We start from the raw sequence: 144,179 nt of genomic DNA, 5'->3' as shown, positions 1-144,179 counted from the left end.
TTTGTATGCTTGCCTCAGCGACTGCTTTTGCAAGGTACTGCAATCATCCCATCTCTTCTGCTCCGCCCCAACTTCCAAGAGCGGAGCCAGCTTTCTCAGGGCACTTCCGACAAGGACACCCGGTTCCCTGTTAGGCAGCGGTTTAGGGTAATTGGCAGGTTGAAACCAACAGGGAAGTTTTGCCTGTACTTCTTTTTCTGGTTTGACTTGTTGACCAATTTCCTGGCCCTCCAGCCTTGCTCGCCCATGCACCTGGAGGGATACTGCTTCATTCTGTGCCTTGCTCCTTCAATGCTACGGAGTGTGGTAGGGATACTCTGCCGGACTCAGTCTTACAGCTTCCTTCCAAGTCTCCCCCAGCGCAACTGTCTTCCTTCTCTCTGCAGCCAGCCTCCTTTTATACATCTGGGAGTTCTTAAGTGGCTGCAAGTGTTTGGTCTGGGTTGGGTCTGCATGACTTGGTCTGGCCTCATTAATGGGACAGTCTGTTGTTAATGGATGGTAATCTATCCTCTGTGTCTCAGTAGGCTTTTCTGTGGTAATCTTAATTCCTCTAGGAAACCTCCTCCTCTTCTTTGTCATTTTTCAAATTGGGGGAGAGGGGTTGAGAGAAAACGAATAACCTTTAAAATTATATGAAGGAGTTTCAGAGAGAAAATGTAGATATGGAGAAATGTATTTTGGGTAACTTAATGGAAAAAGGGGATTATGGGAGTTGCAGTTTTTCCTAAGGGTATGGTCAAAAGGTGTTCGGATATGTCAGAAAAGGAGGGATGTCTTGAAAAATAAGAACTCTAGATTTTGTAGCTTTTTCGAGTGGATAGAGGTGGGGGTGTTAAATGTTCTTCAGTTTGTGAAGTAGAGGGCCTGGGCTGCTGTTAAGGGTTACGGAATGGTGTAATTTCCTGGGCTGTTTTACCCTTCCCTTTTTTAAGGTAATGAGCTGGGGCCTGATGGGACTTGTATGACAACATCCAATGAACACAGAGGGAAGGTAGAATGGATTGGGGCAAGGTAGGGGGGAATACTGTATTTCACCTTCAGGGGCTTTCTCCCCAGGCCTCTGCTAAGGTGATCCTCCCTCACTCGTTTGCCACCAGGGTTGGGATCCAAGAGTTATGGCCCTCCCATGGCCACCTGAACAAAGGATCCCAAGGGACTATCTGTGAGAACGCCCTCAGGTTTCTCACACAGCCTTGCTCGGGCAGCCATCAGATAAGGGCCAGAGGCAAAGGCCAGCTCCTGAAAAAGCAGCTCCACTCCGTCTTTGCCTGTATTCACTTGTGAAGGCTGAAGCCATCAACCAGCAGCAACCGACATGTTAAGAGCGGACTGGGTTGGAAATACAGCAATCAGTATTCTGGATAGCCCTAATGCCCCTCTCTGCCTCTTAATATATCTTACCAGGATCTGCTAGATAGTAAGTCATAGTCCTATCACTTCTGCGCTCCAACCATTAAGTACCATTTCATTAACTTCTGGGTCCCCATCTTAGAGGCTCTTCGCAAATCTAGATGTTACAACATTTACTGTTTTGCCCCCATTGTAGGCATTTCTCCCTCTATTCAGGTGTCCCAAATCTAGGTGTTACAGCATTTACTGGTGTTCTCCCATTTCAGGCATTTCTGACTCTATCCAGGTGTCTCAAATCTAGGTGTTACTGCATTTAATGTAATGCCCCACTGTAGGCATTTCTCCCTCTAACAAGCTATCTCAAATCTAGGTGTTACTGCATTGACTGCTTTGAACCTATTTCAGCCATTTCTCACATCTAGGCAATGTGTACTGCTTAGCAAATTTCTCACATCTAGACAAACTGTTTCACATCTAGGTGATTTGTACTGCTTGGCAAACTGTGTTGCTTAACCATTTCTCACATCTGGGTGAACTAAGACTAAAACTCAACCCTCATCATACATCTTTCACATACGACATTAAAGAAAACCAAAACCCCTCTGCACATACTTCATAACACCGCAACCACAAGACATAGCACACACGACCTTGCACAACACCACATGATGGCTGCCTCCGAATCTCACAGCCAGGCTCAGTGAAGGTGCATCGTAACTGAAGCTGCAAACAGCACATCACAACACCCTTGTTCTTTTACCGCTCCTCCCACTAACTTTACCCTCCCCCTCTTTAATTCTTTTTTCAAAGAACCGTCAGAGCGCCGAGAGATCACGTAAGTGGCACCTATGCGCGTTATATACATTTTTAACATTAACATCATCAGGGCCTGGATTCCCTCCAACGCCCCTTGACCAGTCTGCTCCCTTGATTGGTAGAATGTTTGGTTTCAGAGACGACACTCACCTGGAGTAAAAGCCTTGCTGCAATATAGAGCTCTACAAGACTCTTCCCAAAGCTGATGCCTCATCCTTTCCTTGTGTAATACTACCCTTGGAAAGTACCAGAGTGAGGCCAAGGTATCTGCTTACTCCTTTTGTCTCAGTAGGACCGGCCTTGATGCAAGCCATGAACCTTGTGCAAACCAAGTCTTGAAGTTGTGCCCGGCAGGAGTCTTGCTTGATGTGGTACAGTGCTCACCCCAATGATGAAGAAGAGAGAGTAGATGCACCAAAATGCCCTGTAAAGCGTAGAATCTGTGTCCTACCAAGTACAAATCTTGGCATAGTGCACCAGTCAGCAAAGGGACCACCTGGCGAAGTCTACCCAAAGAGGTTAAGGGAAAGTCTGTCGTGCATAGAGCAGTACTAGGTGGCCACTTATCCACAGATCTTCATGTCCACGGTCTGACCAAACCCAATATATCTGCTTGTTGTTCCTTGTAATCTTGCTATGTCTCCCAGACATGACCATGGCTGGGATTATGGCAACAAGCTGGTGGGCAGGCATGCACATACTCAAAGAGCCACCCTCTAAGGATCCCGTGCCCACTCAGGGGCTCCACATCCCATGGAATACGTTCATGGTGGCATTATTCTGTATCAGTGACTTTAATCCCAGCAGGAACTTTCCACAACTGGCACCCCCAAATGGTGGTACTGGCGTGCCTGGTCTGCTCATGCCAGCAAGCGAGGAATGTGCTTGCCTGCTTTCCACTTTACCTCAAAGCAAAGACTAGGTGATAGTGTTCTTTCCTTACAGATGTTCTTTCTCTGTAACCTTCTGATTGGGTAAACAGGAGAAGGAGGTATTTTTTTTTGTCCCTATCAAAGCTCAGTCAGATCAGATTTCAGTGTTCCGCAATTGAGCTGCAACATGTGCTGTCCTCCTGCCCTGGCTGTCATAGCTGTTTCCCTGAAAAGAAATTACCACCTTCCAAGTATTCATTAACAGTTGGGTTTCCTGCTACTCCGGCCGTTTGATTTTGTTCCGCTTCAGTCTCCACAGAAAACTTGGAAATAGTGAGCTACTTCCATTGCCTGACTGACCTCGCCTGCCTGTGCTCACCAGTACATTCTTTATTCAGAGCTCATGGGGATTCTAGAGTGGCAACCTGACCCACAGCTACTACTGCTCATCTGGTCCCACCCCATGGGGCAGAACCTGCATCTGCCGTATCACCGAGCTGACACCTTTGAAACTGACTACTTGTCTATGTCAGCAGTGGAATGCTGGTGTGGCTCCCTTTTCCATGCATCTAGGAAAGATTTCTCTGCAAATGTAAACTGTACTATCTGATCTAGAACAAAGATGTGCAATGCATAACAGAGAGTACTGCTGAGTGCCAATGGATGCATGGCCGGAAGGTCACCTCTCAAGAGGCAAAAGACTCTTATGCCGTCCACTCCTTCTTTGCAGAATAAATGGAACAACAAGCATGATGGGCATAACCTAGTTTCTCTTCCGGCTCCTAAAGTCTATGCTGCTGATCCGTTGACCTTCCAAGTGTTCTTCATGAAATGTCATTTTCAATTCCTTTATCATCCTGCAGAGCTCTGAGAAGATCAGAAGAATTTCTAGAGCAGCCAAGCTGTGGGATGCCTCACTAATCACCAACCACAGTTTCCATCTTTCCAATTAGAAAGCCTTTGAGGAAGAGTTTGCAAAGCCTTCAAAAACAAACAACCTTGTGAACTGCAGAAAATGGTACGCTCATCCTTAAACAAGGATCCAGAGATGCTAGTCCTACACTGCATGCTTTAAGCATGATTGTTTCCATGTTAGAAGAGGATGATACTCAAGCAGCTATTTTTGCAATGGTCTTTGGGATGAATGAAAGCATGAACTGGTCCATATTCATATATTGTGCCTACTGTGAGAAACCAAAGGTTGTCTGACTTGCTAGTCCCCGGGGTTCTCTCTATCTTGGGTGGCCCGGGCACGGTTATCGCCTTTGGATCCAGACCCTGGCGGTGAACCAGTGCGGGAGGATCACCTGGGTGAAGGATCATCGGGGAGTGAGGGTGAGACAACCAATGGTGTGACGCAGTATTCCCCCCTTTCCCGTGCCCAGACCCCATCCTATTTTATAGGATAATCCAACGTCCCAACTCCCACCCACCCCTTTCTATACAAACACTGGGCTGAGGAAGAGGATAACTGAGAGTAAAGAGGTGAACCCTTACATGTCTCATTGGACATTTCCCGTTAATCAGGTCAGGCAAAGTTAGACACTTGACCTTAATCACATACATCTGATACCCATTAGCTCCCGCCACATAGATAAAGGGCGGAACCTTGAGACACACTCTGAGCGACGTGAGACACCAAAAGGAGCTGATCTTCCGGGGTGAAGGCGAACCCATTGGAGCAGGACGACTAATCGAGGGACTAGAGCAAGGGAAGGAGAGACCCCGAAGATCCCCGAAAATCTCTGCAGGGAAACAGCGAAGGATACATGGAGAAAGCCAAGTCCCAGGCGAGAAGAAGCCTGCTTTGTGTTTCAAGGACGCCAGCGACCCACTGGGAGAACGGCAGAGTTGGGGAGGCAAGGCCAAGCCTGTGATATCAACATTGACTCATGAATCAAAGCTGCAGATATAAGAAAGGAATGCACACAACTGGTGAGTTAGTGAAAGACATGAAAGGCCGGTTTGTGTCAAGGAAAGATTGAAGCCGCAATAGTGTATCCTACAATTGAAGGTTTGCACACGTGCTGATGAGACGCGAAAGAAAGCAAATCAGTAAAGAACTTTAAAGATTCCGATAACTGTGAAGCCAGTGATACAGAAGGCCTAATTCAGAGAAGCATTTCATAATGGCAAAACCCCATTCGAAAACGCTCTGTGAATCAGGGCCTGAGTTGTGGTGTGGTCTGGTGAAAGGAAGTAGCCCACTCGCAAGTCACCGCGAAATGTGTGATGTGTTGTTGAAAAGCGACAAAGTGAACAAAGTTTGAAGTGCGCAATGGTCCAGATTAATCCTGTCAAAAGGGGAAGTTAAAAGGATGGTTTCTTTAAGAGAAAAGATCTCTTTGAAATTTGCTGATTGTGTTATGGAACTACCGAGACCAAGAAACAATGGGGCATATAACACAAGAGAAAGATAATGTGGAAGTCGAAGTGCACATTCGAAAGTCTTCGACATTAGTGAAAGGTCCGAGTCTGACCAAGGGAGACCTGGAATGTGAAATAAGTTAGGGGAAGGGAACCTCTAACAAATGTGAATAAAGCTTGGGGAAAGGAACCCCTGTAAGTGCTGTGTTTGCGAGGTCCGAGCTCAACAGAGGGAGACCTATGTGATGTTGAATCAGGTACTTTTTGTGTTCAAATTTATGAGCCTGACAGAGGGAGACCTACAAACAGTTTTGTTGAATTTTGTAAGAACTTTTGGAAAACTAGAATAAGAGACTTTAACGTGGTAGGCCTAGTGGGCCTCGACCCACGTTTTTAACTTTTTTTGAGAACCTGAGCCAGAGTGTGTCATTCTATTTACGGGGGCCACCTTACTCCGTGCTGTCCAACATGAGGAGGAGAGCTGACTCAGCCACCTTGATCCTTTATGTTATAACACTGACATTCCTTTGCATGCACATTGCCCTTTACACACTTGTTGTATAAGAGATAGGGCGGGAATTAGGTTTTGTTGGTATAGGCCATTTTGATTTGACATAGAATGACTAGGATTGTGTTTTCTTTATTATTTGATGGTTGAGACTACTGCCATCAAAGCTATAGGCTAGAGTAGGAGTTTTTTCCAAACCCCAAGAATTGAATAAAGGTCTTGAAACGTGTAGCTCTGTTTCAGTGTCATACTTGTGATACCATGACTCCCTTAAACTACCTAATAGACTTTGTGATCCGATGCCAAATGGAAGGCCTTGATAGAGAAGGAGTCTAGGAACACTGGCCAAGCCTCCTTGCCAGAAATACTCCCACTCACCTGCAGGAGCACCAATCTCTTTAGCAAGAAGGGGAACCAGACCTCCAACCCTGTACTGGTTATTTTGCTTTCAAAGTGAGTGTTATAAAGACTAACAACCATGAGAAATTACTTTCTTCATGGATCAATCAGAACTAATAGAATCTACACATAACTAGACAACCTCAGGGCTTAGAACACTATCCATGCGCTCTCTGGAGGTAAGTGGAAGACAGCACTACAGACTTGTTTTGGACACTTCATGGGCATTAGCCCAACTCCTGGTGAACAATGTTCCATGGATATCTTGGTTATCTGTGAATTTGCATATCTTGATAAGATGGTGACCCTTTCAGCATCTTCTGAATAACACATCTAAATAGCAACCACTGACCTGCGACTTGCAGGCTCCCACACATTTGAGGCCGCAAGGTTGTTTCAAAACCCGCAAGCAGGGCAGGATGTGGATTACTTTTATCGTGTTACCTGAATGATGAAGGCAATTTTAGATCCAACAGGAGCATTTCATCCCCTGGCTATGGAGTTCTGCTTGTTTGTTTCCAAAAGGCAGTATATCACCTCTAAAGTTTTAAATCAATGACCCCGGCAGCCTTGCCAGAAGTCTGTCTTGCAGCAGCCCACTCAAAGATAAAGCCCAGTTTTACCCTTTAACCCTTTTGTGTAAGATCTTGAAGCTATATTCTCGAAGTCACAGTCACCAGCACTTCAGGCCAATGCTACAGCCGAGCTCTCCTCTTCAGCTTGTGAGCTTGCAGTATCTGTGTCTGTAAGGCATTCAGTTGTAAGTGAAATGATTCTCCTTAATGAGTCTCTCTTTGTTTATATTAGACCACTATGGCAGGGCTGGCATCTACTCTAATCCCTGTACTGCAATGTAAAAGAAGACCCTATGCTCTGCCTTCGTCACGTCATGATTTATTTTCTGGAGGGCTCTCTGCAGAGCATTTTAATGGTATGTCGACTTGCAAGAGCTCTCTGAAAGGAGAGGCTGGTCATTGTGAAGTCTTCTATGCATCGTATGCCCTGGATTGGCATTTTATTCTGTCAGACAGTGTTTCTGATATGGCACTTACCCTGCATTGGGTTAAATTCTCTTGTCGATATATAGTATATGTACAAACACTGAAATTCTATCCTGTTGAGCATGCCTTTTTCTGAGTTTAGCATCAGGCATGTCTCTATTAGTGCTTTCCACATGTCATTCGGGATGAGATCATGTTCCTTTGGTGACTTTCCAAAGGTCAGGGTGTTGTTGCTGTAGTTAAACATGTTCTGCACACCTCTTCGAGCATGCACAAGCAAACCCACACAAACATACACACTCACCTCTGCAAACATCTGGAAATGCACACATCTTCACGTGCATACACACATATGTGCACGCACGCATGTCTTTGTTCATATGCGCACACATGCATTTGTGCACAAACACATACACTGTGAATGTGAAAATCTTGCACAGGTGTCCTTGTATGCACACATATCCACAAACATTCACACACGCACGTATACCCACAAACCTGCTTGTGTTACTACACCTCTGCACATTCATATCTCTGTGCACACACAACTATGATGTTTATTCATCAATATGTGCACTGCCACACACCTCAGCATGCACACTCATACCCTAGCCCCCCAACAATGTCGTGAACACACAGCTTGCTGCATATGTGAAACACTGCATGCAAAAACACCATCAAACATGCACACTTGTCACACCCACATACACACATGTATGTTGCTGCCACATCCCGACCTACACTTCAGATGCCTGTGTGAACACAAACACACAAACACGCCCAAGCATGCACACATGCACCACTGCACATGCACATGCCCATCAGTACATTTATACACCCGTCTGCATTTACACACAAAAATACACACCTGAACATGAGAACATGCCCTGAAAGCACACAATTGTATGCTCAACAAACAGCTCTGTGTTTGCACAATTCCGCCTGCACACACACACACTTGTGCACATGCTCACACTTCTTAGAACACACACACCTCTGAGCACAGGAGCAGAGTAACCCTCCATCTGCAGAAATAAGTGTCTGTGCAAGCACAGAGGTCTGTGTGCACACATCTAAGCACACATACCTGTGTGCTGACACTACTGCATGTGAGCAAACCTCTGAAAATAGATGCATACACTGCACAAACATCTGAGCTCACACACACACACACACCTGTGTTCAGGTTCACACTTCTGTGTGCACAAATCTCCATGCATGGGCACAAACACCTGTTGTGAGGAATTCAACCATCTTCATGGTGGGCATGCATTTGCCTGGGATCTTTTAAAGTTTAATTAAATGGAATGATGGTAGACCAACCTCAAGAGAGTGTGTGGGGCTAATGCACACACATGTTTCTATGCTCAAACCATGACAAATACATAGACTGTGTACACTCGTTGGACAAAGCCCGCAGGCACAGCCTGCCCCATCATATTTAGTTGGATTGTGACAGCTAGGAGTTCACTATGTCATCTCCAGGAAGGGAGAGGACCAAGCTTCCCCCTGCCATGGCCAGTCTGATTAACTAACAAATGCTCCATGGATCCCCCCTGGTCTGTTGTTAGGCCTTGCAGCTGGTGGTAGCAATTAACATACCAATTAGATGGTCCTTCGAACAGGCCCAAATGGGGCCTGGCTACAGATGTTAACAATGGAAACAGGAAACCCAACAGCCTTCCATATGTAACTGTGTCAACCTGAACCAGCTCCTGCCCTCAGTATCAATGACAGTGAGGTGTCATGTCTGAGGCTGTGTGTTTACAGTAGGCCAACCAGGTACGGGTCCCCGTTCATAAGGTATGAGAATGTGGTTTGCAGGAGCCAGAGAGTTCGGTCTCACTGCAACTTTAAGGGAGACCTGCCACTTTAATCAGAAACTACAGAGAGATCCATTACCCAGAGAGAAGAACAGACAGGAAGATGGGTGGTACTTAGTATTACACATTTCTACCCCCTTTACCTTTCCTGGTGCAAAGCACTCTGTTTATGACCTCACAAATACAGAAGATGGTTGGTAGGGATCCAGGGTTGGTTCATTAAGGTAGGATTTGTCTACACCAATCACTGTGGCACACTTGGCTTTAAAAGAGGGCTGAGCCCCACTTTTGGCAGATCATCTGATGACTACACCAGAAGAAACAAAGAATAACTCAACCTTGAACCCTGGCTCAGGGTACAGTCTGCTTTACATCTTCTGCAAGTGAAGGAGGGCGAGGACCTCCAAAGAGGAAAACAGGATACCTGCCTTACACATCTCACACGGAAGAGAGAGAGATCCAGAACTCAGAGGACACTCCAACGGCTCCAGAATCGGTACCCAGCTAGCACACAGCATGCCCTGCTAGGCTATGCAGCAAGCTTCCTAGGTAGTAAGTACCAGAAGGTCTCTGAACCTACAACCAAGGGCAAGGCAACTGCCTGCAACACACTCCACATCTGTGGGCAATCCACCTTAAAGGACGGCACAAGCCCATTGAAAAAGCTGGGAGAAGTGCCTCGACGAGCATCTACCGACGTCTGCCTTAAAGAACATTTTCATGCAAGTCAAGCTCCTTGAGCTGCAACCAACTGCAACACTGACCGTTATCAAGCCGTAGTTGCTTAAAAACATCTGAGAAGTCTCGAACAGTACTTCATAATCTCCGATCAGCACTGAGACAATGATTACTGACAGCAAGCCTGCAGCCGTTTGTCCAGCTTCGCTCTACGTACCGTCTTGCCGCCTGATACCCGCAGCTAATTCCGATTTTGAACTGTGTCACAGAAGCCTGCAAAGCACCCTGCAGCTGACTCAACCCTGTCGAGCAGCAAGAACACCTACAGCACAAGGTACATTGTGGTTGTGTCTCCCTGGCCCTTCCTGGAATACCACCTACACACATATTAAGACCCATTGCTCCCTTTGTGCTGAAGCCAAGTAATCTTAAAGTGTTGTGATTACTAACCATACCAACTACATTCCTGTTGGTATCCAGAGTGCACCCCTTTCCTTCTTTGAATCTGTCTGTCCTTTGCATTCCTTTACAGGGTGGGTTGTATTTCAGTGGGTTGCTAGAACTTTCTGTTGTTATATTAATAAAGTAGATCATTTTCATACAACCTTGACTGGACAGCCCCCATAATCATTGGGTAATGATTGTATTTTCATTGAGTTGCAACAAACCAATGATCAACAACCTTTCAGAGGTAGGCCTGCTGTTCCGTCCACATTACTACCAAAATTGAACAAGGAGGTTAATAATTTGCTTGTTATTCCAGTCTGTTTGGATCCCTTCTGGTGTACTAGAGGTGTGGGCTTATTGATGGGTTAGAAACCAATATTCACCCCTGGACCACTGGTACCCCGGAAGTTTATTTGTCACATTGGTCCAATCTAGTTGGAGCCTTGTGCACAGCTTATTCACCCAACGATAAAAGGTCTTTTGCAGGCAATGTTTAGACAATGCTAGGTATTTGATAGTAATCATGGATATTGACATAGAGCCTGTGAAATGCATGAGCAAGGATGCCCTGCCCATCGTACGTCAAGAGAGGGGACTTCCCCACAGCATTAGGGTTCATAAACCTGAGATGCAGACCAGTCTCCAAGGTTGGGTACAAGCAAGGGCGGCTGGGGAGGAGACCCCAGTGGACGGCTATGCGCTGTGTACTCGAATAAAGGAGACCTTCCAGGAGGAGTAGTGGAAGGTGACAAGGAAGACAGTATGAGTAGTGTTTCGCACCAACCATAATTCCGGGGGTAGGGGAGCAAGTGTGGTTTCTTAACACTCCACAGTGTCAGGGAGTTCAGGGGCTAATCCTACAGCTTCTAAGTGGCCCAGTAATTGATCTGGATGTTACCAATGTAGCGGCTAGAAAGCTCCTGTTGGATGGGAGGAGACTAGCACTGAAGGAACAAAAGCAGCAGGACACGGTCACCCTAGAGCGGGACAGGGCCACCATAGAGCTGTGCAAGCTGGCACTCGATGAGAAGAAGGAGTCAAATATATCCAACTCTAGCAAAAGCAGCGGTAGTGGCTCAAACCAGGGGTGTTGCTAGGTCTGGAAAAGACCCGGGGCTACGCTAATGTCGGGACTGTCTGGACTGGGGGCTAGCTAGCTTTTTGGTTGTAGCTCTTGAGATTCTGTACAGGGCTATAACAAAGGACCAGGGGCTATAACCCTCTTATTCCCCCCCCCCCTAGCAATGCCTCTGGTGCCCGGGATAAGCCCCAGCGTCACATCCTCTAGGAATTACAGTCTTATGAAGGGTGAAGGACATTTTTGACTGGTTTGGCATGCTCAAGCTTGCTTTTCAGCTACAGGAGGTGGAGGAGGTAGTGTGGGTGCATCCCTGATTAGTCGCATACCAACCCAAGGGACTTATGCAATTTTTCAGTTAACTCCCGAGGAAAGGCCCATTTATGAGAGCATGAGGGCGGCCCTTCTCAGGAAGATTTGTAAGACCCAGGAACAGTATCTCAAGAGCTTCAACGAGTTCAGATAGAAAAGTGGGCAGACATTTGAAGAATTCACACACTTGTCTAAATATCTGAGCGGGTGGATGCCTGGTAACGAAGTTGACATATGTAATGGGATGTACGATTTGATTGAGTGTGAGCATGTATTGAAGACTTGTTAGGTTGACCTACATCAGAATCTTGTGGACAAGACTATTACAGACCCAAATGAGTTTGTAAAGGCTGCTGACAGGTTTGGTGTGGTGGACTGTGTACTTGGCCTTTGTTCTAGAATGACAATGGAATAGTTGAGTCGACAAAGAATCTAAAGGCCATTTAGGAGCTGATGAAGCACCTACATGATGAGAAGACCACAGTGACAATTTATTCTCCTGTCAAAATAAGTGCCCTTCAGTACAAGTGGACTTGTCCTTACTGTGTCCTGCAAACATTCAGTGAGGTACATTATCTCATTGACGTGTAAGGACCTAAACAGATGTGCTGGGTCTTTCACGTCAATCGGCTAAAACCCCATTATAGCCGACATGACTTGGACATGGCATTAGTGACTGATGGAGGGTCTGAGGAGGAGACCAATCCAATCCCCTCCCATACCTCCTGCACACTAAAGCCACACATGGGTAAGTTGAAGGTATCAACCTTGCAACTGACTTGTTTGTTCAGCAACTGACAAACTGTTGCCATTTACTAGGACAGTTTTCTGGGATGTTTTTGCTGACCCAAGGTCACAGAGATTGGTGCATCCATAATGTGGACACTGGAGACAGTAAGCTGGTGAATATCAGGATTCACTTCATGATCGATATGGTCAGGGAGACCACCAAGGAGGAAGTCTCTAAGATATTGTCCCTATAAGTGATAGAGCCATCTCAGATCCCATGGGCTAGCCCAGTGGTACTGGTCCCTAAATAGCCCAGTGGTGGGAAGACTAAAGTGTGCTTTTGGGTGACTACAGAGGGCTCGATTCTGTCACGAAGACATATGCTCATCCCATTCCCTCGGCCGATGAGCTCATTGACAAGCCCAGTGCTGCCAGGTTCATGAGTACCTTTGACCTAACAGCAGGGTACTGGTAGGTTGGCTTGACAGACAGAGCGAGAGAGAGATCAGCACTTTCAACCCCAGAAGGACATTATCAGTTCACTGTGATGCCCTTCAGCATGAAGAATGCCCCTGCCACTTTTCAGAGGATGGTTATCCTGGTTTTGTCAAGTCTTGAAAACCTCAGTGTCGCCCTTTTAGATGACATTGCCATGTTCAGCCACTCCTGGGGGGATCACTTATTCCAGCTGAAACAAGTGCTTCAGGCTCAGCAGAACACAGGTCTGACTATCAAGACCACGAAGTGCCAGATAGCGCAGGCGCAGTTACTTACCTTGGCCAACTGATTGGTGGAGGTTAGTAAACTGGAAGCTATAGTAAATACTGTAAAGAATTGGGGCATCCCCGCCGCACACACACACATTTACAAGCCTTTCTAGGTTACACCGGGTACTACTGGTCATTCATCAAGGGCTATGGGACCATTGCCATGCCCCTGAATGATGTAACTTCCAAGAAAATGCCAAAGGAGGTAACCTGGACCCTTGCCTGGTATACCTCATTTTAGCAATTGAAGGATGGATTGTGCAGGGCCCCAGTTCTGAAAGTGCCAGACTATGGTCAGTAGTTCATTATCCAGACAGACGCCTGTGATCTTGGGATTGGAGCAGTGTTAGGACAGCTGAACTCTCAAGGTGTAAAGCAACATGTTGCCTACATTAGCAGGTGTGAAACATCTGAGGGATTTTCCCTTCACACTTCCGGGGGATCCTCTAATTAGGTGGCCAGGGGAGGACCATCGCTTTTGGATCCCGACCCTGGAGGCAGACTAGCGAAGGAGGATCACCTGGGTAGAGTGTCCTCTGGGATTAGGGAGGGATTATCCAAAGGTGAGACATGGTATCCCCCTTTTCAAATACCCCTTACCTGGCATTCTCTCAGCCTATATGGTCTATTGTTCCCCAGACGCCCATTTGTCCCTGTACTCTTCATGGCCAAAACACCACAGTGCCATTAGAATGGAGAGACTACATTCAGAGGCACTCTTCTATTTTCATGAATGTCCCACTAACAAAGTCAGGTGAAGCCAGGCACTGAGCAAAGATTGTATGCTTCTGAAGCCTGTTAATACTCCACAGGTGTATAAAAGGAGTAGCTACAAGAAACAGAATGAACATGTTAGAGCCCGAGAAGGAACTTGAGTCAGAGAACGGGCTATCAGGCGACTGGGAAAGCCTGAGCACCCCAAGATCTGCTGTCAGAGAATGGAGCACGAGACGCACAGAGCCTGTGGTTTGAGAAGGCTAGAGAAAGCGTGGTGAGTGAGCCGTGTCTCATTGCATGGTATTCTGATCTCAGAAGAGAAATCCTTGGAGAGGTGCTTGTTCCTTTGGACCAGTGAGGCAGCCCAGGAGTGTTTGAGGGGCAGGCAAGGAGCCCCTGACCTTGACACGACATAACCGCAAAAGCTACTCTGAAGTAATCACAACTGTAAGTTCAAAGTGAGACGGGAGCCCGGTTGGTGAAAGACGCAAAGTGCTAGAGATAATTTGTTGCAAGAGAAGGACAAGCATACGATGAAGGATGCGTTGACGAGAAAGCTTCAATTGTCCGTTGTGAACTGTAAAGGAAACCGATAATTGTGAAAGCAAAGGAAACAAAGTAATGGAGTGATCGCGTGTTGAAACTGGAACAGTCTCAGAAGGTTCAGGGGAGCTGTACAAATCTCGAAGTAGGAGCAAAATAGAGAGCATGGGAGGGGAGCTACATGAGACAGGAAGTGCGAGCTGACACCACAAGAAAAGCTAAAGAGTGCCTGGGGCATGACCCTGTTTGTAAGCTAACTGTGAAGAAGCAAAAAAGTGTCTGGGGAACAACCCTGTTTGTGATCTGTGATTCCAAGTTAAAGAGTGGCAGGGGCACGATCCAATGAAAGCCAAAGTATCAGAGTGGTGCCGCACAGGGCTGAGTAAAACTGTGCACTCTCGAAAGTCTCTGATATGAAGAGTTGAGTTGTTGATTATTGTTGAACTGTTCGGGAAGGGAACCCCCTTTTTGAACAAGAGAATTGAACTGCCAAGTTGTTGGAATTGTAGGGGAAGGAAACCCCTGATGAAACCAGAGCAAGAGAGTGTTGTGAAAGCAAGATATTGTGAACTGTGAAATTCCTGAGAGAAGGTGACAGGGAGAGCTTCTGTGGAAAAAGAAAGCCCTTGAAAACCTAAAGGAATTTTAGTGAACTATTTGAACCCAAGAATCTTTGTTGAATCCCAAGTAACTCAAGCTTGAGGAAGGGAGCTTTGGGACAGCTCCAGTGCAATCTTGATATTATTTTGACTCACTATTTTATTTGGATCCAATGCCATACACATTATTGTTCTAGAAGGAAGTGAGGGCAAGCATAGGTTCGAAACAGACATCTATATTATTTTGACTGACAGACACTGGACTACCTTTTGACTTAGTTTAATGGTTGAGACTACTCCCAGTTAGAAATAGGGCCAATTAGGATGTCTCCAACCCCTTTTCAAGTTAATAAAGGTTTTCATAAACTAGATTCTTTGTGCCTGTGTCCACCTCTTGATACCATGCCTGCCTCAAACAGGCAATTGACAAAAAGGCAAATGAACTAGGATTTTGTTGAAAAAGAAGCTTACGCGGTTGTGTGAGCAGTAAAGAATCTGAAACCCAAAATCTTTGGGTCACACTTTACTATCCAAACAGACCACCAGCTTCTCCGATGGTTAATGTCTATGCAAGGCGTGAACCCTAAGCTTTTGCTTTAGGCCATATCCCTATAGGGATTAGATATGGACATCCTGCACAAGCCAGGCCCCCAGCATGGAACTGAAGATAGCTTAAACCTGTACCTTTGCCTAGATGATGAACAGACCCTCAGTAGGGTGGTGGTTCACATGTTGAGGCTAGGGGGCATGTGAGGAATTTGACCACCTACATAGTGGGTGTGAGCTTGCCTGGGCTTTTGGAAATGTTTTATTAAATGGAATGATGGTAGACCAACCTCAGGAACATGTGTGGGGCTAATCCACACACATTTTCCTTTGTTCACACCATGGCAAATGCATAGACGTCTGTACTCCGGGCTGAGCACTGCCTACATACATCATCTGCCCCTGACATATTTAGTTGGAATGTGACAGCCAGGAGTACACGCTGTCATTTCCAGGAATGGTGAGGGCCAACCTTCCACCTGCCATGGTCAGTCTGATCATCTGACAAAGGCTCCATGACACCCCCTTGTTCTTTTTTAGGCCCTGCAGATGGATGGAACGATTAGCATGCCAAAATATGGTCATTCAAACAGGCCCACATGGAGCCTGCATGCAGAGGTTAACAAAGAAGACAGGAAACCCAACAACCTTTCATATGTAAATGCATCAACCTGAAGCCAGCTCCCTCCCTCAGTATAAATGATAAATGAACTATCATGTCTGGGGCTGTTGTTTACAGTAGGCCACCCCGCTAGCGGTACCCCATTCATAAGGTACGAGAATGTGGTTTGCAGGAGCCAGAGAGCCTGGTCCCTCCGCAGCTTCAAGGCAGACCTGCCGATTTAACGGGAACAACACAGGGAGGACAATTAACTAGAGAGAATGTTTGATCACAATAGACAGGAAGATGGGTGGGACTTAGTTGAAAAAAGGAATGAGCTCAGAGCTCTTTCTGCTGAAAGAAGGATTCTGTTATTTTAGTTCTGGTCCACACCTTGTTCCTGTTTTACCACTTTACCTTTTCTGTTGCAAAGCACCCGGGTTATGACCTCATACATACAATAGATTGTTGGTAGGGACCACAGGATTGGTTCATTAAGGTAGGCTCAGTTTACACCAATCACTGTGGTCCACTTCACTGTCAAAGAGGGCCTTCACATGAAGTAACCCGAAGAACTCAACCTCAGACCATTGCTGAAGTTACACTCTGCCTTACATCTTCCGCTAGTGAAGGAAAGCTAGGATTTCCATAGAGGGAAGCAAGATCCCTCCTCTAAACATCTCACAGGGAACAGAGGGAGAATCAGAACTCAGAGGACCTTCCAGCCTCTCCAAAACCGGTACCCAGCAGCACACAGCATGGCATGCTGGACTCTGCAGCAAGCATCTTGGATCGGAAGTGCCAGAAGGTCTCTGAACCTACAACCAAGGACAAGCCAGCTGCCTGCAACACACTCTTCAGCTTTGGGCCATCTGCCTTAAAGGATGACATGAGCCCATTGAAGAAGGTAGAAGTGCATCGATGAGCATATACTGACGTCTGCCTTAAAGGACATTTTTTGATCCAGTTGAGTTCCTTGAGCTGCAACTGACTGCAAATCTGACCATTGTCAAGCCACAGTCACTTAAAGACATCTGAGATGTCTGGACCAGTGCTTCAGAACCTCCGATCAGCAGTGATACAACAAATCCTGACCCCGACCCGCCATGTAGTGAAGCCTGCAGCCGATCCTCCAGCTTTGCTTGACGAATCGTCTTGCCTTTCGATACACACAGCTGACTCCCGCCTTGAACTCTGTCACAGAAGCCTGCAAAGTGTCCTGAAGTTGACTCGACCCTGTTGCACATTGAACAGTGTGGTTCTGTCCCCTTGGTACTTCCAATAGAGACATATTAAGACCCATTGCTCCCTTTCTGCTGAAGTCAAGAAACCTTAACTGCTGTGGTTATTAACCATACCGACTACCCTCCTGTCAGTATCCAGAGTGCATCCCTTTTCCTTCTTTGAAACGGTCTGTTCTCTGCATTCCTTTACATGGTAGGTTGTGTTTCATAGTGTTGCTAGGACTGTCTGTGGTGATATAAATAAAGGAGGTCTTTTTGATACAACCTTGACCAGACAGTCCCTTTTATCATTGGGTAATAATTGTATTGTCTCTGTGTTGCAACTAACCCACGATACACGATCTTTAGGAGATAAGCCTGCCATTACATCCACGTTACCAACATTAGACAAGGAGTTTTATAATTTGCTTTTTATTCCAATTTGTTTGGATCCCTTCTGGTGTATTGGAGGTGTGGGGCTGATATATGGTTTAGAAACCGATATTCACCCCTGGACCACTGGTACTCTGGAAGTGGATTCATCACACCCTTCAAATGTGAAAGGATTAGGGCTGGTAAAGGTTGTGGGACATGTCAAATTACCATTTAAGCATCTTTACAATGTGTATATACTACTTGGATTCTGTTCTCCCATATGCAAATGTATTCAAATATGCCTTCTACACAAAAAGCAGGAGTTTTCATGTAAGTGAAAGGAATTTCTACTGGCCAACCACTTCATTCTGCCAAAGCCGTAGCACAACTAGTGTTAACAGTTCTAAGAGCTTCCTATGTAAACCATCTAGTTACTGCAAGCCAAAATTTAGCAGGTATTAGGCCATCAAGGTGTTCGTATTCTAGTTCCTCTATACTAGTTTTCTTTTTTAAAATAAAACATATTTTAATTGTCATACAAACAAACCCAATACGAAGACAGGTTTCCCTCATGTCATTACGTTTTAACCATCACATGTCAATTCAAATTCCCCATGAGTCATTACCATTTTCTTCAAACCTGACCACCCTGCCCAACTTGACCGATCACTGTGACATCAACAATAGTCACTTCTGACCACAAAGTCCTTTATAAGTCTCTCTGTTGGCACCCTGCCAGGTCTGTTACCCATTGTGCATGTTCATTCTGAGTCCTCTGCGTCGGAGCCAAACAAGTCCTGTGTCTATGCATTCCAGGCCTCTATTCCCTAAATCCTTTCATGCATCCCACTCTTCATACTACAATGTAGATTCTGCCAAGGAACATCTTTTCAGGTCTGCCCACCAAGCCTCCAGTGCAGGACCTCCAGGTTGTTTTCATGCCATTGCAATTCTGCACTTTGCCAGTATTCAAATTAAGTCCTTCATTTTAGAGGGATGAACAACCCTTCTCCCGCCTTTTGGGAATAGCCCCAGCAGGCACAACTCTGGGGACCATGTCTGCATCTGGATACCTCCTCTTGCCACTCTTCTAACTACCTCCCCCCAGAATTTCTTAATCACTGGACATGCCAGAAACATGTGCATCATGTCTGCTCCTTCCTCTGTGCATCGTGGGCAAGCAGCACTCTTGCTCCCCAATACACGGGATAGCCTATGTGGCGTCATATAAGCTCTATGCACAACGTACAATTGGGTTAGTTTGAATCTGGCGTTTCTCGATACCTGTTTGGTGCACTGCAGTACCTTTCCCCATTTTGTACCTGTGAAGGCTCTGCCTATGTCATTCTCCGAGTCCACTCTCACTTATAGATCTGTGGCTGCGAAGCCAACAGAGAACACGTCATAAAGTCTGGAGACCCTATGTACCACCTCTCACATATCGTACATGGTATCTAATGTCGCATTTGTCTCCATTTTTCTCTTGTGGGCCCAGCCACCTCCTCTTTATTCGCATAGCCATTCCTAGATATAACAAGAATTCACCTTCATCTATTCCATATTCGCTTACTAATGCCTGGAAGACGATTATTCCACCTTCTCGTACTATGACTTGGACCGTGGCTTTTCTTTACTTTCCCATTGCCTCCTGTACTGACTCATGACATTCCGCTGTTCTCTGTGCACTCCCATCAGGGGGACATGCATAGAGCAAGGGTACGAAACTCCCAGGAACTTCCAGGCTATGTGCCATACCTCCCTGCCAAGAAATAGTAATCTAGAGAGCCTGCTTAAAGCAAGTTCTTCCACCCACAATACTTCCTTTAAAAAGAACTGCATCCCTAGCATTGGCTGCAACAACGGAGTGTCCTGCGAGGCCTCATCTCCCAGCCAGTTTACAACAAACTGCATTTGCCCTCCAAGGTAATAGCACTCAAAGTTGGGTATTTTCATCTCTCCCTCAGCATAGTCCCTTTGCAGCGTACACAAGGCGACCCTCTTCGTCACTCCCTCCTTCCCTCCATCCCACAGGAATTCTCTAACCATCCCGTCCAATTCTTAAAAAGAAGCTGTGGGTATATTATAGGGTATATTAGTGAAATGATACAGGAGGCGTGGGAGTACTATCATCTTCAGGAGGGCTGCTCTACCTGGTACACCAAGGGTCAGTTTCTTCCAGAACCCCTTCGAGGCCGCTACACCAGTCAGGGCCTTTAACGTGTTGCCCCTGTGCGCAGCCACCAGGTTATGCCATATATTTATCCTTAGGTATCGAAAAGTGTCTGTCGCCCACTGGCCCAATTACAGCAGTTCATCCTCACTACGTCCTCTGAGTCCTGCAAGTGGGAACAGGCAGGATTTCTCCTCATTCCCCTTGATTCATGAGAGTGCACCAAATTGATCAACAACAGCCAGCAAGTACGGCAGATTCTCTGCTGGCCGACTGATGTTTAGCAACATGTTGTGTATGTACAGAGAGACCAGACGTGCCACCCCGTCTATCTCAATTCCAGCTGCTGTGTACTTTCCCCTAAGAAACACTGCTAATGGCTATAGAGGTAAAATGTACAGCATTAGCGACAGTGGGCAGCTGTGCTTGGTTCCCTTATGTATCTCCCATGCTTTTGATATCTGCCTTCCCGTGTTCGCTCTTGCCATGGGTGGGAGGTAGATAAATTTCACCCAGCGCAGGAAGGTTTTGCCTATCACAAATCACGCCAAGTTCACCAGCAGCCAGTCCCAATACACCAAGTCAAAGGCCTTCACTGCATCTAATGATGCCACCAGGCAATCTTCCGACATGTGGTTATTGCTATCTAGGACTTGGTGTAACCTCCGCAGATTCCATGTGCTATTGCACCCCAGAACTTATCCAGTTTGGTCTGAGTGAACCAGGCCTTTTAAGTCTGTTCGCCAGGACTGCCGTCACGATTTTGCAGTCCTGATTTACCATTGAGAGGGGTCTGTATGACCCACAGCTCTCTGAGGGCTTGCCTGGCTTAAGGAAAGGCTCTATGATAGCTTCCCTCAGGCTATCGGGCAATGCTCCCCGTTCATACGCTTCTGCAAAGACTTCCAACAATATGGGTGCCAGCATATCTGCCTATGTTTTATAAGATTCCACAGGGAGTCCGTCCGGGCGGGGTCCTTGGCACACAGGAGTTCTCTTATTACTTCTTTTATTTCCTCCAACCCCAATGGTGCATCAAGCAAGTCTGCCTGCTCCACTGCCAACCCTGGCAAATCAACTTTGTCTAGTGCTTAATTTATGTCCCTCCCCATCCCAGTTGTCTCCTCAGAGTACAGGGATTTGTAAAGTTTTGAGAATACCTCATTGATCCCACATTGTGTGCTAATAAAATCTCCATTATCGTCACTAATCATGTCTCCAGGTTCTTTGTGCTTGCACAACCAAGCCAATAATCTCCCGGGCTTATCCCCTTCTGCTTGCAGCCTTTGGGTATATCTGGTGAAGCCAAATCTTCCCAGCATGTGCCATTCTCCTATGCATCTTTGCCTCAATCTCAGCAGTTTCCCTGACTCGCTTGGTGACCCTTCCTCTTTACCTTCCACTTCTGCTCTCTCGTTTTCAGTGTCTTCTAGAACTTGCAGTATTTCTTTCTTGAGGCCTCCCATTTTTTGCTACGCTGTCTGTGTTGATGTTGAAGTATTCCTCTATCTGCTTTTGCGCACACTTATTAAAGACCTCATCTTGTAGGGTTTCTGACCTTAGCTGCCAGGTAGGCATCCGGGCCTGGAGGCGCTACCCTGACATTCTATTATCAAGGGTGCAGGGTCTGAAAGGACCCTGGCCCTGTACTCTGTGTGCAAACTCTCACAGAGTTTCCCTCCCCATGAAGATGTAATCTATCTTCGCTTGTACATTGTGAGGGGGTGAGAAATGAGAATAACCTCTCGTGTCACCATGTGTTTCCCGCCAGATGTCTACCAGCCTTAGGCCCCGCAGCAGGGAGCCCAGCACTATGGCCGTCAGTGCAGGCTTTTTATATTTCCTGTCTGATCTATCCAGGCTCAGATTGAGGGTGCAGTTAAAGTCTCTGCCACAAATCCATGCAGACTCCCTACATGTTGACAGTTTGGGGTATGATGACTGAAATAATACAGTGGCATCATGATTCGCAGCGTATGTTTATGAAACAGTCTTCTCTGTTTTCCCATAGTCCATTCACCACGACCATTGTGCTCATCCTCTTTCTTGAACTCCTGAATTTGGAAGGTGGCGGTCGGGGGGATCCAAATTAGAACACCTCTGGTGTACGCAGAATAAGGCAAGCCATACAGCTTACCTCCCCATTTCCTAGCTTTTTTAGCTGGTCTATCTGCCATGAGGTGCGTTTCCTGCAACATTGTCACCTGTATGCCCTTCCTAACCATGTATGTGCGTACTCTGAGTCTTTTCACATAGTTATTGAGACATCTTACGTTCCAGGTGAGTATCCCCATGCCTCTGTTCTTAGACATAGGTGTGTGTCCCTGGGCCCTCTGTTTCCCATTGCCCCATTCAACTCCCTGGGATTCGTCCATGTGCCGCCTTGACGCAGCTGCGTCTCATTCCCTGCTGTTCATGGTTCAACCCGTCAAATGACACCACAGCCCCCTCCACCCCAACTCGCTGCTCACCTGTCCCACCTACCACCAACTCCCTGCAACTGTGTTTGTCGCACAGCAACATGGCACACAACAAGTCTCCAACCCAGCAGTCGGCCATCTACTAAGGCCTTGCCTCTTTTCCCGTTTCAGTCGGGGGATGATAAACGTCTCCAGGAGTTCCCTGAGGAAGGGTGTAGTAGAGATATAGCAGTAGTTGGCCAGACACATGAGGTCGGCAGAAGGCTTTTATAGGAGGGGGTGCAGAAGGGAGTGCTTGAGAGATGAAGAGAAAGAGTCAGATGCTAAGGAGTGGCTGCAGAAGTTAGCAAGGGCCGGAGCGAGGGAGGAGATGATGTCCTTAATGGTTCTGAAAGAGCAAGGGGACACCTGTTTGGATGAGACCTTCATAGAGTAGACTACTCTAGAGATATCATCCACTGTGATAGGTGAAAAGGAGGAGAGAGTAGGTGGGGTGGAAGAGGGGCCGAAGGAGGCAGGGGGACAGGGGTAGGGAAGGAGGGAGGGGAGGAAGAGAGAGAGGTCAGAATGTCCTCAGTTTAGGAGGAGAAATGGCCAGTGCAGTACAGAGGGCCTCAGAAGGAAGAGGAGAGGTGGAAACTGGAGATGGATTGGCTAGTTACTTGCAGATTTTGAAGAGTTCAGCTGTGTTGTTAGAGGCTCCAGAGATATGGGCCTGGGTGTGAGCCATCTTCTTGGGGAGGTTAGAGAGACATATTGTCTTTGGAGTAGTCGACAGGCCACTTTGTCAGGGGATGAGCCAAAGGTCTGCCACTTCCATTCAGCAACTCTGCACTTGTGTTTCAGAGCGGCTAGATCAGAGTCGTACCAGCTATTAGGCTTGGAGGTAGGTTCAGGTGGATCCTCATGGCAGGGGCAAGAATGTCAAGAGTGTTAATGATAGCAAGATGGAGATTGGCAAGGACATAGTCAGTGGAAGAGTCAAGAGGAGGGGGCATGAAGTTGGAGGCAAATGCAGTGGCTGATGCCTGTTTCATCGGACGGATGGCCGTGAAGGAGGCTGGCAGTCCTGGTGGAGGCTCAGTCAGGGGCAGGGAGGTCCCAACTGAGAAGAGTGGATAGAGTGGTCTCACCAGGAGAGAGGGGTAGTGAAAGGATCCAGCAGAGTGGGTAGGGCCAGAGGGGAGGTTGGTGAGGGAGATAGAGGTACATAGATCACAGAAGAGTGAAGAGGCAGGAACAGTGGAATCAAGGTGGATGTTGAAATCTCCAAGGAGGAGGAGTTTAGAGGTAGAGGTCAGAAGAGAAGAGGTGAAGTCAGTCCATTTCAAGAGGGAGGGAGACCCTGGGCAGAGGGTCTGTAGATAGTGGCAAGGGTGAGAGAGAGTCTGAGAGATGCCAAGCTTGCAGACAAGATTTTCAAAGGAGTAGTAGGACTGGCTGGGTATGAGAGAGATAGGGACCCACTCAGAGAAGATCAGGGCTACTCAACCACCAAGTCAGTTGGGCCTGGCTTGGAGAGTATCTTGTAGCCATCAGAGAGAAAGGAGTCAAAATTCAGTGACTGAGCAGACATTGAACCACGTCTCAGTGAGAGCGAGGACATCGAGATCAAAGTCTTCAAGAAGGAGGCAGATGTTGGAGGAATGTTTGACAGCAGATCAAGCATTTAGAGTGGCTAAGTGTAGCTGGTCACCACCTTTCAAGGTTTTCCGTGGAGAGAGGATAGCTCAGGGAGAACATGCTCCCCTTGGAACCAAGACTGCGCAGAGCAACACATGTTCTATCCCCTGGTCCACATTTAGAAACCTCTGGGTATTGTGTGTTATAACTAACCAATTATATTATTAGATTTATATGGGGTACAGAGGAGTAGTACATCCATCAGAGGTGGTGAAGGAGGTGCAAAGAGAGAGGAAGGAGAAGTAGTGAGATAAGGTAGGAAGTTGATGAGGGGCTGCAGGTGCCAGTCAAAGAGAAAACGATTGAGGACCCTAGGACATGACAGTGTCTTTGTGATAGACAATAATGATGCACTTTGAGTATGAGAAGTGCGCCAAGAGTACTTCCCATCTAGTGCCACCATTATTCTATGAGGAGGAAAAACAGGAGAGGGTAGAGATCAGATGAGGGGTCCACAGGTCTGGAGAAGGGACAGAGAAGAGGATATCAGCAATTGTCTGTCTGGAAGTATCACTAACGTAGGTTTCAGTGATAGCTAGGCCAGGGTTAGAGGACAGGAGATTATTTTTGTACTTTTCTCTTCCAGACTTCGAGAGAGGAGGGATAATTGATAGAGTAACAGAATAGTTGAGGGATGCGGTGAGTGCCATAAGGGTGGAGGAGGGGGAGAGAAGGAGAGGCTGCACAATGCACAAGCAATTCATCCGGAGGCCTAGCGTCCGAGGGCAGGCAGGAGGATGTGCAGATGTAAAGCACACCAAACTTTGAATTATTCCAAAAGCACAGCAATGCAGTACAGAAATGGAGGATGCACAGATGTAAAGCACACCGAGATTCAAATGATTCCAAAAGCACAATAATGCAGTACAAAAATGGAGGGTGCGCAGATGTAAAGCACACCTAAAGGAGGATTTTAGCAAGGCATTAAGAGCAGAAAAGCATCCAATGAGAGGTGCAGCAAGAGACATATAATTTACAGTTAGGCTAGTGGGGAAAAGGAGGCACGAAACAACCAGCTATGGGAATGCACTAATAGCTTTACTGACCTGCAATGAGGGCCCTGCAAGGTGTTGTTGTGGTGCTGCAAACCTTGATAAAGACCAACACTGTTTACAGACTTTTAACTCACTTTTGTAGGACCAAAATGACACTTACAACCCTCCCTGCGGGTCTACAAAGCTATACTGTAGTATAGTTTACTATACTATAATGTAGAATAGTGTAGTTTAGAATATGATACTTTAGAGTTTAATTAGACTCATTTAGAGTTTTTTGATGTTTGTTGATGTTAGTTTACAATTAGGAAGGGTTAGAGTTTAGCGTTAAAGCTTAGTTTTGAAAAGGAGGTTAAAAGTAACTTCCAAGTTAAATGAGACACAGATTTCACATTTTGTTTTATCTCTCTTTACGGGTCCATTCTACTGCTTTTTCAGGCTTGGTTTTCACAGCCTGGCTCGCAAGGTGGTCGGGCCCACAACACATGCCAATCTCCCATGATGATGAGCCTGTTTGGGGCTGCTGTCACGTGACTTCTCAGCTACATCTTAGTGACAACTTTCTCACACATGGCATGTTTTCATTGGTGAGGGTATGGCCTCTCGTACCCTCCAGAATTCGTGGTATGCAACATACCCTGTAGCATACTGGCAAGCCATCTCCACCTCACCAAATGTTGTGCCCCTCGAAGGGAACGTTTTCCAAACAAGAAATATAAACTGTCAGGGGCGGTCACCGAGACACAACAAGGCTTGCCAAGCTGCTGTCAGACTCATGTGCAGGCATGGACCTCCCGTGTACATCTACGTCATGGGCAGTAGTGGTGAATAAACATCTGGAAATGCGGCCATGCATACTTTGCTTGCTGCGAAAGTACTTTAGCCACTAATACAAGTTGCAAAGTGGCAACGCGTGTTTTATTTTCCTGAGAATGGGGGTCATTCCGAGCATGGAGGTAAGGTCCAAACCATGCCGGTAATGATTTACCGGCATGGTTTTCCGCTCCATGCCATTCCAACCCCACAGACCGTAAATTACGGCACCGTAAATTACAATGCCGTAATTTACGTTCCTGGGTCACGAACGCGCGCCCCACCATGGTGAAATTAACGGCATGGCATAAACCGGAGCTGATTCCAAGTAAGGAGCACATGTAAATTACGGCAACTCAAGGCCGTAAAGTACCTTACCGGCATGGAGTACATACAGGCATCTCAGAGAAGGAGTAAAGAACCCTGAGCAGTGGGACCCAGAGCCACAGGTGAACACATGCAACACAGACAGAAGCCAGGAGTCTACCACAGCAGAAAAGGAACACACCCACACACCACCCCCCTCCCACACCAAGACGACACCAATCGAACACAAACCCCTACAACAACACCATGCCCCCCCCCCCACTGAAGAGACACAGGGAATAGAAGGAGGGGGGAGACAGGCCTGCATGCAGCACCAGTGCAGCCTCTGTTACCACCCCAGCAGCCCCCATGCACACGCAGCATGTCCGGCCGCTCTAGGAGAAGTCCTACCAGATAGACACCCCTGACCACCTAGACTGTGACACCGTCACCACCATATTGCGCCACAGACACAAGAAAAGCGAGCACTATACAAATGTACAGTGCCAACCCGGCACAAGTGATGGTGTTGCCTGTGCCCCACACCCATGCCAAAGGCACCCACCAGCACACAGTGGCATGTCACAACCGTCCTTCATGCGGCCACATATACAAGTGAAGTTACACCTCCCCAAGCACACAAGGGTCCATCAATCCCCAACATGGACCACCCATGAGATACACAACAGTAAAGCTGGACCTAATGCAAATGGAGGCATGCCAAATGACAATGGTGCCCCTGACAGCACCCATAGGTCGTATGTGGACCAGCTTGGCATGCACGTTGCGGACAGCAACTGCAAACAATACCGCTCCCCCTACGTGCAGATGGAATGCAAAGCTACCAAGAACCGCACACATGGGTGGGCCCGACACCAAACAACTACACATGACTCAAAGGGCCAGCTGATCACCACGCCACCGCGCAACATGGCCCAACATGCAGGACGACCTGTCTGGCTGGCTGTTGAATCGTCTGACTGTGTCATGCAAGTGCACTGGTGCACTGGTGCCACGGGGTGGGTGCCCGCATGAACCAACTGCGTTCAAATGATGAAGCCATTGTACGGTGTTCACCCCGACAACAAACCTGCCACAGAACCAGTGCAACGGCACATGTGAACAGATTCCCACTTTGCCAGAACAAGGCACCCACATCACACTACATCTCCACCAACTGACAAGGGCTAAGCACACTACACCAGCACCACTCATTGGCGGACACCACAACCGTAAGCGCATATCGGAGGACACACTGCACATGCACAATGTGGCATCCCCCAGCCTTGCACCACATTGGAGACCCATCCCTGGGAGTGGAATTCACAGAGGGCAGCAGGGGTACGATAACACGTCACCGGCATGGCAGCCCCATAGGAGTGTTGGGAATCACCATAGAATGGATCAGAGCAGGATGAATACCATGCTCCACAGACTACAGCCATCACACCAAAATAAGAATGAACACAGTACACAGCACCACAATGATCCGACGCCAGGACAGCAGCATACTGTCATGCCCGCGCCGCTGGCGCACGCATTTGCAACCATCATGGACTACTTGGTACTCATTTATCCTCCTAATACTCCTTGAACAACTCCTTTTCATGCCTTGGTCTTTTATTTCCATTTGCTCAACTTTGGTTCCTTCTTATATTATTCAATTAACTACATTTACTATAATGCACCTGGCTGCAGTCCTCAATTCCTGGCTATTCTCATTCATCGTTATTGGGACCACAATTCCCAGAAGCCCTAGCGGCCAGTGCTGCTTCCACCTGCTCAGGACCAGAGAGGGAGGAGGCAGATTGTCTTCAGGTGTGCTGCTACAGGTGCTGTCAATTAGCCTGCCTCAGAACAGGGCAGGGCTGTATATAAGCAGCTGCCTGCAGGAGCACAGTGTCTTGCTTCTTGAGTTCTCCCCGCTCCTGTTTGCCTTGACCCTTTACTTTGTATGCTGTTCCTGTTGCTGCTTTATCCTGATTTGTTCCAGTGCCCTTTCCGGGCTCCCTGCCTTGCAGCCGATCACGCTCCGCTGCCTTCTACCTACAGCCCTTGTCCTCTGGGCTTCCTGCCTTGCAGCCTGCACCTCTTCGCTGCCTACAGCCCTGCTCCTCTGGGCTCCCTACCTAGTGGCCCTATTCTTTTGGGCTCTCTGTCTGTCGCCTACTACTAATCTCTCTCTGTCCTGTTCTTCTGGACTCCCTGCCTTTCAGCCTACTACAGTCCTCCGCAGTCCAATACAGTTTGCCTGCACCTAGTGCCACTCTTGACTGCAGACCTGCTTCCTACTTTGCAGCCTTCTGTTTTCCTGACTGCTGCTCCTTGTTCTCTTCCTTGAGTCCGCTGAACTCCACCTTAGGTTATCTATTTCAGTCTAACTGCCTTTCCTTCATTTCCTTCTGCTAGATTGCTCATTGACTTCCTTTTCGCTGGATATATCGGTTCTTGTCTTCTCATGTGTCTTATGTAATGCCTTTGTACAGAGCTTGCCTGTTGGTTTCCGGCAGGCAACCTCTGCCCCTTCCCTTGTCCCGTTTTCAGTGTTACAGACACCCACTGCTGTTGTTCCCAGCCATGAGCATACAGCGTGGGCCTCTGTTATAGCAATCTATGCAGAAGGCTGGAGTTTCCTATGATTCGTGGAACACTCTTTCCCATTTCGGCATACACCCCAAGAGGGAATCCAGTTTGTTTGTACCTTTGTTTCTTTTGCCCCTTTTGGCTCACAGCTACTGTTTCCTACTCTTCTTTCTTGTTGAACTTCCCGCTGTGTGTGTTTATCTGCTAACTCACCTCAGCACAGCCACCCAAACCCTACCTGGGTACCCTGTGCCACTCTTGACAGAGTGCCATTCCTGACACATGCAACAAAGGAACATGTACCTCAAGATGTCCACACCATCGTTCACGGACCATCATGTAGAGACAGCACCCCACTGCATTACATTTCATCGTACACATATTTGTGTCCCTGACCATGCTCAATACATCCATGGACATGTCCAGATGGCCATCATAGAAACCCTGCCATTACATCCGAGTACTGTCCACCACCATGACAGTCCACACAACAACCTCATTTGGCAACACATGCAGCTGTTGTTGGCTGTCCCTTGACAGCAAGCCACATGGCCCCTGTCATGAACCCCCTGAACAGGGCCATGGGGCAACCAGACTATGGCCATACACATGCATGCCTGTAGATGAAGCAGTCACCAGGCTTGCGTGATGCACATATGTGCCGGCGAACCAGGACTGGTGGCTGACCCTTCCAATGATATTTGGTGTCAAATGGGCCCATGCCATATGTGCAGATGGACAAAAAGTGCATCCCTACGTGAGCGGCTATCACCCCTGACATGGTACTGCGGTGAAGGCGGAGGGTGAAGACGATGCGGTGAAGGCGGAGGGTGAAGTGCCAACAAAGGTCCATTGAGGCTGTGCACTTGAGGGCCATGTAATGCTCTGTACGTACAGTGGACAAGGTCTCCAGGACACAAGTCAGTAGAGGGTGTCATGACATGGGCACACAGGGCAACGGATTTGTGCATACTTGTACACCATGCACTGGCAGTAGTCAATGAACAAATGTGCAATGATGAATGTCCACAACAGTTGAACTTTGCAACACCAATTGTGTATTGTGATAAAAAAAGGAAAACAAAATAGTGCTTCCATCAGCAACTGTCCATGCCCGCTCCCCCCTCCCCCCAACTCCAGAACAAACCATCACCCACCTCCCTCCTCCCCCCCAACTCCAGAACAAACCATCACCCACCTCCCCCTTCCCCCCCAACTCCACAACAAACCATCACCTACCTCCCCCCTCCCCCCCAACTCCAGAACAAACCATCACCCACCTCCCTCCTCCCCCCCAACTCCAGAACAAACCATCACCCACCTCCCCCCTCCCCCCCAACTCCAGTGCAGTCGTCCCATGTAGGGTGTGGGGCCCACATGTGGCAGGATTGGCAAATGGCTAATGTCTCTTGCCCCCCTTGTCTGGGGGAGGCAAATCCCGGTGACGCAAGGAACGCCGAGTGCGTCTCTCCGGGCTGCATTGCGTGGCCTCATTTGTCGCGGATGTGCCCTCCTCGGTATTGTTTTGGCCTGCCTCAAGGGCATTTGCAATGCGATTCAGGACATGGCATAGCCGGGTCGTGTTGTCCGTAAGGGAGTCGCACAATCTGGTGGTGCAGTCAGTGAGGGACTGCTGCATTTGATTTAGTTCCTCATGTAGTTCAGCCCAGGCCTGGCGATTGTCCTCAATATAGTTATCAATGAGATCGCTCAACTGGCGCACTTGGTTCTGGTCATGGGAAGGGGGACCATCTGAGGATCCACTGGCACCAGCATGCCCTGCAGGGGGTGGTATGGGTGGACTTGGGGGAACGACGTCATACCCCTGCGGGTCAAGTTCAACACTGTGCACAGGTGATTGTGCATCCCCAGAGTCACTGCATGACGCAAGGGTCACGGGGCATGGCTCCGGCATGTGCCTGATGTCCTGGTCGTCCTCCAACATGGGCCCCTGGATGGGTGGCGCGCTGGGCTCCCACTCATCCGGTGCGGTAGCAGCAGCCTCCCCTGAGACGCTCAACTGTGCTGAGCTAGGGGTTTGCACAGTTTCTGAGGGCAACACGAGAGGGTGCCTTCGATGGCCCCTGGGTCAGTTTATATCATGCAATGGACATTGGCAGTGTACACTGTCGACACTCACCTCCTTCTCCAGAAGTCGTTCCCCCGCACTCCATGGTCCCCACGCCCTCAATGGATTCCGTGCCAATGAGCTCCGCAGAGGTCTCCTCCCAGGGCTCGAGTTGTACTGCGGTGCTTGGCCCACCTCCCGTCTGCAGGGCCTGGCTGCGCTTGCTGGATAGGAGGCCCTGCACCCGCACCCGCAGGTCGTCCCACCGCTTGCGGCAGTCCCGGGCGGTGCGGGGGTGTTGCCAACAGCGCTCACCCTCTGTGCCAGTTCCGCCCAGATGTTCTTCTTGCGGAGGGTCGATTCCCTCCGCATGTCGCCACTGAAGACTACATCAGCATGCTCTGCCAGGTGGTCTACCATGGCCAGGAGTTCATCGGGGCGGAATCTCTGCTTGCGGATGCGATCCGCCGCCCTTTTTGGTGCTTTCGGCATGTCCTGCGGTGCCTGATCCAGTTCCCAACTTTGTTTCCCTCACAGGGCTGCTGGCGGCTGCGGATGGCAATTGATTGTGTTTTTAAAGATGGCCGCCGCTCTCCTTCCCGTTCCTGTGCGATGTCGTAATTTCGGGTTCCTTTTTTTTTCAGTTACCGTAATTTACGGTCAACGTAAATTACGGTCAACGTAATTTACGGTCACCGTTATACTTGCTTACAGGGCGGTGTTGTACTTTACGTGTCGCTGCATGCCGGTAGGGGTTTTTCGGGGGGTTTTGCGGCAGGTCTCGCGGTCTATTTCCAGCATGACGGAAAGCGCGTGTCCGAGAGCTTGGAATTGGTCGTAATTTTCGACCTACAACCAGCACGGTGTCAGACTTTACGCCATGCCGGAAAATTCCGATACTTACCGACATGACTCGGAATGAGGCCCAATATCCTTTAGCAAAGCATTTTAAACAATGCAAATGGGGTTATGCTTTTCAATTCTGCATTGTGTGGACTACTTCACGCGTATGCATGTGTGTGATGCTTGTTTAACCACAAAAGGAATTGTTGGGACATTTCATCTGCTAAATGAAACTTTCGAGCAAAACTCTTCACCGTCAGTTGAAGGGGGAAAAAACAGTACAAACTGTGCAACTTGACATGACGTGAGCACCTTTCAAAATCATACCAGTGATACAAAATAAAAAAATAAAAAGAAGAAGAAACTTGCACATCCTTAGTTCACACACGAAAGGGGAAGGTGTGTTAGGTTTGCCAAGCAAGCAACAATACAAAACAGAAGCGCTGTACTGTTTTCTTTTATTGAAAGGTGTTTTCAATTACATGTTAAATTAAATGCATAGTAAGGGGAAAAAATAGAAGTCAAACAAGGTTAGGTAGGACAAACACACAGGCTTATTGGTAAAACAACAAGGAAAAAAATACTTTTTAAAAAACCTGTTCGGGCACAACAGAGGAAAGGGGGAATTAAGGAAGGACAGGGACATCTTTTTGTGCTGCATTTCTTCAGTGAAAGTAAGCGTAAAAAGAAAATATGGCAAAGAGGGGGACAATAAACCCACAGACTACACGGGGCAAATAGAGACCTTAAGCCACTCAAATGTAATGCCTACGCAAGAAAGATTGCCAAACTCCTTCAATATACCAAAGAACCTCTGAAACACCATGTGTGGGATTGCCCTGTATAAACTCCTGCTCACACAGTCTAGCAAAACCGACAACGAGAAAATGAAGTGATCTGGTCTTTTCATAGGTCTTTCAAGCTTCCCAGAGCACACTGCGTCTTCTCTGGAAGTCTGGTGATTCTGATTGGCTCATCCAACAAAACCCCTTCTGTTTGAACCTGCGGGACAGGTTTTGGAAGCATTATGGACTGTTGGCAAGTCCAGCAGGATCCTGCGGGAATACCACATGCTGAAGGGCATACTTGGTTTAAGTCATCAGCAAGGCTTGCCAGAGGTTCTCCCTGCCGAAGGTGGACTAAAGCCTTGTGCTTGGTCTGCGCTACATTAGGTGAGCCTTGGGCCCTTAACAGATACGTTTGGACTGCCTCCCTTTAGGATTAGGTGGACAGAGTCAAGAGGCTGGTATCCTACCAATTAATGGCCCAGGTTAGTTTCTAACGTAAGGTCATTACAGATACTATTAATTGTGTTAAAACAGATTAGTAAATTGCACAAGCCACTGGAAAGATGTGTGTAAACTCTTGGTCGCAAATTCAAATGCTGCCTGAGCCAAACGTAGCACTGACTTTATTATAAGTAACTAAGGCCTGGGTTTTGGAAAACCTGCGGTTGGTGATTATATAATAGAAGATGATATTATGCATGCAAATGAGCTACAGTATATTCCGTGCATTAAAGCCGCAGCCATGTTGCATGAGCGTGGAGCGTATTTTCATAAAATGGAGTTCAGCGCTTTACATGGTGCTGCGCCTTTGCAAGACAGAAGTATTTTTGGACAAGCAAGCGCCGCGGGAAAGCGCCAAATAAAGCAAGGGAAGGAAACACCTTCTGCTATTATTTTGGGAAGTTTTTCTTGCGGATGCTGCGTTTGAAGCACCCTGCCTGGCTTGCTTGTCCTCATCCTCAGTGTGAGCTGGTGTCTGTGAGGCAATCCTACATTTGCCTTATGTGTCTGCGAGGCAGCAAGACAGCACCATGGGCCTTCCTGCGCTCCATATGTCTGGAAATTGACTAGAACTGTCTGCTGAAGTGTAGGAGTATTAATACCATCAAATCTTTTCCATTGAAAAATGTTACATCGAATTCCCATACATAAAGTGCAAAGTGTTTATGCATCGAAACCCTTTCAACGAATAGGGTTTCGTTATATAAACACTTTACATTTTTTGCATGGGAATTCGATGAAACACGCATAACGTTACAGGGAGCTGTCCAGTGCTGCTATCTGTAAAGTATTTCAGCTTTGGCCAACTTCCCCTAACTTGTGATGTTTATTGTTTATAGGGAGAGTCCACCTCCCCAAACCCTCACCCAACCCCCGGGGGTCCTTCCTAACCCCCCCACCAACCAACCCCCAATTTCAAAATGTAACCCTTGTCTAGTGCTGAAATCATTAATATATTTAGCACTGGACAGCTCCCTCTAACTCCAGTGTTTATTGTTTATGGGGAGGGGGGTCTTCCCCCAAACCTCCCTCAACCCCCAGTGGTCCTCCCCTCCAACTCCCATTATCAAAAATTAACCCTTTCCTCAACCCATTGAATTTCCAACCCAAACATACATCTATTTCACAGGTATTTTTGAGTTGGAAATCCATTGAAATTCCTTCAATGAATATGCTTTTTGATGGAGAAACATTTAAAAGAATGACATTTTGATGGATAATGATTTGATGGAAATTATTTCGATGGAAAGACTGCATACCGGGGGAGATGTGATCTAGTTATAAGAGAGCAACTTGCTTGAAGGGGCTGTGGTCTACTATTCAAGAGGTGGCCTGATGGATTATCGAGATGAGGTATGTTATAAGGGAGGAGCTATGATTTAGTGTAGAAGTGTTTCAGTGCTAACCTAGAGGAAAGGGGTCAAGTGGAGGAGATGTTGTCCAGTTGAGGAGATGTGGTCCAGTGGCTAAGTTTGATAAGATGAGGTCCATTGAAGGAGATGCACTTAAGTGGTTGCACTGGAAGAGAGGGGATCTACAGGGGATACTGTGATCTAGAAGGGAGGGATGTGGTCTATTGAAGACATGATTTAGTGGTGTAGATGTGGCCTAGAGGATGGAATGTGATCTATTTCTTAAGTCAGGGAAGTATCTAGGTGAGGAGATGAAGTCAAGCAGAGAAGACATTGTCTGGAGGGGGAGATGCAGTGAAGTTCTTAAGTTAGAGGGGATTCAGTGAAGTGCAGAAGATGCATTTGAGTTGTTCAACTATATGGCAGAGGGTTGGAGGAGGTGATGTGGTGTAGTGGTGATGTGGTATAGGAGACATGTGCTAGTGGAGGTGATGTGGATTAGTGGCTAAGCTGGAGGAGAGGGGGGTCTAAGTGAGGAGATGAGGTCTGGTTCAGACATGCTTCTGTGACTAAGGGCCTGATTGACAGAAGCGTTTTATAATAGCGCAGTCCCATAGGAAAACACTCTGTGAATCAGGCCCTAACGGTTTGATTGGGTATTTAGATGAAGTTGGTTCTAATCCCTGGTTTGCCCACATGACCATGTTGGGTGATAACAGGTTGGTGGCTTTGTCGCCCTGTTCATTACCGCCACTAGTCGTTAAAATGTTGAGTGCTTAAACACTTGTGAGAATGAAATTATGAAGTTGGTCATTTTACTTCAGAAAAAGGTCAGATTTCTCTTCAAACAGTATGAATATTACCCGCAAGCATGGCATTTAAGCACTGGCAAAGTGGGGCATAGGTGATGGGGCTTTCCTCTAGGCCTCTCCGGCCTCTGTCGCCTTCATGTAATTCCAGGCTCCTTTGGCTGATGGCCAATTGTATTAAGGTGGTTTTATGTTAATATCTCACGCATTTGACGACGCTCCTTATGAAAGGCCGCCGTTTCTTTAGCACCTCGGAGCAGTCTCACATCGGTGGATTATGCATCCATCTTGAGGGGTCCGCCCCTGAAGTCCCCAGGTCAACTGCCACTAACCTGCCTGCCTCCCCCGAACATGTCTTGCTCTCCGTGCTACTCAACCCCAGCCCAGACCATCCATTTTATGCCCACCTACTTTATCCAGATACCCCCACTCCATGCCTCACTTACCTCACCGGCCCTCCTCTTCCATTACTAACTTTTGTGGACATTTTCTAGGGTGGCCTCTTTTCAAGTAAACACGGTCCCAAGACTCAACACCATTAAGCTTTGACTAGCAGCCGTGGTAAACATCACAGATTGCCTGCATATCGCCTGACATTGAATTATCATCTGTGTAGAACTATGTGCACATAGAGCTTATTTGAGCAAGGTTTGCCAAGTTCTCAGAAAAGTGTCCAATGCTAAATTAGCACAGCTATGCTTCCTTCTTTACATTTGGCCCACCATCCCACAAAACAACAAAGCTGCACTGCATCCTATGTAGATTCCTAATTGCCTGGTTGTCTAATTGCAGATATCCTTTCTCCGGTGTGCTATTGTTCCTTTTGAAAGTGAATCTTACTAGTTTTGCCAAATGTTTTTGTAATAATTTCTTATATATTGGCAAGCTTATTTATCATGAGATTTCAGCTCTTTGAATGTTAACCTTATTGAGAGCATACTACTTATTTAGCTAATCAAAGACATTGGGACTCATTATGAGTAGGGCCTTGCCGACAAAACAGAGGTAGTGCTGGGGTAATTCCTTTGACACTGCATTACCGTGAATAATTGAACCACTGTACTACCAGTATGTTGGTACGGTGGAGAACAAACCACCAGCAAAATTTGGGAGGCAAATTCTTCTCCTTACTGCCCAAAATCTACAACAGAGGAATTAGCTCTGGCAGAATTACCGCCAACAGTATTTCTGCCAAAATCGCTGGAGAGTTCTTCTATGGACTCCAGGGTGGGGCTTTATACCACGCTGCCACCATTTGTAATCCCACTGTAAATCCACGGGACCATTGGCGGTAACGGTAATTCCATGTGACAGTATTTCAGCGGATTTACTGCCGAAATCCCACCAAATTCGTAATCAGGCCCAATGTGCTCTATGAAATGACAATATTGATCGTTTTTTCTGAGCATGGCCTGTAGTAGTGTCTAAAATGTCAGCAAACAATAAAGAGGGGAAACTTTAAAGAAACACATTGTATGGGGCAACACTAAAGATGGTATAGAACACGAGGAGTTGTTTACTCGTTTGATTGCTGATTGATGGAAGTGACTCCAGAGCTCAATTACACGCTTCTCCACTGGAACAGCTAATATGGTCACGGGAAAACCGGTGGCGTAGGCCCATTTCCGAAATGATGATCGCATAGAAGTGGTTAATTTCAGATGGAACTCTAGAAAAGCCTCACTCAGAAATGGTCCAATGATATATATCAATGATGCATGTATGAGAACACACTAGGCCAATTCTACAGCCCAAATTATAGGCTGAATTCTTCTAACTTTTGCCCTGGCAATTTCAGTTCTAAGGCATGGTCCTCTAATCAAAGAAAATGGTTATAAATTATAGATTGCAACGTTCCTCGTGCGCGTGATTGAGCGGTCAGTACCCGCTCAATCCTTGAATCTCCCCAATGCTCCCACATTTCCACAAATTCCCATGGGGCAATAGAGTCGTCAGTGTCTGGTAAAACGCCATATGGCACGCCAAATCACCACATATTCAGGAAATTGTCAATGCCCTTGTTTCAAGAGAGGTTGAAGGCATTCTCATGTATGCAATCATGTGTGCCAGAGACGCAGTGGTAATCACCACTGCGTCTCTGACACTGTCAGGCCAGCATTATAAGTGTGGGGAACTTTGGAAAACCCCCACGCAGATCCATTCCCATTCTTGCACCCACCTACCCTCCTCTCCCTCTACCATCTTACCCTTGCCCATTATCCTGCTCTATAGGGGATACATGGGAATTCTGTAGCAGTTGCCGATAGCATTCAAATGGGTGCATAAAGACCCAGAATGTCCATGACATATGATAGCATATATAGCACATGTATGCTACATGCATGAAACCTTGCTACCCACTGCTCTCTTTGGCATCGGGGCCCCCTCGGTTTTGTTTGGGTCTCCTTGCAGTGAATTTCAGCAGCATCCACGAGTATTGATCACATCAGAATTGCTTTGCCTTCTCATGATCTTCTCAGTAAATTCTCTCCAGTTCTATTTACAAGGCCGTGGGCCTGATTTACAAAAGCATTTTACAATTGCGCAATCCCATTGAAAACCATTTGTTAAATCAAGCCCTGTGACATTGTGTTTCATTTTTAATCTGCAACCTCCCACTCTGCAGTGCACACTACAGATCCACAAGTGTTATGTGCACACATTGAAAGACAGTAACTCTAATGATAAAAAACTACCATTGGGCATCACATGACTCGTGCCTCCTGGACCCTCAACACATGCGACACAGACACAGACCCCCAACACAGCAGCAAAACTATCTTGCGTGTTCCCTCCCATCCCACTAACCTAACCTACTCACCCCCTTTTTCACAGTGCCTGTGGGTCCATGCAAATGGCAGAGGTGTGCGATATGAATCCTTGTAACATCACATAATAGTCTTAGGACTGATAGTGGACACTTCTGAAAAGGGCGGCCATTTTGTATCCTCCCACAGAAATGTCATAGACTTTAAATGAACATATAAAAGAGAGAAACCATATGTTTACACGACAAACCCAGTCAATCATATATAGTTTACTCATCCGTCTATGCCATTAAAAGTCAACAGACTGCAGTTAATTACACGTTTGCTACTTTTGTGCTGGCGGGCACACTTATTTCCACAGGAAATGAACCAAGCACATCGAAACCTAGCTTGCCTTCATTTGATAGCAGGAGCTGCCAGTCATGCTTGACACGATTTCCCGCCAGGCTTGGGAGGAGCCAGAATGGTACTGTGCCAACGTGCCAGACTTGCACACACCCAATTTATTTATTTATTGTGCATTTGTAAGGCGCTTTTACATCAAGTAAATTTTGTTTCAAAGCACCCACAAGGCAGCAGGGAGGGAACATGGGAGAGAACACATATAACAATCAAATAAAGAGGTGGATTTACGAGACCTTGTGAGCATTCAGAACGTGCAAGTGCAGAGAGAGAGAGAGGGGATGAGGGAGTGGGAGGGGGTAAGTGCTGGGTGTAAGAGGGAAGTGCTAGGTGGTGATCAGTTGTAAGTGCCTGGGGGTGGCCAGCTGCCAATAAATAGTAAGTGCATGCCTGTGGTAGCATAGGCCAAGGGTGCCAAGGCAAGTGCTGGGTGGGGGCGGAGGCTGAAGGCGATTGGGTGTGGGAGGCCAGGGCCCAGGAGAACACATAAGGGCCCTGGCCACCAATCTCAGCAACTGTGGGGTTTAGCAGAGGAGGGGCAAAGTAACGGAAGAGGTGAAAAGGAAGGTCTTGAGGAGCCTCCGGATTTTGAGGCGTTCCGGCTGAAGACGAAGAGGAAGGGGGAGGCTGTTCCAGAGGAGGAAGCCTGCTGAGGACAGAGATTGGCCACCTGCTCGGTGTTTAGCAAGCAAAGCCCTAGATACCCTGAGAATTGGAGCTGGAGGAATCTAAAGACCTGGAGGGAGAGTGTTTAGCGAGAGCAAGTTGCAGATAGCATGGTGCCTGGCCTCAGACAGCTTTGTGGATGATGCAGAGGGATTTGATTGTGATCCTTGCAGCAACCGAGAGCCAGTGGAGAGTTTCTAGTGCTGGAGAGATGCGGTCCCTGGCATTGAGGCCAAGGATAAGTCTTGCAGCCCTATTCTGGATTAGCTGGAGGGGTTGAAGAGAAGAAGAGGGTAGATTAAGGAAAAGGCTTTTGCAGCAGTGCAGCCTAGAGAGAACCCGAGCTCTAGGGACATTGAGCTTCTAGCGGAAAGTGAGGAAAGAAAGTATTCCTTTCAGGAGGTGGAGTTAAAAGTGGGCCTTCTTGGCAAGGTCCTGAATGTCAGGGGGGAAGGAAAGAGAGGAGTCGAAGAGGACTGCAAGGTATCTGGCTTCAAATGAAGGAGAAGGGGGAGAGCCCATAGCAGATGGCCAGAGTGAGGGGAAGGCCCCCATAGAAAGGATGTCAGTCTTGTTGGCATAGAGGCAGGGATCATTGGAGGCACACCATGACTGGATGGCAGAAAGGCAGTCAGGAATGTTGGAGGACGTAAGGAGAGGGTCAGAGAGAAGATCGAAGAAGAGTTGTGTGTCATCTGCATAACACTGGAAGTTAGGGGAGAAGGTGGACATGAGGTGTGCACGCGGAGCAAGATAGGTTTTAAAGAGCCAGGGAGAGAGTTTGGGGCCCTGGGCGACGCCGCAGGGGGAGATAGAAGTGGGGAAGGAGAAAGAGAGCAGATTAATAATTACAAAAACAAACAAAAAAGGAAAACTTAAAAAGACTCTATTTCAAAACAACCAAGGTGCACCATTCTGGCACTGAATACCACTGCAAGCCTCAACCACTATTACCTCCACCCATTGCTCTTCTCGCCCTCCACACTCCTCCAAGCCCCCAGTGCCCTTTGGTCATGCATGCCTATGAAGCACATTTTCCTTATCTCTGCCCCTACCCAACAATGCCAGCATGTGTGCCTCCTTCGGCTTTTGTGGTAGTGTGGGCCGAGCACAGGCTCTACTCTTCAGGAGGGGTATGAGGTGATGCAGTGGCAACCCCTGCAACTTAAATGCAGTGGTCCAAAGCTAATGAGTGTCCAATCTAGAATCTATAGCAAAATAGACCTTTGATCATCAAACAATAAAGCTGCAATCAACTAATCAGACAACAACAAGAACACCCAACACAAGAGCACAGAGAATGCAGCCTTTTAAGAGGGTTGCTCTGGGTAGCTGAGCAGGGGTGACAGGCGCTCCATTTTCCAAAACGCTGTTTCCAGTGCACGGGCCATCTGAGGCCCCGAGAATGAAGCACATACAACACTAACCTTGGATATGAAGCTGGACCTTGCTTTTGGCAATTTGTCAGCAAGCCAGACCTGTTACCAAGAGAACGGCTGAGTAACCTGTTCATGGAATAACCTTGTGAAGCACCTTAAGTCTTCTCCATGACACAAGGATATTATCTATTCACTGGGACTGAGTGGACATCTTTCGGATCAAGCCAAATTACTAATGAACATTAATCTGTATTCATAGTTGCATGGAACCAGTTCTGCCTTGAAGACAGTGGTTATAGAGGAATACGCTGTAGCTGAAAGCAGCACTGGTTATCTGGCAAAAAGATACAAGGAAATGTCTATTTAAATCTTTGCATTTTTAAATGTGAAAGAAATCGTGCTTTTAATTGCTATACCCTTTTTCTTTTGGATGTCTAATATTTAGTGTTACATATGTTATTATGTTCGACTGTTTTCTTCTGTCAATACAATGTACATATGTGCAGTCTTTTCATATCACATAATTACATTACATTAAATCCATGCATATGAGTTATTACGTTAAATGGTTTTCGAACAGGTTATTCTTTTTCCCTTAATTGATTAAGTGGTTGACAAAAACTATAAAATGAGTTGGGGCTTATTATTGAGTAATCAAATGTGCCTAATAAATAACTCAACAATTAGTTCCAGGGAGAGCACTTCGGTTTTGTGAGTCTACACAATTGGCACACTGATACACTTCAGGGGATATGCCTTTAGGAACAAGGTGGGGGGATGGGGCATCTTCACAGTACCTTGTGTTCTTGTCTTTGGGGCTCAGCAGTGTTGGAGTCTGGGTGCTTTTGGTGCTGGGCCGTAGTTAAGTTAAGGAGCAGCAGCTCTGGGTCCAGCAATGCAGTGCTCTATAGCACGGTGATAGCTTGCAAGTTAAAGATGCTGAAGATGGGAGGCAATGTCGCTATGGAGGCCTTGGAGAAGCGGAGACTGACCTTCGAGGGCGAGCTGGCTCAACACAAAGCTGGGGTAGTGCAGCAGCGTCGGCTTGAAGATCGAAGAAGCTGGAGACCAGACGATGGTGTCGAGTTCTGGATGTTAGAAGACTCCGCGGGTCTCAGATGTGGAGAAGGTGGAGCTTCTGTGTCAGAGTCGAGCGAACTTGAAGAAGTAGAGGTTTTCGGGCATTGAGATTGAAGAGGTCTCTTGCTGTGCTAGTGCTGCAGTTTGTACAGCATCAAAGGCGGTCAAACCGGTGTTGATGCAGTTCAGAGATGCAGGGAGGGTCAGTGTTCACTTCCTTGATGCTGTGGTTGCTGCAAGTCCCAATCCACAGACACCAAGACATGCTGGGTCCTTGTGCATCCCCTCTCTAGGTAGCTTGGTTTGCACCTGCAGGGGACCCTTCTCCTCCAGTGGACAATAGCCTGGTTGCAGTGCAGCCAGTACAGATGCCTTGGTCCAACAACTGTCAGCCCACTGCTCCCTGTGGATGGTTGGGGACAGAGCTCCCCTATGCCTTTGGGGACGTCTGGGGTCTGGACTTTGGGGTCGACTGTGTCCCCAACTGAGGTGCAGATTAATCATTCTTGTTCTTGTCGAAGTCCAGGGATGAATTAAAGAATGTGGAGATGTCTCTCTCCTTTTGGGGGCAAAATCGTCACAAGGGATTTTTCCAAGAGGCCTGCTGTAATGGCTCCAATCCAGGTGGTTGTGAAAAGTGACGTTTGCCTTGTGGAGTCATACGAGGGATGCTTGACCACAGGGAAAGGATGGAAAAAGGAAAATGAAGATATCCCTGACATATACCATATATCCTTCTTTCCGCTCACTTCGCCTGTGTGGCGGCTATGACTCTGCCTCTGCCTCCTTTGCCTTACCTGCTGACATCTGGGGACTCTGGCGATAAGCACGTTGGTGTTAGGGGGGCAATGTTTTGTTGGTGCTGCACTGAATCACTCGTTCCTGGGCACCTCCTTGGGGACATTTCTGTGCCCTCTGGGTAGGTGTTACCCCTCCTGCAAGAGAATTAAAGGGATTACTTTTCCACGTGGCTGCGGTGGAGGCAGTCAGACCAGACACTAAAAACATCAGTCCTGTTATAGTGTCAGTCCTGCTCACAGAGAGGACACTGTTTTGCTATCAACTTGCTGTGGCTCTATAATTGTGTGTTCTTAGCAATCACCAAGCCATAGCCTGGCATGGCTTGTATTTGTGGATTTATGCACCACTAGACTGACCTAGGTAAACACATATTATAATTTACATCAGAGGTGTAGAAGATTAAAATAGTAACATATGCCAGCAGGAACGGTGTTACCCTGTTGCTGCCAGGGATGCACATGTGCCCTTTTAAATCTGCTCTGTGCCACTTCAGGGTTGGCCACTGGATATCAGGCAGCTGATAACAGCAGAGGTACATGTGTGTACTATAATTATGCCATGGAGCCTTTATGAAAGGGTGGTCTGATTAGATGAACTCCCTTTCAGAAACAATGTCTCCTAAGTCATTTTATAAGGGTAACGTTTAAAAAAATAAAAGGCTATGGGCCTCATTCCGAGGTTCGCGTTAAATTTCTGACTTTACCGGCATGGCGGAAATACCGTATCCACGTTGGTAGCAGGGCGTAATTAGCACCATATTCCGACCTCGCGGGCACGAGCTTTCCGCCATGCCGGTAAACCCCCTAGCGCCATACCGGTAAAGGGCGCGTCAAACCCCTTACCGACAACAACCGAGACGTAACTAACACCATCGCCCTCCACGTAGTGCGTAAATAGCGGTGCCCGTAATTAACGATGACCGTAAATTACGGGCACCGGTAAAAACCGTAGACGGAAATTACGTCATCGAACAGGAATGGGAAGCATCATGGCGGCCATCTTTAAAATCACAATCCATTGCAATCCTCTCCATACAGGACTCGTGGGCATATTGTGATAGGCAAAATAGACTCCAGAGACCAGCATCATGCCAAAAGCATTAAAAAAGGGTGCTGCGCGCATCAGGAAGGAGAAATTCTCCCAGGATGAGCTCCAGGTACTCGTTGATACTCTGCATGAACATGCTGAGATTGTTTTCAGCAGCGACATGCGCAGGCCCACCATCCTCAGGAAGAAGGAGATATGGGAGCTGGTCTCGCAGAGGGTGAGCGCTGTCGGAAACACCCCCCGCAGCACGAAGCATTGCCGCAAACGCAGGGATGACCTCCGTCTGAGGGTGCGGACCATCCTCTCAGCAAACCGCAATCTGGCCCTAGAGACAGGAGGAGGCCCAGCCTCACCCATGAAAATGATGCCCTGGGAGGAAACATGTGCGGAGATGATGGGCACAGAAGCCATCGAAGGTGTCGGCGATATGGATTGCGGTGATCCTTCATCAGCTGACGCAGGTGAGTGCCATGAGTGTAAACGGTACATGCATCCCTAATGCAAGTCATCGCCAAGGGCTGGTCAAGCAGTCACATCATGTTTGGGTAAACCCCCCCCCTCCAATGATGCCGTAACAACTGGGACCCAGGATGATGTCAAGTGCAAGGCTGACACCCATATTGGGCATGCCACACAAAAAGCTGGTCAATGTCAGTCACCACAGTACTCCGCCAACATGAGTGACCCTGCCGACAGTATGCTTTTCCCATCCAAGCAAAGATCACAGTCCCACTCAGCACCCAAATGTCACCAAAACGCTGCTATCCCATCGTAATACCATTGTCTGGAAGTAATTCTGACCCCCAGATCATTGCTCATGCCGTCTCTCTCTTGCCCCCCACAGGCACCGGTCATGAAAGTGAGGACCAGGAAGGCCCCCGGGGCACAGGCAGGGGACAGCGCACACCTGCAAGCGGAAGAAGGCACATGCCACACCACCTGCCCCAGCAACCCCCATGGAGGGTACACAACCCCCATCCGCGGCCCTGGACATGCCTGTAGTTCTGCGGGACACATGCCCCACGCTGCACCATGAGGAATCGAGTGCGTCAGGGGAGAATGCTGCCATGTGCATCCTCGATGTGCCAGGCAGCACATCACCAAACACCATTGACAAAGTGGAGGAGCCCAATGACTATGTACAGAGCCCAGACACTCCCTCGTACAGCCAGGTTGCCCATAGCGACTCTGGGTCGAGTGACGGCCCAGGGCTCACAGGCGAAGGGGATACACCTGTCTGTCATGAGCCCACTCCCCCTGCAGGAAGTCCTGAAAGTCCTGCAGGCACAACAACACGAAGCCTGCCGACCACATCGCCCACATCGGCTGCAGAAGCAGTGCGCTGCCAGCATGTCACGGGCATGATAGAGGAGTTTCTCCGGGACAACCGGGAATCAGGGTTGGTGCTTCATAATGACCTTCAGGCTCTGGGCGAGATCATCAGTACCAGCACAAACCGCATCTGTGAGAAGCTTGGCAGGATTGCTGATGCCCTGGAGGCAGCACCCCCCAGACCACAGCCCCAGCAGGAGGTGCCACCCTCCCAGAGCTCCTCCACGCAGACCAGCCCGGTCCGTAGGTCACTGCGCACGATGCGCCGGAATGGAAGGGATGCCCCAGGCTCTGGCAGTGCCCATTGACCGTGCAGCCCCACACATGTGGCCAATGCTGCACTGATGGGAACATTGTGGGGTTGTTGTGGGGGGAGGATGAGGGGGTTGAGGGTGTGTGTGGGAGTTGGGGGGGAGGGTGAGGGGGGTGAGTGTGTGTGGGAGTTGGGGGGGAGGGTGAGGGGGTTGAGGGTTTGTGTGGGAGTTGGGGGGGAGGGTGAGGGGGTTGGGGGTGTGTGTGGGAGTTGGGGGGAGGGGGAGGGGGTTGAGGGTGTGTGTGGGAGTTGGGGGGGAGGGGGAGGGGGTTGAGGGTGTGTGTGGGAGTTGGGGGGGAGGGGGAGGGGGGTGAGGGTGAAGGATCTGTTGTACACGTTTGGACATCATCATACAATACACAGTTTGGTCTATCCTACAATACAGAGTGGACATTCATTATTGTGCATGTGTCTTTTAATGTCTCACAGTGCATGTAGTACATGTATCCCCACACCCAGTGCCCAATGCCCTGTCATCCTCACCCCCTCAGCTGACTTGTGATTCAGAAATATTGCTTGATCAATGCTTGTCGCACAGAACGTCCCTCCCGTGCATCGGCACCGTGTTGCTGTTCTGCCATTCCTTCCTCCACCTCCTCCTCCTCCTCATCTGGTGGTAGCAGTGCCACGTCAGGGGGCAGTGGCACGTTCCGGCGGATGCACATGTTGTGCAGCATTACACATGCCATGGTGATCTTGGACACCTTCTCGTGGCTGTAGATGAGGGCCCCACCTGACCGGCTGAGGCAACGGAATTGTGCCTTCAGAAGGCCGAAGGCCTGCTCTATGACCACCCGTGTACGGGTATGAGATCTATTATAGTCCTCCTCATGCCTGTTTTGGGGGTTGCGGACCGGGGTCATGAGCCACGGTTTCAAAGGGTAGCCAGCATCACCTGCATGAGAGTGGAATGAAGGTAAGTGTTAGTACATTCATGGTGGAGAACTGTGCTAGTCTTACATTGCAGCGGGTGATGACTGGCCATGCACACATGTCCCTGGATACAGTCAACCCATTACTGGTCCGGCCATGTGTTCTGGCCAATGGAATGATGAAGGGGGTAGCTTCTCCCTGATGGGTCATGGTGCGCACTCATGTCTTGTTGCATGTGCATCGTTTATGCATGCAGCAGTGTTGGGACTGCATTAATTGATGACTTGCGTAAGACCTGCTGTAAGGGTGTGTTGGTAGTAGTTGGTAGCATACCCTTCATTCAGCACTGATCCCTATCATGGTGATTGGCAGCTATCCTATGGAGGTGCCGAACCAGTCACACGCAGTAGGATCCCTGTTAGACTAACCTCTATGCACTCCCATGGATGACTGTCCTTTGTGTTGAGATGCAGGAGTCAGCGACATGGTGCTATTGCACTGCATGGTGCACGCTGACCTTACGGTGTGTGAGGTCCACCGATGTGTGTTGCATTGTCGTGGTCTTTGGCCAGGGTAACTGTTTGTCAGGTACCATTAGGTGTTGGCTCGTATTCACAACTGTGTGGTTAGGTGGTAATGTGGCGTGCCACTTGTCATGGGGCACAGTGTTCTGTGAGGTGCACAACGTACAGTGGCGTTGACATTCCCTCCCGGGTGGAGTATGCATCTCCCCCACCTCCTTTCACAGTGGGGTATGCTGACAACCTACTCAGAGCCCCAATGCACTGCCATGGCCCATTACGGTTACTCACCAAGCAGCCAGGTACGTTGTCCGGCATGTCGGTCCATGTAGCCTGGTAGTGTTGAGTTCCGCAGGACCAAGGAGTCATGAGTTGATCCGGGGTACCGAGCATTGCATTGTGTGATGGCTTTACTGGCATTACACACCATCTGGACGTTGATGGAGTGGTATTGCTTGCGGTTGCGATACGGCACCTCCATGGCATGAGGAACAACCAATTCTACGTGGGTGCAGTCGAGGGCACCTATGCAATTTGGCATGCCTGCAAGTGCATGGAAGGCAGCTTTGGTATCATATATCTCCTGTGGAGTCCGGGGGAGGCATATATAGCCCCTTCTGTGCTTGAGGAGGGCATCCAGCACTTGGTTGAGTATCCGGGAAAATATTGGCTGTGAAATGCCATGCATGTGCCCCACTGTATGCTGGTAGGTGCCTGTGGCAAGGAAGTGGAGCACGGACACTACCTTTAGTAGAGGGGGGATGGCAGTGCTGATTTCTATGAGGCTTACTATGTCGGTATGTATCAGGGCCACTATGGTGGTTATGGTGTCCCAGTCAAGCTGTTACAGGGTGTCGATCTGCTCTGGTGTGAGGTTGAAGGGGGTGGCTCTGATGCGGGGAATAGGGGGCTGCCGGCGTGGTAATGGTGGCTGCACCGGTAGGGCATGCTGGCCCTGTCTCACCCTCCTTCTCCTCCTGTGTATCCTCTGTGGTGGGGGCTGTGGTTGCTGTGGTTGCTGTTGTTGCTTTTGTCGTAGTTGCTGCCTTGCAAGCAGGGCCTCCAGCTCCAGGAATGCTGCTACAATTGGTATCATCTTGGTGTGGGAGGGGGTGTGGTGTGTGGGTGTGCTCCTTTTGTGCTGTGCCAGACTCTATTGCCTCCACCTGTGCTGATTGGGTGCACCTGTTCCTCTTCCAAACACTGATCAGGGTTGTTAACACCTTCCCCGCGATGCCGGTATTAACGCCATGGCGGTAAGGTACTTTGCGCCCTTGTGGAGGTCGTTATTTCCGTGTTCGCTTTGCTTGGAATCGGAGATGGTTTACGCCTTCCCGTTATTTCCGTGATGGTGTGTCGGGCGCGCGACACTGGTCCGCTATTTACGCCATCGTAGTTTACGGTGGCGTAAATAACGGTGTGGCGGGTCAGAATGGCCCGTAACGGTAAAGGAAGTCGTTATTCCTTTACCGGCCTCGTTTTTCCCTTAACGCCGGACTCGGAATGACCCCCATGTCTTTCACAACCTTGCAGATGGACATAGGTCACATAGAGTAATTGTATTATTCCTGTACATGTGGAGGTTGGGAGTTGCTGAGTTTTAAGGCTTGCACCCCATGTCAACTTCCGGTGCAGTGTTAATGTTATTATGGGATCTCGAGGAGGAGAGGACACATGAATTCTTAGGGCCTGATTCATGGAAGCATTTTATAATGGCACAACCCCATAGGAAAACGTTCTGTGAGTAAGGCCCTTATTTTTTTTATTTTTTTTTTAATGCAGATTTATAGCAGGCAGAACCAAAGTGATGCAAATTGCTTTGTGATGTAGACATTTTCTAATGTGTTGCTTATTGCATGCGGATGCAGAGTAGGTCCTATTAGATGTTTGATTGTGGCACATCAGGCTGATGCTTCACTCGCTGCCTTGTGTGTGTGACTTCAAGTTTGTGGTTTATTGAGGAAGTCAACATTAAGGGAGGGTAGGCATATAGTCTATTTTAACATATCTGACAAATGTGCATGACATTTACATGAAATTGCATGTTATTCATTGTGCACTTTTTCTGCTTGCCCCAGGTATTACCCACTTTTGCCAATTTTTTGTTGCATTTTTTACCACTTTTTTACCGCAAAAATATTGTTGGTACGTTTTGGTAAGGTATATAGAAGGTGGGTGAGGAAAAGTGTGGAAAGGGGGATTTCCCCCACTTTTTGTAGTAAAAAATTGATGAAATCAGAAAAAATAAATTCAGCGATAAGTCATCCAGCAAAATAGCATGGGGAAACCTTCATAGATCCCTGCCACATGTTGAAAGGCTGATGTACACTGCCGTTGTTCCACTTTAAGTGCTGCGCCCCATAGAAAACCACAACAAATGTGGTCCCACTGTCAGTCAGTGTCATAGCAATCCACGCCGTGTATGAACGCTCTTCAAACTATGGCGATTAGAATGTCACTGCACTGGTCATCGCTGCTAATAATTTGACAGCTGCTTGAAATTATGAATACTATTTGCATGCAATGGGATGCTGTTTTGATTTCACATCTGTTCGGACGTCTGCCAACGGGCCATTCACCCTACAGCGCTTGGAAGCCATAACAAATGGCTGTAGGCACTACACGAATTTCAAGTATTATAACATACCATCCCCTCTTAGAAAAGACACAGACGATGGACATGTCAACAAAGATACTGCTTTGCAGGTTGTGCAATGGAGGGGGGGGGGCTATATTCAGGATAACAAGAGTTCATTGGAGGAAGGAGGACTGGTTTAGTGGGGAATCAGCCCAACACCAAGAGGTCAGCAACTCCGAAAGGCTGGTAGGGTTGGGGCAGAGTTAGTCATGTGCCAGGATTAACAGGTCATTCATTGTTTTCTCTGCTAGGCAAGTTATTATTATTATTGTTTTATAATACAGCCTACATATCCAGATGAGTAAACACAAGCGTTGCGATCAGCCCTGTCATCAGGCATGCTTTAGCTAGACTTAAGACTTTAGCTACGTGGTTCTAGAGCTAAATGAATATTCTCCATGGACTCCCCATCAGCGCAGGCAGGAAGGACTCATGTATTCTTCCCCAATGCAGCGTCATATGACACACACAAGGAATGCCATTCACCTCCAATTGTCTCTTCCATAATAATTCCTCAATGGGGAGTGGATTATCTCCCTGCTGCCGCCAACAGTGCCCTATGCCCACTTTCCCCTGCTGCCAGACCCGGAAGCAGTAGATGATTGGCTGTTTCCAGTGTGTTGGCCCTGCAGAGCCTGCTTGTCCGTTTACATTTGGGCAGGGCTATTCTGGGACCAAGTTCATCTAGGCTTCCCACCGAGTTAAAAGTCACTCTTAAATATTGCAGGCACAACTTTGTGCAACAACAAGAGGTTCGCCACTCCGAACGGCTTGTAGGGTTGGGGAAGAGTCTGTCATGTGTCAGGATTAACATGTCATGAATGGTTTTCTGTGCTAGGCATGTCGCATGAGACACCGTATGCGTCCAGTCTGGTGCTTTCCTTTTACAAACCATAGTAGTCTAGAACTTCACTCAAATCTATTCACATTAAGTGAACCAATACCACAACTCGGAAAAGTGCCCCAGTTCTTTCAATAAAAACACAATCTGTCATTTCCCTGAGGCTTTCTGGCAAGTCCAGTTTCCGGTGCTCTCGGGCATAAGCACTGATGCTAAAAGCGGCTGCCAATCTTGCCATAAACTGGGCAACTGAAACAATAATAACAAAATGAAAGTCAATGAGATGCATCTTATGTTCTTTTGGGGGAGGGAGGTGAGCGGATGGGTTGCAGGTGTTGATGAAAATAAATAAATAAATAAATAAAATACATAATATTGATAATAATAATAATACTAATAAAAGACATATACAAACGTGTCAACCCAGAAACACTGATAAGTGCAGACAGAACACTCGAGACTCTGACGAGAAAAAAGAAGGCTTGGACGAAGGCCTGACAGTGGCCCACAGACTTCACGCCTGGGATGTATGTGTTTACGAGATGCTTTCTTTGCACAGCCTTATTTGTTTCCGGTCAAATGTAAAGGATTTTAGGACCGTTTAAGAAAAGTCTGTATTGTTCCTCTGAATGGCAGACTGACTTTGAAAGATGCTGCAATTAGTGAACCCCTGATTCAAGTGAAATAAAGCCCATTGCGTTTCCAATTTCCTGCACCTTTCCTGCACTTAGGAGAAGATACAGTCCATCATTCTCTTAATGGCCAATGTCCACCAGGAGAACAGTCCCAATGCACAGGGTGAGATTGCACCACTGTTCGTCTGTAACCGTAGGGAGGGCTGAGACGTGTCAGACTGCCGCAGCCTAAGCAGTGGCTCTGCGACAAAGGCTTGAGCATGGAGGGGTCTGTATACGGCAAAGGATAACTCTGTGGCCCCGGTGTCAAGCTCTGAGATCTTCCAATCCAATGACAATAATGTACTCAAGTGTGAAAAGAGGCAAATGTGGGAGTGTTTTAGAAAGTCAAACTTGGGTGTGTTTAAGTAAGTCAAATTTGGGTGTGTTTAAGTAAGTCAAATTGGGGTGTGTTTCTAATTTCACTTCGGCCCTCAACCTGCTAGCCCACTGACTGTTCCTTACCACTCACTTGCTTCTTTCTCTCAATACCCCACTCTCTCTACCTGCCCATGGCGCTATCTGTTTCTCCTATCTACTCAAACTGCTTTACTATCAACTATCCCTCCCTTCTCACTCAGTCCGGCAAGAAGAAATTTAAAAAGGATAACTTGGCCTCCAACCCAGGTCTCCCCAGGTCTCCCCATATTCCAGCGCTTCTGGCAGACAAACCCTCACTGACATCCTCTTTGCCGTTCCTTTGCCTGATCTTTGGGCCCCTCACATGGTTTCTGTGCTCTGTCCTGTATCCTCCTCTCCCATTAATGGTGGCCCCCGCTGGGAAATCCGTATGGATTCCTTTGACTCCTCCAGAGTCATCATTAATGTCTACCTAAATAGCACTGTCATGGTGCAAGGCACTCAGGCCAATAGCTGTCTCTTTAATAGGCGATTCCCCCACCTCATCAATGTCCTCTCTTCTCCTGCTGTCCCCTACCCACCTCTCTTGGCTACCTTGCCCTCTTCCTCCCCTGCTTCATCTCATACTCCCTCCACACCTCCACAGGGCGAACCTCTGATTTGTACTCCTCCCCGGAAGGTCTTTAAGGCTGGCAACCTTCTTCATCTTGCTACTCTCAACTCTTGCTCTGCTGTCAAACACTCCTCTGACATCTGACACCTCCAGGAAGAACTTGACCTCGATGTCCTTGGTCTTACTGAGACTTGGTTCACAGCCAGCTCTGTCACGAGCTTTGACACTCTCTTCCCTGATGGCTACAAAATCCTCTCTGCCCCCAGATCCACCAGGCCCGTTGGGGTTGTAGCCCTGATCTTCGCTGAGTGGATTCCTACTTCTATCATCCCCACTCAGACCTACTCCTATTTTGAATGCCTCATCTGTAGGCTCTCTCTCTCTCCTAGCCACTCCCTTACTATTGCTACTCTCTACCGGCCCCCTGGCCAAGTCACCTCTTTTCTTTCTGAGTAGGCAGATCTCACCTCTGCCCTCCTGGCCTCTACCTCTCAACTCCTCCTCCTTGGTGATCTCAACATCCATCTTGATTCTCCCTGTTCCTCATCTACGCTCTTTCGCAACCTCTGTGTTACACTCTCCCTCTCTATCCTCCCCTCTGGCCCGACTCAATGTGCTGGCCTTACACTTGATGTCTTGATCTTCTCTGGCCTCTCTATATCTATCCCCTCATCACTTCTCTCTCCTGGAGCGATCACTCCCTCCTATCCTCTTTTCTTCCCATTTCCTCCCCTCAAGCCAAGCCTGCCCCAAGACTGACACCCACCTTCTCGGACATCCGGCCCATGAAGTGTGTGTCAGTTGAGGCTTTTGCTGCCTCCTTCTCACACCCTCCTCCACTTCAGGCTGACTCACACCCTGACTCAGCCCTGTCCCTGCTCTACTCCTCCATCACTGCTATTCTTGATACTCTTGCCCCTGTCATGAGGATCCGTTTGAAGCCTAAAGCCAAGTGCAATTCTTGGTCTGACTCTGACCTTTCTACACTTAAACGTAAGTGTAGGGTGGCCGAGAGGAAATGGAGGGCCTCTTGCTCATCCTCCGACAAACTGGCCGGCCGCCTGCTCCAAAGGCAATACCGACACTCTGTACGCAACAAGAAGCAAGTCCACATTCAAGCCCGTGTTTCTGCGGCATCAAACAACTCGGCCGAACTCTTTAAAATCTGCAAGGAGCTGGCCAACCCTTCTGCAGTATCCACCATTCCTCTCGCCTCTCAGGCTCTTTGCAATGACCTTGCCTCACACTTTATCTCTAAAATCAAGAACATCTTGTCTACACTCTCCTCCTCTCGCTCTCCTCTCCCGTTCCCTTCTCTGCTTCTTGATCCACCCCCAGCCTCCCCTCCTCCCTCTTTCTCTGCTTTTCCTCTTTTCTCCCCTGATGAGGTTGCTAGACAAGTCCAATCTATGAAAGCCTCATCAAAACAGGTCCATCCATGTTACTCTAAAACCATTAAGGACCACTTTGATACCCTCACACCTGCCCTTGCAGATTTCTGCAACCTCTCCTTCGCCTCTGGATCTTTCCCCTTCCCTCTTAAGCACTCCCTTGTGCATCCTCTCCTCAAGACACCCACAGCCGCTCACCCAATTTCCATTACTCCCTTTTTGGGTAAGCTCTTGGAAAAGCTTTCCATCTCTCATCTTAACCTTCATTCTGACTCTGTCGGCTCTCTCCATGACACCAATCCGGCTTCTGAGCTGCCAGAAGTATGGAAACTGCTCTCCTGAACATCCGTGAAGACCTAACTCTAATGTTCCCTCTGTACTTATCCTACTTGATCTCTCCTCTGCTTTCGATACGGTCAATCACACCAGCCTGCTCAATCGTCTCCGTGACAACCTGGGTCTCAATGATCAGGCTCTGGCCAGGCTGAACTCCTTTCTCTCTGATCAACCCTCCCAGGTAAAACTTGGGTCCTTCCTATCCTCTATCTCCCTCTTTACCTGTGGTGTTCCCCAGGGATCTAACCTCTCGCCCTGGCTGTTCAACTAATACTTGGCAACTCTCGCCTACTGCATTTCCATCTTTTGCTCAAACTTCCAGTTCTATGCTGACGACCCCCCACTCATTTTCAGGCTTCCTTCAGCCACCTCTTCTCCATCCCTCATCTCTGACTGTCTAATCGCCATTCAGAATTGGTGTGCCGCCAATGATCTTTGTTTAAATGCCAACAAGACTGAGATCCTCCTCATTGGTACACCCTCTCCATCCTTTCCCCTCACTCTCTGGCCGGCCTCCCTTGGCCCTCCTCCTGCCCCTATCTGCGAACCTAAGAACCTCGGGATCATCTTTCACTCCACACTTTCCTTCTCCGCACACATCTCTGACGTCTCTAAAAACTCAAACTTCTTACTGCACCTCCTTACAGGTACTCTTCCTTTCCTCTCCTTCCCTCAGAAGCTCACTGTCTCCCAAGCTCTGCTTCTCTCTAGGTTGGACTACTGTAACAGCCTCTTTCTAAATCTACCTGCCTCCACTCTCCGCCCTTTACAACTAATCCAGAACAGACTGCAAGACTTGTTCTTGGTCTCAAGCCCTGGGATTGTATCTCTCCAGCTCTGAAATCCCTTCATTGGCTCCAAGTGGATGCAAGAATTAAATTTAAAACCCTTTGCATTGTCCACAAGGCTTTCTGGGGCCTGGGTCCAAAATACCTTCAAGTATCCCTCCGTAAATACCTCCCCTCTCTAGCCCTTCACTCTTCTATCTCTAACTCCCTCAGGGTCAGTCGTGTTTCAAAAAAACCTGCTAGGGGTAGATCTCTGTCTTCGGCTGGAGCCTCCCTTTGGAACTGCCTCCCTGCCACCTTGAAACTTGAGGAGAACCATCTACGGTTGCGGAAGCTCCTCAAGACCTTTCTCTTCGCCTCTGCCTTTGCTCCTCTTCTCCCCTGCTGATCTGCTTTCTCTCTTGGCACTGTTGCACTTGGCCACCTTCTGTACTTCGGGACCGGTACCTGCTTACCCTGCCACCCTCCTGCACTGCCTCCTGGCCACCCCTTGCACTGGGGCCTGTATCTGTACCCATACAGTCCCCCCACTCTTCTTCTGCAAATATCAGATACACCCTATCTGACCAACCTTGCAATTTACCACTCACAGGCTGCACTACCACTGTTTTTGATCATCTTATTTATTTATTTGTTTGTTTATTTATTTATTTGTTATCTTGTTCTCTCCTCTGCTCTGCACTTTCCAATTTCTCCCCCCTCGCATGCACTTCCCCCTTTTTCCCTTCCCCATGCACTTGCACGTTCTCAATGTCACTGGGCCTAGTAAGATTGTTTGTTTTTTTAGTGATCTCACCTGTTCCCCCTCCCTTTGCTGGTCGCGCTCTGAAACACCTGTGTATGAGCGCGATACAAATAAAATATCATATCATATCATATCACGCACATATCTTCAGCTGCAAACATCCTAACAGAGTTGTGTGGAGGGTGAACAAGTAAATATATCAGAGGAGTGAGCCCTGTTGAAATGAAAAATGACTTGGAAAATTCACGTGGAATGACTGTGATGTCTAGCAAAGTATCATATTTTCATTTATTCCGTTTAGAGGCTTTTACAATCAACATGTTTCAGTCGAAACTGTAGCTAACACCTTCTTCAGGATGTCTGAATTATGCCTATTGCATTTAAGATTGAAGTCACATTTTCAAAATGAACGTAAGCTCCTATTTCAGAGTGCAAGATTTTCCAATTTGTTGTTACCACTGATGCTTCCAGAACCCACCTGTTGGTTAGCTATTGTCCCCCGAACCATGCTTGTGATTTTGCAGTTGACTTTCTGGATTATATCTTACTCCTCGCGGGTATGCATGGCAAGCTGCTCATTGTGGGTGGACTAGATATTTGGTTCCTTGCACCTGAGGATGCTCAGGCAAATGAACCCTGGATGGATGTTATCAGTTCAAGCTTCAAACAAGCAGTGATGGCCCCTCTGCATGATACACGCCCCTTATGGATTGGATTCTCTCATGTAATGCTGCAGTAAATGCTATTAGCTACTTTCCTCTGCACAGATCTGATCATTAGGCCATTCTATTTCATATGGATGGTGTACCCCTCAACCAATGCACCACATTGGTAAATCAATTATTGGTAAACGAGGACTACAACATGCTACCCTGCCCAGACTCCAACAACTTCTATATACCAATCATTTCCCTAAAGCCTTGGATGAGTGAGTCCAGCTTTACAATTGTCTGTTACAACTATATTGAACTTAGCTGCCCTGCAAAAAAAAAAAAAAAATATATATATATATATATATATATATATATATTAAAATACGTGAAAAAAAACAAAAGAAACAAATCGCTGAATTGTGCTTTTTGTGCACTAAAGTCAGAAGAATCGAGAGATGGCCGTGAAAGAATCCATGCGCTCTCTTACAAGGCGGAATCATTGAGACATAGGGCCTCATTCCGAAATTGGTGGTAGTCATGAAGCTATTTGCTCCATGACTGCCACCAATAACGGGTTCGGCACCGGTGTTGTGCAATGGGGACATACCGGTGTAGTCCGACCCTGGCGGGACCAGTAAGTCCCCATTGTACAAACCATTCCCCATTCCCATTTGAGCCAGGGCTCAATGGGAATGGGGAGGGTGCTAATAATGGGCTCACGACTTGCAAGCCCATTATTAGCGCCCTGGTCCCTTAGCTGGACCCATAAGGGACGTGTGGTCGGACCACAAGTTCCTTACGACAGTCCCTGCCAAGGGACCTTGGAATAGGGCGGCAAAGGATTACCGGCACCGGTCTCCTTACCGGTGCTCGGTATCCCTTACCGCCCAGGTCGTAATGACCCTCATATTGTAGACAATTCAAAAGTGCTCCTCCTTATGGTTTCAAAATATCTGGAAAATCTGAGTTCAAGCACTTTTTTGCCAGTGTCATAGCCCAATGACCTACAGAATCATTGTATTAATATGATTAAGAATGTTATGACCAAGATCGCCGCTCAATGTCCGTCTGTGTGGTATTGAAGGGTATGGTCAATTTCCACATATCATGATTACTGCTGTAACAGGTGCATTTTATGTCAGTCCTGTCCATACTGAAACAAAACAATAACACTGTTAGTGGTCCGAATTGAGCTACCAAGTCTAAGGATCCCTGTCATTAAGGAATGCATAGCCATCCTACCAATGACCACCATGCAAAGTGTAAACCTCTCATTGGGGGAGAGGCCTACGCCTCATTACCTCATGTAGGCTTGAGTTACTCCCTTATTTAAAAAGAAGACCAACTCTCGATTCATCCCTTTGTTCTATTTAGTGGTCATTCCCCACAGCGCTGTTTCTCTGAACTATCTTGGACAGGGCAGCCTCTATAAAGTTACAAGTCTTCACTGATCATTTAGGAGGTTGGAAATCTGGGATTGGGAGACAACCATGCTTGCAGATAACGGGCAAAGGAGCGGCCAGTTTACCGATGCTGCAGGACTTATCTCAGGGCTTGGACACCCTTGATCACCCCATTCTCCTTGAGAGACTGGCTGAGGATTTGGGGATTTTCAGGGAAACCGAGAGCTGGATAGAATCCTTCAAGATGGGCAGAGAATCTAGAAGTACCCTGTAGCCGGCATACATCTTTTGCTCCTACGCTTTAATATGGGCTGTTGCCGGGGCCATGCTCATGGCCACACGTACTTACACATTTACACAAAGCCTCTCCATGATTTGCTTCTCACAGAGGGATCACAAGTTCATAACTGTGCCAACGACACCCAGGTTGCCTTGGATTGAATGGCGACCCTACGGTGAACAACGCTAGAGTAATGTTCCTGTTCAAAGTCTATGAATTATACATGAGCACTAACTGGTTAAGCCTGAAATAAATGACAACTGCCCTCCCCCCACCTGCTCATCCCGGACAGGCTGGATTAAGAGGTGTTCTCTTGCGTGGTGGGTGTTAGCATCTACAGCGTAAATAAATCTGATCAGGATCCTCAGCCAAGGAGCCCAACGGGTTCTGAATACAGAGAGAGGCCTGGGTGGATGCCAGTGGATCATTGCGGAGTGCCCAACAGCCTCCGTCTCATACTTAAATCTTCACATACCGCCACCACTTTGCTGGTCCAGTATTTCATCACCACTGTGTCTGCAGCAAAAGGTGGTTACTATTGACAACCAGCGTTCATTGGTAGCCCGCACAAATAAAGTAGCCACAGCGGCCTCGGTGCCGCTAGATTTATCAGAAGGGCCGGCTGCTTCCCGTACCACGCAGACTCACCGTCTGCACCGCAGCCCGGCTCTTGGCTGCAGCTGGGATCAAACTCAGCTACCCGCTGGCAAGGGCATCAACTATCTAACGTTTGCACTAGTGCCTAATCATTGAGAAAATGAACTTTGCACTAGTTTTGCTGCTAGTGAAATACCATGTTTGGAGCAAACAATTTGTCCCTAAATCCATTCTACAAATATAGTTTTAGACTAGGGGAAACATGAAGTTGTTTGATTTGTGTACCATCTTTTCTGCGTGACAGCAAAAAGGAGCAGATTTCGTCTCATCTTTCACACTGGAAAAGTGAAGGTATTTCTGTTGTGACTGTTTGCGTGAACAGAAACGTCATTAATCAGTGTGTGTGCTTAGTTTTCTTTCCCTCTTTCAAAATCTTATGAAATATGGAGAATACTAACTTTGGGGCAAAACCATACACTGCTCTACTCCAACACACAGGTAGGTGCAAGATATGGACAAGTAATGTCATTTTATAGAAAAAATACGTATTTAATATTATTCATATTATTATTATTATTCGTAACAGCTGTAGCGCTTTATGCTAGTCGCCCACAGCTTCTAAGAACTCGATTGGGGAGCGAACCACAGAGCTGTGTTGGGATAAAACCTATTTGCTCTATTTTGTATTCACCAAAGAGCAAAACAGGTGCTATGTGCATGTGTTCTTTTCAGCACTGGGGTGAATGTGAAATCATATTTTCCCTGGTGGACACACACAACAAAAGGGGACGCATTGCTGCAGAGCTCAGATACCTAGAATGGCTACCTGCGACATGTCTCTTCCTTGGGTCCATGAAGCCTGATGCTGGAATTACACCGGGCTGCTGGAGGAGCCGGTCAGTACAGAGGCTCGATTTGGAAACCTCCACCCCCCAGTTCATGCATTCTCGCCTGTCCCAAAGACTAACAGAGAGGCACATGTTTCACCCAAAATGTAACGCACTTGGGTGTGAGCTCAGCTTTCCTTGTATCCCCTTCACAGGTGTTCCCCGGTTGGGTGTACCCACCCCTAGTCACTGGTACTCTCAAGTCTTTGCCCTCTGTCCCTCTGCTGGAAGCATGTCTCGGATAGACATCAGCCATCGCAACATTCCACGTTGTCTCTTTCAAGCATAGGTCGCCTTCGTGGTCTCCTTCCTTTCAACACATCAAGCCCCAAAATGTCAGCGCCCAGGAAGCAACTCTTTACCTGTTGTCACTTACACAACTTTCACTCATATTAATATGCATGCCCAATTCCCGCTCTCTCTACCCACTGTCTGCTGGGCAGTGGGCAATGTAACAAACGAACTTCCGGGGCACCAGTGGTCCAGGGGTGAATATCGGGTTCTACACCATCAATCAGCCCCACACCTCTAGTACATCAGAAGAGAACCAAACAGATTGGAAACAGAAGCAAATTATAAACCTCCTTGTCCAATTTTGGTAATGTGGATGCAACGGCCGGCTTATTATCTCCACAAGGTTGTGGACCGTTGGTTAGTTGCAAAACAGCAAAAATACAAGTATTACCCAATAATGAAAGGGACTGTCCAGTCAAGGTTGTATACACATATCTACTTTATCATTATTCAACAGACAGTTCAAGCACACTACAAAATACAACCCACCCTGTAAAGGGATGCAGAGGACAGGCAGCTTCACTAAGGAAATGGATGCACTCTGGATACTGAAAGGGGGGTAGTCGGTAAAGCAATCAGCCTTAACTGTTCAAGGTTATTTGGTTTCAGCACAAAGGGAGCAAGGGGTCGTAAATGTCACTAGAAGTTTTAGGAGAAGGACCAGGGGGACAGAACCACAATGTACCTGTTGCTTGAAATGATCTTGATGCTCGACAGCCTCGAGTCAGTACCAGGACACGTTGCAGCTCTTGCGACAGAGTTCGAGATGGGAGACAGCTGCAGGTATCAGGCGGCAGGCAGTTTGGCAAGGGAGGCTGGACGGACGGCTTCAGGCTGGCCAACACGGCAGCTCAGGGTCAAGAATCATTGTCTCTGTGCTGGTTGGTGGATCTGGAATGCTGGTCGAGGCGTCTCGGACGGCTTTAGCGACTGCAGCGAGTAAACAGTCAGTGGTGCAGTCTGTTGCTGTTTGAGGGCTCGACCGCCTTGAAAATGTCCTTAACAGGTGGACGCTGGATGATGCTTGTTGGGGCACTCCTCCTAGCTTCTTCGCAGGATTTGTGTTGTACTTTAAGGCAGACAGCCTAAAGCTGAGGAGAGTGCTTCAGTCACCAGCCGTGGCCTGGGTTATGTTCAGAGACTCTCTAGCACTTCCATCCTAGGAAGCTTGATGGCAGAACCTAGCAGAGCACGCTGTGCGCTGGCTGGGTACCGGTTATGGAGCTGCTGGATGGGTCCTCTGAGTCTGGTATCTCCCTTTGTTCCCTGGGGGATGTTTAGTGGGGCAGGGGCTTTCTTGCTTCCCTCTTGGATATCCTGGCCTTCCCTCGCTGGCGGAAGCTGTAAGGCAGACTGTACTTTCAGCCAGGGTCCAAATGAGTCCTTCTTCGTACTCGTTTCAAAGTCATCGGATGACCTGCTAAGTGAGGGGCTGGGCCCTCTTTTAAAGCCAAACTGGCCCCAGTGATTGGTGCAGGCTAAGCCTACCTCAATTAACCAATCCTTGGTCCCCACCAACAATCTTTGGTAATGCATGAGGTCATAACCAGAGTGCTTTGCAACAGAAATGTAAGAGGTGACAACATGTACTACTAATTCCCACCCATCATCCTGGCTGTTGTGGATCACAGTGCCTCTTTGTTTAATTGAGCTCTCTGTGACTCCTGATTAAAATGCAGGCCTCCCTTGAAATGTGTGGTGAGAACAGACTTTCTGTCTCCATCAAATCACAGAGGTTTTCCATCTGAAAGGGGGTCACCCTGCAGGGGATGCCTACTGTAAACAGTTGTCCCAGACACAACATTCACTGCCCTTCATACAGAGGGTTGGAAGCTATCTTCAAGCGGACACATTGCATAGCAAAAAGGTGTTACGGTTTCCTGATCTTTTTTAGTTCTGTGAACAGGCCTCATCGCACGACTGCTTCAACTAACTCCCATCAGTATGCGCTGCCACTACAGAGAACCTTACAATATGTAGAGCGGATTCATGCAGCCTTTTATATTTTAATTAGGCTGGCCATTGCCCGAGGAAGGTGTTGCCTTGCCCCTTTTTGAGATGTATTGATGATGTACCCATGCGTGGCTGTCTCATTCCAGCTGAACATGACAGGAAGACTGTGCCGGTAGGCTGTGTCCCCCAGAGCACACTTGACTATTTGTTTGTTGTGCAGTGAGCATTGGGAAATGTGTGTGGATTAGCCCCACACATTTCATGGAGGTTTATCTACCAAACTCCCATTTCTTTAAAAAAAATATCAAAGTGCACACTCCCTGTGCGAATGGTCCAATTCCTCACAGGCACATCAAAGGCAAGGCCTCCTTTCTTCCTGCTCACTGACTTCTTTAAGTAAAATAGAGTTGCAAGATCCCAAATGCATGCGCTCCTCATTTTAGGGACTAATCACACATATCGGGTATCACTTTCAAACTCTCGATAGTCTTTCTGGCAGCTCCCTCGTCACAATGATATAGAGTATTAGGCAGCAGCAGCATTGACAATATTGTATGTATATATTTGTCATTAACATAGGCTTGGATTTAACCATACACGGACAGGTGCATTACTATTAACGTATCATTGTTGGATATGCTGTGTAATCAGAATTACTGGAGGTAATGAGCCAGTGTTTATATTATTTTCATTCAGGTGTGGACATACATGGATGTGGATATGTTGATATAATTTCAACATGTATCTGCAACGCAGGTTTTAAATAAGAATTCATGGAGAGATGAACTGTAATGAACACGTGCTCAAGGCTGTGCCGCACAAGTGCGCCGGGGAGGATCTATTGGTGGCAACAAACCAGAGGGATCGCTTTCTTACATTGACAATGACGTTTTGGGTAGCTAAGTTACCCCATTCATCTTGTTTTCATTTTCTCGACTTTTTAGGTATCTATGAGGAATGTTACTTTGTTCTAGCACTGAGGCTCAGCATTATGGTTCACATATCCATCCATCCATCCATCCATCCATCCATCCATCCATCCATCCATCCATCCATCCATCCATCCATCCATCCATCCATCCATCCATCCATCCATCCATCCATCCATCCATCCATCCATCCATCCATCCATCCATCCATCCATCCATCCATCCATCCATCCATCCATCCATCCATCCATCCATCCATCCATCCATCCATCCATCCATCCATCCATCCATAGGTTTTGAGACGTGATAAGTATACCTTTGGTCAATTAAGGTTTGTTTTTTGGGTTTCTCAGTAATCACTTGTTACTGTTCCTTAGTGTGTACCTATAATTCTAACGTTGTGTCAATTATTCTCTTTCCTTTGTTTTTAATTTTTTTATATGTTGTTTTTGCTATCATCTTTTTCAATGTAATTCATTTCTTGTAATGTTTCCTGAACTCCTCTTGTCTTTCATCTGAACAACAGGAAACACTGATCAGGAATACGTTTTAACATATATGGATGAATGACTTTAGTTTGCCTTGAGAAAGCCCTCTTTGGGGGCGAAACTGATGACCATGCAGTCGGCATAGCATATGTCTTCTATTTTTAAGGCATAGCATATGATTTCTATGTTAGAGGACGGATGTTAAACATCTCACCTATCAGACATACAGTGAATTATCTATATGATTAGTGTGTTCAAATTCTGTCTAATAAGGTTGTATCTTTGTTTTCATCATAACTAATTGTCGTGAAAATCTAAAACATCACAATGTATATTTGTTGTAGGTCATTTCCATCAGCGGAGCGCATGCATTGGGGGCATCACACATCCTTTGTTCTATGCTCTGGCTTTTGTTTGCAGGCGAGCTCCCCAACGCAGCAGCCCTCTGCTTATTAAGGGGTCACATTGACTTCAATAGTGGTGCAGCCCTGCCAGTTCTGCCAAACCTACTCTATTGACCTCTTTAAGTACCTTCCTACACGACATCACACATCCTCCCTCAAACTCCCCGCCCGCGCCCTCACTCTGCTCTCCTCTCAGTTTCTAACAAGAATCTTTCTCTTGGACAGGTGCTTCCAGCCTCGAGCTACTTAGCACCTTCTAAAATGAAAAGAAAAAAAAAGATATCGAAATAAATATTGCTTGCGCCGTGGTTTTTCCCCAGTGATAGGCCATATGTTATTAAAAATGAAAGCCAGTGTTCAAGTGAGTAAAGGCACGTAGGCAGCCTTGTCTCTTCCTGACCATAGTGAGCCGGCTCCTAGTCACCACTAGTCACAGAATATTCCTGGTGCAACTCGTCGTGCTTACCAAAGTACAAAAACAGTGTTACACCCAGTGAGCGAAGAGTACAAAACAAAATTGTGGAATTATGTTCCTTCTGCCCCCGCCCCCCATGTTCTGCCCACTGAGCCTAAAGCCATTCATACACAGATCGTCATGAAGCTGGGCTTGTTGGCTCTTTGGGAATGGGGTTTCGATCCTAAGTAGTCTATTGCAATACAGATTTTTTTTTGGCGACTGAGAGATAGCGCAGTGCAACATTACACTAACTTAATATCGGCTGGTATTAGGTTCGAGTCCCCAGTAGGGATCAAACTTGATATAAAAAAGTCGTTTTTTTTGGAACGGTATTCTAGGCCGCATAGAGTAAGGGAATGATGACAGGTTACCCGAAAAGTAAGGGAACGCAATACCCATTAGTTCCCGTCCACTTTGACCTCTGGATATACCGTGCATGATATCCACAGGTTCTTTTTCGTACAATTACATTTTTTCCATTGCATTGACATGGCTGAGGAGTTTGCTGTCTCTAGGCCACTCCCCCTAAAGGACTAGGCACGGAAGGCCGTCTGGTCTGGAGGGGGCAGGCCCTAGAAGAAAGTCGGAAGCGTGTGCAGGATTGTAGCAGGCAAGAGGAGGTACGCGGGGGTAGGGGAAATCCCAGTGGAAAGTGGGATGTACACCTCCCCCCAGAGCTCCCCCTCTCTTACCCCCCAATGGTACCAGGAAAGACCTTGGGAACGAAAGGCTGACGTTGCGGATGGCCATGGAATCTGCAAGGTCATTCTTTTGCTCCTGGCCTTCAGACTCTGAACTGGCTGAGATTGTGTGTTACCCTCACGTGTTCAGTGATCATCTGAGATGCCGCATTGAGAACTGGCCTTTTTTGAGAGTGATCAAAATGGAAGGGTGATGGCCAGTAGCCTTCAAATTAATCATAACCACTTACACTGCTCTGTGAAATCCTCCAGCCCATTGTTTTTCAGCCTGCCATGCCATTACAGAAAGGGAAAGACCGTCTGCAAATCCGGCGCAATGCCACCCTAAAAACCTAAAAGTGCAGTTCAGCCCGAACATCTAGGTCACATCCAAGCTGTGCAAAGTAATACCAAGAATCTGGTGGCTGGCCTCATAATGGAGCCGAGTGGGTGTGGGGTGGCCCTCTCACGGACTGTCTAGATCAGGGGTCTGCAACCTCTGGCTCGCCATGGAGAGTGTTTTGGCTAGGGTTGTGGGTAGGTAGAGTGCCCAAACATCCGCAGAGCCACCAGTTGCAAACCCCCATACCAGATGAAGGGGCTATTGGCAGGGAAGCTATCGATACCAGGATGAGCTCTGGAATGCAATGAAGGAATGCTAGGACATAGGACTTGCACACAATATCATTGTTTACTGAGATCAATGACACATTGCGGAGGTTTGGGGTGACTGGGTGGCATGCTGTTTAAGACTACGTAGTTGATGAGCAGAAAGAAAGGATGGGCTTTCATAATTTAAGTGTTATGGCTGATTGGGTGTCAGATGCATCTGTGTTGGGGCAGTGGTCGAAGTGCATGAAAAGAAGTAGTGGAACTGTGTTCCCTGCTGGCCTGCCTAAATTCCCCAAAACCCCCATCACTGCACCCCTCTCACGCGCAATCCAAACCCCAAAACACACGCACCTGCTGTTTAAGGGAACGTTCAGTGCACTTTTTTTGCCACTTCCTGAATGGGAGCCTTCATTTAACACCATTAAAAGCGATTAGAATTAAAAAAAAAAACGGGTTTACTGCTGTGCAATAAAGACCAAATGAAATCCAGTGAAGGAAAATGCATCTTACGAGTACCTGCTGTAGCCAAGGCTCTCTATAGTATTCAGTTGTATGCACCTCTCACTGTTCTAATCCCCAAAGAGACATGCTATAGACAATAGCCACTGCACGATACCCACCAACTGCTCATTCTGAAGCAATCTAACGTCAATCATGCAAGTGAACACAAACAAATACAAACCATGCAAAGGTTTTCTGAGTTAATAAATTAAGTCTTCAAGTGCTTGTCCAGTTGATCAATGTAGGTGCATTGTTTTATGATGACCAGGGCATGAGATGTTAGATCAGGCATCACCCCTGAACCACTATCCCTTCAATAACATCCCCAAAGAATGGGACACTGCAACATACACGCAATCTGCAACCAATGGACTCCGGGCACCGGACCCACCCACCATTCACAATTTACTGTTATCCACGAGGCTCAACATATTTACTTTATTCTCAGACTTGCTTTTTTTTTTTGAGGGAACAAGGTGTTTCAACCAGACACACACCAGTAGCCAAAGAGTTCAGCACAATCCTGCATCCGGTGCCTTACAATAGAGGGAAAGGTATTGATCAAAAATGTATTCTCGGACACAACCTTCATGCAAGTGAGTGGGGGCGAGGGATCTGTGGACAGGGATGATGGGTGGAGACCCAGCCCAAGGCAAGCAGCACCCAACCACGGTGATTTGCATAAAAGCAAAGGGAATTTTGGGAGTCTACGAATGATCACACTTTACATTTGAAATATGTCTGTGATAGTGATTCAACATGAAAACATTCTGATGGTGAGGAATTTGACGATTCACATGGTGGGTGTGTGCTCACCTGGGCTTTTTTTAAAAATGTTTAATTAATAGAATGATGGTAGGCCAACCTCATGAAAATGTGTGGGGCTAATCCACATAGATTTTCCTATGCTCACACCACGACTAACGCATAGACCTGTGTACTCTGTGTGGACAAAGCCTACATACACAGTTCCCTCTGTCATATTTAGTTAGGATATAACAGCTCGGGGTAGACAATGCATCTCCAGAAGGGGAAGGACCAAATCTTCCCACTGCCATGGGCAGCAGAGGTTAACAAAGGAGAGAGGAAACCCCAACAACCTTTCATATGCAACTGTGCCAACCTGAAGCCAGTTCCCACCCTCAGTATTGATGACAGTGAACTGTCATGTCTGAGACTGTGTGTTCACAGTAGTCCACCCTGCAGGTGGATCCCATTCATAAGGTACGAGAATGGGGTTTGCAGGATCCAGAGAATCTGATCTCGCTGCATCTTCAAGGGAGACCTACCTCTTTAATCAGGAACCACAGAGAGCTCCATTTACCAGAGAGACCTTTTGATCCACAAAAGACAGGAAGGTGGGTGGGACTTAATATCACATTTTCACCCCTTTACCATTCCTGTTGCAAAGCATTTTGCTTATGACAGCATGCATAAAGGAGGTATGGTTCATTAAGGTAGGCTTGCCTACACCAATCACTGAGGCGCATTTGGCTTTGAAAGAAGGCCGTGTCTCTCTTTTGGCACATCAGCTGAAGACTTTGTAAGGAGTAGTAAGAAGAACTCCTCATTGGACCCTGGCTGAAGGTACAGTCTGCCTTACATCTTCTGCCAGTGAAGGAAGGCCATGACCTCCAAAGAAGGAAACAAGAACCCTCCCCTAAACATCTCCCAGGGAACAGAGGGAGATACTGAAACTAGAGGACCCTCTGCCCACTCCAGAACTGGTACTCAGCCGACACACAGCATGCCCTGCTAGGCTCTGCAGCAAGCTTCCTAGGTAGAAAGTTCCAGAAGGTCTCTGAACCCAAAAACAAGGCATCTGCCTGGAACACACTCCGCAGCTTTAGGCAATCCATTTTAAAGCATGACACAAGCCCAGTCAATTGTTTAACACAGTTTCACATAGGGTGATAGCTTCACCCTTTGTTCCCCCTCTTCTGGGCGCTGACCCTTCTTGTATTGTATTCCACAAAATCTTAATGTCTTTTTAAAAGTTCCAAACTCACTGTTTCTTGGACTTTAGACTTTGCCCCTCCTGGGATTTGCTTCCCTTGTTTCTTCTCACTGCAAGACTCTCTTCCCTTTCGTTCTTTTAGTTTGTAGATCAAAGTCTTTTGACTGTACAGGGATTTTACTAGACCTCCTGTATGACCACTTTGACCTCTTTCATCAGCTCTCCTACGGCTTTCTGGTACCTGTAGTTTTGCTCAGTGGGGATCGACCAGAGTTTCTTGAATTAGTACCCACGTGGTGTCAATTTTCCCTCTGCAGCTGGCCTCCACTTAACACTGTTTACAGTTCTTTAAACAGTTCATCAAACTTGGTTCAAACTTGCCACTTTGTGCTTGTCATTCAACATAGCCCAGTTGTTATGACGATCCCCTCGACTCACTGGCTGTGATCAACTGTTTAGCTTTTGGCTTTCCTGGAGCCAAGGCTGTTACCACGTGTGCGGGAGCTTCCCACACACCTGCTATTTGGGGTAAACTGGCCCTGTGTGCCGTTAACATCTGCTGCAAGACACTTGTGCTATTGTTTGCGGTCTTAGGCTCTCTTCCACAAAAGTTCCACAGATCTGGGACAAAAAAGTGCAAGGTCACTTCACTCCTCACCACCCTCTCTATTCCTGCTGCTTTTCTCCTTCGTTTAAACTGTCACACCTGCTTAGCCATCTCGTTGTGCTGTCTGCAGTGCTCGTATTGGTCGTACTGTGCTCTCTGGCTCCACCTTTTATCCCTGTGGAGAAGGGAAAGGGCCATCAGGTGTGTGTGATTCTGATAAATTGCCTGACTTTGCCTGACCCTTGTATTGGGATATGTCAGGTAAATGGCTCTAGTGTTAGTCTGTTGTCCTTTGTGTTGTGCCAAGGTGTTCTTGTCGGAAAAGGGGGGGGGGGTGGAGACTTGGAATGTCCTACGTGAGAGGATGGGGAAAAGGTGTTAAAGGAAGGGGGATACTCGTCTCACCCGTCGGTGTCCCACTCTCACTCTCGAGGCCCCCCATCTAGGTGATCCACCCTCACTGGTCCACCCCCAGCAACTGGATCCAATAGCGATGGCCGTGTCTTGGCCACCTGATGACAGATCCCCAGGGACTAGCTAGGAAGACACCTTCATGTTTATCAAATACAGGATTGAGTATTTTTTTTTAAAATCAATCACTGTGAAATACTTAGCTTCATCTGGGATGCTGCACAATACTGTCGCAGGGTTTTAAAATAATGGAAATTCAACTTCTGCAATCTGATTAAGAGGGTGCAACTCCTTGATAAATCTCCACAACCCCCATTTGATGTTTTAATCCAATACACTGCAGTATTGCATGGGGACTCTGATGGCATTAGGATTCTCTGTTTCATCAATGCTGAGATAGTCTCAAATATGCCTTCATCAGCTTCTCAAGACATGTGGTACTGTTTTGCTCGGGGTAGAATTGCTCCTGGCTTGACTTTTATTTTAACCTCCCCTATTCCCTTCAATAGGCCAACATCATATGGGCCTGTAGTCCAAATGACACTTGGCACGTTTTCTATGTCTTCTTAAAACAACGCTGGTCTTTGCTGCATCAGTGCCATTGGCTGTGGGACTTCCCTTTTCTCAATCTTTGTCCAGTATGTAATACTTATCACAAACACTACCTCATCATCTGTACATTCATCTGTGAACATATTTTCATCTGTTTTATCAGGCAATCTGTATCCCTCCTCAAGAGCTTTCACTGTTCTCCATGCTCTGCTTTCGTCATCTACTCCTTCAAACCTTGCTATTTCCCTTCATACTATAGCTGCTTCCAGTTCTATAGGAATAATCTGCTATTCTTTCTCATTCATTGGTATTTGTTGTCTAAATAAAAATTCATCAGGTATCCTCACGATTTTCCCAATTTATCCAGGTAGCCATGTTAATAAAATGCTCACCCCATACATGAAGACTTCAGAATCTACCGGACCCCTCATAGAGCCACTTGTCCTGTACATGCCAGTATAAACTCTCCTACATTTAAATAGTGTATTCCAGGAGTGGAGCACACTATTCCTTGATCCGTGAATGAAATTGTCATGTTAGGTTTGGTCATCAAATCTGTACCCAGAATGTTAACTCGCATTTGTCGCGAATATAACAAAGGGACAGACATGTCACATTCCCCTATAGATATAGGTAATCTATCAGTAAAAGGAACTACATTTGTATCTCCAAAGAACCATTGAGCATTAATGGCAATACCTGACATTGGGTATTTTCCCTCCCTTATACAAGAGCAAGTCACCCCAGAGTCTACAAGAAAATAAAAAGATTTGCCTCCTATCGTCACATCGACCCTTGTTTCCTCTTGGAGTCTGGTGTTACTGATAGTACTGAACACATCAAGTCATCCTATGAGCTGTCCTATTGAGAGTACAAATTCACCCTTGTCACCGTAAAAGGGTTCCGTCCTACCACAGTAACACCACCTATCCTAGGTGCTAGTTTTTGCCCTGTGTTCGCAAGCTGTTGTGTCTGCAAAGGTGCTTGCTGTGATTGCGCTTGCGGTTGGTGCATTTCCACTGGCCCCTGCTGTTGTGCCTGCTATGCTTGTGGTGTCTATGTCTGATAGGATGTGTGATCCTGGGCACAATCATCTTGTGTTTGTGTGCTGTATGGTAGTGGATAACCTGTCCCCCCTCTTGAATTCTGTCCATTCTGTTGCAGTTTTCATCGACTTCTACATACATGAGCAATATGCCCTACTATCCCACAATTCCAAAACAATGGGGATGACCTTCTGGCAAACCCACCATTATATCCTCTACGCGTATTTTGACTTCCACCCTGGGCATTTTGAAATACACCTTGGATGTTCTGAAAACCACCTCCTCTTCCTCTAAATCCTCCACCTCTACCTTGTGGCCAAACCCCAAATCCATTTTGATCCACTAGGTGTACATTATTCACATGTGTTGCACATTTTATTTCTTGCATTCCCCCTCCTTCTCCACTTGTCATTACTGCCCCTTCTATAGCAAATGTTGACAATTTCTTCTGAACTAACTTGGCTTCCTCAGCCTTCCTGTTCTCCTCGTTCTTTCTATTCTTCTCTCGTAACAATGGGCAATGATGCAAAATAGTCAGCTGTATCTTAGCCCACAGCTTCGCTTCCATTCCCACTTGTTTTTTCATTTGTCTCTGTATTGTATCTGGCAATCCCTGACAGTTTTTTCCCCAAGGTTCACGTGTCTCTCAAGCTACCATCTCTCTTGAATAACCTGAATAAAAGCAATAGCCATCTTCTTTCATTTTATGTGTCATAATTGCACCCATATCTGGCTTATCGGGATACTGTACCCTGAGCACCCTCCAAACATTTGCCCCATGTATTAAATGGTGCTCCATCATGTGCCGTGTTTTGTGCTGTCACACTTGCATATCCCACTCGTTTCCAAATGTCATCAGCTCTCTTTCCAAGAATAGTTGCCAATAGACCTTTTATGTCCCCTATGGCCAACCTTTTTCCTCCTGTCATTTTTTTCTAATTCGTGTATCCATTTTCCAGCCCCCGAAGTCAAACTAGGTAACTTGCATTTTAAGTTATCCTTATCCATCTGAGGCCATGGAATATATTGCAGTCTTTCCCCCCCTTCACTAAGAAGGGGAATTCTGTGAACTCCATCTGATAACTGGATCCCATTTTTTGGTTATTCAATGCAGAGATAATCACCCATGTTCGTCTTTGTGCTGCTAACGACCTGAACCTACTCAAATAGGCTGAGGATTCTCCTCTCACACTACACGATCATCTTTGGGAGAGTTCGGGAGATGGTATAGGATCTGTTGTTCTTTCCTCAGGGTGTTCCAGATCTGACTATCTTACTTCCTTATTTAGATGTTGACTTCCCTAGGGATTCATGCACCCTCCTCTTCTATCTCACAATGTGACTCCCTTTCTTCATCCGACATTGCTACAACCCAACTGCTACAAACCAACTGGTGTGACTATCATCCTCCTCTTCCCTATCTAAATGTAACATACTCAAAGACAGTGCTCTGCGTTCATCAATTAACATGTTTTCCTCCTCATCCCATGTTTTTGATAATGGGGGTTGCCTGACGCTCCCCTGAGTCCCATACTCCTGTTCTGCCTTATTTGGTATTTCTTGGGCCACTTCTTTCACTGGGAAAATTTTCCTTATTGTTCCATCGCCCCTGTATTTCGTCGTTCAGTCTATTCGTTCTTTAATAACGAAACTGGTGTCAAGATCTCGCTGCCTTCTATTCTGTTTTATTCCTTCTTCCACTTCCCTTCGTTCTCTCGCATCCATTCTTACCCTCTCTTCTTCTTGCTTTCGTGCTTACCTTCTAATTTATTCTCTTTGTTCATCTCCTCTTCTTCTCTGTAATCTTTTTTCTTTCACTCGTTCTGCCTCTTCTTTCTCTGTCTTTCTCTCCTATCCCTTGCTTTTATTTCCTTCTTCCAACTTTCATACTTTCTTTGTTCCTCTGTCCGCTTTTCGTCTTTCTCTTGTTCTTCTCTATATATCTTTTCCCGTCGTTCACTGCTTTTCCTTCCTTGCTCGTCCTCTCTAAACCGCTTCTCTCATTCCCTCTTTCTCTTTTCTTGTTTGTCTTTGTCTTTCTTTTGCCTAACCTCCTTGATGATTCTCCCATCTAATTTGAGTAATATCTGCCTATCCATTCATTTGTTCTGTACAAGCGTTACCTCATCGGCCCTATCCTTCTCCTATTTCCATCTCTTAATTGCCTTGTCGATATCTGTTGATATATTCATTATCTTGCCTTGTTCCTCTTTATCTAGTCTGAACCTACGCTCATCTTCCGTCTTTTTACTCTCTTCTGGACTGTCATCACTACTATAAGCGTGGGTGTATATACTGAGTTACTATACTGCGCCACCACTTTTAATTCCTTTAAAGGATAAAATCCTATCTCCTCTGCATCTGTATTCTTAGTTTCAAGCCGAGTAAGAGGAGCGGAGGGCTGGATGCCCTCCCCTTTATGCTGATTAAGCATTCAATCTTCCACTCGCGGGTCCTCTTTCTCCTCTTGATACATTTTCGAGACTTCTAAAACTGCTTGCCTTTTCTCTAATTTCTTTCCTGTGTATGCAGTGTGCACATATGGGGCCCTGTGTTTTAATACTACCTTGGATAATGATCCCCCTTGTGACCATGACATGAACAGTCTATCAGTTGTGCCCTTTACCCTTTCTGCACTGTACTGTTTGAGCTTGGGTGCATGTCGTGGTAATGTTTTACAAAGGTGCATAAGAAGTGTGTCCTCCATAATGACAAGTCACAATTAACTGTCGATACTTACCAGATCGGTACCTTGTTATATTTAATAAATCTCTACTTATCTCAAGGCTTATTGCTCAACACTTTAAATCTCAAAAACAAAAAACATGAGCAAGCAACATCAATTGCCGCTCAATCTTCTTTTTTCTCAACAACCTATCTGTCTTCTGACTGGCGCCAATCGGTTACTATACTTAACTCAAACAACTTTAATTACAAATTTCAAAATGTATCACTTTCTCAGAACTTCATACATCAAATAATCACAATAATAACACAGTACACATCAAAAACAAACCCTGTGATCACCTTCTATTTTCCCTATAATATTTATAGTGAGAGGCATTCTTTCTATGTCTCCAATTATATTACCCCGTACAGAGTTTAAGACGTCACCTTCCACCGTCTGACCGTGTGTATCCTTTCTCTTAATATTCCGAATAACATTTGAGACATCTTCTATCTCCCTTGAAATAGCATTACCTAGGCATTCCTTTATACACCTAAAATTCACGCTAACCCACTTATTTTCATAAAATATCACAATCCTTCCCCTTTATATTGCTGTTTCCCTCAGTCTACTTACATCTGTTTAATCGACTCGAGGCCTTTGGTATCGACTCCTCCTCCAATCCGACCACTTCGCCTTTCGCCCACGGAACACCTGTGGAAACCAAGCAGGGATTTCTTCTAAGAGGGACCTGCCCACCATCTCGGTTTTTCTACCAAGTTTATTTCTATTGGCCCCTCTCCACAGGAAACTCCACAATCTTCCAGCTAATGTCGGAGGGTGCCTGATCGTCTGAAACTCTGAAGTCAAACTAGTTTAGATCGAAACCATCTGCACCGCTACCACATGAGTTTATGGCCCTTGGAACATTCGTCTGTTACTGAATGGAATTACACCAGAATATTTCTGAGTCAAAATACCCAGACAAACTCAAGAAGATGGCAAGTTGCTGTTTTATTAGCAATTATCTAAAACAGGGAGTTTACAACACACATCAATGGACGTACACTCATTCTCAGTGATTTCCACATGAAATGCAATTATATATTACTTTATGCATCAGAATGACGTCATGCTATGTGGCAATAGTGAAAAACCTATCAATGGTTGTGATTGGTTAAGGGACACATCTAGATATAGAATCATATGGGAATTGGGTTTGTTATTGGCGATCGGATATCAGGTGGACAACTTATGCCTATCTCTTAATACGTGTCATTTAAAGAAAAAACAGTTACACATGTGTCATTGGTTTCTCAAGCTATAAGGTCCTTTGTTATATGGACTAATACAATTGGTTTGGCACACTTGTGTCATGTCTGGAACATTCAGTTCAATTAGCAGCACGTAAGCCAAGACCCAGGTGCAAGTAGATAGGACATGAAGCTCCCCTACCACCGAATTAGCCCAACATCTCCCATCACCCATGCCTTCTGCCATGAAATTCTCTTTGGACTTGGCCTTGCAGAGTATTCTCATCCTAGGAATGCAACAGGAGAGAGTACACTCGCTATCATTACTGGAACTCCAAGTTCAAACCCTATTTTGAGTCCTGGGAGGATAGCACAGGGGCAACATGCTCTCCTTGGGAGCAAGATGACATTGAGCACCACAGTTTCGATCCATAAATAACCTATCATATCATATACTTGACTCATGTGACAAGAGACCACGATTCTGTTCATTCTGCAAGCTTTTAAAAATGTTTTAATGAATTTAAGACTTGGCATCTCCTGTGTTCTTTCTTGCACCTTAACGTGAGAGGATTCATCGTGCGCACACATGCTCCTCTCCAGCGTAGATGGCTGACCTCGACTTCTCAGTTCTTGACTTGAGGCCAGACAGCCTCCCAATGCAGCCCCAATAATCTGCTATTCTACTGCAACACAGCCTTTCATTTTCTCTTCATCATTCTTTGGTTTACTTATTTTATGATACCACTGTCCAGTTTCTGTACAATGGCGGCTTTGCCTGCATTTTGTTCACTACTTGTAGCTAGCTTATATGATGACCTGATCTATCTTGCATTTCAGCGTATGTACATTCATTATACTTCTTATTTCTGCAGTACTTCTAATGTGTAATCTTCATCTTTTACACTTTTAAGGTTCACTTGATTCTTTGCTTTCATAATTTCTCCTCTAGGATTCCTACATTGTATTCATTCAGTATTTTAAGACTTTGTGCATACTTTCTTATGACGTCATCAGTCTCTTTTCTTAGCTCTTTCTCATATTACTTCAGGAATCATCTCCTGCAGGCTGTCATCAACTCGAGGGTGCATTCGATATGGTTGTCTTAATGGACACCGTTTTCCTAAATACTTGCTGCGGTATTGGTACAATAGCTGCAGTTAGACAGTGTGCGGTCTCATGTTTCCAATACACCATATGTAGGTGGTAGGATCTCCTAAGGATGTGTATGTATGCGCCTCTACAGGGTAATACTTGTATTTTCACTGTGTTGCAACTAACCAACGATGCACAACTTTTCGGAGATAAGCCTGCTGTTCCATCCACGTTACCAACATTGAACAAGGAGGTTTATAATTTGCTTGTGTTTTTAATTTGTTTGGATCTCTTCTGGTGTACTAGAGGTGTGGGGCTGATTGATGATTTATAAACCTATATTCACCCCTGGACCACTGGTGCCCCAGAAGTTGATTTGTCGCACTGACCAAGTAATGCAAATTCGGCTTCCTGCACTTTTCATGTGTCTCAATTCTCACCCTCGCAAAACAAGTACATCAGTGGTTGAAGTGTACAAAACAAGTAGTGGAAGCATGTTGCATGCTGGCCTGCTCCCACTCCCCACAAGCCCCATTGCCACACCCCTTCCACTCGCAATCCAAACCCCCATGAAGTGCAAGTTTCAACTACTTCCTACACTTGGATTTTAAAAGTAAACCATTCCAGGGCAGTTTATTCTTAAAATAAAAGTATTAGAACAGTACCATTTTTTAAAAAAAAACAAAGTAGAGGAGCACTGCTCCCAACCACTCCCACCCACTTCGACCAATGAAGTACGTACATCCCAAGAGGTATTTAGCCATTTGGACAACATGCCCAAAGATGTGATGCTTAGATTATTTCTTCACAGAGCTCTTATGAGTTAAACATGGGTTCAGGGAGAAGGTATGGAATGCTGGGCGAGCCTAGCCCCACAGCTTTAGCCTCAGGACGGAAGGCTGCACTGGCAAGTCAGACTTTGCTGGAGCTCCGTTCTGCCTTGTTCCTGTCCATTTCCTACTCTGTTGATAATGGGTGAGAAAGCACTTTGAAGTATCCGGAGGGTGACATTTTATTGTTATAAAAAAAAATAAGACAGCCACTCTCCTTAATGTCGCCTAATGTCCAATGTTCAGGTCCCTGATGTTTGTGCCTATGGAAAGACTAGTCTCGGGTGGTCAACAAAGCCATTTTCGACATGATTAGAACTAAAGTGGGACCTGGGCATGGGCTAAATGCATTCTGCCACCCGTAGTTTCTTTTTGTGCAATTGTCATTTGCTGTTCGCTGTTTTTGTACGATGCCCACGCTTGATGGCAAGCCCTGTAACGAGTGTGTCGCTGGCCAAGTCGACACATAGTGCTAGACTTCGGCTTGTCAAGTTGTCAGCCCTCGGCCTGACTGCCACTTCTCACTGGGCAGCCTCGCGAATCCTCACTGCAGCCGCCCGTGCGGTCTCCACTAGAATACCGCACCAGTCACGTGCGAGAGGTGCGATCCGTGATCTCCAGCTCCTTCACGTGGCAGCATCCCGTTGTAACAGGCCACCTGCAGCTTTTAATTAATCTCCCGCCAGCTGCCAGGAGTCGTCGACGCTCTTTGAGAGGAGACCTACAGGAGGGTGGCCTACCCGGGCCAGGCAGGGATGCCGCGTTGGGAGTCAGCTACCTGGATACAGATGATTCTGGGTAGGAAAGAGCATGTGTAGTGGGAGGAGTCACTAGCCCCTGCCCCCCTCAAATGAGTCTTCCGCAGATGGTTTCCATGGCGAGCAGAAGCGTAGGAACGCTGTTTTCTTTTGCTTCTTTAATTGTGGCGACCAAAGCGAAGCAAATACCGCCAGGCGCCGTCCAGTGAGCACCAACAGGTCCATGCACGTGCACAGTTGAATACTAACACAATTAAATACATGCATTAGTGTCATGATTAGCACGTATCTTTGCCTTTACGGATTATTACGCGTGATGGCGTGGAGCGTGCGGCTAGTCGCCCAGTTACCTAGTTACAGAGTGTGAGGGCACGGTTTCAATCAGTAAGTGGGTGGGTAGGTGTGACACGAGAACAGGCCTGTGGTGATGATGGAACATGGCTGCTCTCTAAATTGGTCCCCCTTCTCCCACTGGCAACCCTGCGATTCTGCCTAAAATCTAAACTCAGCCGAGGCTCAAAGTGCCACTCTTCGCCAATGGGCCTGGGCGAAGTCACTCTCACACAACCTGAATCACACAAATATTTAAGCTTGTGCCAGAAAAAATGCCATTCCTGTCAGTCGTTCTGGCTAGGTTTTTCATTTGGTGCAGGTCAACATTGCGGAAATAGGACATGCACAATTGAATGTTGTGATCAGTCGTGTGGAGGAGGAGACAGGAGGTTGCAGTGGTTGAGGGAACAGGCTTTAGATGACAGGGGTACACACTTGACATAGGATGGGCCATATTTTTGCCAATGTTAATGTTAATGGTAAAGGTATTTGTACTGCGCACCTTCAGCAACGGAATTGGTCCCCAGGCGCTCTGACGGATCTGCAAACAAGAAGGCAGGGCTGCTGGGGGGCTGATCGGGTGAAGAGGGAGTAGCAGATTGAGAAAAGTGATGTCCTGTTGGCAGCATCAGTTCGGTTTTCACTGTGCGTTTATTTTATTTATTTATTTTTTACATTTGTATAGCGCACTACAGCCCACGGGCATTGAGGCGCTTTTTCAAGAAGGTGTAAGTAGGCAAGAATACGACTTTGGAACATGCGATTACTTAGTTACATCATAAGGCGGTCAGTTGCAAGTACATTAAGCAAACATAGATTTCAGTTGAGTACCAAGCAAATACTAGGCACAAACATTTCAGACGAACAGACTGGTTTTGATGGCTTTGCGGAACGCCAAATGGGAGTTGATAGCCCTGATGTGAGTGGGGAGTGCGTTCCACTGGTCGGCAGCAATAGCTGGGAAACTAGAGCCTCCAGCACGCACTCTGCATGTTTTCGGCTTGGTAATCAGGTTGGTGTATGCTAGCTTGGGAGGCCTGGTGCAGATGCGCTGGGAGAGGTAGGGGAGCGCTAGATCATGGAGGCATTCGTGGGTAATAGAGAGGATTTTGAAGATAACTCTCTGTTTAACGGGAAGCCTGGGTGTGAATATCGGATCAATGTAAGTCCTCGCGTGCTGTTGATGCGAGTTATGTGTTGTTTTCTGTGCGAGAGGGTGGTTGTGTGCATTTTTTTGTGAGTTAAGTATGCAGAAATTTGAGCTTTTGGGTTAGTGGGTTATATGTCTCTTAGTCATTTTGTGACTACTTAACTTGCATGAAATAAACACATCTGCCTTTTCTTATCAGCGTGAGAACATACCAGAATTGTTTGACAGCAGCCCAAAAATAACATTCAGTCGTTTTACCTGACTGTGACACCTTTTTGTCCCAAAACAAAATACATGTTGCAAAGAAAATGTCTTATAATTATTTGTAGGCAGGAGGATATTGTATTTAGTGTCTGTAAATAAGTACCTCATCGATTTTTTCACGAGTGAAAATACTTGATGCTTGCACAGAAAAAGTCTCATCGTTCTTTGTAGACAGGAGATTCAGTGGCTGATAATCAGTGTGCCAAGACAACATACTTATTACTTCCAAACATCTGACTAAAAAACCTGTAGAATTCATTTTAGGCAAGAGTGGGAATTCAGGAGCTGTAAATGATTGTGTCATCTTTTTGTGGCTAGAAAAATTGCTAATTGTAGAGAAAAAAGTATTATATATCTTTGTAGGCAGGAGGCAGTCGTATTCATTGGCTATAAATTAGAGTGGCATATTTTTGTGAGGAGAAAAAAACGATTAATTGCAAAGAAAAATATTTTAATTATTTGGTTCCACTAGAATGCATTCATTGTCCGTAATTGAGTTTGGCATCATTTTGCTGCAAAGCAAAACTACATGTTGCTTGCTTGATTGCTAAAGTCTTAGCATTCTTTGTATGTCGCAGGGTTCTATATTCAGTAGCTGTAAACCAGTCTAGGGCACACTTGCCCTCACCCAGTCGTTGCTATTAGTAGGAAAGGGGAGCACACACATGCCCAACTTTCATGACATAAACACACATGACGTTCCTTGTCAGAATGAGGAGAGGAACATCACAGACTTGTTTGGGGACACACAACAGAGGACTGCAACTCTGTGTGTCATACTTTTGTTGTGAGGCAAAAAGTCTTATGAATCTTTGTGCAGGAGGTGATTGTACGCTGTGACTGCAAATGTGTATGGTAGGAGAAAATATGTTATGTTATATTAGTTACATTTAAAAAGCGCAGGCTACTCTGACAAGGGACAACAGGATAGAAAATGACCCAGACGAAGAACGCTAAAAGAGGAACATTTTCAGGGCATGATGAAAAGACAAATTATCCTGCATGACGCAAAAGAGAAAAATGGAAGAGAATTCCAAAGCTCGGCTGCAGCGTCATAGAAAGAGAGTTTTCCGATGCGGGAGCCCTTGAAATGGTGAACAGAGATCCACAAACCAGCAATGGAGCAGAGAGACCTAGACGGAACATCGAGATAAAATGTGGCCTGCAAATGCTCAGGTCCCGTTTTATAAAAAGGCAGATGGACAATACAAAGCGCCTTGAAATGTACACGCTTGGACAGCCAGTGGACAGAAGAAAGAACAGCGGAGTAACTTTGCGGAAAATGTTGCGGGGGACATGACATCTGAAGAAAAGGTGTCCCAGCCAAATGAATGGGGACAGAATGGTGTGCCATGAAAGTTGGGGGGGACAAACACCCCTGTCACCCCCTAAAATTACACCCATGCGAAATGGACGCATAGCGAGATGGTAAAGCAATTAAAATAGTCCAAAGAACCCAACATCATAGAAGACACTACCAGAGGATGAATCTGGCCAGGAAGGTAGGGCAGAACTTTAGCTAGAATCCTCATTTTAAAGTGAACAGTCTGGCACACAGAGCTCACCCAGGCTTGCATAGAGGGTGAAGCACACCAAGATATTTTACTACTGAAACCGGTAGAGGCAAAGGGCCAAGATCAGGGGGCCAGAGGTCAGATGACTAAAGAGCAAGTCAGAAGAAGAACCAGCCAGAAGGACCTCGTTTTTTTCCCATTAAGCTCGCAGGTTCCGTCTGGGCCATAAAACTGTCCTGGGCACCAATGAAAACGTGGCCTACAGTTGCAAGTTGCTATTCATTACTTTTATGACATTGTTTGAATGCTACCCAAGGGGCAGCTTTTTGATAAAACGTGATGCAAATTGTGCATTTTAAAGAATATGCATTCAGGCCGCTGTTGCGCAGCACACCAAGATGGCTGCTGCCTGAAATGCTCCGGCAACGGCAGGCATAAATCCTGGTGAAATATCCTGTTCCTCCTTTCCCCGTTCCCAGTAAAAGCGGTGGCGTGCTATTAACCATCTGGGCACTGGCGGGTGGAGTGCTGCCGCGAGACGCTGCCCCCGGAGACAACAGTGGTGAAGAGCAGAGCTGAGGTGCCTGATCGGGATATGGGGGAAGGGCCGCCTTCTCGGCTGTGAGCTGCAGAGATCGTGACGGCCGATGCGAGCTGGTACATCAGCAGCTGCCTGCCTCGGAGAGGTGCTTATCAGCACGAAGGACGGCGTTGCGAGCGTGGGACCGGTACGGACCGTGTGGCGGCAGCCATGAGCGGATGGCCTGAGAGGAGCTCCTCCTGCCCGGGTCGCTCTGCGGGCGTGGAGGAGCAGCGGCGGGGCCTGGCTCTGGCCCACGAAGACTGCGGTGGGCGGCGATGCGTCCCTGCGCGCAGCGCGTAGTTCGAGGTGAGACTCTCCCCATCCTGCTCAGGACCCCCCCGGAGGCAGGGGACAACATTCTGATACCTACGGCGGCCAGGGCACGAGGGGCTAGAACCACTGGGCACTGAAGGTGGCGGCCCCTGGAGGCCCGGAGGGGTACTCCAGACTGCAGATCAGGATGGAGGGCGCCCCCGCTCTTGTCCTGGATTGAAAGTTGGTAACTGTAGAGAAGTGGCTGGGCTCTGGTCAGTGCGCATACGGCCAGGTAGCTTGTGGCTGGACATCTGGTCGGCCGTTCGCAGCGTGGCCTATGCCCGAGTGGTGGACTCCATCTGGAACGGGATAATCTGCCCGGTGGATTGGCACCCGTGACCGTGGATGTCCTGAACCCAATTTGGCGCACACTCTGATCAACAGGTGGGGCAGGTGAGACAGCTTGGTGAGCCCACGGGGAGGGAACTGGACAGTGTTGGATCTACTCGATCAGTCTGAGCAGATTAAGGCACTGATCCAGTAAGGTGGCCGATCTGATACTGGCGTTTGCACTGTGAAAAGCAGTGTGGTGGTGGCAGCCTGACAATTTCTTACACTGGTAATATGGGCAACCAGAAGAAGCAGGTGAGGATGGACCAGTTTGCCTGCACTGATCAGGTCCAGGCCCCGGCCGCCATTCCACAAACATCAGCACCTGAACAAATAGATATGGCTGCTCTGAATCAGACATTGCTAGCACTAAAGCGGAGCACTGACACGCTTGGGGTCAAGATAGATGCCCTTACATGCAAAGTGGACATTTCTGCTGTACAGATAGAGAAGCTTTGCGGACGTATGGAAGAAGCGGAGCAGAGGTTCGAGACTACTGAAGATAGCGTTGCAACCCTCCAGCGTGAGGTCTCTGGTCTGCAACAACTGGTGAAAAAGATTGCAGCCAAGAATGAGGATTTGTAGGGGCGCTATCAGAATTATTGTTGTCCCAGAATCCACAAACATAGGCAACATGGAAAAGTTTGTGGAGCAGCTACTGCTGGATATACTTGATAACCCCTCACTGTCCGGAATGTATATGGTGGAACTTGCTCACCGCTCTTTGGTGGCAAGATCTCCGCCAGGCACCCCTGAGTGCCCCATAATAGCGAGAATCTTTTGTTATCGCGACAGAGAAACCATACTGCGAACGGCCAGAGAGAAGGGGGAGCTGTGATGGGAAGGCTCAACTATACGCCTATTCCCGGATTTTAGTCCAGCGGTCCAGGACCAAAGGAAGACATTCCAGACAGCCAAAAGTATCCTGAGGCATAAGGGAATAAAGTACTCTATGATGTACCCGGCCAAGCTACGTGTGCAGCATAATGGGGCAGCAGTATTCTTTACTACACCAGAGGCTGCGGAACAACATGCTAGAAACTTGCCGGAGCCGGGGGGATCGCCACAGCACCTGCCTTGATCTAGTCCTGATATCCCTTGACATGGGAATTACATGCACGCAGGCAGAACACTGGCAATCATGAGATTTGGTGGAGTGGTGGATGGGAGGGAGGTGTGTTATATATGGTTGTTGCCACAAGGAGCACTTGGGCTGCCCTCAGAGCCCCAGTTGCCGTAGACACTGCGGTGTAAGCTAGGTATGGTTGAGGGAAGGGGGGTACTGGGTGCCGGTATGTTCTTGTTTCTGGCATGGGTGGAATGGGGAGGGGGGTTACTGTTTTGATTTAATTGCCAAGTTGGCTTGGGTGGGGAGACTCAAACTTCATGTCAGATGTGTGTTGAGAATTGTAGGAATGTGCTCATTGAAAGGGGTAAAGAGTCAGTACTGCCTACCCATTTTGTGGGAAGTCATTGTGTGGTCCATTATGCGCCAGTTGAATGATCCAGAATCTCAGGAGGGATGATCGTAGAACGATCATATATTTGATGTCCTGGAACATTCGTGGGCTCGCCAATCACAAAAAGACGCGTCTGATAGGCAACTATGGTAGGAATTATGGGGTGAATATATTATGTTTACAAGAGACTCACCTCGATAAAGGTGATCCTCCTCCTAGTCTTACCGGGTGGGGCTCTCACAGATATGGTTCCTCAGTTTCTTCCCATTCCAGGGGAGTTGCTACCTACATACATAGATCACTGCAATTTAAGCTGCACGAACAGGTGCGGGATGAGGTAGGGAGGTTTCTGTTAGTAGCAGGTGAGGTTTTTCTCCTGATTATAAACGTTTATGCTCCAAATACAGATTCACCAGAATTATTTTATGAGTGTAACAGTCATCTTCATAAATTCACTGAGTATGAGACTATCTGGGCGGGTGATTTTAACTGGACCTCACACTAGCTATAGACAGAACTACATCAACACTACTCTCCCTCTCCCGGGAGGCCAAGGTATGGGGCAATATCTCACAGACGCATGATCTACCTGATGTGTAATGTACTTTGCATCCCACTGTTAGGTAATACACGTTTCACTCCGGGCTGGATGGGATTTTGTCTCGAATAGACTACGTGATGTCCACTGCTCCCATTCTTAGGGCGGTCACAGAAGCCACTATTCTATCCCGCACTCTGTTTGACCATTCACCGGTCCTGGTCAGATTCGAGCCCACAACTCAATTGCCCAGTTTGCTGCACTGGCACTTTCGGGCTGCTGCCCTTGGCGATGGAGTGTTTAAGGCCGAAATAGGGGAGGATATAGATATGTATTTCCAGACTAATGTGGGCTCGGTCTCGGACCCGGGCATAATTTGGGAGGCCTTTAAGGCTTATATACATGGGTGCTGCACCTCTAGAGAGGGGGGGTTCTAAGAGTCATTAGAAGGTCCATGAGGAAATTGGAAGATGTTATTAGAGAGGGTGAAAAGAAGCAGAGTATCCAGGATACACCTGATCTGCATAAGGAACTAAGGGAAAATAGGGAGTGACTACATGAGCTGGCATGTGATGAAGACAGGTATCTGGGGGACCCAATACTGGCAGAAAAATATGGGGAGGGGGAAAGACCTAGTAAGACTCTGGTCTGGGCCATTCACAATGAACGCCCGTCTGCAAGTATAGCCGAAATTATAGATCGGAACGGGAATCGGGTACGGGATCTTAAGGGAATCAATGACGAATTCCGTCTCTTCTACGAGCAGTTATACACGTCACAGCCCACACCAGGGCACGATGCTCTGCTGTGGTATCTGGATGAAGTGGCTTTGGGTTGGCTGGACCTCGAGCAGGGCGCTGCCCTTAATGATCCGATTACGGAAGAGGAGGTTTGAACAGCTATTGAATCGCTCCCTTATGGGAAGGCCCCTGGTTTTGATGGAATCATTGCTGAATTGTACAAGGTGTACATAGATCGTGTCATTCCCCATCTCCTTACAATGTTTGAAGGTGCCATGGCCAATGGCACTCTCCCGGAATCCACAAGATCTGCGTTAATCACTGTGTTGCTGAAACCGGGCAGGGATCTGCTACGTCTCTCTTCTTACCAGCCCTATTCGCTTATTAATACAGACAACAAAATACCTGCCAAGATCCTGGTGAACCGTATAATTCCCCACATGTCGGCCTTGGTGCTTCCAGATCAAGCCGGATTCATCCCTGGGCGCTCCACTCAAAACAATTTGAGGCGTCTTTTTACCCTTATACATAATGTTAGCCCTGAAACACTGATGGTGGTGGCGGCCTTGGACGCCGAAAAGGCATTTGACTCGGTTGAGTGGCATTTCCTTTTTGAGTTACTCCGCTGGTCTGGCCTGGGTCTAACATACATCAAATGGATCAGGTTGCTATATGTGGCCCCGAGAGCGGCAGTATATACAAACAGGCTTGTATGGGCTCAGATATATCCCACGCATGGCACAAGGCAGGGATGCCCTTTTTCCCCAGCTCTGTTCACCTTAGCGATGGAACCCCTAGCCTGTCACATACGCGAGCTGCATGCACAACATGGAATTTATGCGCGTACACATCTCTCCATCATATCTTAATATGCTGATGATGTGCTTCTTTACATTAAACACCCGCGCCAGAATCTTCCTCCGTTGTTGCAGGAGGTGACCAGATTTGGGGAACTATCGGGCTTAGGCTCAACTTGGGGACATCTGAAGTCCTCCACCTAACTCCAGAGGTACAAAGAAATGATGTGGGCAATGATTTCCAATGGCGACTGACTGGTGTCCACTGTAAGGGATAAGCTATATGTGGATATCTATGTTGTGCCGTTGGAACACCTGGAGCTGAAGGTGGAGGCGTGTATTCGGCTGCCTATTTCAAAAGCTGCCCGTATGGCATTGGCGAAAATGGTGATACTTCCTAAACTTCTGTATATATATAACAATATACTGGTTTGGCCCCCTACTGGTTATTGGGCTTGCGTTAGGAGGATGCTTACGAGATTGGTGTGGGCTGGTAAACAACCCAGGATAGCTTACGATACTCTCACCCAGCCGTATGAAATTGGCGGCATGGAGTACCCTGATGTATATTTGTACTATCTTGCGGCACAGGCACAGTATGTATCTGGGTAGAACCCTACTAGCTTGGAATCCCCACATGTTCTTCTGGCTAAGGCTCTGGCCCACCCGGATGCCCTAATGGGTCTGCTATAGGGTGAGAGAGACCCTGTGCCGAGGGGTGAGATTCAGCCTGTGGAGATAGCATGCAGGGCCTGGGAAAGATTGAACCAATTATTACAATCCATGCCACACTTCCTCCCGGAGTTATCAGTGTATAATGTAGTGGGGATGCCGCCTTCGCACGAGAGGTCCTTTAGGGACAGGTTCCAAGCACTAGGAATACAAACTCTGGGGGATCTGATACAGGACGGGTGCTTTATACAGTGGGGCGATCTGAACGCTAAAAGGGGAAACGGATGCAGTAATGCTACTACACTATTATAGGTTGAGGGCTATTATCAGGGTGAAATGGCCGGAATTACCACGGTCCCCATCTGCTTCACCGGCCTTATGTTATATAGCTCACCCAGGGTCTGGGAGGAAATTGTTGTCTACCATCTATGGACTGGTGAGGAAGGGGAAGGCGGTACAAGAACTGGCATGTAAGAATGTATGGGAGGCTGTACTGGGGAAAACACTAAGCGAGGAACAATGGAAATCTGTCTGCTTACAGACTCGAAATATCTCCTTGAATTCTCGATATGGATAGATGCAGTATAAATATATTCATCAAGCCTAATATTCCCTGCTTGTACTCCGCAAATGCTTCTCTGACCGGGCATCTGTATGTAAAAGGTGTGGTGCAGACAACGCAGATTTCTTTCATGTCGGCTGGAGTTGTCGTAATATTAGGGCCTTCTGGGGAAGGATGAAGGAAGTCATGGCAGAAATGTTGCCATCACCGCAAATATACTCACCTGAACTTTGGCTTTTGGCATTGATTGAGGGGAGTACACACACCAAAAAACTATTGTTGGCCATGGCCTCTGTGGTGGCCAGGTATCAAGTGGCTAGAACATGGGGGAAGGCGACCCCCCCTTACCTTTTCTAGATGGCAAGAATGCATGGAACTTTGTGAGAGACGGGAGTCTATGTTCGCTTCAACACTACCGAGCACCAGCCGTCCATTTGGTTATTGGCCCCATATCAATAATACCAAATGGACAGGATGCAGGCTACGCAATCCCCTGGATCTTCCTCTCACTGATTGGGGAAGAAGAATATGTACTTTATAGCCTTGAGAGTAAGGCATGAGCAGTGGTCTCCTTTCTTTGGACATGGCTGGGTGTATGGCGGAGACATGTGTACGATCCTAATGGTGGGAAGGGTCTGTGATGGTGAGGTTGTGAGTCTACTCTTGGGGATGGTGGGGTGGGGGGTTGAGCTGGGTTATTTGCTTGGTTGAGTGTTGGTTGTTGCTTAAAATAATAAAGAAAGTAAAAAAAAAAAAGAATATGCATTCAGCAACACTGGTCAAAACTACTAGCCACATAGTGAAGTAACTCATCAAACTGGCACACATTGGCCAAAAAAAAGGCTCACTTTGACCAAAAAAACTGGCCTACATCAGAATTTTGCGTTTTTGGTTCATCCATGGGCCTATTGCCCTAAAGTCCAATCCAAGTATGCATTAAGGCGAAGTCAATTGCTACTCATCCAAGTGTTCACAGAGAGCAAACAAGAGCGACAGCGCTCAGCCGTGGAAGAAAGGGAGACATCAAGATGGACCACGATCTGGGTGTCATCCGCGTAGGAATAACACTGATACCCGAAAGAGTGAATCCGTTAAACTAAAGGCTGGATATAAACATTGACAAGGATAGAGTGCAGAACCGTAGGAGAAACCACAAGTGATAGGCATAGAAGATGAAATAAAAGGGAAAGTATAAAGCAACTGAGAATGTTCAGAAAGAAAAAATGAAACCAGTCAAGGACAGAAACCAGGCATACCCGCAGAGGACAACCTGCCGATAAAGATGGTATGATCGATAGTGTGAAACACGGCAGAAAGATCTAGTAAGATCTCTGACATTGCCCCGATTCACAATCTGGGCCAGGTCATCCACAGCAGATACCAACACAGAATCAGTACCATGGCTGGCCTGAAAGCCAATCTGAAAAGGGCCAAAAAACCCAGAAGGCTCCAAAAATGAACAAAGGAGCGAAGGACCATAATATGCGATACTTTCAATGAAATAGCCTTAGAATTCGATGTAAGTAGGAGGATATTACTTTCAGTGTCTGTAAATGATTCTGCCCTCTCTTTGAGAGAAGATAAAGTAGCAGTTTCCTATGACAGAATGGAATTTCAATTGTTGAATCCATGTGTTGTTTTGTTTTGAGGCAAAAGACGTGTTGCTTGTGAAGTAAAAGTCATATTGTTTTGGAGCCCAGAGGTGATATATGTCAGTAGCTGTATATTAGTACAAGAGGAGAAATAGCCATCTTCAGTATCAGCATGTCTAGCACATCTAGGCATGCCTTGGATGGCCAGTTTCTCTAAGGCATCTCTACACCAAACACATCAGCTGCTGTGTGTACTGAGGAGACCAACATTGCACGAGGTTAATTGGAGACCAAAATGTACCATTCAGAAGTTCATGCTTCTCAAAAGATAGTAATGCGGATCTAGGTGATTTAGTCAGACAAAAAGGAAGAGTTGCAGTCCACTGTCTCTGGAATAGATGTGGGAGAGTGCGCATTGCTTCCACTGAATGAATGTGACATAATTAACAGTGTAGAAGAGCATGATGAAAGAGGAAAAAGGGTAGAGATGCATGTATAGGGGAGCATGATGAAATGAAGGTGAAATAAAACAGAGCAGAGTTGCAGAATAAATGAATGTTGTGGTCTCAACCACGCAAGTCCATTTAGCCCCCCAATAATACCAATACTGATGCTCTAGATGAAAATGAAGGGCCATCTAAGTCTAGGCACCCTCGGCATGATCATGGAAACCACTAACACAGAGGCTGAGTACAATGCCAAGGTAACAGGGATAGAATGGGAATAAAGCTATTCCTCCGCCGGCATAGAGTGTCTTTGAAACGCATTCTAAGGACAGTGTGTGGTAGCCAAACCACCAATGCCACCTCCACTGCCACCATTCACGCCACCACCTTTGCAGTCAGGTACGCAGAGTAGGCCACGTCTTAGCTCACCACGAAAATCCAAAAGTGTGGATTTGGACTAAGTGTTACTAAGCACCAGATCATCTCGACGGAGGGGCTAAAGCATGGGCACGAATATCACAGGTCACATGACTGAGTGTGCTTGATTGCTGTTCACTTGGCGGTAGTATTGTCTATGGACCCCTTGCAGTAAATCCAGGTTCCCATATGTTTGTGAATACATTTGATGACCTGGGAAATTCCCATGCAAGTTTACTGTTTACACAGGGCTGTGTGGAGTTATACAGAGAGGTACCTTTTGCCTTAGAGAATGTTCTACATCATTTTGAGGGCCAAAAAGCCCATTTATGAATTGACATGTGGCCCAGGAGGAGGTGGTGGTGCAGGGGCTAAGATCACAACACTAGAAGTTGGGCTTTGTTGCTGCTGACAATTGGTTGAATACCCTTGCCTTGTGATGGACCTGCAAGACTCTGCACGTGTCCTTCACCTTATGGGGACATGTTTCATTTCCATTTGCGAGTCTGTCAAGAACGTGATTGCCAAGGATACCCAGATTCGCTCACACTTCAGCTAGGTCTATAGTGGAAGAAAGTTGCTACACCAATTGTCGGTGTGCTATACGTTCTGACAGCCTAATTTGAAGACAGCAATTTCCACCTATTGGCATTCTACTATGCCCATGTCGAAATGGCTACGTAAGCAATGAAAGGTCATGGATGATTATGGTAACAGTCGCAGCTGAGGCCTAGATGGAGCATGCTCTACACCAAGTCAGCGGCAGCTCCTGTCACATGTTTGCCATAAGCATGTCAGCTGGCACAGTGCTTCCCTCAGTGAGGTACTGCCACTGTGTACCTGTTATAACCCAATCTGTCCAACATCGTAGGGTCCCAGGATTTGGCTGGCGGGGTGGATAGAGTGCATCTGATGGGAGACCGAGGCTTGGGTGGGAACCCATGCATAGGCTTTACAAAAGATAGCGACGAATACCCTCTGGCCTCATTTTATTGCAATCTTTCATGATAAAAGTGCCCGTTTTTAGCCCAGCAAAACGAGATAGAGTTAAGATATGGGAAGATGCAATGATGCAGTTAGTAGCAATAACATTTTGTGGCTAATAGAGTCAGGGAGAAAATTCACTGTCTCCTATACTCAGCACACCACCACACGTGCAAAGAGCATTCATCATCAGAAAGTACATAGGGCCTCATTACACGGTAGGCGGTAACCATGGCGCTATTAGCGCCATGGTTGCCGCCGGTATTTTACTGTGTCTGCCTTGGTGTATGGTGGAATTACTGGCCTACTCCAAGGTGAGCGGGGGCGGTAATACCCCATTCACCAAGGCACTCCCCCGGAGGGCTCAATGGGAATGGGGAAGGCGCTAATTACGGTACCGCAAATTGCGGTACCGTAATTAGCACCAAGGTCCCTTTGCGGGCCCGTTCCTTAACGGCTGCTAAAACCAGCCGTTAAGATCGGGTCCCGCAAAGGGACCTCGTAGTAAGGCGGTAAGTAGTACCGCCTACCGTGTAATGAGGCCCATTGTCTTGTGGCCTACACCACCTAACCCGCCTTTGTGAACACCAGTGACTTTAATGGTAGTTACAGGCAGCCTCCGGGATGGACTCCTCACTCCATCAGAACTCCTCCATGCGGAGGGATCACACAGCTGACATTCAGATGCATATCTGCACCGAAAAGCCACATCATGGCACCTCTTGTAGCGATGCTTTGGCCCCAGTCTATCAGTGATGCTGGCCTTGGACAATGTTTCTCATTTCACCAGTGGGTGGCGCCTTGCCATTGAATTGTCCCAGAACCCCCACGCCTTCATGTATGGGCGGGGGCAGGGGCGGTGCAAATGGGAGGAGAGTGCGACATGGCCATCCATTCGAGCACATGGGTGCTGCGGTGTGCACGATGGCGGTGGCAGAGGCTCTGAGGTATGGCTGCCTTTCTCCCTGCAATATATTTGAGAGCAAGAGTTCCACTCTGCTGCTCGCCAATCAGTCGGGCGAGCCCCTCGTGGATTGCGTTACCCAGATCAGTATTCACTGCCACAACTGCTATCACTTTTTATCACATTTTATGTTCATGTACTTTTAAGGAAAATTGACACAGCGGGCGTAACGTCACAGGGCATCCGACAGCATGAACATGTAGTCAGCATGCTTACTTCTGTGTTGGAGCCAGGATTTGGTGGGGCGGATCTTGTCCCTGCAAAAGAGGGAAGACACAGTATACTGTATACTGGGCCTAATGAACAGCATGATCTTTTTTAGTCAGTTTCCTGTAAAGCAACTGTGCAGTACTGTGCTAATGGCCACTTCCCTCTGAAATGTTAATGCATGATGTCATGCATACATCCCTGCAGCTCTCTACCCATTCCAAAACTACACCTATGCACCAGAGAGCAATAGGATGTTTGCAAAAGATTCCCTTTGTATTGGGTGTGTGTCTGCACCAGCACCCTCTGCCCCCACATGCATAGAATTTTACCTCCTCAACATTGTGGCCATCCTCCCATCATCCAGCCCCCATCTTTCTTACTTCACACCTCATCTTCTGGGCAGGCTACAGGGGCAGTGCAAGCAGGATGAGAGTGTGATGTAGAGGTCCATTCAAGCACATGGCTGTCAGACGCATGGCACTGTGTGTGACGGTGGTGGTGGTGGTTGTTCTGACTCATGTATGTCTCCCTCCCTGCAAAAGATTTCGTAGCAGCAGGGATCTATGGTCGTTGCTCACCAATAAATTCAGCAAGCGTCTCTTAAATTGGGTAACACAGGTCAATTGGTCGCAGTACTCGATGCCCCCACTGCTATTCTGTTTTAATTTATTTTTGCGTATATTTATGGTTGTTTCACACAGCGGGCCATAACATCATAGGGAGCCACTACTGTGCAGTAGGTACAGTGTGTAGATTAGTCTGCATGCTTACTACTGTGTTGAAGCCAGGACTCTGTGGATTGCGGTAATGGCCACTTCTTACGGAAGTTCTAATGTATACTGTAGCACATACATCCCTGCAGCTCTCTACCGTTCCAAAAGGTCAACTATTGTGTAGCACATGCACCAGACAGCAAAACGAGTTTGCAAAAGTGGTCCACTGCATTGGTCATGCATGTGTCTGAGCTATCACCCACAGTTTCCATGTGCATTCAATTTGGCCCCCTAAACAAAGACCATCCTCCCAACATCCATCTTTCTGAGTTCACACCTGATCTTTCTGAAGCATTTCACTCTTGCCAAGATGTCCCCAGCTAAATATTGGGGAGGGGCTGTGCTCTTATTGCAGCAGTGGTGTATTGTATTAGCAGTTTTATAAAGTATTATTATTATTATTATTATTATTATTATTATTATTATTATTATTATTATTGACATATCTGTCAGTGACTACACATCCCTCCATGCACTATATATATGAAGAACACAAAACTGCCTCTGGGTGCATATATGGCAGTGACTACACCTCTGACCATGCACTGCATTAAGAGCCCACAATCCACTATACAAGTATACCAAAGTGCACATGCACTCCATTAACAGCACACAACTAACTGTGGGCAGAGACTACACATTCAATCAAGCACTGTGCTAAGAGCACACAACTCCCTGTACACATACACAAAACTGCACATACACTACATTAAGAGCCAGAAACTAACTGTAGGTGCATATCTGGCAGATTACACATCTGAGCATGGGCTGCCTTAAGAGCACAAAACTTTGTCTACAGTTATAAAAAACCACACATGCACAGCATTGAGAGCGCTAAACTCACTGTGAGCACATGCAATTTTTGTCAGTTTCTATATATCCCAGCATACTCTCTCTCACCCTGAACCAGAGAGGACAGACCATGAATACTGTACTCTTCATTGATCTTCATTAACAAGAAGGCTCACCTTGCAGTTTTCCATTTCCACCTGTAGAGGAGCAGTCAAGTGCCCCTGCAGGAAGTCCCGCTCCCCTCCCACCTATATGCTGGAAACCAGAAATCGTGCTATGCTTGACACCAGCAAGTACGACTATTCAACGTCAAATCTTCGAGAAAAGTTATCCTCTAGGAAAACCCTATCAGATGCATTCCCAAAGAGATGGCAATCTCTTGGAGGAGATCCCCGAAGGAATAGGAAAAATAGAGAAAGAGAAATTGGTGACATCACAAGAAACAAGCGTGACACACTGAAGAAGAGAATGTATGGACCTTACAGAAACTGATGACGAAGTAAAGAATCGAATAAACGTTCGTATGCAGGACCAAGATTGAACATGTAAAGAGCGCTGCAGAAAATGCAAATCGTTCAATAACTGTACAGATGCAGCAACGCAAGTAGATTAAGTGATCATAGAAGCTAGCTATACGTAGTGAATAGAATGCAGACAGAACCACCATTATATAGAATATGGACATTGGTGTTCCAATTTTGGTAAGTTCAACCCATGAAGGGAAGGGATGAGAGCTGTGTTGCAGCAGATAATTAGCTGAGAGCATGGAACAATTGAGAAGGGCTGTCTGGTCTGCTGTCAAGGCTGGAAGCATCCAAGAGTGGTTATCTAGTCTTGAAGGCAGAGAATGTGAGAAGCTGAATCATCCCTTGTTAAGGTGCAAAGAAAGAACACCATGGTTGTCAAGTTTTATTCATTTGACAATTAAAATGCTGAAAAATAGGCTGAATTGCGGTCTCCGGTCACGTGCACCAAGGATGAAAATAGAAATGAGGCATGCAGTTCCAGAACTATGATACTGCATGCCCGTACTCCCTGATATTCTCAGAGGCAAGGATACTTTGCAAGGCCAAGAACAAAGAAAATGTTCATGGCAGAAGGCATGGGTGATGAGACATGATGGGCTAAATGGGTGGGGGGGCACAGTCCATGCCACCTCCTGAAACCTGGGATATGAGATTATGTGCTGCTAGTGAGCCGAATGTTCCAGAAGGGCATGAGTGTGCCAATCAATTGTAGAGGACTATATAACGAAGGGCCTATAATGTACTGTGTACCTAATAACTGATGAAGATGGCTTACACTAAGAGTGGTCATGAATTGTTCACCTGACTGTAGAGACCCAATCACAACCTCACACCTTATAGAAAGTATGCTTAGATGTTCCCCTTGAGCCAATCACTACCGCTCATAGGCCTTTCTTATTTACACATAGCATGACATCATTTACAACTTCAAAAGTGCAAGGAGCTCAATGGAAAGCTAACATTTCCCTTTCACACATATGAGAGCACTCAAATTCTACATGTCTTGCCTCTGCCCTTCGTCCTAAGAAGTAATCACAATGAAATAAATTAAACAAAGAAATAAATACATGGGGCTGAATTGTTAGGCACTTGTCTGCTTAATGTTGATTTCATTGATATTTGTAATTCTCTCTGATGCTCCATGTCCGCCTTGATCCTGAATACCTCCTCTTGAACTGTAGTATGGTGCTTGGTAAGTGCTTTTTATAATGAAAATAAAAATAAATTACATTTACTTTAGTATAGACCAAACCGAGAGAAAGAGCATTGAGCAATTTGCTATTGCCTAGTGTGTGTACCATGGTTCACTTGTCCAGAAAACCACATGCATCTCGTGTTTGATGACTGTATTGTTGCGGGACAGCTCTGCCAAGCAGATAATAGTGGCTCTCACCCCTAGTGAGAACAGGACATTTAGCACGTCTGGGTTGCTTCAAGTGCAACATAATGGATAGAGCGGCTAGGTGCACAGATATTTTCCACAAACCCATCAGCGATAGGAAAAAAAGAAAGACGTCATCCCGAGGCCACTCAACCAAGCAAAGGGTGTTGTTCAAGGTCAAGGTGGCCACAACATATCAGCTTATGTTACAAATATTACTGGCACCCTCTATAATGGATACACATCTTACAAGTAGGGAAGACCAAGCACTATTCAGTACTACTGGTATTGGTTCAGTAAGACTTCCATTTGGCCAGCACCACTTGTGAGAATTGACATAGAATCCATAAGCTGCCCTTTACCAATGTACACACTGAGGGAATCAATAGGGATATTGAATCTGCCCACAGACTAAGCCTTATTATGCATTAATATGAGCCAGCACCACATTGAGGAAGACCATGGCAAGGCAGCTAGCCACAGCCAACACATCGCTAGGACAAGGACGATTTGTAGTTGTGATACAGACAGCTGTAGTGACTGACTACTGGGGATGGTGAGCTGTGACTGACATGTCATAAGTCTTTAATGTTTCTCCTGCTATTGTTCTGTTATTAAGTCATGCACCTAATTCCTGCTCCTGCGAATTTCAAAACAAAGTAGTAGATGGAAGACATATCTTTCAAAATGACCCAGAGCCACAAGTATGAGAATTCTATGGGTTCTCCCCACTGCCTGAGTGCCACCAACATCTGATCAGATTTTGAGTTCCTCCCTCTGTCTGACAGCCACCAATAGGAACATGTTTTGAGTTCTCCTTGCACTGCGGGTGTGAGATGCCGACATGATGGTGGGATATAGAGAAATGAGCTACAGGGAATATGGAGCCATATCTACAGGGGTATGTTAGAAACCACCCATACAGTGGTGGTCAGGAAGAGGGTTCAAGGGGGGAAAGAATGTGCTAATAAGTCTGAGACCCTCTATCCAACTGCAAGAGATGAAGTTGGAGGGATGACTTGGAAGCAAACATGCTGGTGGTGTTTTTAAGGTTAGAAAGTTGGGGGTTGCACTTGGTGGGTGAGGGCTGCAAATCCCAAGGAACGTGCTATGTCATTGGATGCTGGAAACAGAGTGGCCAGAGATAGAAGCAGCCAGGTGGATGGAGGGGGAGCTAGTCCCTGTAAAATACGGAATGCTTGTCCGTCTTTCCTCCTTGTCTAACCTAGTGGGCACTGTTGTGGTGATGGGAATGCAGGCAGCCCTTCAGAGCATCTTGCATTACACCGTCCTCCAGTTCCAGCTAGTTGGCCACACCCTACAATGTAGGCAATGGAGGAATTTTCTGCTCCTGTATGAAGACCATAGCCAACATTAACACAAAAAGAGGACGCAGAGCCAGCGGAGACAGCACCTTTGGGGCCACTGATTGTGGTTGGGCCTCTTTCTTCCACTGTTCTGCTCTAAATCCTGGTGGAGAACAACCTGCATGGCCCGATAAGCATGAATATGCTTCCTACACATCGCATAGTGAGGTTGCAAAAGCGGTGTGGGTGGTGGGAGGACAATGAATGTAAATCATTGGTTTTTACAACCATAAAATGTGTTTATCCCCAATGCATAATGGGCTGCCACATGCAGAATATGCCAAAACATGAAAGTGTTGGATCATTACCTCTTTTGTCAGTCCTATCCTCTGGCTGGCCTTGGCCCGATGCACAGGATGAGAGCCAACACCATTAGCTCTAAGAACCACCTTCTACTCCCCCTCCTGTGGCTACCACTCCCCCTCCTGTGGCTTCTCTTTCACTTGCCGCATATCCGAGTTCTTTCTTTTGCCCTGCACCCACCTCCTCTTCCACCTCCTGCTTTCCCTCCTGTGTTTCAAGAACTCCTCATAGAGCACCTGCTGCTTCTCATCTCCCTCCTCATGTTCCTCCTCCTGGATGACATCTTTCTGCACCCCCCTGTCCCTCCTTCTGTGTGCATCTTCGTGTTCCACCTCTTTCTGACCATGCATAACACCCTCCTCTTATCCCACCTCCTGCTCACCCTCCGCATCAGCAGATGCCATGCACCCGAACAGTCAAATTGATCCCAACAGTTGTGGGGGGCACTAAGGGAAGATTTTCAGAAGGGTACTCAGAAAGGGTTTCTCTTTTTCTAATTTGTTTGACGTGTCATGTGAAGGGATTAAAAAAAGAAGAATTAAAAAGGTTTTCACAATTGATTTTGTATTCTTTCTTGAGGGTGGAATGAGGGAAGTCAGGGAAAACGGATTAAAAAAAACCAATCACAAATGGTTTCACACCAGTCTTTCACAGGTTTCTTTGTTTGTACTATTTATTTCTTTTTGGGCTAGACGAACGACATGGAAGGGATTAAAAAAACAAAAAAAAAACCTGAAGTGGTTCACAATTTCTTCAAGAACCGCCTTGTGCCTCCATTTCACAGCCCAGTGGAAAGCATAGAGAACCAGGAGTGGATCTGTACCTTGTGTTAGACCACCACACCCCCCCCAAGAATCAGAACAGATAAATCAAAGGACTTAGTGTGGTTCATTTCTTAGACAATTAAAGAGATACACTTCATCTATCTCCTGCGCCCCATGCCCAAAAGGGGTCTGGGTGCTGAACATTGACTTGTAAGCAGGCCAATGCTGCAGCTGCATCACCACTGGGCATGTTCATAAACAAAAGATCTGTGGCTTCAGCCGGAGGGGCTTTCGACAGTAGACTAAGTCCTGGCCCAGGAGGCACTCAGCTGCAGCTCCTCCGGAACCAGGGCTAGTGCAACCATCAGAAAGAAGGACTCATGGCTCCAAAAAGTAATCTTGCTCTCTAGTTGGTGGCAGGCTGAGGGCAAAGCACCTCCTCTGAGGTTTGTACATGCAAATTACAAATACAGCGAGCATATGAATGAAACAATGCAATGATCCATGTCCAGTAGCAACCCATATTGCGAGGTTGAGTGATGCTACGTAGGGCATGCATGCAATATTGTATGGATCACTAATGACATTTGCAAACAAACGTGAAAGGCTGTAAGTGTGAGGAATTCGACCATCCGCACAGGGAATGTGCGCTCGCCTGGGCTTCTTACTTTTTTTGTAAGAAATTGAATAATGGGAGATCAACCGCACACTTTTTCCTATGCTCACCGCACAACAAACACATAGTCATGTGTACTCTGGAGGGGGAGACAACCTACAGGCGCAGTCCTCCCTGTCATATTTAGTTGAAATGTGACAGCCAGGAGTACATGAAAACCATCAAGAGGAGGAGGGCAACACCTTCCTCCTGCCAGGGTCAACCTAATTAAATAACAAAGGCTCCATGGATCTGCCCTGCTCATTGTAGTTCTGTGTGGTGGCAGCGCATAGTGATGAGAATTAATTGAAGCAGGTCTTGTGAAGAGGCCTGGTCACAGAACTAATAAAGGCCAGGAAACCCCAACACCTCTTTGATATGCAATGCGTCAGCTGGAAGCTAGCCCTCCACCCCCTGTATGAAGGGCAGTGAATGTCATGTCTGGGACAACTGTTTAGATTAGGTAACCCCTGCAAGGGGATCCCCTTTCAGAGGGAAGATGTATGTGATTTGATGGAGACAGAAAGTCTGTTCTCACCGCAAACTTCAAGGGAGACCGGCCTTTAATCAGGAACCACTGAGAACTCCATTAACCAGAGAGACACTTTGATCCACAACAGACAGGACAATGGAAGGGGCTTAGTAGTATATGTTGTCACCCCTTACCTTTCCTGTTGCAAAGCACTCTGGTTATGACCTCACACACAACAAAAGATTGTTGGTGGGGATCCAGGATTGGTTCATTAAGATAGGCTTAGCCTGCACCAATCACTGGGGCCAATTTGGCTTTAAAAGGGGGTTGAGCCCCTCTTTTTTGGCAGGTCATGTGACGACTTCGAAAGGAGTAAGAAGAAGAACTCACTGGACCCTGGCTAAAGGTAAAGTCTGCCTTGCAGCTTCCACCAGTGAAGGAAGGTCAAGATTTCCAAGGGGGAAGCAAGATCCCTCCCCTAAAAATCTCCCATGGAACAGAGGGAGATACCGACCTCAGAGGACGCTCCAGCAGCTGCAGGGCCTGTACCCAGCCAGCACACAGCATGCCCTGCTAGGTTCTGCCAGCAAGCTTCCTAGATGGGAAGTGACAGAGAGTCTCTGACCAAAGGACAAGGCTGTTGCCTGCAAACACTCTACTGAGCTTTGGGCCATCCACCTTGAAGGATGACACGAGCCCAGCAAAGAAGCTAGGAGGAGTGTCACAAGCATCATCGGCATCCATATTTTAAGGACGTTTTTGAGGCAGTCGAGCCCTCGAACCACGATGGGCTGTACCACTGACTGTTGTCAGGCTGCGGTCACAAAAGCCATCTGAGACATCTCGACCAGCGTTCGAGATCCACCAACCAGCACAGAGACAATGATTCTTGACCCAGAGCCACCATGTAGACCAGCCTTCAGCCTCCCGTCCAGCCATGCTTGCCGAACTGCCTGCCACCTGATGCCCGCAGCTGTCACTTGTCTTGAACTCTGTCGTAGGAGCTGCAAAGCGTCCTGGAACCGACTCAATGCTGTAGAGCATCGAGATCTTCTCAAGCATCAGGTCCATTGTGGTTCTGTCCACCTGGCCCTTCTCCGAAGGCCCCTAGTGACAATTTCGACCCATTGCTCCGTTGGTGTTGAAAACAAATAACCTTGAACAGTTAAGACTGATTTCTTTACAATCTATCCTCCTGTCAGTATCCAGAGTGCATCTCTTTCCTTCGTGAAACTGTCTGTCCTCTGTGTTCCTTTACATGGTGGGTTGTATTTTGTAGTGTGCTAGAACTGTCTATTGTAATAATTGTTAGGAAAGATTTCATTCAGGTGTAATTTTCTCTCTATTTGTGGACCCCCTAAACTTTTTGCTTTTGTGACACTTTACCAATTGCAATTCACACATGGTTGTGTATGTGATTTGGTGTCCTTGCTGGAAAATATACATTGGGATGACAGAAAGAAAAGTAAAAAAAAGGATTACAGAACATAAGAGCTGCATAAGAAATAAGAACATAACTGCTCCACTTGTAGGCCATTTCCTGGCTGTGGACCATACACCAGAGCCCCTTAAATGGAGCGTGTTAACACAAATGGATCAAAAGGAAGACACAGCATTAAATAGGAAAAGACTATTTGACAAAGAACAAAGATTAATTTATCTTTGCAATTTGGGGCTAAATGAGTAAATTGATTGGAAAACACTTCAGGTGGAGTTGAAGTGAATCTTATTGCACCACAAATCTTTGAACACTAAGATGTGGAGGACGCATCAGGATGCCATATATCCTCTCAGATGTTCTGTATTCCGATTAGAAATGTTTACTTCTTCCTGACTGTTAGTGCATATCGTACCTATGTGTTTTGAACTGAGAGGAACACTAGAAACAGGCTGAGGAGGCCACATGTGTGCAAAGAGCCGGTGGCTGTAGCCCGTTGGACATGGCAAGATCCTGCACGCAACTGCCAATGTAAATGATTCAACCCTCTAGCAACCCGTGCAAAAAAATAATACAGTGTGGAGTAAAACATAACTTCCAATTTTTACAAACGAGTATGAGGAAAAAAGAAAAAATATACAATATCCCCAAAGTTACGGGTGCCACCTGTTTTATGACTAGTTCTACCAGGCTAGTTACCGCTTTTGAGTAGGTATTCTCCCATCCAACATTGCAGCTCCTTTAGGCCACATTACAGACCAGAAAGAGCATTCTAGTGTATGGCGTTATGGCTAGCAGCTGGTTCCACGTAGTTAAACGGTGCAGATTTTCCATCAGCATTACGCGACATTGCAGTAACCAGTTACGCGTTCAGAGAATTAACAACCATCTGAGAAGTTTCAGAAAACAGTTCCCGGATGCGAGCACCGCATTAACGGGTAAGTGCAAGCAGGGTTGGTATATCCAACTCACAAGCAATGCATAGAGTGCTTGATAGCACTATTATATACAAACGGTAGATCTAAAACACAACATTTGTTCCTCTTCTCCCTGTTTCCACAGAGGAGATAGAGCAGTACCATATACACAGCATGACAGTACATAGCCAGAAAACTAGCCCGGCACGTTGAAGCTAATACAGCGCAATACGATCCTTGTTGGAAGATCTATGTACCGAATGGTAAGAGCCATGCAACATCGAGTATAACTCGCTAAATTTCTGTAGTCGGTCCCCATAAACTATACGTTTGTTTGCACTAAATAGTTTAACTAACAGGTATAATGTCTGTGTGGACGCCGCAACATTAATACTCATCAGAGTTCCACTTTGATGACTACGTACCTGCCTATATTATACATAATTTCATGTCAAGCTTGACAACCAAATGTGTAAAATGAAAACTTGTTTATATATATCTGTATAAAGCAGGGATGTTGTTGTTGGTTTTAGAAGTAATGGTGAACCTGTACTTCTTACTGAGCAAGTGTGTCCTCTCTCTTTCTCACCTTTTTAGAGAACAAGTCTTCCAGTATAAAAAGCATTTCTAATTACCTCTGCTACTATTTTTAAGACGGCAGTGAGGTAAGCCTCTACCTTACGAATTCATCTCTTTTGGCAGGAAGACTGCTCTAGCATTTTTCTCTTGAGTAGTGAAACTGATTTTTCATGTTGTTTCTCCTCCTTTAGGCCATTGCTTCACATTAATAGGAAGTGACTACATGAGAACTGCCCTTCCGGTCGCACCAAGTTGCACAGATTAGATACTGAACAAATTTGGTTATAGACACGTTAACTGGAAATTAAAAGTGTTCCCCTGATGAATTTCCCACCAATAATCTTTCTATGGACAATGGGAATGAAACATGTCGGGATAATGATACTGTGAGAATGTTGTCACAGTGATAATAGGGCACTAAAAGCCAGACTTTACTGAGCATTATTATAAAGAATCCTGTTACTTGAATAAGATTCTACATTAGTCATCATCATTGTACATCTAGTATGTATGCTAGTAATGCAAATTGTGTCGTCTGATTTGTTTAGTACACATCTGAATGTTTGATTGTTTGTAGTTTTGTTTTGATTATTTATGGACTCATATTTTGTCCCCAGTACGCTCCCCTTGTTTATTAATGGTGTTGGTTTCTAAAACATATAGGTAAGCGCATAAGTGTACATCACAGTTTACTTCAGAGTCCTACCCTAGGATTACTGTTTCACCTTTCTTCTTTCCTCCTTTCTTTTTTCGATTGTCCTCCTCGTTTAAAAGATTGAGGATTAATGTGCTAGATATGTATTTTACAGTTTTTAGAAATGTTGTTGTAATAAAATAAACAGATGTATATTTTTCCAGAAAACAGGCTTTGGTGTTATTTTGATGCAGACCAAGAGTGGCAGTTCTAAAGGGATCTAGACAGTGGTTCCCAGATTTCTAAGGGAGAGTTTGAGAGGTGATAAGACCTTTCTGTAGTTAGTATTTGTTGCAAGGGACACAGTCCTAACCTCTGACTCCTAAAGAAACCCCAGTCCTTTCACAGTTTTGTAGTGCTGGGATTAGAGCCTGCGACCATCAGCTCAAACACAGGTCTTTGTAGTGGATGCATTGGAACACTGAGCCACAGACCCAATGGGTTTTGTTTGTGATGAAGGGGGCACAGCCAGGTATTTTGAATCCCTTATTTCCTTTGGCTTGTTGGAGGCCCCAAAGGTGACCATGCCCAGGGCCCCAAAAGTGTTTAAGAGCGCCCTATTTGGGCATGCAGCCTCCCATGAAAACCGATTTCTTTTGCGGGCTTCTGGCTGTCACGTGTGTGTGCCCAGGATGTGGGTTGGAACTGTCTGGTCTCAATCCACACTTCTGGTGCCAGGATGTCTGTAGTGCCTGAATGACTGCAACCACCATGGACTGTGATTGGTCCAAGACTGGGATGCCTACATGAGAGCAGATCTTCTATTGGATGTCCTCGATTTTGACGCAAAAGCTAATCTTGGATAAGAGAAGGGGCTCGGCATCCATTCCATGTAGATCACCTGAGTTCTCGCTGAACTACAGAAGGAGCCAAGTATCCTACACAAAGAAACAGACTTGTGAAACCACCCAAGATGCTCTAGAAGGTTTTGGCACCCTTTGCGCTCTGCTCTCTCTTCGGACCGTTTTCTTCATCGATCAATAAGGCATGTCAAGGCACCTTGACCCTTTGAAATAGTGGGAACTACGCTTGGCGCCCTCTGCTTCCCCACCAAACCAGCCCCTTCGAAAGTGTTCCCGGGCCATCAAGTGAACTGTCCAGCTCTAACTCAGGGTATCCTGCAGAATCGCTGTTGTCTTGAGTGGAAGTGACTTGGGACATTGTTTGCTTGTGGTACCATGTCCTCACCTGGCAAATTTCACAGTCCTAGCTCATCTAGGTCCCAAATTAGGAGATTGTGTAACGCTGCCCATATTTGTGATTCCTTCGTCACTACCTGTTGGTGACGGTCTCTATAGGTGCCTTGCTGGTCTGCTCTCCTGTGCCCTAAAGCCTTCTGCACCAGAATATTCTTCATACATCCCTCTAAAGCTGAGAAAAGGTAACTGTCCCATCACAGACGATCCCGCAGCTACTGAGAGCCTTAGCGCCACAAAACTGCAGGTCTCAAACCTACTAGTGACCTTGACTAAACTGGCAAAGTTTTGTCCGATCAGTGGCGAAGGTCGTTGAGTACTTGCATCACTTACAGGTGGACCCCTGGCACAACCAATCTCTTACACACAAATATCCATTAAAAGGTATTTGTTTTTGCAGGGTTAGCCTGCGCTCCCTTTCTCACCTTATGAAAACTGCTCTGCCGCCAAGGGCAGATCCTACTCGCATAGTGGGGACCAATTCTTCATCGCGTCAAGCCCCTTCCTGACTTGCTACAGCTCTCCCAAGAAGACCCACTTTTTGTTCTGCCTGCGTGATTGTTCATTTTACGCACAAATGTACTGCTGAGCACAAAGCTCCCCACTTCTTAGATCTGGACAAGAAAGTTAGAGAACGACTTGGAAGAATTGTCTAATGCTCCTAGTGTGTCAACTCCCTCCTTTCTTTACAGGTTGTGGCTGTGTTTTACTCCTATGTCGCATTAGGAAACGTACTGTACATATGTTATATAGTAGAGTAATTTGTGTGGTAACTGTTTTGATATAACTAAAGTTTACTTGTGTCTATTGGTCTGGCCAACAAATGTATAGATATTTTTCATAAACACTTGTCTAAGAGTAATTTGTGGTTTGTTACTGTTTGTGCTCATTGTGGGCTTCTGATCACTCTCACCCCAAGCTGCCTAGTTTCGTCTGGCTTGTCGAGAAGGTTCCCCTGTTTTACTAAACCGACAGTGGCCTCCTCAACATCTGCCCACCAGGTCAGAGTTTAGAAATCCATCTTAACAATAATAATAAAGTAGAATTGTTTTTACAACCTTGACTGGACAGTCCATTTTATCATTGGGTAATAATTGTGTTTTCGCTTTGTTGCAACTAACCAACGATCCACGACCTTGCAGAGATAAGCCTGCCATTCCGTCCAAGTTACAAAATTGGACAACGAGGTTTATAATTGACTTGTGTTTCCAATCTGTTGAGATCCATTCTGGTGTACTAGAGGTGTGGGGCTGATTGATGGCTTAGAAACCAATATTCATCCGTAGACGACTGGTGCCCTGGAAGTTGGTTCGTCACAGTAAGTGAAGATATGAAGGAGACAAGACGTAATCATTGGGCCTGCAAGCAAAGAATCATCCACGGCTGAACAATGTTGTCATTGCCTTTAATGATCCATCTACTGGTCTGAATCGCAACGTGGGGTCCTGTGGTTCTTTGTCGTTGGATCCCAGAATGTCTAAGTAGTTGTGTCTGCAGCTTGTACCTGCTTAAACGAGGTAGGTTCCCATCATCTCCTGGATGGGAAAAAATTCCCCACAGGAGCCAAAGTGATGAGTTTACAGATGCTCTATTGCTTTAGTAATAGGACAGTTTGTGGTACCCTGAAACACAGGGGTGTTGCTAGGTCTGGAAAAGATGCAGGGCTGCACTAATGTTGGGACTTTCAGGAATCGGGACTAGCTAGCCTTTTGGTTGTAGCTCCTGAACTTCCATTTGGGACTACAATCAAAAGACAAGGGTCTATAAGCCCCTCAGCCCTCCAGCCCCCGTGGCAACGCCTCTGCCCTGAAACTTGCTGATACTATATGATACGTGAAGGTGAATCTGTCAAGTTTAAATACATTCCATAGCCTTCTTCAGCCCTTCTTTCTCTTCTCTCATGGCTGTAAATATGATATGATAGGTTATTTATAACGCACTTAATACCCAGAGGTATCTACGCGCAGACCCGGGGAACGAACCAATGTTGCTTGGTGTCTTCTTGTTTCCAAGGCGAGCACGTTGTGGCTGAGCTATCCTCCCGAGAAAAATATGGTGCATTTGGGTAGCAAAGCAAGACATGGGTGTCTGGATTCTTTGACTGAGTAAAGGCATTGCCTAAGTGTCTCATTGGTGTTTTATGCTCCTGTTGCACAGCTATAAGATAGTTCTGGCTTCCTGATTGGTTGGAGGTGTAGCAGATTTTGCCGAATGCCCATTTACAAATACTTTCATTGTCTGTTGTGATTGTTTAGGATGCTATTTGGTATTCGATCATTTGACTTCTGTATTTACCGTATCCCGTCATAAGTCTTCCATATTTTCCTAACTCTGCCATGTGCTTGATACGTTATTCTTGCCGCATTGGGGAATGTTGTCTCATAAATGTGTCCAACCTTGCTCAGAGAAACATTGCTCACTGAATATTTCCCTTATTAGTGTTCATCCAGGAACCGAGCTCGTGCAGTGCCATCTTTCATGGGTTCAACAGACCTCTTTGTCGAGGAGATATAGACTGTGCCTCTAGGCTGCAGGCATGCGTATTCAAATGCAGACTCGATGCAGAGATCGTATTATGGATTTGTTATTGACCTGCTAACTATCCACCGAGGAACTGTGCAGGATGCTATCCCAACTCCTCTCCATTAATTGACTGCCAGCTGCACGTTCTAGTCGCTTTCACCACTGCAGCTGCCCCCCTGCATCCCAGTTCTCCACTATTGCGGGCATCACCCACAGCTACTCCACACAGTGTTGACACAATTGTAGTGCTCATTGGGGTGGATGTATGCTCCGGCTGTCATCAATTCATAATCAATCTGAGTCTGAGACAATAAGTACAGTTGCTCAGAAATAAGTTCCTGGGCTGAGCCCTGGCAAACACCCCCACAACCCTAAGTGTTGATGAGGAGAGAGCCTGGTCTCATCCTGCCTGAACACCACAGAGGTCACGCATATTTAGTTCCAGTGGCCATCCTGCAAATGTGAGCATCTGGAACTTATCTCAAGTCCCTTCTTGTCACTGCCTCAACCTTGACCATCGAGTGGGGGGGGATCCAGTGCATTAAAGAGGACATTGCCAGAGGGAGCCACAGGCATGTTTGGGTCTTTCCCTCCGGGTTCCTTCCTGAGAGTCACACGATTAGGTGTAAAGTGGGCAGATGGGGACTCTGGGATGAAGGCTGAAAAGTCCATGTAAATGTGCACTGCATTGTGCCGGTGCCTAGAAGATGTAGCAGAGCTATGGGGGCCGATAACGGGCATCATCTAGGAAGGTAACCTCGCAACTGGCAATAGTCTGCAACCTCTGGCTCTGCAGGTGTTTTTGACTACAAATCCCATCAACATGAGCCAGCAGAATCAGTGGCAAGGGATCATGGGAGTTGTAGTCTAAAACGGCTGGAGGGCCACTGGTTGTAGACCACTACACTTGGGGGCCACACTTCTGCAAAACAACATCTCCATGTTTCTATGCGCCTGGCTCCGAAACTAGTGCCCTGGTAACTGGAGTAATTGTGCTAAGTGGAAACATAGGTTTTGATCATGTTACTTGGCCGACTGAAGGACAGGATGTCATCGCCTTAGTAGATGCGTAAGAGTGCTAGAGCTCCACTCATTGACTGACCCTCCGACAGGGGTCAAGTCCTAAAAATGAAAGTGGGGGGACTCATCAACAAGCACAATGGGATGTGACGTCGCCAGAAATTAGCATATCAAGGTGAAATATGCACATTTCATTAAATTGGCTTTGCATAACCACCCAAATTGCACAGGACGAAAGGCCTTTGCCTTTCATAAAATCAACACACACAAAACCAAGAGAGGATATTTAATTGTGATAGTGTTTTTGAAAACGTTAAAAGGTGTGCATGTTTTAAACTCCAAGAACCAATACAAATGTTTTTCCTGGGACTTACAGTTCCAAATGAGACATTTCACCTTTGGTTGTTTGTTATTTTTCATCAGGTTATATAGTGCAGTGGTGAAGTGTCCGGCCTGCAAACCTGATGACTGCAGTTTGATCCCTGAGGGCTTTAATTCATGAATTCAAAGAGGACATTCATTTTTTTTTCATTTTAGCTGGGGGGGGAGGGGCAGATTGAGACAACCCTCTGAATAAAGTGGGTGGACTCCGTCCCCCCGCGTGTACTCTCGACTTGAGCCCTGCGCCTCTGACTGTCTCGATTCTGTCACAAAACGTCTGTGCCCAGAATAATGTATTCATAACTGCACTCAATTCAGGCATATGGCCTAGGAATGTAGCTGCAACCCCTTCGTCACCCACCCCTGTCTCCTCACTGCCAACTAAGGTGGGCAGCAGCGTCATCTATTGAAGAGGCCAGGCAGCCGCCCGTTTTTTGGTTATCACACATCCTTTTAGGCAGTGACAAACCTGCTCTCTCGGCGGGGTCTGTGCCCCAATGTGCTGTTTTGCATTGTAATAGTTATGGGTCACCCCTTAGCCCTTGATAAATCGTGAAATGAAAGTATTGTCTAGCCTTTCCTTGTGCCCATGTGCTGCAGTTGTATAGAATTAAATAGTGTGCAGAGAGGCCAAAGCCCAAGACCCTTTTCTTAGGGCAAACAGCTCTAGACAAAAAACAGTTGGCATTCAGTTTAAGGCTCAGTGTTCAGAGGCGAAGGTGAGCAGGGACCAAGTAGCAGGGAGTCCAGCATCAGGGGAGTCGAAGAACAGGTAAAAGGAATGGGACAAGCGCAAAGCATTGTCTTTCTTTATTGGGTGTCCTCTTATCCTGACCTATGGCCATGTGACAGGGTGGAAATACATGGCCACTGTACCTGCCTGGTAAGCTTCAAATCCGAGTAGGTCAAATAAAAAATAAATATATAAAGGCAGGCCTCCTAGATCGGGCCACGGCGTGGCCCAGCATAACCCTGCCTTGTTCTGGGCCCCATACTCCACCTGACACACTACCCTCTGCACAAAGGTGAGTACCACCGGGCAAGCCCCTAAGCTTCCTCTGATGCCACTGGTTTCCACACTAGGCCTGACGGCCACCACGGTATACTTGGCACAAAAAGTTCCCAGCCCACCCAATACTCCAATAGCCACCATGAGGATCATGAAGAGGCAAAGAGTATACCCCTGTCTGCCGCTACTGGGAACACGGTGGTTTTTACAGGAAAATGCCAATAACACCATTGCACCCGAAACAAGGAAAAGAACAGGTTGCAGGACCTTTTGCTAATGGTGTAGTCTTTGCAGTGGGCCAAACAATGCAAGTTACAGGATCCCTGAAAATCGCAAACCATGGAACCATCAAACTCCTCATGTAGGAGATGGGTCGAACCTGTTTCAAATGATCGTGTGAAAGCCTGGGTGGCTCCTAGGTGTTAGGCAGGCACAGGTAGGTGAATAAAGGCATCCACCAAAATATGAGCACAAAGCAAGGATTGCCTGCAAAAAACAAGCCGCCAAACACTGTGCATGTGACCACATCTTATCACCCCTGGCAGCAGGATGAGACCTCAAATAGGCCTCAACACATTTGCCCCTAACTTCCTTTGGCACTTTAAACTCGCTCACAGAAATATCATAACTATTCTGCAACTCAGGCAAAAGGGGTTTTGCCAAAGACAGAGGGGAAAATACAGCTGCAAAACCAGTAGGTCCTCAAAGACACAAACACATGGTTCCTGATTAATGGGATGCAAAGTGGTCTTGCATTGCGCCCCATGGATACAAACACATGGTTCCTGATTAATGGAATGTGAAGTGGTCTTGCATTGCAGCCTTCTGCTTTTCTGTTGGCCTGAAAGTGTGTGGCTTTGTAGGAAAAGATGGGAGTAAGCACCGTTAGTAGGATAGTGGGAGCGGCAGATACAAAGCCTGTGTTGATGGGTGCAGGTCAAAGTACACAGGTTCTATTGGTTGGGCGAAAACATTGATATGATTGGCAGAACCACAATGTGCCTGGTGCTGAAGAAGTTCTTGGTGCTCGACAGCACTGAGGCGGTTTGAGGGTGCTTTGCAGCCCATGAGACAGAATTAGCGCAGGATACAGCTGCGGATACCAGGCGGCAAGCAGTTCGGCAAGCGAGGCTGGACGGACATCTGCAGGTTGTCCAGCTTGGTGGCTCGGGGCCAAGAATCAATGTCTCTGTGCTGGGTGGCGGATCTGCTATGCTGCTCGAGGTGTCTCGGACAGCTCTGGCGACTGCGGTGTGACAACAGTCAGTGGTGCAGCCGGTTGTGGTTCGAGGACTCGACTGTCTCGAAATTGTCCTTAAAAAGATGGATGCTGGATGATACTTGTGCGGCACTCCCCTTAGCTTCTTCGCAGGGCTCATGTCCTTTCAAGGTGGACGACCCAGTGCTCAGGAGGGTGTTAGCAGGCCACAGCCTTGTCCTTTGTCCAGAGATTCTCTGCACTTCCCACCTAGGAAACTTGCTGTCAGAACCCAGCAGGACACGCTGTGTGCTGGCTGGGTACCAGTTCTGGAGGTTCTGGATGGGTCCTCTGAGTCCAGTATCTCCCTCTGTTCCCTGGGAGATGTTTAGGGCAGGATCTTGCTTCCCTCTTGCAGCTCCTGGCCTTCCTTCACTGGCGGAAGATGTAAGGTAGACTGTACCTTCAGCTCGAGTCCAAATGAGTCCTTCTTCTTACTCCTTGCAACATCTTCATATGATCTGATCAGTGAGGAGTTCAGCCTTTTCTGAAAGCCAAATGGGTCCCAGCAATTGGTGTTGGCTAAGCCCATCTTCCAATCCTGGTTCCCCAACAACAATCCTCAGTGATGTCTCAGGTCAGAACCAGGGTGCTTGGCTACAGACAAGTGAAGGATGACAACATATACTTCTAAGTGCTACCCATCTTCCTACCTGCTGTACATCAAAGTGTCCCCCTAATTTACTGAGCCCTATGTGGTGCCTGATCACAACATGGACCTCCTTTGAAGTAGGGGTTTGCAGGCAGACTTTCGTCTCCTACAATTCACATAATTTCCTGCTCTGAAAGAAGTGGTTCCAGACAGGACATTCACTGCCCTTTCATACCAAGGAGGGGTGTTGGTATCAAGTTGACACATCGCATTACAAAGAGGTGTCTGGCGTTTGGTGTCCTTTGTCACTCCCTGCACCCAGGCCTTCCCTGAGGCCTGCTAACTAACATTCTTCAATATTCACTACCACCAGCAAGGTTTCACAATGGAGATGCAAATCCATGGGGCCTTGAAATTCTAATCAGGCTGACAATGGCCAAAGGCTTTTCATGTACCCATGGCCATCAGGGGTCAGATACACATGACAGGGGAGGGCAGCGCTGGTAAACTGTGTCCTCCCAGAGTAAATGACTATTTTTCTGCTGTTCGGTGAGCGTGGAAAATGTGCGCGGGAATGGCCCCAAAATTAATTCTTCTTAAAACAAACCAAAAAATGCCCTATGAGGGCACGTTCCCTCTGCGGATTGTCAAATTCCTCACACACTGCTAATATCAAAGAAAGATCTTAAAGTAATTTCCCTGGATTTCCAAATCAATCCGGCCTTCGGCAAAGGACACCAATGATAACAGGTAAAGCCCACTTAGCAAAACAGTCTCTGCATCTAGTGTGCTGAGAGCACAGTAGATGCATGTTTGTATCTCTTTTGGTTCTGCAGGGTGGGCCCTGAAGGAGACATTATGGGCACTTTGGGTGGTGGAGAGAGGAGGAGGGAGGAGGCACTGCTTTCCCCAGCAAATGCTGCAGAAGCTTAGTCCTTTCAGTTGTGATAAACTGAAATGAACATAGTTGAGTACGGGTACTCTCCTTCAGGCATTGATAATTGCAGGTACTCAAATGCTCAAAAATAAGAAGTGCAGGTACCGATGCCTGCGTAGAGCTGGCCCATTTAAAGCACTGGTCTTCACAAAGGATCCACAAATAGATCTGTCAATATGAGTTATTCTGAAATCCCACTCAGAAAAAACAAAAGTACCTACAGAGACCACTGTATAGATCTCAAACCGAAAATGAGCCCACAGCAAATGTCACCACTTTGTGCAAGACTCCATCATTGCCAATCAAACAGGCTCATTAGCACCCGTGTGAGGGCGTTAGCCAATCAGAATGTTTGGAACTTGAGCTATATTCACACGTACAAGCACGTGCATGGAACATCCTGAGTGCTGTGCACCCTCTCACTGCCATTCCTCTGCTTGTCTCCCTGCAGCTGCCCACCCAAACACCCTTTAGCACCCAGAATCCCTGTACGCTGGAAACACAGGCTTTTAAATTAACAAAAATGTCATTTTAAAATCACCCAGTGACTCTGTGACTGTCACTTTGCACTCTTGAAGTCCCTTTTGCATGTTTATGATGTCAGTGTCATCAACACAGAAATGCGAAATTCCGAACCTTTTAGGAATGTTTAATTGTTTTCTTTTTTTCTAAAACAAGCCTTTAGTACCCGGGCCTAAGATTGACAGGTGCTAATGGTGATAAAACCATTGATGATGGGCTGACCCTGTCAGTAATAGCACTGTTGCTCACAATAAGAGACCCTCCATTCACACAGGACCTTAACATGGGCGTTGAGCAATTACTGGCAGAGTGAGCACGACATAACACATGCTATTGCCACAATAACAAAATCATTGTTCTCAGGTTGGATACATTTATCGGACAGGTGTCCTACACCCTGATCATTTTCTTGAACATGCAATGAACTGCGCCACCAATCATTTCAGCTGGAGTCTCAACCATGAATGACTGAACAGCGTCAGGATGTCTTAGAGCTGGAGCAGATGTAAAGGCCAATTTGCATCATGTGCTGGATTCATTGCGTGATTCCACCATGTTGGGAGTGGTGTGTTGGTGAAGTCCGCGCGTTTGACAGAGCACGCTTCGTGGATGCTGAAGCTGACCTGGCCATCACTCCCCAGGTGATTTTGTGATTAATGTTTGAGGCACTACTCCATACTACATCCATATACTGAAGATGTGTCTACATTGCCAAAATACCTGCTGTCTTTTCTCTTGTTGTCCCACTTGTGGTTAGGTGGCTGGGAAGGATTCCAAGAGGATTTCAAGAAAACAAGCATGTTTTGCTTTTACTCAATGTAAAGTGGCACTCTGGCAGTATATAATGGTGCTGATCTGGAAAGGACTTGTATTTGAACACTACCTGTTTCTTTTCCTTTATGGTTCTTGTGCTTTGATCTATTGCATGTACTAAACTGGGTCAGTCCTGTGATTGCAGGCTGATGGTCTTCTGTGGACTGGAGGTCTTTGGAATGTTTCTCTGCTTGGTGATGTTTCTTCCTCTCACCCCTGGATCAGACCTCATTCTTCTGTTTCTGGTCTAAAGATGTAAAGTGGCATCAGGGAAGGGCTGCCTGTATCCCCGTGTCTGACATTTTGAGAATCCCAAAGGCCTTTTCAGACAACTTATCCCGAATAAAATCCTTGTCAATCTTTAAACTGTCATCCCCACGTCAGGTAGTGGGGTGTTGGGTACATAGCCAGTAGGGGGCCCGCCAGCCCGAGCCTCACTATGCCCTCCTGGAGGGCCTCAGTGAAGGATGGCAGGATGTAACCCACCCCGATTGCTTCCCAAAAAGGGGCTGGCGATAATTATTCACACCCAGGGCACCATCCAGTTTGTGAATAGTTGTAATGTTTTTTATCTCTGGGGGATGGGCTGTGTGAGTATTGAGACATTCATATCGCCCATAAAAAAAGAAGCAAAGGTCAAACACTGGGAAAACTGGCAACGCCAATCCTGCAAGACAAAGGAGGATGTGATACTGATACTCCAGCAGTGCTCCTAACCTACCTTTCTGAAATGAGGTGATTGATCTCGATTTGCAACAGCTATGTGAGGTGGGCTTCACTGTCATTCATGCAATTTTCCCTCAGCCTAAACTTTAAAAAATTCAAACAATGCATGGTCATCACTCCCTTTCTTCAGCAGTCAGAGACCTTCGAATGGCACTGCCCTTGGACACTCACCGCATTAGAGGCTAGCACCAGATTGCCTCTCTGACTGTAGCGCTATTATAGTTACCAATCACTTCTTTTTCTAGCTCCTTTTCCTGGAGATTGAAATCTATCTGCATGTACAACCCAACTTATTCCCTGAAACGAGAGCATGGATAACTCTGACCGAATCATCATGAATTCCTCCCAAAAAAAAACGTTTAGATGCTGCCCTTTCCAATCAGTGAACCTCTGCAGCGAGTCGCTTAAAACTAGTAACGTAGGCCAGGGTAACCATTGTGCTGCATGTGAAGGGTTTCCAGTCCTATCAGCCTGGGACTGTCACATAATGGGAAACAGGGGCTGCCTCTGGGATACCCAAGAGCCCAAAAACTTGTGGTGCCATGATCTTCTTTTTTGGCATCCCTGGAGTTCATGGATCTAGTTGGATCCTGGATCTGCACCCCAATGGCTCCAGAGACCCACCGGAAAAGTCCACAAACATGCATACAAAATCTGCAAACCCATGAATATGTGGGAATATTAAAAAAACATTAAAAAACATGAGGAAACAAGATGTTTGTTTGTTTATTCATTTGGTAATGCACACCAAACCCTTAGGTAGCTGGGCGCAGCAGTGCAAGTAGTCTTAGAGCTTAGTTAAATTACATATAAATATGCACAGATACACATACATCTACATACAAGCTTACAGGTGTAAACAGGCATTCCAGCAAGATATGATACTAAGGCCTGTGGTTAAAACAAGGTGGAGGCAGGTGCTTACATATTGTGTGATGCCTAGTCAGGTGCAATAGGTGCAGTAGTCATGCCAGGTAGAGGAGAGTAGTGATAGGGAGGAGGAGGAGGCGGATCTGGTTATGAGTCATTAGTGCAAAGCCATTTAAGTACATTGTGACAGCATCCTTTGGCTCCTCCCTCACAGATACTTATATTATCAGGGGGCATGCAGGCAGCATATGCTGGCATCTAGCCCTGTCAATACCAAAGCCAAAGGAGAATCCACAATGGTGTCAGATACTCATATAACCCTAAGCCGGCTCCCTTGCAGACCGCATGATCCGGATCACATGGCCCCACTGGAGAACAGCTCAGCCCCACCAGACCAAGTGCAGCCAATGTTCCCAAGTACCACACAGTCGGAGAGATGAGCCTTCACAATCCTGCTCGCCCAGTCCGTCTTTGTTATTCCTTGGGAATTGGTGGAAACAAGCAGGACAGTTTATCCAGAGACTTGAGAAATGGAGAGTCGAAGCTGGAGACATGGAAGGTAGCACTGGCTTGGGGTGAGGCGAGGGAAGTCTGTGGAACACTCTGTTTATAAGAGAAATATTTTGATTGAGCCAGAGGAGAGTAGGAATTTGAAAGAGAAGGAAAGAATGACTGGGTTGGGGAGAATGATAAAGAGTTGAAGGTGAGTTGGAGATAGAGAGAGACAGAGAGAGAAAAAGAGTGATTGGTAGCAGTGACAGAAGGCTGTAAAACAGGGGTAACCGTAGGAAAGAGGAAGAAGGGATGACTGTACAGGAGGGTGAGAATATTACAGGTGGACAGTGAAGGATATTGTTGTAAGACGAAATAGTCACTATATAGCAAATGTGGTATCCAGTCAGTATATCGAATGCATTTTTTTGAAATGCAATTATGTGGAAAACATATAGTCAAATGTTTTTTTCCGAATGTATTATTTTTTTATTTAATATGTTTTTTTGGCTTTTGTAAGTAAATAAAAGTGTTAAAAAAAATGGGGGCTTCGGGGGAACCCCCCCATTAAAAACAATTGAAAAAAATGAACATAAAAAAAAACAAATTCGACAAAATGTTTTCGACAACATTACATTCGAAAAAATGTCATTGGAAATAGTCACTATAAACCGATAAATGTATTTTAAAGGCAGGAGAGAGATACCATGGCAAGACAAGTGGTAAAAGATATAAGGGAGGCATTATTGGAGAGAGAATATTGGATACTATATAGGAGAGACGATGATATTTCCAGAGAGTGGAAGGAATAAGCTACTCGAGGGGAGAGCTACAAGTGAGGGAGATTAATCATGTGACTAGAAGAACAGCTACCATCTGGGAGAAGGGAAAGCAAGGCTTATGAAAAGGAGCAGGCTGGTCTGAGGAGAAGGAGGGATATGACATGAGGTTAGAATAGAGCTGGAGAGTGGAACATAGACACAACTGCGAGAGGAAGAAAAAGGTTGAATGACTAGAGAGGGGCAATAAACATCAGGGAAATTACCCATTTAGACAGGAACGTTCTGGCAGAACACGTTGTACCAGAGGAAATTCCAGCGGTGGGTCAAGGGAACAAGGTGGCTTGGCTATGCTTGGGGAAAGGAAGGACAGCTCAGGGGTCTCCAGGGAAGAAAAGGGGCAAAGGAAGATAATTGAGAGGAGCAGGGGCAAAGATAGGAGCAGGTTCAATCCTATCCTCCAAATCCCATCACAATACACCCGATACACCTAGAAGTGCCAACCTTCGGCCTAATCTGTCAGGAATACATTGGCAAAAATCACCTAGAAACACAGTGAACTAAGGCAAATGTAAAAGGCTTTCGAATGTGTATCCAATATCCAAATGAATATCCAGAGATCTGCTGATAGCAATAATCTCTTTTTTTTTGTTTTGTTTAATTGTATTTGGTTAAACCTGTTTTCTTGTTTTCTTTATGTAAAATATATATATATATATATATACATATATATAGTTCCATTAAATCAGATTCTAGTACAGGAGAGAGCTAAACTAAACTCTTGAAGAGTACGTGTTTCAGCGTCTTACCCTCATCAGGGCATTTTTTTCTTAATAAAAGACAAACGAAAAGGGGATGTAATGCTAGCTGAGGTGCAGTGTAAATAATCTAACTGAAGGATGAGAGCAGTGAAGTAACATTTACTATGAAAGTGCAAACGTGCAAGCATACGGGGTGCTTCTGGGCAAAGCATCTGTGGCAGCAGGAGCACGAATGGTGCTGGGGCAGGAGAGGGCTGTAATAATCACTTCTTGGGGGTCCCATGATACCAATCAAAGCCTGACAAATTGTCTTGACCAGATAGGTGTAGATGAATGATAGTAGACAATGCCTTAATGGATCAAAAATATGAGTTCTAATTTCATGTACCCTTCTAATTCATGGTTGTCCTTCACCTGGCATTCTCTTATGGGACCTTTTTGAGACATGTCGATAGGGTACACAACAGCTACACTCACCTTCACCCCATAAATCAATGGTCTCACTGGGATCTGCCATTTTCAGCTTCGCATTGTGGCGATGATTCTTCTACTTCTCAACCAAAAAGGGTGCGCAGCGTGCCTTAAAATTACTCAAATTAATTCACTTTAACAGAAATACGTGGGTCTCTGGGAGAGAGAAATTTGGGCACTAAACACATCCAGAATAGAGTATCCGGGGGCTTTTCATGAACCAGGATACACACGATCCCAAATCTAAGGCCATACTAACTCTACACAGGCTACTGATCCAACATCAAATAGATTTCAAGACAATGTGCATTACCCGGAAATGCATTTGGAAACATGGTCCAGAGTAACTCATAAGCAGGTATACTTGCCACCCCGTCTTTAGAACCCTCCACTCATCCATTGCGAAGAGACTCATCCAACCAAGCTACTGGAGCAGAAGATGTTCACCACTGGAGGCACAACACTAGAGGACAAGCTATCTCAGGCTCTGAGACCCGACTCTGGCATCTCACATTCAGGCAGTGTCTGACAACACTATTGATCTGTGACGCCATCTATGAATACATATATAACCCTTCAGTCTGCATTGCTGCTAGCATAGCATTATTGAATGCCACTGAGTGGAATAACCTCTGGTTTTCGCTCCCCACAATGCAAACCATTGCCCAAGCTAATAGATCGGAGTGAAGCCTTCTCTTCTGCTCCTTGAATTGACCTCATCCTATCCCTTAATATGGTCCCCCACGAAACCCTTTCTATTTCCACCCAGTGTCTATATTTTGAGTCAGGTGTGTTGCTAGGTCTGCAAAAGACCCGTGGCTAGGCTGAGCTTCTATCCGGGGCTACAACTAAAAGACACAGGCTATAGCCCCCTCATCCCCCACACCCCTAGCAACGCCTCTGTTTTGAGTTCTCCCAAAAATATTCTTCTCTCTGGCTCCCTGTTTGTTCGTTTTCTCTTCACGTCATGTTCTACAATAGCTTGCCCCTACCATACACTGTATATGCCAGTATCTGACTGTAAGAACACATTTTTAATGCTGGCTTTATGCCAGCATTGACACTGTAAATACATTTCCATGCTGCCTGTGACCAATGAATTCCAGCATGGCCCCTGTAAAAACATATTCAAGCGTACTTACTACGCAGAAAATATGTTAGTGGTTCCTTTAAAAAAAAAAAAAAAATAGAAAACTCCCCATGCTGGAGGTGCTCTGGTTAACCCTGGACCTGATTGCCCTAGGTTCAGCCCTTAGTTCTGTCCAATAGGGGTGCAGTTTCTAGAACAGTCCTGACAGAATTAACCCTGTGACAGCCGTGCCACTGGTGCTCGGTACTCCACAATGAGTCTGGACTGTTGTTTGATGGCTCAGCCCTGGGCCATGCACAGCACTGCATTGTATGACAGGGAGTGCATCGGGTTTTTAAAAAGATATATTCTTTGTATATACGAAGACATTGCATTGCAACACCTCGTCCCTTTGCATTATGTAGCTAGTGAAAGACACTCTCTCGATTACGCAAATGGGACCAGTCTTGCGGGACTCAAAAAGCAGAGGGGCCATCACAGGTCGCACATCCTACACCCGCCGCCACGGATAGACCGCAAGTTATTTGTTTTACGTTTTGTTTTTCTGAAGCGTGTCATGGCAATATTCTGATGTGAACTAGCTTCGAAGAGATGACACGGGGATTTATAAGCATCTAACCCAGAGCAGTCCCTGCAACGGGAGAGTCATTAATCTGTTATAAATGTGCAACAGCCCCAGGGAGAATAAGATGACCCCCCGATGATGTGAAATTGAGGAAAATGAGTTATTTGCATTGCCAGCCAAGGCAGAGGTTTTAGGATCAATTGAACAAACTAATGAAAAAATAGATTCTAACAATCCCAAGGAATCAAGTGTTTCTTGTGTAATTCAGTGGCTCATTCCGAGTTTAAGACTTAGCGGTGCCAGGAGATGCAATGTTCACAGACGCAGTTATTATGATACAAGGAAGCAGTCCATCATGTAAGGTCCAGGCAGGTTTATGCAAACACAGAGGAGGTTAATGCATTGGCTCACAGGCGCAAAGAGAATTTGGCTGAAAACTGGAGAACCTATGTTCAAAATGGACTCAACCATTTTGTCATGGAAGCCAATGGGGTGCAACGTAATGGGGCTCAGTCTTTCACCATAAAATTCTATGGGCGGTTTCAAAGATCCAAAAATCGAAGTAGCCTTCTAAGGCTAAATCTGGTGAGAGGTGGGGATGAAGGTTATCGAACAGCCTGATCGCCGGGTCACTCTGGTACTTACAAGAATTCCTGACTCTCAAAGCGCCCCGGTAAGAGCTCATGGCAGGAGGCTCGAGAGAAGGGATCTTCAGGCCCAGATCAGTTGAATAGGGTAAGGGGTGAACAGGGGGACGTTGCTCCGCCTAAAACAGCATGGCCATCGGCCTGATCTCTCCTGCCAAGATCTCTGTGCGCAACTCTCTTGAAGCTCAACAGTCCTTGAAGCACGTGCCTGATGGCACTTTAAGCCTTAAGCAAAGGTTTTTGCCCGGCGACAGTGGTGACCGCAAGGCTCCGTGGGAGCAAACTCTCTCCCCAGTTCAGCCCTTCCTCCTATTTAGCTGGAAGGCTCTGAACATGAAGGTGAAAATGCCTGCTTTGTGGTCTGCTGCCAGCAGAGCCCAATGCCTCACTTTGATCCTTACTACATTCAATGGCAAATCCTCATCCCTCCAATTGGAGAAGTCCTTACCCCTTGCCACAATAAATGGTCAAAGGTGCTGCACTTTCCAGAGTAGTATGTATTCTTGAGAGACTTTTTTCAGACAACATCAATTCCCATCTGCCACTGGACATTGAAATAAAATTGCACATTTTAACTTGTGCTCATAACTTGTGTTTCAATTGAGACTTAAAACATCCAATGTGTAACTCCCTAATTCATCCACATGTGTACTGGTTCTCCACTGTTGGTCAAGTAGGTGATGGGGGATCGATAGATCAGCCAGACCAAATACAAGGATTAGTCAGTGTTTTCTTTTTAGGGATTTCGTGTACAGAGTGGGCCAAAATACCATTCAAAAGTTGCAATAAAAGTAATATAAAAACTCTCTCACTATGGGATGAGCCAAAGTAACCCTCAACGGGTTGATGAAGGCAACTCATCGCTGCTCACTAAGCTCAACAAATCTCTTTAATGTGAATACACTTTTTCTGAAACTCAACAACCTCCTCCTTAATATATTTTCTAATTGCCTCTTTAACTTCACCAAATGCCTCGTATAGAATCCTTCTACCCTCCTCCTTACTCTCACCAAATAACTCCTTCAAGCCGTCACATGCTGCAACCGTAATCTGAAATGCCACCTTCCAATATTCGTCAACCTCCTCCTTGCACACACTAGCCAATTTGTTTACCTCCTCAGAATCTGACCCCTCAGTAACTCCAACCATCTCCTTAAAAAACACCAAACCTCAATAATGCTATATCCCTCTCTGGCCTCCAAGCTTCTCCATTACTTGCTCCTAATCCAAACTCTTCTCTCCTTGCTCCCGCCTCTGATCCAAACTCCAGTTGTCAGTTCTGAACACCAAACTCCTTCCTCCGAACATTCACCTCAGGTGACTGAGCCCTTTGTTTTTTAGAGCCATGGTTCTACCTTGCAAACTCTCTCTGGCATAAGGGCAGTCAGCTGTGGTAGCTCTGATGGGGACTGGCTGTCAATCTTGTGCCATAGCACCTTTGAGTGTATCTCATGCGCAGAATGGAATTACCATAGTAAATAACCTCAGACGCAGATAACCGGACCGACTCAAAGAATATGGCAAAGTAATACTTTACTCTCAGTTCAAATAAATTAGGGAAATCTGACAAGCATACCAAGTTGCAGCTCACACACTCTTGGTTACTTTTCCCTTACACATAGGCCCTCATTAGGACTCCGGCGCTAAACCATGGTGCTATTAGCACCATGGTCCATGCGGGAGTCCGCCAAGGCGGAATGGGGAATTACCACCCCATTCCGAGGTTGGTGTGGCAGTAATTCCCCATGCCGCCATAGCCCTTCCCCATTCCCATTTTTGCCCCATAGGGCTCAATGGGAATGGGGAAGGCGCTAATTACGGTACTGCAAATTGCGGTACCGTAATTAGCACCAAGGTCCCTTTGCGGGTCCCTACTTTAACGGCTGGTAAAACCAGCCGTTAAGGTCGGGTCCCGCAAAGGGACCTCGTAACTAGGCGCTAGGTGTTTAACGGCACCGCAGCCTTTTACGGCGCTGTTAAACACTTAGCGCCTGGGTCATAATGAGGCCCATAGACATTATACTTTGATGTACGTCTGCTATGACATCATCCCATGGGCAAACAGTAAAACCTATCGAGGGAGGGACTGGTTAGGGGAAGCTATATACCTATAGTATGTATACGTGTTAATAACATGAGTGCCTGCCCCTTATCTAGTAGGCATGCCTCAAAATATGTTTCATACTGATTAAAAAAAATGATAACAGTGGATTGGCCTCTGCAACATTGTATAGCATGTTGTTACATAGCCACTCATGATTGGTTGGCATATTCTCTGAACCTTCAACACCCAGCTTGTTAGCAGCACATGAACAGAACAAAACCCAGGTGCAGAGAACATCAGACCGCTGCCCACATTGGTCAATTAGCTGACCATCTCTCATCAGCTGGGCCATGAGCCAAAGCTTCTCCTTTTTAGTTGACATTACTGGCTGTTTTTTCTCTGGGATTTCCAAGGGAGTCAGGGTACACCACTATCTTCATCTGTGGCTTAATGAATAGACCTTGCTTTCAACTTCTGAGTCACATGTGAGGAGACTATGATTTATTGTCCATTTCGACTCGTTATTTACTGCTATTTGATTTAATTGTGCTGGGTATTATTACTCCTCTTGGCCTCTGGAGACTTGATTGCGCCGTCTTACTCGTGCTTTATGCACTCTAGATTATCCAATCCTTGGCACTTGCAGATGTTTTTTCTTCTGCTTAATCTAAGAGAAATGTGCCCTTCGTTCATAGCTCATCCTGGTTAACTCCCTCTGTACTTTTCAATGATGTCTTTCTGTGTCATGCTTAGTCTTAGTAAAACAGATATTCTTTGTTCCTCGCAGGAAGCTATTTTCTGCAGCATTTCTGATCTGCATCCTGGTTTGTCCCTGAGGTAGTTTTGACACGATGCAACGTCCAGCTATTCATTATGGTCGCTTTAATCATGTTATAGTTTCTACTGCAGTAAGCTTCTTTGTAACTCATTTACCTTGTGTTTCAGTATATATGCATTGATAGAGCTTTAACTCACTTGTCTTTTCAGCATAGAGGATTTCTTCATCTATTTATACTTGATTACTTTGTTACTTGGATTACACCTTAATTCTTTAAGTATTCTTATATCATTTCAGTGCGTCATCATGTCTTCCCCTTATAACTCCACTTTACTCTCATCTGTTTGCACTTACTGTTCTTCTATGTCTAATGGTGTATGCCAACATCCTTCCACCACTTCAGAGCGAGGATACACTCGATATGGTTGTCTGAGTGCATAACATCTCACATTTGGTGTGGTATTGGGACAATACCTGGTGCCATGCACAGAGTCTTCCTGCTTTGCTTCCAGTACAAGAGATGACATCATCTGCTCCTCTACCTTCCCCCATCTGGTTGAGTACTCAACCACCTCCTCAATCCTCTCCACCTTCTCTTCTCACTGTGGCTTATTTGGGATCCATATCTTCGTCACCCCTCTTAGGTGACCTACATACTGTATATGTTCATCCACACCCCAAGTCATAAAGCAGCACCCCCCAGATGGTGAACAGAATACCAAATGTCCTACATATTTCTTGTCATCCTTAGGTTAGTAGAATTTTGTTTGTGGTGGTGCTAGGAGACTTCCTTTTATGTTCTCACACGTGCTGCTCTCATTTTGCATGTGTTCACCAGTTTCAGCATTTTATTGATCATTATCTTCATCCCGATACCTTTCTTTGCTGTCTTCTGACACTGTCCAGTGATGATTCTCACAACACAGAATCCCAGCAATACCAACTCTAGTATTGCTCATAGTAGTTTGAAGGAATTCACCATCCATGTTGGAATCCATGAAAACAGGGACGAGAACCAGTCAACATAGTTACTGCTTCTGTCAGGGTTACATTTTGTTCATCATGAGCAGGCCCGATCTAGGCGCAAACGCCACCTTCCATTGCTGTAATCCAGTAATGCAGTCAAAGACATACCTGTTCTGGAGCGTCATCATTCGAATGACCCTTCATTCTTATCGAATTGAGCTGAATCCTTTTATAGTTGTGTTGTTTGTCTGTTGTGGCTCCCATGTGGTGATTTGTAACCACTTCGCATTCATTGCAGTCTGGAGTCTTGGCATAAATATGGATGCAATTATAATTTTTGTTTTGCGAAATAGTTTATTATCATCTGGAATGCTATCATGAGCTTTTGATTTCGCTGAGACATAGTTCTCTCTGTTCAGCTCTGGTGTGTATCCATTTTTAGAAAACTTTCAATCTGAAGATCTCTTTGGGGAATTACTATCGCAGGAACATGTATGATTACATTAGAGCATATTCATCCCCAATTCTTAGGCAGCTGCATATAAGCTCTGGATCCACAGGCCCAATAGTGATCCATTAATGCAGCAGTTCCACCATGTATCCCTGGTACTTCGAGTACCTGTTTGCATACTTTATTTTCTCCAACTAGAACCTGCCCTGGTATAATGGACACAAGTCCTGCTTCATTGTCAACCCACGTTGGCAGCTTAGAATACTTAGCCAATGACTTTAGGCATATGTCATTTACTATTTGCACTATGCTTACTGGTTCCTTCTTCAATAACTCTGCAGTGCAAGAAAACATTCCTTCTTCCCATCGTGTACTGTTAGCAACTCGTTCATATACCAATGGCTGAGGTCTCTTCCAGCATGCTACTATTCCAGATGTTTCCTGTATGTCTGAATATCCCAGCCTCTACATTTCAACAACCTTTACTTGTTCTCCAGTCAGGGATGAAAATATAAGCATCTGGCTCATTCATCCTAGCTCTTTTTCCATCTTTTCTGTTTCACATAAGCATCTTCATATGGAAATTTTCTCCTTGATCGCCATTGTAGGGTTGCCCATCTTCCTTCGAATTGTCCTCTGGTTGTGCACACTGCTAAATGGCTGAGGTACTTCACATCGTGTGCAGGTATTTCTCTTGCAATGAATGTTGAGGCTGTATTCATGGCATAGGGGATGAGAGAACGCAAATAGCACCTTTCATCTGACATTCTCTCCCCCATCCTTCATGTGCTGATACCACAAATTATTATTTAAATGGGCAGAATGATCAAGATATGAGTTCTATATCCTCATTATCTTCTGCAGCATCTCTCTGTGCTTGAGCAATTTGTTCAGAAACATTAGGGAAACATTGTCTGTACTTTTACTATGGATAACCATAGAAGCATCATCACTTAATATTTCATCTTTATTTTTAAGAATTAACTGCCGAAAAGCTGAAATAATGAGGAAGAAAAGACAAATCATTGTACAGAATGACAATATAAGCATCAATCCAAATGATTGCATTGGTCCTCTTACTGGGATAGTACCTCTTGTACTCTGAAACATTCCCATTCTCTTTTTTGGTCAATGTGTGTTTAGGTCACTTTCATCAAGTTCTCTTTCATTTTATAACAAATATTGCAGGATAATTGCAATGATAACTCTGGGAATGATAGGGCCGTTTTTAGGATTCCAAAAAAATGTAACCACATCCATTTCTTGTCTTACTAGAGCTGGGTACGACTGGAGAATATAGGTGAACAGAGCATGCAAAAATGTACGTAATATTACAGTTATAGGCAACATGAAGTGATCTATGTATATACGTTGTTGCTTTGTTTCTGGCACATTGTTTCTTTTTCTTAACTAAAAATTATTTTGAAATTGCTATAATGTTTTGAAAAAGTGTAAAATATTTGTAATTTATTATTGATGTATTATCTGTCTTTAGTTCAGCTAAAAAGGGGTTCTGGAACTGCAACAAGTCCATTCACTTTCTACTAAGATTTAGGAATGTCCATTCAGTCCAGAATATTTTTGTTAATCCATTGATGCTTTGTCTTGGCTTTTGGTGGCCGATCTGGCCTGAATGCGCAGAACTTCTTCTCTTGCTTCCCAGTCAGTGGTTATCAGAGGGTTCGGGGTCTTTCCTCTGTAGAGCTTTACGTCATTCAGGCGCAGCCAGGCTCTTCTGTTTTTCAACTTGACAGCTGTGGGTTAACCTCCTCTTCTAGGTACGGCCCTTCAAAGGGCGGCTTCTCCTGAGTGCGCACAAAATGTTCTGCTAGCACGTAGTCCCCTGGGTACAAACCAGGCTGCTTTAAGAGTTCCCTCAGATCACCAGATGGGCTGTCCTCCTCAATTCTCTACGGCTCATCCCTCTGAGATTTGATCTGTTAAGAAATTAAAGAAACACTAGCAGTCATATGTGTCAAATAGTCATGCATCTCATCATCTAAAGTCTTTGCTACACTGTGGGCACCAGTTTCTATTCTAGTGTGAGTAGCAAGGGGTCCTCTCATGTGGCATCCAGTCAGCAACTCATTTGGAGTCCGGTGGTGATCTAAACCAGGCTGATTTCTCAGTGCAGACAAAGCAAGGGGCAGACAATGCAGCCACCCTTTATTCAGAGTCATCTTCAATTTTGCTATCCTTTCCTTGAGAAGTCAGTTTATTCTCTCACAGGTACCATTGGCATGTGGGTGATGAGCAGAGGAAAACTTGTGTTGTATGCCTAATAAAAGGGTAACCTGTTTGAATAGTTTATTTCCAAAATGCAGGCGGTTGTCGGACTGCAGGACTTTCAACACACCCCATCTAGGGAACACTTCATGCACAAGGAACCTGACAGCACCTGTAGAATCGGGGTGTGTTCATGAGCCTGCCTCGATCCAGCTGGACAAGGGACAAACTACCACTAACATGTACCTATATATGTTGCATACTTGCAACATATTCACATCATCTATATATAGATGCTGAAAAGGACCATTAGGGCTTGGGATTGCTCCTCTCACTGGCATACGACGCAGTCCACAATAAACTGTGCCACATGTTCCAATACATTTGGTGAGAACCAATCTTCTGCGATTGTTGCAGCAAGACTCTCTCTTGCTGTGTGTGCGGGTAGTGAAGCTGCTCTAATGTCACCTTCAATAATGTTAGAGGCATAACTGGCTTTCCAGTGCTATTCTGTCTCCATATAGCCTCAGTGTGGGATAAAGAACACCCCCACCTCTTCCATAATTCCAGTTATTTCTGTAAAGCTCTACCTTGCAACTCAATTAACTGTACAATATATAACATATTAATAGCCATGCACGATCCTGACACTTGTTTAACAATCTCTATATCAAAGTTCGAAATGTTTGGAAAATACTCTACCCTTTTGATTTCTACATCTATGGCTTCATTACCGTGAGAAATCAAATCTGCCTGTCTAGTATGGACTGCTTACTTCACGACTGTGATAACCAATGGAAGCTTCAATACTTTAATAAGCTTGTCCAATAGTGGTGCATGTTGCACGGGTGAGCCCTCTGCGCGGAGGAAACTCCTCCGTTTCCAAAGTGCCAATCCTGCATATACGTTTGACGTCACATAGGAGTCAGAGTACACTGTCAATTCCTCATCTTCAAATCTCCAAAGGGTGGCAATAGAGCCACTTATTCTGCAGCTTGTGCTGAATAATGCAAAGGCAATCACGTGATTGTCACTACCCCGAATTCACCATTCTTTTTTTAACTCCACTACTGCCATCCCAGTATGACTTTCATGAGTTGTTTGATCATTTTTTGAAGAACTATCAATAAATATAAACCCCCCCACCACAGGGGACATTTTCTATAACATCGGGAATATCATCATAGCACTCAGTATACGTGATGCTGTCATGTACATAGTCCTCTTTCCCTATTAATTCTGCGAGAAATGTCACTGGATTCACTGTTCTACATCTGACAATTTTGATTGCTGGATTCGAAATAATCACCTCATAGCCTGATGCTGTATGTGTAGTCAAGGCAATTCTGGCTTCCTCCAAAATAGTAAATAGGGCTTGTTTATCAAATAACATCATTGAGCACCCCATTGTAATACTTGCAGCCTTTTCAATCACAAAAGCGGAGCAGCTAAAGCTTTTTCACAAGGATAATGTCCTTTCATTACTGGGTCTAAAATCCCACTGTAGTTAGCTAATGGTTTGTATCCATGTCCTAAAGTTGTTGTATGTGTGAGAACTGCTGTCATTACTCTCTCCATTTGAGTGTAAAAACAAATACATTCTTCATTGTAATCTCAAATTCCTAACACAGGGACTGTGCAAATTGTTCTTTTTGATTCATTCTTCAAATCCCTCAGGTGTTTCCCTGTCCGTGTTATTTTATTCTTGTCCACCTGCACTCCTTGATTCCTTTTTAAAGTGGTTGAATGTAGGTGCTATAATCAAAAACCCAGGCCCTACAATAATGACATAGGCCGATAAATTGTAGCATCTCCCTTAGTGTCTCTGGTTTAACAGTGTTTTGAATCACTTCTGCTCTCTCAGGTGTCACTTTCCTTCCATCCTGAGGAATCAGCTGTCCTATGTATAGGTCCTCTTCCTGACAATATTGTAGCTTTTCTTTGACTACCTTGTATTTTTTCTCTGCCAGCATGGTCATGAGTCCAATTGAGTCTTCTCTGCATCTTTTTTCTGTCTTGCTGCAGAATAATATATCATCTACGTACTCAATTATTGCACCCTCAAGCTGTACATTACCCAGATCCATCTGAAGGACCCTATTAAAGATTGAGGGGGACTCACAGTACCCTTGAGGTAAACAAGTATGTTTTAGGCATGTATTTCTTTACAGAAATTAGGTAAAATCCTATGAGCCATCATGAAGTAGAATTGAGAAGCATGTTTTTTAAAAAATCTATAACTGTAAAATATATAGCTGGATCTGGGATATTACATAATATTGTAGCTGGATTTGGAACTAGAGGGAACTCTGCTTCGACAATATTAATGAGAGGGCAGGGATCCTGATTAAACCTCCATGACCCCCCTTTCGATTTCTTCACGTGGTACACAGCTGTGTTGCACAGGGAATCTGATGGCACCAATATTCTTTGCTGCGTTTAAGCAGAAATGGTTTCAAATATTCCCTCATCTGCTTCTCTGGAATTGGCGTACTGCTTTGCTCGTGGCAGGATAGCTCCAGGCGTGAGCTTGATTTTGACTGGTCCTACTCCTTTTAGTAGACATGCATCATAAGGACTACTAGTCCACAAGATGCTTGGCACCCTTTCTAAATCTTCCTGAAATAATGAAGGTTTCTTTCTTACGAATACCATTCCCTATGGTATGTCTCTGTTCTCTATTTTAATTCAATAAGTAAGACTTATGAAGTATACTAATTCATCGGCCAAGTAGTCATCTCTAAACAACTCCTTGTCTGTCAAATCTGTCAGTCTGTATCCTTCACCAGGGGCTTCACAGCTCTCCATCCTCCTCCCTCATCATCTGTCCCATGGACAACCACCCTTTCCTCTCCGACTGCTGCTGCTTCTAACACTATGGGAATTATCAGTCCGTCTTCACCATCCATAGGTATTTGTGGTCTAAACAACAAAAAAAAATAGGTATTCTCAATAATTTACCTACTAATCTCGAAGCCATGTTCATAAACCAGTCACTCCATACAAGAATACCTCAGGGTCTAGAGGGAGCCCTTGTAATACCTTTCGGCCTTAAAATGTCAATATTAATTCTCTTACACAATACATTTGTCCACAAAAGATATTGGGCCTCATTATAAGTCCGGCGGTAGCCATGCGGAAAAACCGGCAGGCTGCCGCCAGACCCGTAATACCATTCCGCCTCCGTGATTGCCACAATCACGGGGGCATTACAACCCCGGTGACCCGGTAATTCTGGAGGCGGAATTCTATAAATCCCCATTCCCATGGAGTCTCATAGGACTCCATGGGGATGGCGACCATGGATTCACCGGTTCCGTCTATGACAGAGCCGGTGTTTCCATGTCCGCCTGCAGGTGGGTGGTGTTACTCCCGCCAGGTCAGACCTGGCGGGAGTGACACCTCCCGGCTGCAGGACTTGGAATCTGCCGGTCCGGAAACAACGTTGGTGGTGGATTTACTGCCACTGTTGTTTCCAGACCGACTGACTTGTAATGAGGCGTATTGTCATGTTTAATTTTGTAATTAAATCGCACCCTAATGTGTTAACTGGTGTCTGTCGAGAAAAGCAATGGTGCCATAGACGCGTCATGTTCTATAGAAATGTGTAATTCATCAGTAAAAGGAACTAAACTGGTCGCCCGAGAGAATCCATGCGCATTCATGAAATGCCAGAGATTGGGTATTTTCCCCTCTCGAACACAGGAACAAATTACACCAGTGTCTATAAGAAACAAAAATGTCTTGCCTCCTATTGTTACCCTGACTCTTGGTTCCTCTCGGGGGTCTGGTGTCACAGATAGTACTGGACACATCAGGTCACTGTGTGTGCGGTGCTACTGTGGATATAAATTCATCCTAGTACCGATGAAAGGATTTCCTCCTACCACAATCACACTCCCTATCCTAGGTGTGGAGGTGAGTTGGGGCTCTGAATTTGTGTTCCATTGTGGTGCCACTGCTTGCTGTGTCGGTACTTGTTGTGTTTGAATAGGCACTTGTGGCATCTACCCTTGTGCTGGGATTTGCTGTGCCTGCTATATTTGCGGCACATGTGTCTGATTTTGTGTGTGATCTTGGGCATAATTTTCCTGTAGTTCTGTACTATACCAGAGAGAATAGCCCATCCCCCCTCTTGGAGCCTGCCAATACTGTTGCATGCCCCCTCTACTCCTGCACGTTTGTGCTATATGTCCCATTCTCCCCAATATTCCAACATTGCTGTGGCTGTCCTCCATTTAAGCCTCCTCCTCCTTAGGAGTACTGAAATCCCTCATGTTCTCCTCTAGGCCTATTACCTCTGCCTCATGGCCAAAATGTATATCCTCCTTGATCTGCAGGGAACCCTAAATAACTTGACTGCACTGGCTGTACACTTCAACACTTGTCAATACCACTCCTTCTATAGCAAGCTTAAAAAAATAAATACAGAACTTTGCTTCCTCTTGCTTTCTGCTTTTCTGCACCTGTATTTCTGGCCAAGGCTTAGCTTCCATCCCCACCTGTTTCTTCATCTGAGTTTGCACTGGCTCGCCCAGCCTTTGAGACAAAACGTGGTAAAATAATAGCACTGTTTTATCCCACAGTTCTCTCATCTCGATTCTCCAGCACTCTTGAATCTATTGAATAAAGGCAACAAGGTCTTTATCTTCCCCCATTTTCCTTGTTATAATCAGACCCATGTCTGATGTATCAGGGTACTGTACTCTAAGCTCTCTCCATACATCTGCTTCGCAATTATTAAATGGCTCTCTGACATGTGTCGTGTTTTGTGCCGTTACACTTGCATACCCTGCTCATCTTCAAATATCGCCAGCTCTCTCTACTAGGACGGCTGCTAGCAGGCTCTTTATGTCACCAAATGCTAATGTCAGTTGCCCTGTCATCCTTTTTAACTCATAGATCCATTTTCCCACACCTACAGTCAAATTATGTAGTTTACATTTCAAGTTATTTTTATCCATTTGTGGCCATGGCATATATTGCTGTCGCCCTCCCCATTTCACTAATAATGGAAATTGTGTTTTCCCTTGCCCATAACCGTACTGACCTACAATTCCCGTTTTCCAGGTGGGGTAGTTATGCCCATCTGTATTTGTCCTGGCAGTGATCTTAATCTGCTCACACATGGCAGGGATATTTCCACCGCACTGCATGATCATGCTGGTGGTCGTTCAGAATATGCTGTTTGTTCCGGTGTTTTCTGTTTAGGATTTTCTAAGTCTGACCATTTGACCCCCCTTTCTATACTTGGATTCATTGAAAAGTCACATGCAGCCTATCTCTGTACATTATCGTTTTCCTCCCTTTCTTCATCTGGCATAAGTATACCTCACCTTGTATGGATATCATCCCTGTTCTCATCATTAAGATCTAACGCACTTACGGACAGTACTCCATGTTAGTCTTTCATTGTGTCACCCAATCTGCTTGCTATTCCTTTGGATAAAGATCCCTCATTGTTCGCTTTAATTTTATAGCCATCCTTGTCCCTCATTTGCCTATATAGATCCCCAATCATTTTCCCTATGCCTTCTTCCTCTTGCTCATCAACCCATTTCTGTATTCTCAGTATTCCCTGCAGCTCTGTACGAGGTTGCTGTGATCCTCTCTCTTCTTCCCATCGTTCTCGTGCTTCAACTGGCACTATTCATCTATTAACAAGATAATCTATCCCATCATTCCTTTGTTCCCTACTTCTTACCATTTATTCTTCCCCTCTCCCTATTCTTTTCTTCCTCTTGCCTTCTGTGCAACCTTCAGTCTTTCATTCTCTGGGCTTCTAGTTCACCGTGTTTCCTGTCCTCTATTCTCTCTTTCTCTTTCTTTTGTTCCTCATAACTTCTTTGTTCTTCCTTTTATTTCCCCTATTTCTCCTTCTGCTCTTTGAATGATATTTCCTGTTCCTTTTATTTCTCTTCTCATTCTTTTCTTTCTTTCCATCAATATCTTTTGCGTCTAACTTCAGTATGATCTATCCTCTGTAAGAAAGCTGAAGGTGTGTCTCACCCGTTAGTCCCCGGAGATTGTCATTCAGGTGCCAGGACACGGCCATCACTATTGGATACAGTTCCTGCGGGTGGATCAGTGGGGGAGAATCACCTGGATGGGGGGTTTTCGGGGACACTGAAGGTTGAGATGCTGTATAAACTTCCCATTAAAACCTGTTTCCCATCCTACCCCATAGGATATGTAGAAGCTCTACCCTCCTTTTCAGACACAAATATTTTCTATACAATGACAGACAACAAACTAACACTTCAGCCATTTACCTGACATGTCTCAACACCAGGATCAGGCAGAGTCAGGCAATTGATAATAACTACGCACACCTGACGGCTCTTTCCCTTCCCAACAACGATAAAATTCAGAGCACGAATGCACACTGCGAGCAAGGCCAAATGTATGAGGAAGTAACTATTCTGGACTGGCAGTTCAAATGGAGAAGAAAGGCAACAAAACCTGAGAGGCCAAGGAGGGAAGTGCCCTTGACCTTTTCAACCCAGACCTGTGAAGCCTCCGTGGAAAGAATCGTAAGACCAGGATTTACAGGTGGCATGTGGTGTAACAGATGTCAACGGTACACTGGAGCCTGTCGCATTAATAACCCAGGCGGGGAGACATGCTTGCTACCGTGGTACCGTCCTTGACTCCAGAGGCAAGACAAGCCAATTGGTCCTGCACAGCCGGTGAGTTGGAAAGAGCTGATAGCAAATTGGACTGTTCTGAGCCCAAGGTTACGAACAGCAACATTGTGTGAATCTTTTTGAACAAAGAATTTGCATTTTTAAGATTGAATGAAAGTCCACTGAAGGACCAGCTTCAGAGTGGTCAGGCACCATGTGGGCGCTCATTCGAAGGACTTGGCTGGTCCCCTTTGTTGAAACTACAAGTATCAGGATGCCCTAGGAGAGGCCTGCATGAAGAGTCAGAGGGGTCATACAAGGGTTGAGTCAAATACGTGTACAATCGAAAGTCTCTGACACATTGACAAGAAGGATAGCTAAGGGAAGAGAAACACGCAAATTGATAAAGCAAAGTGAACTGTGTGTTTGGCAAGCGTGTACCCGCAAGGCTGTCCGCAGTGAATGGTTGTCTAAAAAGGCACTGAGACTCTTAAATGTTACCTGGTGAATGAAAGGCTGTAGTGAACCCGACTGAGGGAGGCCCACGTTGTACGAGGGATCTGAGCCCAGCAGAGGGGCATCTGAAGACGAAGAGTATTCACCTCATGAAGATTTATTGAGAAGAGGTTTTTGATTTTTGTGTGCATTGTAACAGATCAAATCCTCTGAGGCAAGAGACTTTGTGTGAAAGAGATTTGGCCACAGAAGGATCTGTTATATTGGAAACAAACTGTAACCTCATATGCTGGTGAGGCACAGGAGTGTGCCATGGTGAGGAGTCCCACCTTGTCCCGTGCTAAAAACGTGGAAAAGGAGACCCCAGCCATACCATCCTGACCTATCATTTTGAGAACACTTCTTTCTTTTCTGATGAACATTAGCCACACTATTTTTGTAACTTAATGGTAAGGATTGGCAATCATTTTTTTTGTCTAGATCATTTTTATTTGACAAAATGCCACTCGGACTGCCTTATTATTATTTAAAGGTCGTAGCTTGATCCAATCTTAGATATAGGTCTAGATTGGGGGGTTCTCTCACCCATTAAGCAGTTCAATAAACACCCTTGAACTGTGATCAACTGTGTCTGTTTTTTCTGCTGCTGCCATGAGTTCCTTACATATGGTGTCATGTGTGGGATCAGGAAGAAACAAAGGCACCTACCACTATATTAGAACATCCAAGGGAAAAGTGGTTAATTTAAAACCGTATATAGTCCCAGAGGCCTGTAAACAGATAGTGGTTGAGGAAGTAACCAAAAGGTTGCAAGTAAATATTATTGAGTCTTCTTCGAGTCCATGGTCCTCCCCTATCATGTTAGACAATAAACCTGACCATTCCTGAAGGTATTGCATAGATTTCCGTCAAGTTAATGCAATTTACGACTTCAATGTCTATCCCATGCCACACATCGATGAACTAACTGATAGACTTGGAGCAGTCACTTTCTATCCACCTGAGACTTAACAAAAGGGTACTGCCAGGTCCCAGTACATGAACCCGATATGGACACAATTTTTGTAACTTAGCGGTAAGGACTGGCAACAGTTTATTTTTAGTATAGGCCCTTTTTATTTGACAAGAAGCCACTAGGACGGCCTTATTATTATTTTATGGTCGTAGCTTGCTTCCATCTTAGATTTAGATTTGGCATTTATCTCACCCATTATACAGTTTAATAAACATCCTTCAACTGTGATCACTTGTGTCTGTCTTTACTGTTTCCACAGTGAGTTCTTACACCCCCCATCCACTCGTTTTGTACCATGATCTCTTCTTTGGCTCTGTTCTTCTCCTTTTTTTGTCTTTTGATTTCCTCCTCTATTTCTATCTGTCTACTTCTTCTTTCATCATGCTCTTCATACACTGCATGTTGATGCATTTATTTGTTCCTTAATCTTACTTTCTTCCATGCTTTCCTCACTATTAAACACGGGAGGTGTGCATGTTGGATTAACAACCCCCTCCGCTGCCTTTAATTCTGTCAAAGGATAAATTCCCTGTTTATCTTCCATTGTACTATTATTTTTGGGAGAAGTGGAGCTGAAGGTGTTATGTCCACCTCCTTATGCTGATTAAGCATCCACTCCTTCTCAGGCGGGTCTTCTTTCTCATTTTGGTACAACTTCCACAACTCTAAAATAGCTACTCTATGTTGTAACTTCTTCCCTGTGTATGTAGCATAAAGATACGTTGTTATATGTTGCAATACTGTTCTTGAAAAAATCTTTCTTGAGGCCACGGCATAAATATTTTATGAGTCTGTCCTTCACCCATTCCGCGTGATACTGACTTAGTTTAGGTGTGTATCCTGGTAATGTCCTGCATAGATGTAAAAGAGAAGTGAGCTCCATGATGACAAGTCGCCAGTACTTAAAATGTTCTTAAATCACATGTAATACAAAAATCCATTTGGGCAAGCACTAGTGATCACCACCCTTTACTAATAAAGATCAATATTTTAACCAATGTTTAAGTCCCTATACTATCATTTCTCTTTATTTCTTCATTTATACTTCTATCAACTCTTGCTGGTCTGGGGTTCTATTATTGCCACTGCAAGAAGCTTTATTTAACATTTATTATGTTTCTTCAGTTTTTAACCTTCTCTGATTGACATCAATCACTTGATTGTAAGGCCTGATATTCAACTAATTGTATAACTATTGGTTTGTATTTCTGAGTTTATACACAATAACGTTTTTACACTGACGTATTTATAACCCCAAATATACATGCACGTTTATTGTTCTGTGATCAACTTCCTTTACTTTCTCTTAGTAAATGTATCTCATCCCACTATTTACCCCATTTTGGAGTGTAAACGCATTCTTCTTAATCCACACTTGCCTCAGGTATCCCCATCATATACTCTATTTAGTGTTTAATGTGTATTCTTTGGTCCCCTTGGAATCCAAAATCGAGGTATTTAACTCTTTAAACACAAATCATGTTACCATATATTTACAGACTATAGCTCCTCCACTTTATTTGCCACTTTCAATGCTCTACTTTTGGTGGTGGAGGGGCAAGATCTGTGTACTGCCCTTCTCAAAACCCTGGCCTTTGTAGCAGACTCGTTAGCTCCATTGGAGTCTCAGTTTGGACGATCTAAGTGTACCACGGCCTGGTTTACTAACAGTATGAAGACTTATAAACAAGTCTGCCGCTGTCTGCAGTGGAAGTGGCAAATATATTATTGCTAGGAAGCTCATACTGTCTATAAGCAGGCAGTACTATTTTATCACAATCTGATTGCTGCAGAAAAATCGAAATGTTATGCTAATCGGATTACGGAAACTGCATGCTCCTCTCAGAAGTTTTTATAGTTGCGAAAGGGCCTTCTGCACCTCCCCCAAAACTGACTGTTAATACGCCCAACTCTCAAGCACAATGTGAAGCTATTATTGTTTTTTTCTCAGACAAGATTAGTTGTTTTCGGCAAGCCATTTTTCATAAGAGCATGGTAGTTGCAGATGATGCCCTGATGGGCAGTTATTCTAAGAAGATAGTCACACCGACTCCAGCTGGCATCTTCCAAATGGACCCTGTGGATGAGCTAACTGTTGCTAGGATCTTGAATTTGCTTAAATCAGCGTCCCCATTTGACCCTGTTCCCCTTCATATTCTTAAAGTGCTTCCTTCGAAGGCTATTCCTATGTTTACAGCGGCTCTGCAATACTCCTTTTCTTCAGGGGAGATTGCCACTGCCCAGAAGCATGCATTGATCACTCCTCTCTTAAAGAAGCCATATCTTGACCCTACTCTAGTGGATAATTACCAGCCCACATTGCTGTAACCAGGCTTGATGAAGCTTGTGGAGGATGTGATCACTCTGCTTTTTTCTCATTTCCTGGAAGTTAACAGCTGTCTAAATCTGTTCCTCTCAGGGTTCAGTTCCTAAATGGGCATGGAGGCAGTTGTGATTCTTCTCCTGGATGATCTTCCACTTCTTCAGGACCGTGGAGGGGTCGGAGCACTGATTCTTCTCGACATCTCTGCATTCTTTGATACTGTGGATGACAGCATTCTGCTGGGCCACCTGTAGTCGGTGGGGATCAGAGGGGCATTATTGGCATGGTTCACCTAATTTTTGGTGGAGTGCACTTAAACTGTTTCTTTTCAGGCTTTCTGCTCCCCCCTCTACTCTATTTTGGGGTGTGCCCCAGGGTTCGGCCCTGTCTCCTCTTTTGTTTAATTTGTACTTATGCCCACTGGCAGATCTCATCTCGGAGTCCGGGGATATATTTTACACATATTCTAATGACACACAACTGATGTTTCATCTGGACTTCCACACTACTGAGTCCCCCCTATAGATAGAGAAACTGTTTATATACTATAGGCAGGTAGATATCCTCCAATTGGTTGAAACTCAATAGGAGAAAAACAGAGGTTTTTGTATTCGGTCCTCAGGTGGCTACCAGCTCTTGGAGTTCCCAATTTTGGCCTGATTCTCTTGGTCCTTGCCCGACTCCCAGTAAGTTAGCGAAAAGCCTATGGGTAAGCCTTCTTCCAAACGGCTCTCATGAAGCCCAGATTGTAGCTGTGTGCAATGCCGGCTTTGGAAAAGTCTTGAGAAAGATTTTGCCATTCCTTCTTGTTGACTGCTGGCTCAAGGTATTCACTTTAGCAATTATTGGATCGGTGGACTACTGAAACAGGGGTCTACCTTGGGCAGCCTAATCATCAGATTCAGCAGCTGCAAGTACTCCAGAGTTAAGGGGCCAGGTAGTCCCTGAATGCCCCTAGGAATCCCCCTTCTGTAGGCTTGCTGTGTCAACTTCACTGGTTACCGGTAAAGGCGCAGCTGGAGTTTAAATGTTTGTTTGTTACTCACAGTGCACATTATGGTACTGGTGCTGCTTACTTGAAAAAACAATGTGGAGTGCTATCGTCCAACTAGATGTCTTAGTTTATCTTCACATGCGCTCCTAAGAGTACCAAGGTAACAGCGAGCCCAATTAGGTGGTCGCTCCTTTCGGTGCTTGGTCCTACCCTATGGAACGCTGCCACTTGAGAGTAATTGAGGATTATCTGCCATTTTGCAGGGCACTCAAAACCTATCTCTTTTAATTGCTCCTTTTGTAAACTACTAGGTCTCCACCCCTGAAAGTCCACTTTGTTCTTAGCACCTAGACGCCCATGGGCCATAGTTACACTCTATATGTATCATTGAATTACATTAAATTACTTACATCCATGGCTCAGCTCGAGTCCCTCAGCATCGACTTTTCCTAATTGACCAGTTCTCCTTCAGTCCGTGGGGCACCTGCGGGCACCGGACAGGTATTTTGTCAAAAGGGCACCTGTTGACTACTTCTTTCCACATGTGTGTATTGTGTGCCAATCTCCTCAGGCAGCTCCACGATCTTCTGGCTAATGTAGAAAGATGTTGTTTGTCTGAGAGTCTAGATCCGAAACTAGGTAGCTGGATCTTGAACCATCCTCTGCTACCAAAATGTACAGTAGGAGCGCATCTCATGCGCAGGATAGAATTACCATAGTTAATGACCTCATACCCAAATAACTGGACAGACTCAAAGAATATGGCAAAGTACTACTTTATTGTCAGCTCAAGTAAAGTAGTGAAATATGGCAAGGATAACAAGTCACAGCTCACACACTCTCGGTTGCTTTTCTCTTACACAAAGACTTTATACTTTGATGTATGTCAGCTATCACGTCATCCTACGTGGCAACCAATAAAACCTGTTAAGGGGCGGGATTGGTTAGGGGAACATATATACCTATAGTATGTATAAGTGTTAATAAAATGAGTGGCTGCCCATTATCTAGTGGGCACGCCTCGAAATACGTATAATACTGATTACAAAAATAATAATGGACGATTGGCCTCTGCAACATTGTATAGCAGGTCGCTACACAGCCACTCATGATTGGTTGGCATACTCTCCCAATCTTGGACATTCGGCTCGTTAGCAGTACATGAACAGAATGAAACCCAGGTGCAGAGAACAATGCCAGACCACTGCCCGCATTGGTCAATTAGCCTACCATCTCTCATCAGCTAGACCATGAGCCAAAGATTCTCCATTGTTTTTGACCTTGTTGGCTGTTTTCTTCTCTCTGATTTTTAAGGGTGTCAGGGTACATCACTATCTTCATCTGAGGCTTAATGAATAGACCTTGTTTTCAACTTCTGAGTCACATGTGAAGAGCCCACGATTCTGTCCATTTCGACCTGTATTTTAATGCTATTTGATTTAATTATGATGGGTGCTATTACTCCTCTTGGCATCTGGAGGCTTGTTAACTCTGTCTTACTTGTGCTTTCTGCACTCTTGATTATCCAATATTGGCACTTGCAGATGTTTTTGCTTCTGCTTAATATAAGAGAAATATGGCCTTTGTTCATAGCTTATCCTGATTAACTCCATTTGTACTTTCAATTTATGTCTTGCTGTGTCATCCTTAGTCTTAGTAAAACAGATATTCTTTGTTCCTCGCAAGAAGCTATTTTCTGCAGTGTTTCTGATCTGCAACCCTGGTTTGTCACTGTTTTTTTTTTACATGATCCGACATCCATCTTCTCATCATGGCCGCTTTACTCATGTTTTAGTTTCTACTGCAGTAATTTCTATGTAACTCATCTACCTTGCGTTTCTGTATATATACATTTGTTGAGCTTCATCTCACTTGTCTTTTTGGCATAGATTATTTCTTCATCTCTTTATACTTGATTACTTTGTAGCTTGTATTACACCTTCATTCTTTAAATGTTTTTATATCGTTTCAGTGCATCATCATGTCTTCCCCTTATGACGTTGCTTTACTCTCATCTGTTCGCACTTACATCTCTCTATGTCCAAATGTGTATGCCAACTTCCTTCCAACACTTCAGTGCGAGGATACATTTGATACGGTTGTCTGCGTGCATAACGTCTCTCATACACTCTGTGTGGTATTGGGACGATATCTGGAACCATGCACGGTGTCTTCCTGCTTTGCTTGCAGTATGACGGAGGTGATGGGGCGGGCACTAGAGATGACTTAATCTGTTCCTCTACAATCTGGGCCCACTGTCTTGTAGCTCTGGTGTCGGACTTGGGATTGGCTCATTCATCTCCATCAGTGGTCTTCCTTCTGTCTGCCACAATCGTGCCCTACCTTCAATCCTCTCTCTGGTGAAAGTGAACTCAGGTGTGCAGGCACAGCGTAGGGAGCATGGGAGTCCAGATTCTCTCTGCCTGGATGGGGCTCTAGTGTCTGCAGGACTGCAGTATTAAGGACCATATCTGCCATCTTGGAGTTTCTTAGTCCCTCTTCCTATTTAGATTCGTAGTTTAAGGACTGACTGGTGCGCCCGAAGCATAAGGATGGCTTCCAGTTCTCAGGTGTGACTGGTGGCTAATTGCCACCTGGATTCCCAGGCCTAGCTCACTTTCCTCTCTTTGTTCTTAGTAGATTATAGAGTGATTTTTGGACCCTTGAGAGAGGAGCTTAGATGGCCAGCGCCACTGGCTCCACTAATCCGCTGCTCATTTATTTGTTTAAAGAGGTAACCCTACTCATTCCATAGGTCTTATTTTGGAGGTTATTGGTTCTATTGAGGAGCAATGAAGGATTTACCCAAGTTCAATGAGGGGATAACCTATCTCCAGGCTTGTCCTTGAAAGGTCATGCCCAGGGGCTCTGAGATTGTGCCCTGTCATCATCACCAGGCAGGGAGCATCATCAGAGTTGGTACCAGTAAGAGCTTTCACTAAAATGCGTGATAACACTTTTAATGGTTTAAGAAGGAGCACAGTGACATATATATATATATATATATATATATATATATATTATTTTCTGGCCTCGTGCTTTATGTACACATCATTAGGGTTCAAATGATTTTGGTCAGAGATAGGTGAAGTGACTCAAAAAAGAATCAAGCCTATCTGAACAATGGTAATTTGAATTGGCTATAAAGATCCATACCATTTGTAGTTGAGGATGGAAATGTTTAAAAATGTTCAAACTGGAATTTGATTTGCTGGTACAGATACGATTATTTGATGGTTTGACTCAGCTCGAATACAGCTGTTTTTTAATACTGAATTTTGGGATATTGATGGAGTATCTTAAGATTCAATATTACTGGTGGCTAAGAAAATTATACAATAGGGACATCCAAATGAATAGTGTTTAGAAATGTGCAGATCACCTTATCCACAAAGATGACCTGAACATTACAAATGAGGGGGATACTGAGGAAGCACAATTGATGCACTGGCCAGTCTCCTTGCATATATTAGTGTCGAGATCCCTACCCTAAAGTGTGTTGTAGCACTTTGAAGCATCCTCTATGCGCTAGATGGATTTACCAATAAACACCTCAGACTAAATAATCAGACAGACCAAAAAAAGATGGTAAAATACTGCTTTAACCTCAACAAAAGAAAGCAGGGAGTTGTACAGCTCACAACATAGATGCTTGCACAATCACACTTCCTCTTGTGCATACAGAGTTTATATATCTTTTTCTACGTCATTCATGATGTCATCCTATGTGTCATTTTACAAAACCTTTTAACCGGCGGGATTGGTTAAGGGGAACATATCTACCCATATAATGTATACAGGTTAACATTGCATTGGCTGCCTCTTGTCTGTAGGACACGCCCTGAGCTACTTCTACATACGTAGTATAATGATTATAGCAGAGAATATGGCAGCGGATTGGTAACTGCAACATTATATGTGAAAGTGCATGGCAGGCCTTAGATTGTGGCAACAACATCCATCGTTGGACTTTTTGGCTTGTTTAGCAGCACGTGAATAGAAATTAAACTTAGTTGCTCGAGATGCATTATTTTATTTTTCCCAATTCGTCCATCATATGTCACCTGCCTGATCGTCAGCCAAGGCCTTCTGCTTGTAGTTGACCTCGTAGTCTGCTCACTGTTCTGGAATATTGAGGGGGTATGAACAGACTGCTATCTCCATCTAGGTTTTAATGAAAAGCCCTTGTTTTCTTCTTCTGAGTCATGTGTTAGAAGACCACAATTTTGTCAATTTCAGCCTTTCATTTAGGACTCTTTGATTTTATTAAACAGGGTGCAATCACCCTCTCCTGCCTTTAGAGACTTGCTCACTTCCCCTCACATAGGCTTTTGCCCTTGTGATTATTCAGTAATTGACACTTGCAAATGTCCTCATCTCTCCTAATCTTAGCAGAAATATGTCTTAGGCACATGGTCCATTCCTTCAACTCCCTTTGTGCGTTACACCCATTTCTCAAAATAGCCTTCTTGATCCTTGGCCAAGGAACTCCCTTATTCTTCTTGTGAAAGCAGCTTGTTCATTAGTTCTTCAATTTGCAATCTTAGGCTCATCTTTTTGAGGTTAAAAGGTTGATTCTTAACACAGACCACTGTCCATTTTCTGCCAATGGTCGTCCTAAACATTGTATGTATACCTCTTTTCAGCAAGCTTCTATGTATCTTTTCTACCTTGCGTTACAGCGCATTTACAGTTATTGGTCAGCCCGTTATTTCATCTTCTTTTCATTCACGATTACTCTGTCTTTAGGTATCTGTTTCTCTTTGTGCTTCCGTTACATTGTCCATTGTAAGTATTTTCATATTGTTTCAGCATAGGTTTGTACATATCCTTTGTGACATCCTGTCATCTTCAGACTTCATTTAGAGTTCAGTCATAATTCCTATATCAGCATTCTGTCACTTTGGCGGTGGGCATTCTTCTGGGTAACTTCCTTTCACTGTCTCAACATGAGGGTATCTTCTGAATGGCTGTCTGAGTGCATATCATCTTTCATACAATCGCTGCGGTTTGGATATGTCGCATAAACTCATGCATGGGTTCCCAATTGTAGCTCTCTGCTGGTGAGGGGGCAGGGACCAGAGGAGAGGCATCCAATTGCTCCTCTACAAAAGTGTCGTAGGCTCCCAGTCCCCTGAGGGTGCTATGAACACATTTCGCTGTGACGGGCTCTGAAAGGACTCGTCATTGTGAAATGTTGAAAAAAATTTCTTTCACGGTTTACGGGATAAAAATACAAGTGGGACAGCAGCAGTTTACCATGTTGCTTTTCCATTTGAAAGAAAATGCATGACAGGGTAGGCAGTGACCCTGCCATGCATTTCACAACCCCTGCCAGCGTTCTGAAGAGGCACACAGAGTGTGACTATTTTCTGCGCAATTTCAAAGAGCATTTTGTTTGTGGATTCAGGATGCAGTTTGAAATGCCCCATTATTTGTGCAAAAAGTAGTTGAAAAAGGGAATCTGATGGGGATATTCATAAACCCTTGGGGTATCGGTTGCAATTGTATTGACTTAGGTGGTGGGATGCGCAAGCACATGCACCAAAAAAAGATCCCCTTACCCAAAAAGGTGATCTAAGCATTGCAGGGTGTCTGTGTGGCAATGTTGATGATGCAATAGCCAATCCCAATGCATATATTAGTGTCTGGCATATATCCAAGTGCATCTCATCACTTGCACCCGAAAGAGTGTGGAGAAAGTGCTCCACAATGTCTTAAAATCCACATGGATTTGAAACTTTTGTAACCCAATTCAAGCCATAATGATTTAACTGATATGAGCTGAATCGGACGTTCACAGACTGTGCTCGGTTTGAGTTGTGAGCTATCTCTATGGGGTTTCGACTGGCTCGCGTCGCTTCAAAGATTTTCGTCAAAGGTTCGAACTGGAATTTGAGTCAAACACTTTAAGGGTCACCCATGGCTAGTTGCTGTAATTCTTGCTGTTCTGGTTAGGTTACTTTTTGGGTATATAGCACTGTTTACAATCTGCACAACTAGCAACTCTGCCACCTGTGGTTACTCTGTATCAGGGCTACAGGCTGGAGACTGCCCTGGCATTCTGTAGGGCAGACCGCTTTGTTCAGGGTCACAGTGGGGCCTGCCCATTCCTGGCATGCAGTGATTGTCCTTGCTGCCTTGTCCAGGTTATCGGTTGGACTGCGGTCACGCAACTGAAAGCACAAGTGGGTGGAGCATTAACACGGTATGGGTCCCAGCAATAAGTCAAAGTCAAAAATGGAGTCCAATCAATCGGGGGGAAAAGCAGTTTAGACAAAACAATCTGCTCACACCATGAGTTACCACTGCTCTGGGGAAATGCAAAGCGATCTCTTCACAACTGAGGCTCAAAGCTCCCCACCCAATATGTCGTCCGAAAGACCTGGCCAACTGAGAGGTTGACACCTTGAGACATTTGCATCCCTGACTACTTGAGACCTTGCCATCCAAAACCTCCCCACCTGAGATGTATCCTCCATGAGGCCTCTCTTCACTGACAGACTGCCTCGGCAAGTACATTGTCTATTGGATTAAATCCATAAAACTGGCATCGTGAGGCCTCATCACCAGAGAGTGACAAGAAGAGACATTTCCTCTAAACCATCGAAGAACTGAGAGATCTGCTACATGAGACGTTTATATCTGTATGCTGTCTCCAAGAGACACCCCCAAGTGAGTGCTGAACACCAAGACCACAGCATGAAAGCAAATAGAAGAACGACTGTTCCACCGAAGAGATTGACTCCATCATACATCTCTGACTGAGGGAATGACTCCCAGACTTCACAAGTAAAAATAATGGCTCCATATGGAAAGTGACATCAAGAGACAGACCTATGACACAGTCTAAACCAAGACAGGTGCCAGCATTAAAGATGCAACAGGCAAAGATGATTTTTGGTACCACCACTCCCTCGCAATGCAACCACATTAGCTGTTTGTAGGGTCACTATGATTCCCTGACATCCTCTGGCCCCATCCATAGGTGACAGCCTAGAATTGCCATGTGGCAGGACGTTCCAAAGACTGCTTGTGAGGGTTTACTGCCTGCAAGAAATGCGACGCCACCACAGCACAGGGTTAATCATATTTGCATCAAATCAGGATTTTCAAAAAGTCTACTGCCTTGTAACTGTGAGGAGGGACAGCCTGGCCTCAGACTTAAGGGAACTCTTAAAACGTCGTCCCATACATGGCCTTGATCCAGCACATGTCGGCAATGAAATGGCTTTGGCACCACAGAAGCTGTGAGTGCCACAACCAACCTTCATGTTCATTATTTCTACCCAGCCCTTCCGGGACTTAATCGTGGCACAGGCATACGCTGTTCATCAGTATGCGGCAGACATGCCGCTACAGCTGGGAGCCGCTGCAGACAAGACAGCGTCTGAACAAAACAACATCACTCTCCCTTGAGAAGTTGGAGGGGAGACGGGTGCAAAGACCAAGGACTCTCGGATATTCCAAAACTGTGCACCTTACAGAGTATGCACCCTGAACCCTTCAGGGCAACCGACTGCTAGTGTTCCAGATCAAAAGCTGACCCCTGACCCAGGAAGTAAACATGTCAACTGCAAACCAGAGGCAGGCTGATCCCTAGGCATGTCGGGAAATGTTAGTAGAGGGCCATGGATCTTAAAGGATTTTGCACTGCCTCTGCCACAGCCTCTTTAGCTTTTCAGAGCCCTGGACACATAGGGAAGTATCTAATTGGCCTCCTGGGCAGTTGTCCTCTGCCAGAAACTGAAAGTACTCGCCATGGTAACATCTTCGTGGTGTCAGAAAGAGCAGTCTGGTGGCCACTGCTAATGCGCGCTCAGAGGACATCAAAACACCAACAAACTGAACACTGAGAAGTGGTGCTTGCAAGCATAAAAAACAGGCTTGGATGTTCCTGGATTACAAGCTTCTAGTGTCCTTTCTCTTAAAATGGACCGCAATGGCAGACTCAAGCTGCTAACCCCCTTCAGGCGCTACTCATTGTTGGGTGCGTCTCTCCTCGATAGCCAGTCCTTGGTCTTTTACATCACTTCATCCTTAATGGTTGCTGGTAACATCCATTTTAGAAGTTGCTGTCCATCCCTGATTGTCATGAATCGTCTTCATGTTTATATGTGCTTGTATCACGCTGAAAGCCCGCGGGCATCAGGGCGCGGTGACAGAAAACGAACAAGACTAACAGAAGAACATCAAACTAATTTACATAGAGGCAGGTTCAGTATTTCTATGAGGTAATATAGTTCACTTCAATAAGTGAGTTTTCAGACTCTTCCTAAAAGTTTGGTAGTTTTCTTCCAACCGGAGGGTGGTTGGTAATCTGTTCCACTGATGCGCCGCCTGCACCGGGAATGATCTACCAAATCCTGTTGAGCGATTAAAACTCGCCACATTCAGCAAACCTTAGTTCATTCTGCTGAGATCTTTTATTACAGGGCCTGCAGTAGTGGCCCTGTAGTTATGGTTATGTTGCTCAACTCAAAGAAAGAACACTTTTTGGGCAACTTATAATTTTGCTCCCCGTGGACAAATCCTCCCCAAACTTTAAAAAAAAAAAGTATATGGCCATTTCAGAATGATGTTTTGAAGTTTGGCATGGTTTTGTCCAGTGGTGCAAAGTTATAGAGGGGGTCCCAAAATGTGTGGAAATCCTCATGGACGCAATATAACAACTTTTTTGCTTGTGCCTACAGCTCAAACCGGTGGATGGATTTGCACCAAACTTGCACCAGGAGCGACGGCTTGGTCCCGAAAGCGTGCTTTTGTAAATTTGGTGTAAATCCATCCAGTCATTTTTTTAAAAATTGGCAAAATCTAGGTAAATTGTGATATCTGGGTTTGGTCCGTGGACTCATTTCCTGATTCAGAGTCAGCGGACGTCTCTGAACCAATCAGGGTCTGGTGTGATGTTCGCAGACATTATTCACACCCGCTGATTGGTCACGTGAGGTGCGTCAAAACCTTTGAAACGGACACCGTGTTGGATTCCCGAACAGCGTCCGTCATCCACATACATTGCAGTAAAAACATATTAAAAAACACAACATTGCACTTGTCAAACAAATGAAACAATCTCTGGGGAGGTGAGAGGTGATGAGGGTGGTATGGGATATGGCTATGAAAAGCAAAACATCAGTGGTCTTTCTT

The sequence above is a fragment of the Ambystoma mexicanum genome, chromosome 3p (assembly GCF_040938575.1).
Source record: "Ambystoma mexicanum isolate Mex_15411 chromosome 3p, UKY_AmexF1_1, whole genome shotgun sequence".
NCBI classification, from domain to species: domain Eukaryota; kingdom Metazoa; phylum Chordata; class Amphibia; order Caudata; family Ambystomatidae; genus Ambystoma; species Ambystoma mexicanum.
The sequence above is the reverse complement of the archived record's forward strand: the minus strand, read 5'-3'. Positions refer to the sequence as shown.